Source organism: Amblyomma mixtum, chromosome 2 (assembly GCF_055824585.1).
Source record: "Amblyomma mixtum isolate Tamu chromosome 2, ASM5582458v1, whole genome shotgun sequence".
NCBI classification, from domain to species: Eukaryota; Metazoa; Arthropoda; class Arachnida; order Ixodida; family Ixodidae; genus Amblyomma; species Amblyomma mixtum.
Window position 1 is genome coordinate 296,382,965 of NC_143013.1, and position 110,399 is coordinate 296,493,363.

General features: G+C 47.4%; 3 protein-coding genes and 1 long non-coding RNA gene across 6 annotated transcripts; 3 read left to right on the forward strand and 1 right to left on the reverse strand.

Moving 5' to 3' along the window:
- Positions 1-8,622: 8,622 nt before the first annotated feature.
- LOC149364592 (uncharacterized) lies at positions 8,623-12,578 on the forward strand. Its single transcript, XR_016288625.1, has 4 exons — positions 8,623-8,954; positions 9,280-9,348; positions 9,861-9,925; positions 12,463-12,578. It is a non-coding gene; the product is annotated as an uncharacterized LOC149364592 (long non-coding RNA).
- A 4,267-nt stretch (positions 12,579-16,845) lies between these two features.
- DNAlig4 (DNA ligase 4) lies at positions 16,846-22,501 on the reverse strand. Its single transcript, XM_089574542.1, has 2 exons — positions 21,233-22,501; positions 16,846-20,532 (listed from the first exon to the last, which is right to left on the reverse strand). Exons 1-2 carry the CDS (start codon positions 22,147-22,149, stop codon positions 18,759-18,761), a joined length of 2,691 nt encoding a protein of 896 aa, XP_089430668.1. The 5' UTR covers positions 22,150-22,501; the 3' UTR covers positions 16,846-18,758.
- Positions 22,502-22,605: 104 nt separating this feature from the next.
- LOC149364594 (nonsense-mediated mRNA decay factor SMG8) lies at positions 22,606-53,602 on the forward strand. Of its 3 annotated transcripts, XM_089574544.1 has the most exons (22): positions 22,606-22,689; positions 22,845-22,971; positions 24,537-24,575; positions 24,704-24,826; positions 25,873-25,956; positions 26,778-26,845; positions 28,305-28,476; positions 29,257-29,345; positions 30,969-31,111; positions 33,044-33,195; positions 34,430-34,566; positions 35,443-35,530; positions 37,871-38,026; positions 39,038-39,181; positions 40,556-40,823; positions 41,010-41,099; positions 41,327-41,473; positions 42,744-42,887; positions 45,854-45,978; positions 50,628-50,686; positions 52,508-52,684; positions 53,374-53,602. In XM_089574544.1, exons 1-22 carry the CDS (start codon positions 22,613-22,615, stop codon positions 53,489-53,491), a joined length of 2,727 nt encoding a protein of 908 aa, XP_089430670.1. In that variant the 5' UTR covers positions 22,606-22,612; the 3' UTR covers positions 53,492-53,602. The 3 variants fall into 3 exon arrangements, with proteins under 3 accessions (XP_089430670.1, XP_089430671.1, XP_089430672.1); XM_089574545.1 differs by lacking the exon at positions 22,845-22,971 and having other exon boundaries at positions 22,616-22,689; XM_089574546.1 differs by lacking the exons at positions 22,606-22,689; positions 22,845-22,971; positions 24,537-24,575; positions 24,704-24,826 and having other exon boundaries at positions 26,778-26,804.
- A 139-nt stretch (positions 53,603-53,741) lies between these two features.
- On the forward strand, positions 53,742-109,140 carry alpha-Man-IIb (alpha-Mannosidase class II b). Its single transcript, XM_089574543.1, has 4 exons — positions 53,742-55,611; positions 103,111-103,283; positions 105,030-105,338; positions 105,919-109,140. Exons 1-4 carry the CDS (start codon positions 55,153-55,155, stop codon positions 108,500-108,502), a joined length of 3,525 nt encoding a protein of 1,174 aa, XP_089430669.1. The 5' UTR covers positions 53,742-55,152; the 3' UTR covers positions 108,503-109,140.
- The last annotated feature ends 1,259 nt before the right edge of the window (positions 109,141-110,399 follow it).

Consider the following 110,399-nt stretch of genomic DNA (forward strand, 5'->3'; position numbering starts at 1 on the left):
GCTACACGAAACAATTATTACAGGAACAAATACAGATTATTTTTTTTTCTTTTTGAAATGTTACAGTCATGCTGATCCTAGTGTATCAATAATGAGAATGTGATTTTGCAAGAAGTGTGCTTAAACATTTTCATCCTCACCTGTTCTTTCCCAAGATGCCATCTCGGAAAAGCACTTTCATTTAACTTGCACGCACACACATCTTTTTCACTGCCAGAAGACTGCGCGTGGTAATGCAGCAAAACACTGAAGAATAATACAGCAGCTTCAGCTGCCCCTTTAGGCTGTGCACGGATGGTACAGTAAAGAGCTGTTTGTGTGATTCACCAAAGTTGTCAGGTATATATATGCCAGTGTGCTGCCTTCCTAGCTGTACCCAGCTAAATTTTGTGGTTCCGCAACTTTCGATGGGAAGTAGATTCTGTTGAAAAGTTTCATATCTAAAAATGGTGATGAGTAATTTCTGTTTGTAAAAAATGGTGATGTCTGTTTGTAAGAAAGACTATGGAAAGACCTAGAAACAGGAAAATGTGTAGACTTGGTGACAGAAGACGGCTATTCAAAACACATTTCAAACATTCTTCGAGCTATATTGCCCACATGGCAAACATGAAGGAGTTGAAACAAATATTGTAATATCTTAGCTAAGAGTATCATAACTGAGTTCTAATATTGTTTTTTTCTCATGGATACTAGAGCCAAGGATTTCACATTAAAGAGCAACCACAGAATCTTCTGTAATGTGACACAAACATAATAAGCTACCACTATAGTATAAGAGAATATGCTAGGATATTTGATACAGTTCACATATTCTATTGAATTACAGCTGCAGGATAGAGAACCACGATTAAGTAAAATACCACTCTATCTGTTAGCCTTTGAAATATTCCTGAAAGAGATCATTGTTTTTGTGCGTTAACTGAAATTTCATTGTCATAAAATGATTTAAGCATATATAATTCATGTTTTCCTGCAACTAATGCATTGTTGTCTCAAAGTGTACTTGATCTGTGAGCAAAACTGTGCAGTCCATGCACTGGAAGACCAAGCACCTGAAGTTATCGAGCTCAAGCCATTAGTGATTAAATTTTTTTAAATAGTATGGAAGATAAAATAGAATCCAGCAGTTTACCAGCCTCTATATATTAGTTTACCACCAGGTTCAGTTTGGCTATTTAATTTAATAATGAATGGCTATACAAAAAATTCTCAAGGATAGCGAAAAAGGGAGCTCAAAAGCCTAGCAGGTACAGTTTGCTTGGTAAAATCCTATGTTTTATCACATCAAAGATTTTCTGAACACTGAGAAAAAAAGCGCAGTTAAACAATTTGTCAAATGACGAATACAGCTCAGCTGCAAATTTGTCAAGAATTAATGTAATGCCCCTTCTTGTAATATCGCCTTCCTCATGATTAAAAAAACAAAGAATGTTTAAAAAATTTGTTAAAGAAAATGTTAAAAAAATGTCCTTAACTTGAGCTGAACTCCATTGCCTTCCTATACAGCAGCGAATGTAATCATCAGGTTACTGAGAGAGGCAGTCGAGCACAGCAATGGGACATTCCGCCAGTAACGAAGGAGGAAGCAAAGAAAGCCTTAGGAGCAATGCAAAGAGGGAAAGCAGCTGGTGAGGATCAGGTAACAGCAGATTTGTTGAAGGATGGAGGAGAGATTGTGCTACAAAAACTAGCCACCCTGTATGCGCAATGCCTTGTGACCGAGAGTACCAGAAGCTTGGAAGAACGCTAACATTATCTTAATTTATAAGAAAGGAGACGTCAAGGACTTGAAGAATTAGAGACCGATCAGCTTACTGTCCGTTGCCTGCAAGGTATATACTAAGGTAATCGCTAATAGAATCAGGACAACCTTATACTTCAGTCAACCAATGATCAGGCAGGCGTTCGTAAAGGATACTCGACAATAGACCACATTCACACTGTCAATCAGGTGACAGAGAAATGCACAGAATATAACCAACCCCTGTATGTAGCCTTCATTGATTACGAGAAAGCATTTGACTCAGTGGAAACCTCAGCTGTCATGCAGGCATTGCGGAATCAGGGTGTGCAAGAGTGGTATGTGAAAATATTGGAAGATATTTACAACGATGGCACAGCTACTATAGTTCTTCATAAAGTCAGCAATAAAATTCCAATACGGAAAGGTGTCAGGCAGGGAGACACAATCTCACCAATGCTATTCACTGCCTGCTTACAGGAGGTATTGCGGGGCCTGAAATGGGAAGAGTTGGGGATAAGAGTTAATGGAGAATACCTGAGTAATTTGCGATTCGCTGATGACATTGCCTTGCTAAGTCACTCAGGACAAGAACTGCAAAGCATGATCAATGAGTTAGACAGGCAGAGCAGAACGGTGGGGCTAAAAATTTACATGCAGAAGTAATGTTCAACAGCCTAGCAAGGGAACAGCAGTTCGCAATTGGTAGCGAGGTGCTGGAAGTAGTAGAGAGAGAGAGAGAGAAAAGGACGGAAAGGCAGGGAGGTTAACCAGGCGATGCCCAGTTGGCTACCCTACACTTGGGGAGGGGAACAAAGGGGAAAAAAGGAAAAAGAGCGGCAAGGAAATGAGTCTTCTAAGTGACCAGCGACCACTATGTCACAGGGACAGAGGGCGCGCACTGAAAACTTAAAGATTATAGGCGGGAATGCAACCCCGAGTCCCTTAGGAAATTCAGGAGCGCTTTCACCGCTTTCCGTTGTCTGGAAGGTTGTGTCCAAGGCCCCAGAACGTTAGACTCTGTTAAAGGACGCGAGTCCAAGCGGAGCAGAGAAGCAACTAGGCAACCGCGCTCTCGCTCAAAACGAGGGCAGTCACAGAGGAGGTGGCTAGAGATATGTCTACTTAGGGCAGGTAGTGACCGCAGATCTGGATCATAAGAGGGAAATAACCAGAAGAATAAGAATGGGGTGGAGCGCATATGGCAGGTTCTCTCAGATCATGAATGGTAGCTTACCAATATCCCTGAAGAGAAAAGTATACAACAGCTGTATCCTACCGGTACTCACCTATGGGGCAGAAACGTGGAGGCTAACAAAGAGGGTTCAGCTTAAGTTAAGAACAACGCAGCGAGCTATGGAAAGAAAAATGATAGGTGTGACGTTAAAAGACCGGAAGGGGGCGGAGTGGGTGAGGGAACAAATGGGGGTTAATGACATCCTAGTTAAAATCAAGAGGAAGAAATGTGCTTGGGCAGGGCACGTAATGTGAAGGCAAGATAACCGCTGGTCCTTAAGGGTAACGGAGTGGATTCCAAGAGAAGGCAAACGTAGCAGGGGACAGCAGAAAGTTAGGTGGGCGGATGAGATTAAGAAGTTTGTGGGGATACAGTGGCCGCAACTGGCAAAAGAACGGGTTAATTGGAGAGACATGGGAGAGGCCTTTGCCCTGCAGTGGGTGTAGTCAGGCTGATGATGATGATGATGATTGCCTTTCAATTACAGCATTACCCACAGCATCGGACAAGCTGATATGGACCAGATGGCTTTGGTGACCATGGCACAAGATATCCACGGCGCTTCACGTTGCGTCATAATAAATCTGTTTCTCTCTCAGACACACATGCGGCTGCTGCAGAATCCATGGATGCGTGTGTTCCTTAATTGGAATGTGGGTGTTTGCGCTGCAGTTACATCTGAAGTGTCATACAAACTTGTCTGAAACCTCGTTTTCCTCAATATATTTTGTTTACTGGTGATTATGCTGGAGTGTCTGTCTATTCTTTAGCTTGGTGGGTGCCATATATCAACTTTCTTCCCTTTGTATAAATTAAATGGATGATTCGTTGCTTCACCCCACGTCTTTAAATAATGCTGCTTATTCACCTACTTATTTTTCGTATCGTATATAGGACAGTTGACCACTTGCTTTTGTTCTGCTGTTCAATAAGCTGTAATGAGTGTGTGTGCAGTTTATGACCAAGTAGAATGAGCCCATGCTTGTCTGAGGTTTGGTTTTATGTGGTTTATCGTACGTCCCAAAGTGACTCAGGCTATGAGGGATGCCGTAGTGGCGGGCTGTGGATAATTTCGACCACTTGGAGTTCTTTAACGTGCACCGAAATCGCACAGTACAAAAGGCCTCTAGCATTACGCCTTCATTGAAATGAGGCCAACAAGGCCGGGATCAGGCCCACATCTTTCAGGTCAGCACCTGAGCACCAATACTACTAAGCCACCGTGGCGGCCTGCCCATGCTTTTCATTCAGTGTTTCGGTACATACACTGCATTTGTCATCACCTGTTGGGTCACCTTGTCAAGCCACTGACAGCAGTAGCGTTTTGTGGCTGCTCCCTCTTTGCACAAAAAGAAAATTCAATTTGAAGAAGTTATGCATTAAAATATTTTGTTCCATCACCTTACTTATTCACTCTCAAGGCTCAAGGGCATTATTTACAGAAATGGGTGAACAGAACAAATTATTAACAGAACAAATCAGTTGCAGCTTTCTTGAAGGCGATGTTATTGACGATCGCAGTGACAAAGGCAAAAAAGTGGTTCCAGTCGTTACTGGTGTGTGGATAAAATGACCATATGACATGCGTGAACACAGACTTTAAACATGTGGTCATTACGTGATGAAATGTAGGGCTCATTGTAGTGCTTGTGAAAAGCTGAAAATCAGTGCACCAGAGGAAAGAAATAGATGTTGTAAAACAGAAAACAAGACTGTCTGCAGTGTTGAAACTGAATGGTAAAAAGAAAGAAAAATTTATAGTAAAGCAAAAGAAATATCAATATTGTTGTGACAAATTTGTCGTCAAAAAAAGGGCAATTGAAATGCTAAAAACATCTTGCCACCCTAATATCACTCCCAAATTTTATCAAGAATTGCAGAGAATTTTAGAATGTGTGGTAAAACAACTATTTTGATTCAAATTTAATACCCGCCTTTGCTGCTCTGCCAATGCCAAAACTGGTAAAAATTTTTCTCGAAACATGTAATACCTATTTGAAACACTTTTTGTATAACGTGTCTATACCTCTGGATTGTAAAGTTGAGATTTCGGGGCATGGTCAAAGGTGTCTACCACTCATATTAATAAGACAGCAAGAGCTGAATTACGACTATCCAACATCAAAATGATCGTTAAACTGCAAGATCAAATAGCCCTAGTTGAAGGACTCATCATGCTTCTGCAAGTTCCAGTGGTTCTCGCTAAGCTGGTGCCAACAATACATGATCCCAGTTCTTTGAACAGCACTTCAACAAACCTTGTTAGCAGAAGCACGAAGTTGGCAGTGCACAAAGTGCCATGAAATTGCGGCCGACCATGCTCACGTCGAGGACCTCATTTCAACAGCAACTAACATACACACCCAACAAACACAAAACCTCCTCAAAATCTCCCAAAAATGACCCATCGGGACATTTGGAATCTCCCAAGGAGGTGCTCATTTTTCCCGAACACATCTAAAAAACGTCCCCACAACTAGTAATGTCCAAAAAGTTGTGCGTCCCATGGAAAGCCCCAAAAGGTTAATGCTCGATTTCTCGGCTCTGGTTCAATAAAATTATTCCTCATTTTTCGTGCAGCCTGCAGGCATCCAAGCGCACATATGTGCCAAATTTCAGGTGCATACTTACGTTACAGGTGGTGTAATCCACCTTTCCACTCGTCTGAATGCGTGCTGGCTCGTCCGTTCTGCACTTATCCGTTTACGTGAAATGTCCTAGCATTTTGCACACAAAGGAAATATGAACTCAAAAAGTCACCCGATTTGGCTCATATAAGAGCAAATAGCAGCGCCATACAGAAGTAATTTCAGTTTACTAGGTGTGCTCTTAGCACGAATTGCATCCTGTCGTCCATGCCGGCGACCGCACCATACACCACCACAATCAAAATGCATTCATGTTTCAGTCAAAGAAAAACAATACAGACCGAAGTGAAAGTTCGTGCCGAAAAACTTACGTTCAACGGCGCAAATCTGAATGAATACAAACAGCAGACGCAAACGTATGCACCATTTAATACACAGTGTACATAATACTACGGCGCCATGCATATGATGGCCACTTTTTTCTCCAGCCCTGAGAAATCTGCAATATGAAGCAAGTAAAACAGAATACAGGCTGAAAGTTGATGCACCTTAAACGAGCATTCTAAGGGCTTCAAAAGCAGATATGCACATGCAAAAGCAAACGTATGTAAAGAGCAACTTCGGTGACAAAAGAAAAGACGAGATGGGCGTACGCTGCAGACACGCAGTTTCAGGTCACGGATTTTCTTCAAGTTGAAACCCCCCTCACGCTTAGAGACTCGGAGCAAGCTTCAGCGACGTGTTATCAAAACAGAAAAAAAATTAGTTCTACTAGGCGAAAATAAAAAAAAAGCGAAAAGGGCCTGCAGTATGCTTAAATAAATAAATAAAATAAATAATTAAAATAAACCACCATACCTTGACGACGTTGCCTACGGAAACCCAGGGATGAAATACAAGGCTGCAACAGCTGAAACCATAAATTAAACGCAGGCTTCTGTCCTGCGCCTTCTCACAGCACAGCGAGCGCTCAAACTACGCGTTACACCCTCGTAACGATCCTGGGAGTTTTATTTTCTTGTGACTAAGTGTGGGGATAAGACTGCTTGGAGCCAGGCGGGAAGGTGAACGTGCTCAGGTACGTGCGGTGGCGCGCTGCATCCATGGTGCGGCAGACCGCGCATGCGGCACAGTCCAGCGTGGGAGTCGAGATCAAGGCACGATTAATCCAGTGGGAAAGAGTCAATATAACCACGCGAACACTGCACAAACTATACCGCTGCGGCAGGATGGCTGCGCGGTGGCGAAGTTGGTAGAGCAGGCTAATCCATGGGCACTCGCAGAAAGAGAGTGGTGGGTCTCGGAAGGTCCTTCCCGCCTCAGACCGTAGTAGACGGCCACGCTGCCACCACCAACGTGCTGCAGTCGTCGGTGGCGCTGAGGAATGCAGGGTGCGTGCGAGGAGTCACCTATTACCACGAACTCCGCTGCCACGAACGCCGCCTCGAACAGCGGCATCAGTAGGGCCGTGGAGCTGCGCAAAGGACTTGCGATGCGCAGCCGCGGCATCAGTTCCAAAAGGAATGGTGTGGGCACGCCGAGGTGCGCGGGAAAACTTCTGCGAATCCGTAGCTACGAAGTCCACGACAGCCCAGTTGGCGCAGTGACGAGAGCAAGAACTGCCGCGCGCTGGGGCTTGTGCTCGAACATCTGGGGCAGCGCGAATAAGCGTGCGCAAAATGGCGTCCGTCCAGCGAGGAAGCCGGGCGAGCGACGGGAGGCCATTACCGCACTTCTGCTAGACAGCGGCGCAGCGAGGAGTGCCGATAGTCGGAGACGCCTGGAGGGACCACCACACAATTTTGAAGTTGGGCGCAAGCTGGGAAAACGCTAGAAGACGGGAAAGATGTTGACCGCCGCTGCCGGCGGCGCGATGAAAATGCAGACCGCCGCCGCCTGCCTGCAGCATGGAGCCGACGGCCCACGTGCGAGAAACGCATGCACCGAGAGAGATGCGGGGTTAACCGCTTCCTTCGGCTGTTCTAATGAAACTGCCGTTTCATCTCTGAAAACGACGAGTGCAAGAGCAAAACCTTCTTTCCCCTCAGCTTGTGGCGCGAAGGAGAGAGAAAAGAGAGCGCGAGCAGTCGATTTTTATTTCTTGTTGAAAATCATTGGTCCCAAAACGTTATGCCCAGTTACATTTCTGGGACGAAAATGCATTAACTCGCTTTTGTTGCTGCTTAACACTCCAGAAAAAACGTTTCTAGACCTTTAGTGGGAGCACTGCCTTTTTGCTTGTGTTTCTATGTCATGCCTCTATGGTCTGGAAACGTTTGATAAACGTTGTACTGGGACTGGGACATTCCATCCTTTTTTGGAGTTTCTGAGGAGGTTTTGTGTTTGTTGGGCAAATATCTACACAGTACCAAGATTTATTACAATGAAAAAAAAAAGGTTCTGAGTCCTTGCGACACTTACGGCCAAGTGAAATGTGCCGTGTGAATTACTTCTGCTTATATGCATTGCTTACAAGGTGAGTTATTATTGAGAAAGTTGGCTTAGAATTGAAGAAAGCATATCAGTTTGAGTAGTTTAAGCACACCTCAGTCAACCACGGATATCCGTGGTAGGTCCGAGTAAGGTCCGAATCTCCAGTGCCAGGCTGGGATGTCCATAGGGCATGCCTACGTATGTCCATATTCGGATATACGCATCGGAGATTCTGTGTATGTACGAGGGACGTTCGTTTTTGGATGGCTGGCGGACATCCGCCGGCGGATGTCCGAGGAGTATCCGTAAACATCCCTCTTGGGATGTGAGCTTACATGGCATATATAATTTGTTTTCCCTCAGACGAACATTTTGAAACAAATTCTATTTTGCCAATGCCAAAATTCACACAATCACATTTCTACCACCAACTAGTTTAATATTCAGATTGATTAAGATCACTCAACTATGGTGTTGATGTTAAAGAACCAGAATTAAACGAATCGCTTGGCTTTCTGGCGCCAGTGCTCATAATTAACGCCCTTTTATCCTGCAGCACTCCTTCGAGGTAACCGAGGCATGTAGCCATGCATGCTGCCTTCCTTGAAAAGAAACCCTAATAAACTCCTACCAGGGGCCGCGGCAGAGCGGTAAGCCTAAAAGTCAACCCAATCCAATCTATCAGCCAAGCCAATATTTGTGGCGCGATGGTCTCGTTGGTTTTCGTCGCGTGGTGCTCCTTTCGACCTTTACTTTTGCTGCAATGTGCGGTTTGTTCGCTCTGTGGTTGCTTGGCTGTGATACAAATGTGTTGTGTCATCTACGCGCTCGAAAAGACGTTCGTTTGATTCTGAAGCTCTCGTGAAAAAGCTCCGGTGTCTCCTGACCCCTTGCCGAGACATGCTTTGTTGCTTTGGATGAAAGAAGCGGCCATGGTGTTAACACTTGCGAGGTAAGTAACTGTGCTTGAAAATTACTTTCAGGGTGTTGCTGTGGGATGACTAAACCGCATTAACGCAGTTGTACTCTGTTGCGCTACTTGTTTGCCACGGAGTGGAAATTGCAAGCACTATGCATTAGCTGCCGCAAACGCGTTTCTCGTGTTTGTGAAAAAAAGTTGAGACGGTGTGTAGTTGCATGGTGTGAATCTTAAGGCAATTGCGCGTAGGTTCATAATTACGATAAAACAGAATGCACGAAAAGCATAGTGCCAGGACGGTGTTAGTTTTTCAGTGCTTCGCGACTTAGTTTTTCTTACTTTTCTGTTGCCTTTGCAGTGTGGATGTGACCCGGCTACCGAGTGTATTGGTGCCTACATTAATTATGCCAAGCCGTGGAAAGCACAGGTAGGTTGAAAATGTCATATAAAAGTTGTGCATACTTCCACAGCTTATCCATTTTTTTATTAGGCTTGCCAAATGGAAGTCTCCAACCATCCACTCACTACACAGTACTTTGCACTGTGCAGTAGCATTGTTTAGGACAGCTTAACTGTTGTTAAATTTGCGAGCTTCAGTCACATTTTTCACTTACTTCCCAATCACTGAGTGCAATGAGCTCTTGCAGTGCTTTGGTATAACTTTGCCAAACATGTTATGCCCACAGGGCTCAATGCTGAGCCAGATAGCAGGACCATATATGACACCCCTAGAGCCACATGTTCCTGGATTGTGACCAGACCTCTCTTCCTTACTCCTGTGCAGCTGTGGATCATCAAATATGCTGTCAGTGCCCTGATGCGTGATTCATCAGTGAACCCTGTGGGCATTGTAGTTTCGACAGAGATTGTGTTTTGCTGCATCGTTGACAACGTGCAGTATAAGGTGCTCTCTCGTACTTTATTTTCTTGTCCATACAGTGTAGATGTGACTGACCTAAGCTAGCAGCTATATAGTACCTGCAGCTTACAGCAGCAACCTTCAGGTAAGTTTGAACTACAGTGCAAGTTTGACCCTGTCACATAATGGATACTTTCCTTCTGTTTGATCTGTGCAGCGGAGGGTATCTAGCTATACTGCAGTGTACTTGTACAATAATGGATAAAAATTTGTGCGATGAGAGTTCTTTGTGAAACATTTTCTCTGTGCTGTTAGCCAGAGCAATTTAATCAAAAGCCTAGAATCAGGAGGAGACATGGATACTCGATCTTATTGAACAAATTTCAGCTGACTGCCTGGCGAGGCAATGCAAAAATAAATATTTTCGGAAAATCGACATCCAGCAAACTTTTCTCTATGAGTGTACCTTGTGCCCAACCTAAGTCATTAGCTAGCTTGCAACGATGTGGTAAGGATCCCCACTCTTACACTTGAATTTTTTTGACCATCAGTGTGGAAGTGACTGCCTGTGGGAGTAGCTGTGGTGTCTTGCAATGTAAAAGACAAAAGAGCTACTACTGGGGCGAGTTGGAAATACATACTTGAAGGAATTGGTGAGCGCTATAGAAACACTGAAAAGGGACAAACGCACAGGACGAAGCGCTTTCTAACTACTGTTTAATCTCAGAAGAAACATGACTATATACACACATTTGACGACAAGAATGAAGGAAAAACAGGTAAAAACTATGCGCGCTTACAACAGCCGAAGATTACTGTTCTTGAGGGAGGTTAATTCTGTTCCCCCTAACATCACTGAAGGGGAGCTGACGCATTGCTTATCTGGTTTGGTTTGGAGCAATGTGCATTGCAAAAGCTTTGATAATTTCTCGTTCCCGTCTGTTTCTAGCCCTACCTATTACCTTGGTGTTTTTAAGCAAGGGTATGCATTTACAGTGTGCGAAATGAGGTGCCAGATTCCCGGATTTCACAAGTTGTTCACTTGATTTTTCGTGTTCCCGGAGCCTCTTGTTAAGGCATCTTCCCGTTTGCCCTGCGTAAGTTTGTTGGCAGCTGAGCGGAATGCTGTAAATGACGTTTTCGTCACACTTTACATAGGTGTTTTCGTGTTTGATGTTGCACCCTGGTTTCTTTTTGTGGTCTTCATTCTCGTTGACCTTTTTACACATTCCAATGAGCTTATTGGGAGCTGAAAAAACCACCTGGACTCCGTACTTGTTAGCTGCCCTCCTTATTCTGTGGGAGATATTGTGAACATACGGCATCACGGCAGAGCGTCCCTCGTAGCTCATTTTCTTAGTTTTGTGGGACCCAGTAACTTCTCTTAGTAAGCTTTCAGCAGTACAGCAAAGTAACTGCTCCGGATAACCGCTCTCCTTCAATTGGGAGGCCTGTTGGTCTACGCTGTGAATTATCGAGTGGGGGCAAGATTTTTTTATAGCTGGTTTCAGGCAAGATGTAGCTACAGCTCGCTTTACAATTCTGGAATGACTGATAATTCACAGCGTAGACCAACAGGTCTCCCGATTGAAGGAGAGCGGTTACCCGTAGCAGTTACATTGCTGTACTGCTGAAAGCTTACTAAGAGAAGTTACTGGGTCCCACAAAACTAAGAAAACGAGCTACGAGGGACACCCTGCTGTGATGCCGTATGTTCACAATATCTCCCACAGAATAAGGAGGACAGCTAACAAGTACGGAGTCCAGGTGGTTTTTTCAGCTCCCAATAAGCTCATTGGAATGTGTAAAAAGGTCAACGAGAATGAAGACCACAAAAAGAAACCTGGGTGCAACATCAAACACGAAAACACCTACGTAAAGTCTGACGAAAACGTCATTTACAGCATTCCGTTCAGCTGCCAACTAACTTACTTAGGGCAAACAGGAAGATGCCTTAAGAGGCTCCGGGAACACAAAAGGTCATGCGAACAACTTGTGAAATCCGGGAATCTGGCACCTCATTTCGCACACTGTAAATGCATACCCTTGCTAAAAAACACCAAGGTAATAGGTAGGGCTAGAAACTGACGGGAACGAGAAATTATCGAAAATTTTGCAATGCACGTTGCTCCAGATAAGCAATGCGTCAGCTCCCCTTCAGTGATGTTAGGGGGAACAGAATTAACCTACCTCAAGAATAGTAATCTTCGGCTGTTGTAAGCTCGCATAGTTTTTACCTGTTTTTCCTTCATTCTTGTCAGCGCGTGTGTTCCTCCCTCTTCTGTGTATGATATGAAGTCAAATGTGTTTATTTAGTCATGTTTCTTCTGAGATTAAACAGTTGTCCTGTGTGTTCATCCCTTTTCAGTGTTTTTATAGCGCTCACCAATTCCTTCAAGCTTGCAATGTACACGCATTTTTCATGAACTGGTACAAAGCTTTGCAGTGGGGCATTTGTTTTTGCAGTTTTTTTGGAACAGCAAAATATTTTGTATTGCAAGAAATATTCTCACCTCTGTTGCTTACAACTTACTAGTTGTTCAAGATGTAAACATGCTTTCGGAGCTGCAGGTGACTAATTTACTTGGCACGGTGGAGTTACTGCATACAACTGAATGATGTCTGTCAAATTAGCTTGCTTTAATGACATATTCTGAACTTAATGGTTACTGTTTTCTGCAGAAGACGTCCCCGGCTTGTCTACAAATTCGTCATGGTCTCTACAGTATCCTTCCTGCTGCTGTGTATGGCCGGCTTGATGAATTCCTCATGAAGACTGAAGACGGCATTTATGTCATAATAAAATCATCCCATTTTGGTCGATTGCTTTACAGATTCATGCAGATTACATACAGCAAGGTGTATGTCCGATTTCAGACACTCTGCGGGCTTTTAATAAGCCCAGTGGCCCTGGGAGGTGCACTGATTGGTGATTGTAGTTCTGGCTTGCCTCATAATGGTGAAGAATGCATTACCTGCAAATATCCTCAAAAGATCCGCCGGCGGATATCCGAGATGGATATCTGTCGGCAGTCTAAATAATTATATTTGTACCTCCGTCGGAGGTCCGTGCGAGAGCCGTTGGACGTCGGCGGATCTCCCACGGATATCCGTATATCCAGTAAAGGACATACCTCGGACGTCCATTGAATGTACACTGGTTGACGTACAAACAAGGAATGAAAACATGGGAAATGAGCTGCAACCAATCAATTTATTTCCTGGCTGAAGCACTGTACACAGGAAGAAATGAATCATTATTAGTATGGCTTCAATGCAAAGCAATAGTGCAATTAAATAAGAAATTCAAAAGACAAGCCAGTTATGAAAGTTGTTCACGTGCCATCATGTCTATGCTATTATAACTGGTACGCTAATCTCAAAAAGACGTTCAATCTCATAGGTAAATGAATGCATCTTAAAGGGGGGGGGGGGGGGGGGGGGGAGTATACACCATTGCCACGCCATCTAGCATGACCTACTGACGGAATTAAGTATTCCCACAGAACACCAATGCAGTACACCAATTGTTTGTAATGTCTTTTCTGTCACCCATGCTTTCTAACACAAAATGTGCGTGGATTCAGGCAAGGCAGCTTGAGAGAAGTGTTACAAAACAATTAAGGATTCTGAACCTGCTGGCCACCTTTTTGATGTTAATTGTGGAATATACTGTGGGCTTAGGGCGCAACTGCAGTTAGCTTCGGTGCATAGGGCACACGTCGTGAAGTTTTCATCTTGCCTTAATAGTAGAATGAAACATTGGTCACTGACCATGTCGAACACGTTGATTGACATTTCAGAACCCTAACAGGTTGCTCGTTCAAAATGAAGGACCGGTCATGACAAAGCAGCTCCTTAACTAATCAGGGCAATGACTTTGCATAAGCCTGGTGAAGGTTTCCCTTCGTTCTGATGACTGTCTTCGGAATCATCTATGTTATAAAGGATTCCAGGTGCAGCCACACTTACAAATTTCTTTCAGTGGCAAAGATTTCCAAACTCTCTCAAGCAATTTCACGCCCTGGTTGTGCATGTTCTGCCACAGCAGCTGTTCGATTCCTGCCGACATCACTGCGATGCTCTTTCAGCCGCCTGGGTATGTTTCTAGTTGTCTCCCCCGATGTAGACCGAGTTAATCGTTGCAAGGCAAACGATTCCAGGGAACTTCGAACGAGGCAGAGCATCTTTAACATTTGCAAAATCCCCGCGCAATATACTAGTTAGCACGTTGGCAATATTCACCAAGTGCGTTTTGAAAACTCCTGCCATTCGTTTGGAATGTACAGGGTCGTCAACTCTTAGTACGAACACGCGCGTGGCCTCACTCTGGAGGGCCACTGCGCACGACACGGCCGCGCATCGAAGCGAAGTGGTAGATGACGTGAAGCACCACGTCCAGGTCCAACTTCCCCACGTTGTAATGAATTCTCATTATTAACTTGCATATATCCTCTGCGCAAATCAGGTTGAATGCCGAAACGAATGAGCGCACATATGCCTACTCGCAAAACTCATAAATTACGCGAAATGAAAGCGTATTCATGTCGAATTATAACAAGATTTTCCGGAGAAAGCTGGAGCGTCTTCGAAGGCACTGCACAAGCGCGAGCACCCAAACAACGCAAGCACACACGAGTCCTTTCACAACGACTCAAGAGATCACAACGCGTCACGCAAAAGCCGAGGTCACATATACACGGTGAGAATGATGCCAAACGCCTGCATGACCATAGGGAACTTTACCACACCACCTAAAATCGAAGCGCGACCCCGACATCATACGATCAGGCGTTGACAGGGGCCGATCAAACAAGCAAACGATGCAAAAACGGCGGCCCAAATCTCGTCCGCCAACAATAAACGAAGCCAAGGCAATCCATGGGTGAAAATAACGCTTTGGGCCGGCTTTTCGTTATTTCCACCGGGTAGCAATAACGCTTTGGCTTGGATTTCCGTTATTCTCACCCGGTCGCAATAACGCCGGCCCTTGAAGCAGAAAAGCCACAAGCCGCAAGGCCGACCGGAGATCGCGCCAAAGCCATCGTTGAAAACGGGAATGGCGGGAATTCGCTTTTGATTCAGTACGCATTAAATAATTACTGCTCTAAACTGTTTAGGCAACGTTTAGCAGTCTTGAGTGTCCGCAATGAAATACTTAGCTCCAGATGAATTATTAAATGGCGATGAGAATAGTTTCAGAAATTGCTTATTTTGACATCTAAAAGGTGTATTCGATAATTCGTTCTATATTTATTCAGAAACTTGTAAATTCGGGTATTATCGAAATAGAATGGAGAAAACGAGCTCTGCAGTTGTCTGCAGTACTGCCAGGACATGCATTTTTTACCTACTAATTTTTGTGAGAACAGCTCCTGGAGAAAATCACAGTAGGTGAAGCAGTGCATTGTAAAACTGTCAGTGTACTTCATAAAATGTAGCATCCCCACAATAACCTCCTTGAATGCTACAGGTTTCCACTGAATGAAAAATAAGACGATTCCTTTCACATGCTTCAGAGCAGCGTTACTTCAGAGGTAACTTACATTTCTGTCCTTGACCTTATATATTCTTACCATTAACAACAATAGATGGCTTCCAGAATTCATTAACTGAATTATTATGGTTTATGTGGGTTTAACGTCCCAAAGCGACTCAGGCTATGAGAGACGCTGTAGTGAAGGGCTCCGGGAATTTCGACCACCTGGGGTTCTTTAACGTGCGCTGACATTGCACAGTACACGGGCTTCTTGAATTTCGCCTCCATAGAAATTCGACCGCCGCGGCCGGGATCGAACCCGCGTCTTTCGGGTCAGCAGCCGAGCACCATAACCACTAGGCCACCGCGGCGGACCTATAACACTGTTCGTAGATGATTGCACACTTCATAGGCTTCATTTAATTATAATTACATCACTTCATTATCCAGGTACTGACAACGTTGTTGTGAGGTGTAATAAGTTGCAGATGCTTAACAATAGTAAATTTTACGCTCGCAGGCTTGTTGTTATGTATGCAGTACTAACACCCAATGGTATATTCTGCGGAGTCAAGCTTTTCTTCATGTAACTGTGTTTGATATTGCTTTTTCATCAAACCCTTATTTGTTCTTTTTTAAGCAGCAGGACGTTGGTGCCGACATAGCACACAATTCAATTTAGCTAGATACCTTCATGCACAAAAATACAACTGCTTTGTTTGAACAGCCTTGCCTAATGATACTTTTTCATAAAATGTATAGTGCTTTCATTTGCAATATACACAAACACAGGCTGGACCTCTAACTCCGCTCTACATATTTCCTGCAGACCACCACTGCAAGGTTGGTCTTTCAACTGACCAGTGTACATACATGCAGCCCAACCCTGAGAACGCAAATACACACTGCACCATAAGATCTTATGCAACATGCCCTGAATGAAACGAGCATGAAATATTTCTTTGACATTGTGTTCCATAAACTTTTGGTGGTGGCTGTATACAAGTGACAGTACCTGTTCTAGAGAGATAGTGGCAGCCTTACAGGATGAGAAGAAATGATTAACGCAGTGGGTAAAATACATGGATTTGCATTGATTTCGGTCAAGTTACATTAACTAGTTGTAGCATGTACTGAACATGATAAAAGCTAGCTGGAAGGTTAGGTCAGATGCATCCTTAATGGCTCTGTAAATAATGCAGTTGCTGGCAATCACGTGAGCTTCACAAGAGAAAGGCAACAGCAAAGAATTTATATATTAGAGAACGACAGAGGCTGCTTCTGAGCAGTGTGCTACAGACAGAATGAGGTAGGGCAAAGCATCCAGCAAACTTTCCAACACACCTACTCTGTGCACTAACAAGTGTATTTGAATCAAGTGTTTGCACAACTGCTGCTAGTTTGTGAAAGTGTGGCAATAGGCAAACCTAGCTCATTATTTTATAGTGCACGCATATAGGCAAATATCCAAGAAATGCACTGATCCACAGTGAGCCCTTAGCTCTAAAAGCGCAACTTGAAGAATGACGGTGCAGGGCTGTTCCCACTAAATCTATACAAACAGAAAAGGGACCAAATATTTCCACTCCCAGAACAATAAATTTTTTTTATTTCATGGCAGCAAAACTGCAATAGCTGAACAATAAAAGGCAAATCATTTCATTCATCATTGCATAATTCATTATAGTGCTAAACACTCATAAAATCCTTCTAAAGAGCAAGATGCAGGTGTAAAAACTGCCCTAAAGCTTGCGAAATATATTCTTCACAGACTAGTCGGTAGACAACACAAAGATAACTTCCAGCAAGCACCATGAATACTCCTTGAGTCTTCAGACACAAGAAATATAATAAAGAAAATGACAGCAACTCAACTTTGTGACAAATACATACTTTCATATATGGTTGGTTGGTTTATGGGGTTTAACGTCCCAAAGCGACTAAGGCTATGAGAGACGCCGTAGTGGAGGGCTCCGGAAATTTCGACCACCTGGGGTTCTTTAACGTGCACTGACATCGCACAGTACACGGGCCTCTAGAATTTCTCCTCCAAAGAAATTCTAGCCGCTGTGGCCGGGATCGAACCCGCGTCTTTTGGGTCAGCAGCCGAGCACCATAACCGCTGAGCCACCGCGGCGGCCTTATACTTTCATATATATACAAGCATTCCAAAGTTGTGATGCCTACAGGGACTGCATATAGTGAATGGTACATGGTGGTGCTTGCATATGTTGCCAAAAGATCATGGCTGGAGACGAGCTACGGAAAATGGCTTTATGACGGGGTGAGACTTGTTTTGTCAAAAAAATTGGTTTTTAGGTTTCGCAACCTTCTGATGGAGCATATGCTTTCTTTAGATTTCAGAAAATATACTGCTCTTGGGTATCTGCCACTTCAAAAATGCCTTTTCGATCCTTCTTCAGTTTCACGACGAGTGGAAAAGCGAGTTTTGGAGGCTTCATTTGCATTTTATAAGCAACAGCATTTTTCGATGTTTATGTACCTTTTTCTCAGAGACTATACGGCTTAAGCCCTCAATATTTTCCACAGATTTCTATCAATGCCTTTTACTTGACTGGGACTAGAATAACTTAAGTCGATTTGCATTTTTATGACAAAAAAAAAACATTAAATGGTGGCAATTTTACTGTACCGACAAAGAAAAAACATAATAAATATATTCCTTGTTCATTTTGCGATGTTTTAGTCCCAGCTGTGTGGTGTAACTGTTTCTACCTTTGTACAAAATTTCAAGACTCTGCATCTAGGAGATATTAAGAAAAAGGTACTTATTAGGAAAAATAAAAAACAAATAAATACGCCAAAATTTTGATCTTCTTTTGAGCTGTAATGCAAGCTGCCTCCGTTTAGAAGATTGCTAGCAAGTTTCATAACCACTGATTTTATGACTAGTCAAGAGACAATTTTTGAAAACCTTTTTCAAAGTCTCACCCCCCTCTAAATGTATACAGGTGCAGTCAAAAGTAAATGGAAGGCAATATCCACGAAAAAATTTAATCATTGGCCCCCCAATTCATGCATCCTTGAATACATATGTGCAGCCTAATTGTGATTTTGCGAACTGCACTGTGCACCAACAAGCACGGACCATTATGCTTTAGATTTAAAGAAATTAAATTTTTTTGACAAAGTCGCCTTCCATTTACTTTTGACGGCGAGTGTACTTATTTATAGCATGTCCAGTCGCACTTACACGCGCTATGCTGTCATGCGCTCTGCTGTCGTGCTCTCATTAGCATCGCTAGCAGAAATAAACTTGTTTACACGTACAGCAAGCCTTTGTGCACGCTATTACTTCGATAAGTGTTTTGTATATGCTGGACAAACTCATTGCACAGTTCAAATAAAGCTTCCAACATAAATGGAGGGCCACTTGTGTACAGAATGTTCTATTCTCAGAGTAGCAGGCCAGGGCCATGTTACCACCGGCCGACCTCTCCACATTTCCCTCATTAAAATTCCTTTCTCTCTCTCTCTCTCAGTGAAGGGGCAATTTTCCTGTGTGGATACATTTGTCGATCCATTCGCTACCTACTTCCAATGCTTCATTCAGGTCATCTCCTGAAATATCAGCCTCATCACCTCTGGTGCCATCTTGGACTTTGCCACCGTGAAGTTTAATGATTAGTTTGTTTAGTTCACTATCGTCAGACAACCTAAATGTACAGTTTCTAAAGAGACCCCACATCGGACGAGAAATGAAGTTCTCCTGTTCGAACTTGAAAATAAACTCTGGTAAGTTAGCGACACAACTCCACTTCTCCTTTGGAATGGCTGCGAAGAGGTCTTTCAGGGAGTATGGCGTGACTGGCGTGGTGTAACTGTCACCATACTCATCATACAAGTTCTTTAACCGCTCCTCAGTTTCAGCACTTGGGCACCACAAGTCTGCTGGTTGCCATGGCCTAAGCTCACTGCTGTCAAGTTGTGCAAGAAATCTGTCTGCCTTAACAACATCCCATTTTCTTGTGTCCATGATACCGCGCACTCTGAAGTTGACCTTTTCTGCGACAACACAAAAAGTTTCTTTGCTTGGGTTTTGAACAACACTGCCTCCAACTTCTGCTACCTTGACTTCCAGCTGTTGCTTTTTTTCTTTAGAGCTCATTAGAATGCACAATTCTTTTCCTTTCAGTATATCACCCTTTTTTACAACACCAGATAAATCAGCCGGCTGAAAATGTGCCCCTATAGACCCCTTGGCAGAGGCTCCAATGCGTCTCTTTTTTGCAGGCGATCCTCCGTCTTCCTCATCAAGGCTAACCATAGCAGTGGCAAGCTTTCCACCAGCAGCCTTCTCCAATTCACAAAGCTCCGCATAGGACAGCACATCATGCCACGGTTTGTCATGACGAATAAGAGCCACACGAGGAAACCGCAGTGTTATTCCTGTCCTGAACTGACTGCTGCGAACAAGTTCTGAAGCCTTGATCTGGAGCACCACAGAGTCACATGGTTCAAGGTACAAGTCTGGTTTCTCTTTCAGGCCCTGGGCTAACACTACTTTCTCCGGAGGTCTTTTGGGGTCAAACACTTTCCACTTTGAAGCTAGCTGAGCCAACAGCTCATCCAGTTCTTGCAAGCTGTACCCTGAGCCCACCTTTGCCACTGACCAAAATGACTGAGGCACCCCATCGTCATCACAATCCCCACTAGCAACGCCTAAAAGGAAGTGAGATACAATGCCACTCCGGCGCCCTTCTCCAAAGTATCCTCCAAGAATGAGCATGTCGAGATCTGAAACTAAGTTGTCGACATACTCTGGCTTCAGTTTTAGCCAGCCTGCTTTTCTCGCATTGGGCTTGTAGATGGACGTTACTTTCTTGAGGACAATACCTTCCTCTTGGTTCTCAATCGCCTGGTTCAGAAAGCGAACTGCGTCCTCTCGAGTAGAACCCTTCTGCCTTCTAGAGATCTGTATTCTACCGGGAACTTCTACCACAGCCTTTTCAAGAAGCTCTACACGTTTACGAAGAGGCATATTTGTAGTGACTTGACCATTCAGGAGAAGAATATCAAAGGCAACAAAACATGGTTGCAGTGATGAGTTTTCAGTCAGGCTTTTCACATCTACATGAGAACCTTTTGACACAAAATGCTCATGTCTTGGATCAAACCCAATCACTTCTCCATCTAAAATGCAGCTCTGAACATCGCTTTGAAAAGAGCCAGCTATGTACTGTGTCAACGAGCCTTCATCAGCAGTAGTTCCAAAACCAGAGCTGTAGTCATGGCTACGCCGTGTGAAGTATCTGCAATGAAAAAAGCAATATATAAGGCTTACCAAGTACAAACAGTGATGTGAAATCTTTAAAGACAGTGATAAAGTTACTTATAGGATTAAGCAAAACGGTATGTCTGGAAAAGGTATCTTCAGAGCTCACAGGTGCACGACAATCATTTATTACAGTTAAAAAATTTGTTCAATACGAGGGGGCACCAAATGTGCAACTTCCTGCGATTAAATTTTTCAAGCGCGATTTATATCAGTGGAATTATTAGTGATCAAAGAAAGACTCAGCACCTTTGAGGCTTTCAATCTCCGTTCTATACTTGTACTGTGGACCCAAAGATGTGAGATGGATGAAGTATTCCATCAGACTGCTGTCTTCTTCGTACTGTCTTTTTGTGCTGACGGTTTTCTAAGGTGTCTAACCAACTAGACGAACTAGCCAAGCAAGACCCTTTCCTGCACAGCTGTGCCAGGCATTTCATATGTTGCAGATAATTACCACAGAAACCTTTATAAAACAAGTACTGTCAACATAACTACGATTCCTGCAGGAAACTGAAGATCACGGTGCTGAAAAACTATGACAATTCATATGCCACTACTTGCTTTCGCTTCATTGTTACACCACCCGAGAAAGAAGAGAGGAATTCAGTTGGTGTGGACCTAACAGTTGAACCCAGTCACATATCTCGATTTGATGAACCGTGAAGTAAACACACCTGAACTCACTGCCATCCTTGTGAACTTGCAGGCGTTCACCATCGAATTTAGTTTCGGAGAAGAAAGGCTCGCGATTCAAGCGACGCTCCACGGTGCGCGGCTCCGCTCGCTCAGCCAGCATCGGCCGCACGGCACTAAATAACGAAACCTGAATTTCGTGCTGCCGGACTTTTGGGTCTTTCAGCTCTCGACACACCTTCGAAAGGCTACTGGTAACGTCAAACACGTCATGCGCATCCGGGTGATAGCAGGAAAGAATGGTCTGTTCACTCATATGCATCTTCATATCCTTGAGAATCATTCGCACAAGCCACTTCTGTTCTGAAGCCGAAGTATGGCGTAGCAGCGTGCACAATGTATCCTTAATTCGCTGCTTGCCTTCCATTCCGCCTTGCGCGTGGGCATTGGAAATCTCGTCCAGATACCCATTGACGGCGGCGATCGTAAGTGACCCTTTGGTCGGGCAGCGATTTCGAAGTACCAAGTAGGCGACGTTTGCGAAGTCGCCAGCCTCTGCTTTGGCCACCTTTGGCGCTCTGTAAAGCAACAGCTTTTGAGCGTCGGGACTGTCTTTGCCTAGAGCGAGCACTTCGATGTAGAGCTTGGCCAGAGTAGTTTCCTTGATTCCATAGGCAGGTCGGTCTCTGTCGAGATGTGGCAGCAAAAGTCGCATCGCGGGGAAGAACGTGTCGTCGGTTGCAGCTTGAACTCCATTCGCGGCGTGAAGTTTGCCGTGAAACTCGCGCCAGTAAGTGATGAACTTCTCCAGCAAGTTGCGCTTCTCACTCCTGTCCTGCTTGCCACATATTTTTTCGCACAGCTTGCACAGGTCGCCGAAAGGCACTTTGTCGGCAACTGTTTCGGGAAGGCGGGCACTTTGTCGACAGGTTGGTGGATCCACCCCTGATGGATCCATCCTTGATGCACAAAAGACACCCACGAGAGGTTCTCTGAGGGAAGAACTTGTGAAGTTTTGGGACTGACGGTAACGGCTAGCTCCAATGAAATCGCAGTGGTTTATCAACGAAAGGGATTCAAGAAAAGCTTAAAAATTCCAAGTGCATGTTTACGCTGGGTTGACTCCCAGCATGATGGTATATGGGACTCTAAAAACAAAAAAATTGCAAAACACTACTGACGTTACTTGTACTTTATACATGGCAGATTGCTTTCGACGAGTTTGTATGAACACAGGAAAGCCGGAACCACCACCACCATCACTGCAAGAGGCAAAACAGGCGCGCGCGCGAAGAATGAGAGCAGTCACTCGTCTCTTGGCTTGTCTTGGATCTGCTCGGCTTCTTCTAGCTCTGAGCTGGCTACTTAGGTGGCCACTTTAAGGCGATGTAATCCACTACAAGCCACAGGAGAATTTAAAGATGGCGCCGTCCTCAAAGGGTTCGAAGCCACCGCCGTACGGACACCGCTTTTCTGTATCAAATATTGAGGATATTCTGTAAGTGATCATCGCCCAACTCAACGCAATGTTTTCATTACTTCTTGTGGTGATGTATGCTAGTATTTGGCTGCGACTTTATGGTTCACGCAGTGCATCGGCGTTGCAAGTTGATAATGCGCACTTAAGATCATCGATGCCTTCGTTTTCTTCAGGCCGGATTTGACCACAGCCCTGAAAGAAAAAGTCTGCATTGTTTCTTTTATTGGGAAAACTACGCTGAAAGGCAATAGCGTCAAATCAAGCCTTATCGACGACGTTTTAGGCAATAACATCCTTGAGGTAAGAAGCGGATTTCGAGACCAGAAACTTGCATCAACGCTTATATTATTTCAGAATGTTTATGGAAGTATTGGTGCAGTTTTACTATGTTTTTGAGCAGTGATAGTATTGAGCATGTGCAATTCACAGCCGCAGCTTGTAGTTGTAGCAGCGCAAGTAACAACAGTGACAGTTGCGTAAATAAAAACGATGGGTGTAAGGATCATAGAAAGGCTTTCATCACGTACATTAAAAAACGTCTTTAATGTGCAGAAGGGTGGGTAAAAGTCTCTGGCCTATTACTCTAGACAGTGGAAGAGGGAAGGGGAAAAGACAAAGCGGAAGAAAATGAAAATGAGAGGCCTGTGAACATGTGCCTGTTCTCAACAGACGTGCACGGACAGCGATTTTTAAAGTCAATTAAGTAATCATTCTTGTCTCATAGTTCTATTAGCGAAGCAGTTACTTCCTTATTGAAGTGAATATTTTGAGTTCGCCAATACGACGTAAAGAAAAATGAACGTGCTGACTTCAACAAGCTGCACTAGACAGGCCTTAATCAGGGATTAGTTTGTATCCTAACCTATATAATCGTAATAGGCTACAAGAAGTAGATGCACCACATTGATCTGACCATGTTTTTTGTGCACTATAATGTTGGAATAAAATATGAGCAATTTTTATGAGCGAGAATCTACAGTCATTCAAATTTTACATTCACATGGGGGAACTCGAGGCAAGATTAAGGTTTTGACATGAGTTCTGCCTGGTGCATGTTTAGTGACTGGTTGTGCACTGACTCTTTTGACTAAAGCAGCAACTGGTAGAAAGCGTTTGGGTTTAATTCAGGCCCATTGATATAACAGAACCTGCTTCTACTGAGCAGCTGGATGCATACTTCATTCGATATTACATATAGTTCAATTTAGTTGGACCTTTATATAATGATTTTATGGCAACATTCTTTACGCATGTGTTCATCATAACCTTGTGCTCCAGTGACCAGGTTACAAAGCGGAAGAATACAAAACCATGGTGTACACAGCACTAAACATGCTCTTGCACATGTGCACCAAGCTTCCATGCTTTTAAATTCAAGAGATGCATGGTGTCAAATATAGATGCAGTATAAATTACTGTATAAACTAAACAAGGACAAAGTTTATTTGAATCAATTCTTGTTCCCCCTCAAGTTCGAATTGCGAATGTATTCAAGCTGTGTATTCAAGATCAAATACATTGCTTATGCATTCGAGAGTCAACTGTAGTTAGCTACTTTCGAACAAAGGTTTTTCAGCAGTGCCAAACTTTGAAGTAGTTTGAAAAGATTGAAAGTTTTCGAGTAGTCCTAGTCTTATTGCTTCAAAGCCTGAATTGAATAAATCTTGTATGATTTGATGTTTATGAGTGTCAAACTTTTACTCAAACGTTGTTCATATCTAGTGGGAGATCAGGTAGAAAGTTATTGCTTGAAATGCCCTGTGGGAAAAACTACAGGGACAGTTTTGAGACTTACGTTTAAGGCAGCTGTTGCTTGTAATTGAAGACTTCTTTTTTTTCTTCTTCTTTATCTGCACAATATTCAGCCCGAGCTGGGAGTTGAGGATGACATTGGAAATGAAGACGTAAGTATGCACAGCTCTAATTTTTCTTAATTTCTGCTACTGTTTCACTGCTGAATTGCAGTGAATAGTTTGGGGCATTCGCATTGATTTTTCTCCATAACTTTATATTATTGTGCTGTTTTCTTCAGTTCAAGATTGAAGGCTTCTACCACAGGGAAACAAGAGTTATTTTTCTCTACTGTATTGGAATGTTTGACTCAGCCTGTCTTGTTCAAACATGCCAAAGGCTGGAAGAAGAACTTCAGGAAAAAGTAAGCTGAAATTAATGTTGGTTTTCTCCTGTTATTTTCAACGTTGGTCATTTGTCACAGTACAAGCAACGCACCACTTAGCAAGCAAAGTCTGGCATGTTTTAAAAGAGAGGGCTGTGCCTTCTTGCTGCCCTGCAGCATGATATGAGCTTATTGAACTTCTGGTAATGTGTCAGAAAGATATTTTTATAGAGGTTATTAATATTAAAAGTGTGATAAAATACTACTCAATTACTGTAAGGCGTCATTATTGCTAATTATGAGGCAGCTTATTCTGTATGTGTCCTGTATGATAATAGCTAGCATGTACTTTCTAAAAATGCTAGTGTGAACTACTCTTTAGATGTACTGTTTCAGGTTTCATACTTTTTGTTTCATCAGGGTGACAGCGGGGCTCTGTGTAAACAGCCACTTATGAGTGTGGAGCTGTCAGCATTGCCCTGATTACTGCGTCATGGAAGTCCACTGTAAAGCTGAGACAGTCATAAATATCAGAAGCCTCATGCTGGTGCATTAATTTCTAGGAGCCTACAAGTTCATATGTGACAAGAGTCTTGCATGTTGCATGCAAATTTGCATTGTATGGGACCCCAAAGAAGGGTCCCATACAATGTACAGTGTATTTGTAAATAAGTTTAAATTTTCGTTCCAGTATGTTGAACAGGTCGCAGCTGTGCTGTTTCAGTTTTCAACTTGACAACTTTTATACATTTATATTTGTTGGAAGCTTGATTTGCCCGACTTTTTGAAAGGAGCTCACTGGGAGACCATACTTCCATTTGGCCTCTGTACACAGTATTCTGTCAGTATGCAGTGTGGAAGTGACTTTGATGAGAGCTCTGTTGAAAATTTCTTAATTGTACAACACTTTTGTGTGCCTTGACTTTATTAACCAGTGAGTGCAATGTAGTATTAATCCACAAGACATGCATGCATAGTTTCATATTGAATGCTGCATTTCATATGTGGCAGTATATGTGGTGTTGCAGCAGATCTACTTCAGGGTCTTGTGGTAAAGTGACACATATTTGCTGCTTGCGTTGCAGAGCTTCCTAGAAGTCTGGAACGATCTTCACTGCACAGTTGCACAGACAATGTTGTATCTTTTCCATCTTTCGCACCTTGTTGTGGTGAGTCCTTTGCTGACACCTTATGTGACATTGTGTAACAACAATGAAAGACCTCTGTGTAAATACTACTGTATGCCTGAGTTTCTTTTGACTGGTATCTTCTGGCTACCATGTTTAAATACCCTCCTGTCATTTCCTTGTACTACTGCTTTACTAGGATAGCAGTAATCACTTCCATAATGTATATTTGTAATCCTTTTTTTATATGTGAAAACAGTGCCATAAAACTTAGTGTTATTTATATTTTTTATTTATACAGAATACCCCTAAAGGCCCTCGAGAGGGTATTACATAGGGGGGGGGGGGGGGGGGGCACAGGCAATTGAACAGAATAAAACAAAACCGCTAATATAAAACAACAAAAGCACAAATAAGACACTTTGCATGACATAAATAAGCAAAAGAATCAAAAGAATGGCAGTGCGGCAAAGAACGAAGATTACTGCAGTATTAAAATTATGCAAACAGAACACTAATGCAATGAATCATTTTAGTAACATACCCTGCAAAAAAGGAACCCATGAACAAATAAAATAACATTGTATGTGAAGAGTTAAGCAGTAGTTATTGAAGATATAAGATTAAAATATTTATGCATGTGCTGACCACATGATAGGTTAAAAAAATGTCTCGACAGAAGCCAGATTATTTTGGCTGATCTTTTATATGTCCCTAGGATTTTATATGTCTGTCGGCCTTCTTTTCCTATTGGAATGTTCCGCAGTTTATGTTATGAATGTTTTTGCCCATTGAGACAACACTGCTCCACCTTTATTTGTTTTTTATTAAGGCATCTGTCTCCATGTCACTTCATTTTTCAGGTTGTCCATCCAACTTCAACACTTGATGTAAGTTATGTGCACCTCTTTCGAACATTGGACAACGTCAGGTTAGCATATGTCGTTTATTCATCCAATGTAGGGATAATTATGTGATGAAAAATGTTGAGAATTGAGATGTAAGAATAAGAATTTCTTTTATTGGTAAAAGCAATGTTTTCATGTCAGTGTGAGTAGTAATCCGCACTTTATTATGCAGGACTAGGAGGAGCTATTCTTTGGATTTAGTGAAAGATGCCTTCAGAGTTACGTGCTCGTAGTGGGCTTTTTGTATGAGAGCAGTTGAGGAAACCACTAATCCGGCATGTTTTTAACCAATGGCATATAATAAGGAACATAAATTAAGTTTGTTTTAGGAAGAAACAACACACTAGCATTTCTGCCAGATGCAAATATATGTGCGCAGTATAAAAGGGAACTTTTTTTTGGCATGCAACCAACAATTGCTTCTCAACTGGAAGTGACAGCACAGTTTGTGTTCTCAGGGGCTTTTCTCTGAGCAAGTGAACCCTGTAATACTTTACCAAGTTTAAAGCAAAACTAAGGATATATATTTAATTCTTAAGTACTAACTAAGCGCTTGTTTTCAAATTGCTTGTACAGGGTCCGTAAAAAGTTCCAAGGCCACAGGGTTTGCTTTTGAGCAGCATAGTCGGGCTGTTGAGATACCCTCGAAGCTCAAAATATCTGTAGAGAATAGAAGAAGGATCGTTCTACCATCTGAGAACCTCGATAGCTCTATCGGAATATTAAGTGCCAGGATATACCGATGAAAAGCGGACCATGTGGCCTGGGAACTTTTGACGGACCCTGTACATGTGCACAGCACTTATTGCTTGGTGAAAGCTACCAGGAGGTTCTTAATTTCAGGCAGTTGTGGTAATTAAGAGGATGATGTTTTTTTAAGCAATGAATCTATTTTTATAATATGTGCTCTAGACTTTGACAAAAAAAAAATGGGCTATAGCGCAGTATTTCCTCATTTAGCTTGGCAGATGGTGTCACTGTTTTATGTCAGCTGTATGAAAGGGTGGATGTACTGCTTTTTCCATACACTTTGAAGGATATACTAAAATTTTTTAAAAGATACTATTCACATGTGTCCTCACAGATACATTGAATGAAAACTATGGAGGAAGCAGCAGTAATTTTTTGAACGCATACCGAATCTCTTTAATATGGTAGTTATGAAATATTAGTTGCGATTATTTCCTGTTGCTGAATTCAGAGCATTTTGTCTATTACTGTGTCAAAGAAGTGTTGGGCACTGTGGTTCAAAATGTGGCTTTCAGAGGTCCTAATGCAGTCACCTTGAACACATCTGAGTGAAGAACGGGAGTACCTCTTTTGATGTACCTTCCTTGTATAACTTAATAGTGACAGCATTCTATATCCTTACTAACCTTTCAAGCTATACCTATGTTTGGCTGATCCTTTCACAGTTCTGTCACAGCTTATAAATCAATGACTGTGTGGCTTTTGTTGGCAATTTCTGCACATACTTTTCAGGGTGAACTGCCAGCAAGATGTAAGTGATGCACTGAAGACATGTCCAGTGTCTGCAGAGTGGATTCAAAATGGTCGCCCTTGTTCGCCGAGGGTTCTCTTTGTGTTCCTGACTTGTCCTTTAGAGGGAACCAACTCTGAGCTGCTTGATGTCAGGGTGAAGACTAAGCCATCGGTGAGTCAGCCACTGCTAATAGTTCACTGACATTGCTTATAAAAAAGCAAAATCTGTGCGAAAAGTGAGCGACTTACTATATAGACAGCAACTGCTTATTCTTGGCCATGAACTGTACTTAAAGAAGCTTTTACTATCGTGTGGTGAGAAAAGTGTTGTGCGAATAAAGCTTTGTCACTGTTTCGTGCCATCAGCTATTAGTAATTATGTGCACTGTGTGACATATACTTTGTTTGTCTGGTCATAACTGCTGACATGTGCAGGTGGCATATATTAACAGTTATGTGCCACATTATGTGCTGCAGCATGTACTTAAGGCATACCAGGTGTAATAGCCTTAGTGTTGTCACAAGTGCAGCTTATTACCAAGGTCACGTCCTTTCTGATTTGATTCATGAATGTTTGGGTTGGGAGTGGTCAAATGTTGATGACAACTTACTTTCCCATTTTTAGACAGTGATAGCAAGGCCAGATGTATCAGGCGAAAAGCACTGTTTGTCGGCGCTCCGATATACGTTGTTTTCCTTCTAAATGCTAAGTATTATCTCCTTCAAGGTGTCTGTGCAGCTTTTGGGCAACTGTTGACTTGTTGAATGGCATTGTACGCTCAATATCCACTAGAATTGCACGGGGCTGTTGCCTTGTTAGCCGCTCGTATTTATGTCTCTGACTTTCACTACAAATTTAGACCTGTGAATTTCGCATATAAAGGTGCCCCATCAACTGCTGTGAAGTTATTTTTGTGCGTGTGCCCTGAAATGCCATTGCTTCCTCTTGCAGAAGTTGTCTCCCATCAAGAAGCTAGAGCATTCTTTGGAAGACCAAGTTTATAGAATCCTCAGAAAAAGCAGAGTCATCACAAACATCAGGTGAGTCAAGGACTCAAGCAGAGTTGTTGTGTTATTCATGCAAGGCTATGCATTTCTCATCCTATTAGGGCATGAGAAGCTCCTCACTGCAGTGGTCCAGTAGCTATGAGTATGAAATCATGGAGATAGGTTTCGGGTCATTGTGACTATATTTTAGTGAAGGTTTAACATAAACGTGCCTGTTTACTGAGACTTGATGATGTTGATTTCTGTACATGTCGCAAAGAAAGCGGCATTAAAAAGTGGTCTGGAGCCTTCCACTGTGGCGTCTCTCAGGAGATAAAAGCATATTTCTTCTTCAGGCCATGTGAATACTTCTTGAAATTAATTAATTAATGAAGCCATTACATGGCATGACCACACTGTGGGATATAAGTGAGACTGTGGTGGCGGGGCTCAAAATTAATTTTGACTGTGCAGTCCTTCAACAAGTGCCGAAATCTCCATAGAGTTTCTTACTATTACCTAGAGGGAAAGCTGGCAGCCCGTCTATGGGAGTTTGCATGGCGACCCCTCGAGGCCACTTCAGCCACCATGGGCGCTCAAAGCATCATGGGGCGGTGAGCTACTTGTTGCGGAACTGCAACTTTTGGCCAAAAAATAATAAAAAAATAAAGCTGTTTGATAACTACAAACGTCCTAACATTCAATATCTTGTCTAATGATTGCAACAAACGAGCAGAAAAGCATTTAAGTGCAAAGTTTGCCCAAAATAAGAGACGACTCGCTCTCCTATTGGCCGAGTATTGAACACTATAAAAACTAATATTTCGTAATTAACACGCGCACTTTTAAAAGTAACTATGTTTCCAAAAAAAAATTTGTTGCTTAAACACTATAAAAGGGTTTTTAATGGCATTTCGGAAAAGTGAAACCTTTTATTGGCGTCGTGTGTCGTCGCGTTTTCACTACTATGGGTTTTGCCCACTGCGTTCGCGCCAAAGTCGTCTGCGCACACATGAACAGCGTTTTCGGAATTAAACGTTTTAGTAGTGCCACTCCATGTTCCCGAAAAATTACGACTGTGCCGCAACAAGTAGCTCACCACCCCATGATGCTTTGAGCGTCCATGGTGGCTGAAGTGCAGCGCCGCCAGCTTTCCCTCTAGGTAATAGTAAGAAACTCTATGGAAATCTCGGTACATATATGTTATTGCATTTCACTACTACTGAAATGTGACTGCCATAATCAGGCTTAAACCCATGACCTGACGCCCCATAGCAGAATGCCACATGTGCTGTGTCACCCCATTGGGTGAACTGCTTGTTATTTCAAAAATGAAACCTTGCCCAGTTGTTTTCTTGGTTGTTTCATATGACTAAATTATGCATAAACCCTCGAATGTGTTGCATGCTTTGTGTTGCACTGGCTTTAACTTTCCCTTTTATTTGTAGATAACTTGCTTTCTTTACCGAGGAGGCTCATTATTTTTCTATTTGCATCAAGTATAACAGGTGCACATACATTATGAATGTACTGGCAGGTATAGGTGATTTTGTTTTGTTTGTCGTATTGAGTACACCATTCTTGTTATGATGTACGATGATGATTTGAAAGATGGAGCTGCTCTGCTTTCTTTGTGACAAATTAAGCTGATGCACCATGTGGTTTGGCATCTTCCAGTGGAAACTCACTTTTTGCCGTGCCTGCCAACCAGGAGTTTGTCTACGTGCGAACGGCAAGCTCTGTCCGTGAAGATATGGTTGACTTCTTTCTGCAGAAACTCAAAAACTTCTGTTCACCTGACTATGATGAGGCACTTTCAGGTGAGAGCACAGCTTGTTGATATTGCCAGCAAAAGGGGCTTTTCTTTGTGGTTGTTGACTGGCTGCACCTGCAGCAGGTTTCCAGGAGGCTTTCTTGATTAGCTACTGCCATCACAATTTTAGATGAGAACAGATCTGGAGGGCTAAACAAATTCTGTGTACTTCTAGTAAGAGTTATGCTTAACTAAGCTGATACAGACCTCTTGTCCTTAGCACGGCTGAGCAGTGATTTCTTTTAGTTAGTGGGGCATCGCAGCTTCTGTGCCGTCTAATTTATTTTTCTGCACTTTACGTTGTTGCTTATGTGTAAGTCCACAAGATGCAGAAGGGCTTACTGTGATGATTTTATGTGGAGTGAAGTCAGTGGCCCCTTGACAACCGAATTTATCCTATTTTTAACCTTTTTACTATTAATACTATTCTTTTAACCAAAACGGTGCTGAACTGATCCATCGCGGTTATGTTTACTAGTAGCTGCTTGGAACAACTGTGGCAAAAGCCAGTGTGGAGGTAGCTCAGGTACCGTGATTCTCCAAATTGCTATGTCAAGGGACAAGAGTGGTGGCACAAATACAGTACTGTCTTCATGATTATTGATTTTTTTTTTGTATGAAAATGGGGTTAAGTTAAAGACGAGTAGTATATATGGTTCCTTTTACTAGAGCAGGCCTCTTTATTAAAGGGACAGTGAGGAGAGCACTATTAATATTTTTTTTTATAGCACAATCCGATAGTTCGGCATGTCATGGCTTTGTTGCCACTTGGCCGGCAGCGAAAGATGCATTTATTTCTAAGAAATTTGGATTCGAAGTTGAAAAAGTTTTTCCCACCGCTCTGATTCAAACTTGGGATTCTCCTATGACGACACAGGACTAAGTGACGTGAAACATGACGTGAACATGACGTGACGCAGGCTCCGTGATTTCTGGCGGCCAGCAGTGCGGCCTAGCAGCAGCCGAAAAGAAAGCTACTGCCGGCCGCACGTTGAAGGCATCTATCGGCTATTGCGGCCGTCGCTACAGTCGCTTTGCTTACGTTTGCACTGGCGTTTTGCCAGCGTTACGATGGATCTCGTTCTCAAAGTCGTCAACGAAGTTCTCGCAAATAGACACCTTTAGCATACCGTGTACCTTGTTACTGCTAGCGGAATACCGGGAGCCAGCCTCACGCCGGTGAGCAGGCGCTGATTGGTCCCGATGCTTCAGGCGCGCGCGTAGCTGCCGGGCACGTGGCGCCATCTGGCGATGTCAAGGAGATTTGCGCATGCATTGGCTGCGCCTCAGTGATTTGTGGCTCCTCGTGTTCTAGTGTTGCTAGAACCGTTGGTTCTGGCAACACTGTTTTGTCCTATGACGTCATCACTCTTGTACTTGCGAGTTTGGCCTGTGGCGGCGATACCTGTATTTTGGTTCTTGCTCTTTTCTACGTTACAAGAGCTTTGTTGTCAGTATGAGTGGTGTTTTTGTAATCAGGAGCTGGTATTCTCTCGATACAAGCCAACTTCAATTTCACCTCAGTGTCCCTTTAAGAGCTGGATTCTTCGTATTTGTTTGCTTTGGTTTGGCTTGGGTTATGGGGTTTAACGTCCCAAAGCGACTAAGGCTATGAGAGACGCCGTAGTGGAGGGCTCCGGAAATTTCGACCACCTGGGGTTCTTTAACGTGCACTGACATCGCACAGTACACGGGCCTGTAGAATTTCTCCTCCAAAGAAATTCTAGCCGCCGCGGCCGGGATCGAACCCGCGTCTTTTGGGTCAGCAGCCGAGCACCATAGCCACTGAGCCACCGCGGCGGCTTGTTTGCTTTGGCATGTAAGCATTACAGATTATGCCCTTGCAAGCTCTAAAGAAAGTGCAGGTGTCAACGCCGGGCATTATGAGCCACTGAACATTGCTGTTAATATGCGGTTTTGTGTTGGCACTCACTTGCAGAGGACTTCCTCTCGCTTTCACTGGGTGGTGCTGACGAGGCCTCCTCGCAGGAGCATTCTTTCCCGGCCTTCCTTTTGCAGCACATTGAGTTGGCTCTGTCCAAGGGCTTTGATGACAACGTGGGCAGGCACCCAGTGCCTGCTGATTTTGAGGTTGGTGTATTACCAGTGCTGTTAGAGCTTCAGCACTGAAGTTATGTTCAGTCAAGCAAGTTTTATTGGCTAACCAGAGTGCCATGAAAACATACTTCACATGGCATGATAATGTCATATTTAGGAATTGAGAGAGGCCACAATGTTCCTTTGCTTATATGGTTGCTGTTTGCCAGCTCTTGTTTCATTCTGGTATTCCTTGCGTCTTTCACTGCCTGCTGTTGATGTCAGCATTTTTTTTTATTTATTTATTGCATTGTTTAGCTGTTATGTGATTTAAACTTTGCCGCAGTTATTTTGCAAGCAATAGGGTTATTTATTAGGGATGCGTGAATATCCAAAAGTTTCGAATAACAAGTCGAATGTGCTCCTGAAGAAATAAAATAGTGCAAGCTGAAAATTATTATTCGAGACAGATCGATATGCACTGAAGTTTTAGAACAAAAATTGACTTCTTAGCATAAAGTTTGTGGCGGAGTTTTTGTCAAAAATTACTTCATAAACAGAGTCTCCTTTGAGGCCACGTAGCATGCTGCCATTATTGCTCTGTGTTGGATGGAGGATTCAGCTCTGCCACATGCTCCATTTATTTCATGCAGCGATGTTCATAATGCTAATACATGGTCTCCAAAACTAGGAGTTAAGACAGCACTCTGGAACGTTGAGCAAACCGTGCCTTGATGCCCTATCTCGGGCACTATATCTCGTTCATAGCTTTCACCAATCTCATCTGCTGAAATGTGGTGCTAGTTTTTTCTTCTCATCATCAGCAGAAAATGGTAATTTTCCTTTGCCTGTGGCATGATGGTCATAAAACTAACATACAGGGATGTTGTATTGTGGAGTCCCTAGTGGAGATGAGTGTTGCAGCCTTTAACCACTATGGCTACAAATGCATAAGTTGTAGCACCATACCGCAGCACCGTCACTAGTGCTTTGCTGTTTTTGAGGATTATTTATTGTGCAAATATTTGTAAAAACATTTTGATTCATTGCTCTAGAAATGTGCATGATAAAGATTGTTCAAGTATTCATGCCCCATAGAGCAACTGAGGATTTTGGATATGCTATGCAGTGTCGTTTTAAAAAGGTGGGGGAAGATACTGAAAGATAAAACTATATTTGATGTTTCTACTTTTAACTGCGGCAGTCACTGCTCTCATTTCTACCTGTAAGAATTTATGTATGTGACATTGTCCTCTAGCTCTATCGTAAATTGAACCCCATCATGCAGCTCCCCTCAGTATCGACCTGGTTCAAGGTCGCGGTGAAGCTTCGTGATCTGTTCCTGTCGACGACCACAGCGGCAGGTTCCGCCATGGCATCATCTCTGAAGGGAGCACTCGACATTGATGTCCGCTTCTCAGAAGGGTGTGTTTGGCCTGTTTGGAGAGTCCCAACTTTAAACTTAAGAGTTTCAGGCGTTTGCTTCAAGTGTGCCGTTTCCTGCTTCTGTAATGCACCCACGCTATCGCATGTGAGAACTTTATTTCATATTTGTTTTCGTTACTACTTGAGGGTAATATAGTCGAGGGTACCTTCAGGTTTTTACGCTGTCTTTCAGGAAAAGGGAAATGAATAAAAGGGTCAAAGGGCCAAAGGAAAAACGTTAGTGCCTTTGCCTTTTCATGATGCCGTTTTGATTGCCCTATGCGCACTTCCTTTTTTTTTATGACTGCACTTATGACTGCACTACGTCAAGAAGACAACTTTCCTCCATATGTGTTTTCTTTCCTATGTGCCAGCTTTTATTGAAAGTTAACACTTAATCTTGTCAAGGTGCACTGGTGTCAATACCTCTGCCCTTCCTGCTTCAGTGAAGAAGTGTTATTGTTAGCTGCTGCACTGAACGTCAGCAGCATTGACCTTTTACTCTACAATGTGCAGTTAGGCATGTATTAGGTTCCAGCATTATGAAAAATTCATCCATGCATTAAGTATTTGTGCATTGAAGCATAGCATTGCGAAGTTTTGTTTCTTGTAAAAGAACAACCAGTTACGTTTTTTCTTTTCACTATGATTTCTTTGAAGTGCTTTTTAAGTAAATTCCAACTGAAATTTGTTGGCACCATATATAGTTCTTTGTTATGTTTAGCTCTGAATTAGATTACAGCAGGACCGGGATAGCACAGTAGACATTTTGGAGTGAAGCGAGTTTTGTCAGTTGTCACAATTATGACCCCATGAGCAGAACTCGCACTGTTGCCAGCTTTGGATGGAGCTCAGTGTTACTGAAATGCCTCGCAGGCGATGTGGGAAGGTCCTGCCTTTGGCAACAGCTGCGTATCAAGAAGGGCTGCCTACTCATTACACTGCAGATTACCATGAAAAGAAGGTGGGTGCAGATTCTTGTTGATTTGTCTGAAAATTTCTCGCTCTTTAAACATTCTGGCTGCTCAGAAGAGTGCTTATCCTGACTTATAAATACGAGCAAAAAATTTATTTAGCCACAAATTAAACCTTTCTTCATATTGAGTGTGTGGCTGCAAAAAATTTTGGAGCATGAGTTTGAAAAATAGAAATGTTTTTCATGGCTTGCGCTCAAAGCCTTGAATTGAAAAGTGCACTGAAATTGTTGTGTGAACTAGTTCTGATCGCAAGTTTAAATTTGTTGTTGCAAAAGCGTGTTTGTTGCACGAAAATAAAGTTTTTTTGTGGCACTCATGTTCCAGGAACATTTGCTGCACCATAAATGCTAGCTATGTGTTGGAATTGTCAGGCAAGAAATAAAGGAGACAAAGTAATGTCTTAATACATACTTCAGATTGAGCAAAATTGTGGTCCTTCTGTGGATCTCTTTAGGCTTGTTCGAGAGTTTTATATTGCAATAAGTCAAACCTTGATATAGCGGGCACGGATACTGCAAATTATTGGATATATCAAACTCTTCCTTAAATATTTTAACAAACACATGCAATTCTTACTTTATATATTGAATGTGGCTGGCAATAAAATGGATGTCCAAATGGTACCCACTCTGATGGCAGGTGGCATTCCTAGCCACTTTACACTAGTGACTTCTGGTGATACGGCAAGTGTTCGCAGTAAAGTTCAGGGGCATAGAGGGTTGGTAACTAGGTGGCTAGCACACGTTCACGCTTCTCACACCTGTTTACAGCGCCCCAAATGCTGTTGCGTGGACGCCTGTAGCCTTGCGGTAACCATCCTGCGCTCATGTCGGCTGTCATGGCGGTGTAATACTTTTTATTGTGAAAGCAAAAATTCAGGGGGCACTTTGACTGTCTAAAGTGCGTAGAGGCGAAAGTGTTTTCCGTACCACTTTGGCTGCTTCTTTGGCACTGGTGGCGTCACATATAATTGAGTACTAATTACTAAGTGATGACAAATCACTAATTAATGGTTAATTACCGATCAATGCCTGAATACTAATTAACTGCTAATTAATGAAACTTAAGCTTCGTCTTTAGGAGTGGTTTGTAGCGTTGCCAGGGAGTCATGGGTTTGATGCATTTCCCTTGCAATGCTTTTTGAGGAAAAGAAATGGCGCAGTCATCTCAGTGGACACCTGAACTGCAGGGCAGAGGAAGGGAGGAAGTGGGAGTGAAAGAAAAAAGACAAAGATGGACCGTATTTGAGGAAAGGAAATTACGCAGTAACGGTCTCACATATCTTGGTAGACATTCAAAATTCAGGGGGGCACTTTTTTGACCTAAAGTGCGGTCACTGATGTGTGGTTAAGATGTAAAGCTTCGCCTCTAAGTTCCAGCCTCTAAGTGGAACGGGACAGCGTCTTGCAACACTGCCAGGGAGTCCACCATTCGATTCTACGGATTCTCCCCTCTCTCATTGGTAAATTGGTTTTTAAAGAAAGGAAATGTATTTCTCTCTCATATCTCGGTGGACACCTAAACCTTGTGGGAAGGGAAGGGAGGAGGATGGCAGTGAGCGAAGACATGGTATTCACTAGAGGCCCCTTTGTTCATTCCAAACCATTGAGCTGGCATGGCACTCCAAAGACCGGGGTTCGATTCCCTAGCTGGACCAATTTCCTACTCGGTTTTATTTATTTATATGGCCTGACTAGAAATGTTAATTAGGCTAATTGGGTAATTAAGCAATTAACTAAGCTCAGTCCCACTTACTTGAAGCATCACTACATGATCCCTTCAATTGTTTGCATGGTTACTAGCCAAAGTAGAATTGGCCCCATTTGAAACTCATGCACTGTCACGTCACGACCGTTTCGACCAATTGAAAAGCGTGACATTTCTGTCGACAACTGCTGCTTACAACGATGAGACATTCAAGGCTTTCGCCTTAATACTACTCCCAAGAACGGCCTTGCACGTAGCGGTGGCCAGTTTCCACGTTTGACCTTTAGAATGACCCCTGACGTCATACCATGCCTAGTGACGTCATAGCATGATGTCATACCAGGAGTGAGAGACGGGTTACCAACTTGGCTTGTCGGGTAATGGCGGCCGCTTGGCACGGTGCGCCGCGCTCTTCCCACTAGAGGCGCTGCATATGCAGTATAAAGCACCTGCTTTCGTAACCAACCAGGCTTAACTAAAGCTAAGCCCTCGCCAATTTTTTTTTTGTTGCTTTGCGATGTTTGGTTGATCATTTTGGCAGTGAGTTGCATGTGTCAAACACATGCTGTACTTTTGCTGTTGTGTTTAAGCAGCGTGCCTTTGTGTCTGTTTTTTCCCAGCTGGCACGTGCGTACCAGATGTTCAGCATGCACGCAAGAGGCCCTGCATTCCAGCGGTATGCACAGCAGCTGAAGGAGGACTGTGACCATGTCTGGAAGTCGGGCCGGCAGATGTGCGAAGTGTTGAGTCTCACGGGCAACCACTGCATCAATCCTGTAAGTGTTGCTGGTGAGAAGGGGTCATAGAGGAAGGCCACAAGGTGAAGACAGCTTTGTCATGGCGGAATTCATCTTTTCATGGGGGAAAAGGAAAGCCAAAAGACTTATAAAATTGCCTGGAAAAAAATTTGTAACCGAGAAGCTGTGGTGAAAGATGATGAAAATTTATCTTCATCTGGCAGTCGCTCAATTTACTTCGCTAAGGTGGCTAAGAGGCTTGAAGCTTGAAGGTTAAAAAGTGTGAAGTATAATTGACTGCTTGAAAGTTCAATGCAAGTTATTTTCGCCAATTCTGAGTGCAAATTTTATAGGTAGGGAAGACTTAGTACTCTAATTGCCATCTGCCGGGTAGTTGTAAGTGAATAAATGCAAATCAAATAATCCAAGCTTTGATAAAAGAGAAATGGACATGCACAGAGCATATAATGCAAAGAAAACATAAATGATAGTCCGTTATGTTTACAGCTAATGGGACATTTAATGCTTTGCATTAAAAAACCATATTGATTGCAGAACATAGGCTGATGATGGTGAGAATGGTTAGTAGGGCTGAGATCTGGGCGAGTTGGTATGCATTCATACTGGTGAACAGCGCAAAAAAGGCGGGACAACGACAAGACAAGCGCTGACTATCAACCGGGTTTATTGAAGGACGGAAGGGTCCGTCCTTCAATAAACCCAGTTGATAGTCAGCGCTTGTCTTGTCGTTGTCCCGCCTTTTTTGCGCTGTTCACCAGTATGAGTGTATGAGAATGGTTACCTGGCGGTAGTCACAATGGTGCAAAGGCATCAACTCAGACTGTGGTTAGCAAGCCCTGCCTTAAATAACAATATTGATAGTAGAGTTGTCTATCAAAATTTGCTTCCCAAAGCGAATTTCGCTATTGATAGCAAAATTTTCTTTAGTCTGGCACCAAACTGAGGCAGATTTTCTCTCACTAGTGAGGGTCTCTGTGAGCATGAGCAAGATTGTGTAGTCCCACTTACCTTGTCGCCTCACGTGTGCAGGTTCACAGAACTCCTGAGAATGCGGACGAAGTGAGCATAGAGCAGTGCCCCCTGCTCATGCCTCATCGCAGCCAGGTGATGCTCATCTCAACCTGCAACTGTGGCCGACAGCAGAGTACTCGTGAAGACCCCTTCATTCTCAAGGCAGGAATTGCTTCCATTTTTCATAGACATTTGTTTTTTAAGGTGAAATCGTTTTTAATGCCTCATCATTGTCGACAGAAGGTTGTCAGCAGAGGTGTCACGCTTTTTGGTTGGTCGAAATGGTTATGACGTCAGAGCGCGCGGATTCGAAGTAATGAGGTCACCCACGGATGCCTGACGCCCCCTTTTGGAGCACACGACAACTAATAAAATAGTTTTCTTCCGCTCCGACAGCGGCCGTAAGGCGTCCAGGTTGACCACATTACATACCTCATTACTGCGAACAGAGCCATGGATACAACTGAACTCATCGAAGCAGAGAGAGAGTCGTGCTAAAGAAGCAGTCAAAGTCGGCAGTTAAAGTGTGTAGTTGTAATGTGTAGTCAAAGTGTGTACTCAAATAAAGCACTAGTACAGCACAAACAGTCTCGCAGTCAATGCCAAACAGTGCACCAGGAAGGTCTTTCGCTTTGCAGCACTTTAGAGAGCCAAAGTGCCCCCTGAATTTTTTTTTTTCTTTTATCATGCATATATTGCTCTACACGTGAATCACAGATGCCAGCATGATGTTAACACTTTCAAGTGCTGTTCGCTATTTCTGTTGAGAAATTCTATTTTTCCATCTACTAAATAGTTTATGCAGACCTCAAGAAAGGCAATTAGTCTGGTTTGCAACGAAAAACACCAGATGTTTTCATCAAAACTTCTTTTTGGCCTAGTTGTTGCATTTTTAATTCAGTTCGGTGAAATTCAGTTGACAGTCAGAGCTTGTGTCTTGTTCTTTCTTCTTCAGTGGTTCCATGCTTTAGTGCTGCTTTTTTTCTTAGTAAATGTTTTACAGGCATGTGCAGAATGTCATGCAAAGTGGTTGGAATGTACCATTGAATCACGAGGAGTTGTCTAATGAGTTGTCAAGGAATTAAGAGTTCCATACTGTATTTTGTGGATGCATGTAATGCTATAAAAATGAAAAAAAAAAGTTATATTATTGCGAGCGACGAAACTGCTCTGCATGAAAATGGCAGAGGACATGCTATTAGGCTCACTGTTTTAAGAAATATTATTTGCTGCTTTTGCTAGCTGACTTAAAAACTCACCATATTGAGGATATGAAGGGTGCTAAATTCATCTGAAGCAAAGAAACCACTGTTAGAGGTTGCACACTCCAAGAAAGAGCTCTGAATTCTCAGTGTACACAACGGTGTAGAAAGCACCTGAAAGGGTTTAGAAAGACATTGCAGTAAATCTCTTTGTCTGTTGAGGTGTGAGAGTTGAATTTTGTGCACGCAGGTAATTGTAGGGAGCCAGAACTGAAATCAGATTTATTAAGTGGTTGCATTTGGAGGCTGATCCCTGGGCTTGTGCTATTTCCAGGCTGCCAATTATGACTTCTACCTGCGAGTCAGTGCTGACTGCTGTGGTGTGTTGGAGCGGATCAACTTCCCAGCCTTTGAACCAAGTGCAGCCAACCAGGACCAAGCTGGGACTGAAGAACACGAGGAGCGGCCTTTAGAACTTGAACCACGATCTCGGAGCAGAGCCAAGAGCCTGTCCCACAGTGAATCCAGCTCACGGAGTGCCACCCCACTCTCAGAGTCAGACTTCAGCTCACAGACACCAGTGACTAGTGAGGATGAGTCTGGTAGGTCTGCCTTCCTGTTTTTAAGCTGGAGGATGAAAATTGTCTCTTGCTTTGTCATTTATAAGTGCAATGTGTATTGTGACATCACTGAAATTTGGGATGAAAAGAAAATGTTAGTGAGCCATGATTTTTTTTTTGTGCCATTGCGGAAACTTGCTTATAAGGACTGTTTTATGTTTTCTGCAGATTCCGAGTCATCTGATCATGAAGACAGCGACAAGAGTATATCATTGTCGGAAGCTCAAACCCAGCAAACAGATGACCCTGATGACGATGGTTAGTTGGACGTGCATACTGCGACTGCTTGCTATGTGGTGGAGTTTACAGGGATGTTGCTAATATTTGCATGCACACAAGTGCCCATTGCCACTATCGTACAAATTTATATTATTGTTCACATCCTGATGCTTCAGGGCCCTTTCGGGCAACAATCCCACTCACGCTACTTGGAATTCTCATTTAGATAGTGTTACTGCAGTTGCTTGGCTCTCTCCCTTTTGCAGATGTGGCAAAGGCATCCTTGGTTCCTTCCAGCACTGAATGCCTCCCAGGAATGCTGCACTCACTGAGTCCTGCAGGGCTTCTGCCCAGCTATACTTCCTGGTCTCTCGTCTGCCTGGGACCATCGAGTCTCTACTCTCACAATATCGGTGAGCTGACAAGATCTAGTGAGGTGTAACCTGTGTCTTATGCCGCTAACTGTTCGTGTCGGTGGTAATGAAATTTGATTGGTAATGAAAGGTAATAAAGTAAACAATAATTCAAAATTTTGATAGTAGCTTGGTGGGGGAAGGAGAAAAATGTTCCACGCTAATTCATTTCGTGTAACTCACCTTTGCTTCATGTTCTTGAGCCAGTTCTGGTTTTCTACACTGCATACATGTTGCTGCTTTACTGCTCCTGGACTCGGGCGAGCAGATGTTCTGTTGTGTGCAAGAATGCCGGTGTGAACTTTTAAGTGCAAAAAGAGCACAAGAAAGACAGTGACAAAAACAGCGTGGTGATATGTATCTCTCTCTTGTCCTTGTCTATTTTGCGTTTTTTTTTTACACTTAAGGGAGGTACTAGCTAGTCTTAGGAAAAAAATTTTCGTTAATGAAGTCACAATAATGGAATCATCAAGAAACATGTATTTTTGCGTGCTGATTTCAAATATATAATTTAATTTATGTAAAATGAGTCCTTGTGCACTTATATGTTATGTTATGTAACTTTTTGCCGAGAGCTTTCAATAAATTTTGCTGCAAGAAACTTGCTAGGACGCATGCCATTGTCTTGTCATGACATGAAACTATGCAGTTAGGGCAAAATTATTATCCTGCCTATCATGGAAGTCGAGTTACAGGGTTTTGAATTTGCCACTTCACAAACGGGAAGGAACTGATGATTTCAAAATCCTATAACTCACCTTCCATAACGGACAGGATGATAATTTTACCCTTATTGCATAGCTTGATGTCAAGAGAAACCAATGGCATGCAATCTGACTAGTTCCCTGCGGTACAATTTCTTTCAAACTCTCGGCAAAAGGTACCCAACAGATTGCATAAGTGCACAAGGACTTGGTGTACATAAAATTCAATTGCGTACTTGGAATCAGCACGCAAAAAGGCATGTTCCCTGAAGAGTTTATAGTTGTGACTTCATGAATAAAAATTTATTTCTAAGACCCTCTTCCCCTTTAAATTTGGCCACAATGGCTCAGTAGCTATGGCACTGGGCCGCGGTGGTCGAATTTCGATGGAGGCGAAATTCTAGAGGCTGGTGTACTGTGCGATGTCAGTGCACGTTAAAGAACCACAGGTGGTCGAAATTTCCGGAGCCCTTCACTACAGCGTCCCTCATAGCCTGAGTCGCTTTGGGACGTTAAATCCCCGTAGGCCATGGACCAAACTTAAATTCTGCTGTGCCTTACCACAGGCATCCAGGACCAACCTGGCTTTGTGGCTGGCACAAACTTCCTCTTGCCCTGGGATGTGGCCGTGAAGATAGACAAGGAACGCTGGCCCTCGCTTTGGGAGGGGAAGAGGGCCCAGACCTGGAAGGGCAAAAAGAATGGCAAAGGTGAGCAGTAGCCATCTTTGGAGTGTTTGCCAAGCTGAAAGTGGGCCATCGGGTCCGGAATGAGGTTTAGTAATGTGCTTACTTGCTGTTATCAGTTATAGGTGGCCTTCAGAGATTCTCAAATTTTAAATAACCATAAACAGCTGCCCGCCATGTTACAGTGGACCCAAGTTAATTTAAACTCTCTTAATTCGAACTGCCTGTTTATTTGAATTGACACCTCGACTTCTTCAACATCAAATATATGAAAAAGGCCCCCATTAATTGGTATTTCATATGATTTGAGCAATTTCTTGGTCGCCCTTAAGCTTGAACTATTGGGAGTTGACTACGTGTTTTTTAATTGTACTCAATAAACCTCTAGAGGGAACCTGTACATGCTTCATGCTGTTTCCAAGACACATCTTGTGCTTCTTAGCCTTTTCCATCCTCTCCATGAATGACTCTTATGCTTGCAATGAGGGCTGCCACTCTGTGTTTGTGTATGTATAGAGTACTTCCTGATTATGTCTGTTGTATTTTCCTGAGAGTGGCATTCATGTTGGAGCCATACTGATTGGTTGGTCACGCTCTTTTTTTGGTGCTGAGGGCACTTTTTTACTTGCATCGTAGTCTTCCTGGCTTCTAAGTTGCCAGATCAACATTCTGCCGAAAACAGTAGGGCAGTGAAATTACTTGATTAGGCCAATTGCGTCATGAACGGAGTGTATTGTGCATAGCTGTGTAGTGTGAGATGCTGGCAGCTACTATAAGCAAGTGGTACTTATGAGGGATCAGAGCTCTGGCATTTTAATGTAGACAGGCACATAGTTTCTCACTTACTGACATGTTAGCATTGTGCGCTTAGGTTGTTACAGTCGAACCTCAATATAACGAGCCTCATTTTAATCAAGTTTGTGAAGTAATGCATTTTTTTCGTTTTCCAATCTCTGCTCCAGTGAAGGCAAAATATTTTTTTTGCAGTTCAGCGAAGTAATTTTAGACCATACTTTGGATTTAACGAAGTCCTCACGCATTGCATACCCGTACCAGGAACCTCCTTGACTACAACATGAAAATCAAAACTTTAGCCAAGACGGACTGCGAATTGCATGCGCCCGTTTGTACACAAATGTTGTTGTCGCTGGTGGGCTTCAATCAGTAGAGCAGAACAGGAAAAGATTACAGTTATTGGATAAGTTTTCAGAGTACCGCGACCCTCCTTTCTCTGCGGCTGGATTTGGAAGCGTCATGGCTGGCCCTGACGGACGTTCCTAGCGCTGCAATGGCATCCATGGTTTCCTGCGTATCTGCCTTTGGAATGTTGTTATTATAAATGACAAAGTAAACTTCTGCATAGGGGGCACAGCTAACTTACATGAGATTACATGATTGGACATTCAGAATAACCAGGAAACAATATTTTTTTGTAACTTAGTGAAGCAACATCTTTCGCATCTATACGGGCCCTTTGGAAGCCCGCTGTTCTAAGGAAAGACCTTGCCGATCATTGTGTTTGCTGTTTTAGCAACATTGGGCTACGGCCGCCACATTTCTTCTAAGCTCGGCGGCGCGGGTTTAAGGAACGCGGTACTCTGAAAAGTTGCTCAGTGACTCTTGAACGGAATAAGAACGGAACATGCGGCTGCGCCGTGTACCATGTACAGGTGCGGCCAGAGTAACACGGAGCACGCGAAAGGTGGCCAAGCTAGCAGAAACTGCATCTAAGCGCCACCTATCAGCACAGCAAAGACACCCCTGGCTATCCGCGCGCAGCGAGAGTGCCTGCCGCCGAGCCCCCCTCTTTGCAGCAACCCTGCCGTTATCACTGTTCGAAAGATGCTGAGCTGGTTCGGGCAACACCGCCAGGTGCTGCCTTCATCCAGGCGTGCTCACTTCAGCCTCGGTGTCGCGCGTCGACTAAACTGCAAAGCGGTGGCCGCACGGACTGAAGGGCCGAGATAACGTGTAAGGCCAAAACGGTTGTCTTGCGCCCGTTTACAGCGCGCGCCGCTCCTCGATGCGAGAAACGGGGCAATGAAGCGCATGGCGCTGTCAGCAGAGTATCAGTCGATCATAGAGCAAGGGATTGCATGCTATATGCTGTGATGTTGATAGGCCTGCGGAAAAAGTGGGTCCAGGGGCTTTAGTGGGTCCGTGCTACCGGCGCCATCTCGCCGCGTCCAAATTAAGATAGTTCCTGTCGTCACTGCTAGGCAGCACGCATAAGCACGTTTCCGCTGCTCCGCGACCCTTCCTGTGCTCCGTATTATTCTGGCCGCACCTGTACGTATGAAACCCGCGATGAGCACGTTCCACCACCAGCCTTTTGTGTATTGCGGTGAAGCCTGTCGCCTGTCAACGCTAGTACCGCTTGGTGCTGGGAGTTTGATATATTCTTTTTTTTTTTCGCTTAATTAGTGTCGGCCAGAAATGTTCACAACGCTCGTTTGGACCTTTTTTTTTTTCCTCGATATGTTGCTAAGTAGTCTGTTTTGAACGGCATCATCGCCGGGAGCCCGCTGGAGGACACCTGGTGGTTCACGCGTTCATATCATCCGCTACAGGTTGAGAAATTGTTTGCAGCAGCCCGAACCGTAATGTACTGCGTGTAACGCACTCTGGCCTGGACATTTTTGGAATTCATATCATTGCAAAATTCTGATCATCTGTAATCATATCTTGAAATTCTACTTTATTTACAAAGTCCCGTCTACCAGGAGTGTTCAGTAATCTGTAACTTTGTTTGGACTGTTGAAACATAGGAATCTCGACTTAAAGAGGTAGATATGCGATTTAACGAATGTTTCAGCTGCAAGTAGGACTTCTATATTGAGGTGCGACTGTATTTGTAAAGTGACAGACCTTACCATGCCACCTGAAAACCAACCCTCAGTGGATTACTGTGAGCTGTGCCCTCAGGAATCTGGGCTGACACAGTTACAGTTCTCATGCATGCCCCTCGTGTTCCCGCTTGTTATGTGCAGGAGATGGAATGCAGTTCACTGTCAAGGTTTTCATTGGGGTGGAGTACGAGTGCCTTCATGGACACAGGTTTATGTGTTCTTCACCTGACAGGATGCTTCGCACCACAACCACTGGCCTAGTAAAGGTGAGCTAGGGAGTTTGAGACTTATTTTATGGTTAAAGGGACACTGAGGAGAAATTGAAGTTGGCTTGTATCGACAGAATACCAGCTCCTGATTACAAAAACGCCACTCATACTGACAACAAAGCTCTTGTAACGTAGAAAAGAGCAAGAACCAAAATACAGGTATCGCCGCCACAGGCCAAACTCGCAAGTACAAGCGTCATGACGTCATATAACAAAACAGTGTTGCTAGAACCAATGGTTCTAGCAACGCTAGGACACGAGAAGCACAAATCACTGAGGCGCAGCCAATGCATGCGCAAATCTCCTTGACGTCGCCAGATGGCGCCACGTGCCGGGCAGCTACGCGCTCGCCTGAAGCATCGGGACCAATCAGCGCCTGCTCGCCGGCGTTAGGCGGGCTCCCGGTATTCCGCTAGCGGTATCAAGGTACACGGTATGCTAAAGGTGTCTATTTGCGAGAACTTCGTTGACGACTTCGAGAACGAGATCCATCGTAACGCTCGCAAAACGCCGGTGCAAACGTAAGCGAAGCGACTGTAGCGACGGCCGCAATAGCCGATAGATGCCTTCAACGTGCGGCCGGCGGTAGCTTTCTTTTCGGCTGCTGCTAGGCCGCACTGCTGGCCGCCAGAAATCACGGAGTCTGCATCACGTCATGTCACGTCATGTTTCACGTCACTTAGTCCTCTGTCGTCATAGCCGAATCCCAAGTTTGAATCACAGCGGCGGGAAAAACCTTTTCAACTTCGAATCCAAATTTCTTAGAAATAAATGCATTTTTCGCTGCCGGCCAAGTGGCAACAAAGCCATGACATGCCGAACTATCGGATTTTGCTATAAAAAATATATTAATAGTGCTCTCCTCAGTGTCCCTTTAAGAACACTCCAATAGACGATATGCGAAATGCGCAGCGCCATCTCTCGGCGCTCCGAGAACTAAGTCCTCCATGTTGGTACAGTACAGAAAGCGAAACCGCTGCCCAGCGTTGGGTTAAAATGGCTGCGCTTCGTTTGAAAAGTAAAATGCCGATGCAGTGTTGCGCTACCCTCTCCACTGTGAAAAGACACTACGATGCGTGCCAGAACTAGGTGCGTTCCAGCTTTTCGCTTTTCTATTTTTTTACTCCGTCCCAACGTTTTAGTAACACAAAACGGCATGCGAGGTATCATGTGTCAGCACGCGGATCAGTGCGCAGCTTTCGCCTTCTGCGCTGATTTTTGACAAATCTCTCGAGGTGATTTGCATTTAAATTAAGATAGGGACCACAGCCTTTGTTGTCTCTGATCAAAATTAGAAGCCGATTTCGTGCATTTATCAACTCTCCGGTCGGGCGTGAATATATATAGACGCATACTTGAACAACGTAATAGAGAAGGTAATTTTTTTGAGCGGGTCAATCGCTCGTGCCGTGGCGAAATAAGTTCACTCGAAGAACCATATGCTGATTACTGCTTAGTTTGCTACGTGTTCAGTTAAGTTTTTCCCGTGTTCGACCTAAACTGGACAACGCACATTGACAATGCTTGCAATAAGGCCACGCGGAAGCTCTGGTTATTGCGAAGAAAACTTCATGATGCCACTGTAGAGGTAAAACTACTTGCTTACAAGATGGCTGTGCTTCCAGTGCTGACTTACGCTAGTCATGTTTGGGAGCCGTATACTAAACAAAACATATTGAAATGTGAACGGGTACAAAACAAAGCTCTAAGATTTATTTTTAACTCGTACTCTAGAACCCAATCAGTGTCTGAACTTAGAAACAGGGCCGGGCTGACAACTGTGGAGCAGAAAATGCAGCTTAACAGACTGATATTCTTTTTTCATGTGCTGACAGGTAGCTGTAAGGTCAATCTAGACCGATACATCAAACCACTGAATGCTTCTGGCAGCAGAACAAAACACTCCAAACATATCACACCTCTTGATTTTAGAACAGATCCCTTCAAATACTCTTTTCTGGTTCGCACTATTGACGAATGGAACAAATTACCAAAAGAAGTGATTCAATGTTCGGATTTAAAGGCTTTTGAAAATGCCCTCATGAAGTATTTGTGACTGGTTTGACTGGTATGTTTTTGACCCATATCACATGTCATTTTGTCTTTCCTATAAATTTGTATTGTTGTATTGTTTTGTATTTCTCCTAAGGCGGTGATCTGCTGATGTACTGCATCTAGTTCTTGATTATTTCAAGGATCTCAACTCCTGTCTTGGCAGCAGCTGACAGTGTGAATAAATAAATAAATAAATAGCAAACTCTCTGGACCATACGCATATGTTATGCGCGTTAAGGAGTCTTTGTGAAGCAATACACCCTACGTATAAAAACTGAGGTGCGAATGCTTTATTTCTTGAGGATTCCTATACCTTCGATATCTGTGGCGACGAAAATCTAGAAAAATAAAGAAGCGAATAATATAGCTACTTTATTATGAAGGAGGGACGCATTTCTAAGCTAGAAAGTATGGGCAACAGTGTTCTGAAAACGCTTCAGGCCATCAGATTTTATTATTGTTGTGGCAAGCTCCAACAGCTTGCTTCGCAACAAAACCATTTGTCCAAGTTTGGGAGTAAGCTAATTAAGTTTCGGAAGCAACCGAACATGCTAATTTCGCCCCTGCACACACAGCCTGACCAGCGTATCGAGTCCGTGCATGCACCTACAGCTGTAGCATCTTTCTCTAATCAAGCCGCCACGGTGGCTCAGTGCTTATCTGAAAAAAAAAACTGCGTCTTTGCTTACAATATTTTGAATTATATGTGCATGCCTACTTTCCTCTTGTTGATGTTGACTGACTGACTGCGTCTTAAGCAGGACGCGGTTTCAACGAATTGCGCCGAAAGTCAACCGGCGCCGGGCTCTGAAACGGTGACGTTGAAAACCGCGGATGCGCATTGCACATTACATTAGAGGAATCGAATTACGCAGCTGGTCGAGGGTCTTGTGTGATTATACTGCAATGCACGAAGCTCCTGGCATCGGCGCGAATGAAAGTTCGCACTGTCACAGAAGTTTGTCAACACACGTGCGCACTCACCACAAAATAACCGCTCGCTACCCTACCAGATGAATTCGCGTCCACCTGGGAATAAAATAGCCATGATGATGCGTGATGTTTGAACTGGTGCTTTAATGCGAGCATTAAAACGACAACAGCACACGGTCACGGTTCGACTTTCCGACCCACTTTCGAGTGCCGATTATTGCGATCATCAGCGCCAGACATCAAGCGAAGCTGAGGACGCGGTAGGAGTAAGCTGGTGCTTATTGAAAGCACCTACATTTGGTCAAAGGTCAGCTGTGAAAACAACGCAGCAGCTGAAGCTTGCCTGTTGAAATTCCACTCGCAAGAAGTACGCACTGCAAACGATGCACCAGCTCGACGAGCTCGACTGCGCCAAGATGGAAACCGGAAGTTGTGGTCGCGGTGTTGCCAGACCGCCAAGCAATTTCGCATATCGTCTATTGCATGGGTTTTACTTCTGCTTTGTGCGAGTTGTTTAATGCTGCTTGAGGTGACTTATGCGCAGCTGTGCAAGTAAAAATTGGCCTTGGCTGGTAACAGACTTGTAAAAGGGGGCTGTAAAGGTCCAGGCAGCATTAGTGTCACAATGCAATTACACTGGAAGCTACCCCATGTGTAGCTCATAGTGGGCGAAAGAATGTCTCTCTCACGGGTGCCCCAGAAAGACATCATTCTCTAAAACATCAGAAGTAGCTGAGCTACAAGACAGTCAGTCGATTTGTGTAGTCAGAAGATTCGTGGTTTGTGATCTCTGAGAGAACAAGACCACGCTGTTTAGTGAAACATACTATCTTCGAAAGTGCTAAATACCAATCTTCTAAAGTGAATTGGTTGTTCATGTTCTTAATACTTGTGTGCAGAGAGTCCTGAATCACAGGCTCTGCTTGATGTGTGGCTTTCAAGAAACAGTGGCATTTGTTTGCCTTTTCGTAAATAAAAAAAAAAAAGCGTAAATTTTGAACATCGTATGTGGCAGTGCATGTTGAATTTCTACCTACATGCACTGAGGCCTTGTGTGGTCTTTTACTATGCAGTGGATCTTATTACAGGCAGCTATGAATCATTTTTATATTCGTACTCCTGATATTGATGCAAATGTCAGATTTAAGAGCAGAGAAGAGGAGCATCAAAGGAAATGACAAAGAGAACAAAAGTGAACACAATGGTGTTCTCTGTCTTCCCATTCTCTCCCACGCTCATTTGTGAGCTGCTGTTTGTTTTGCTATTTTGCACGAACTAGTCCAGATGTGTACATTGCTGTGAGGAACCAGGGGCTTGTACACAACATTCCTTGCTAGCATTTGCAATTATTGTGCCCCATCTAGTGCATTTTATGCTTCTCCCTTTCACATGTGGAATTAATTTGATTGCAAAATTAAACTTTGTAATTTCAAAAATGCTTCTGACTTCATTTCTTTAACCCTGGAAGCAAAGCAACATCAGTTGCCAATCCTGTGCCTCTCCTCTAAGTGATGAGTTGATTTGTATTCTGTTTTTTTTTTTCCTTCGAGGTAGCAAGTTGCTGTGGGGGATTTTAATCATTGTTGTAGAGGTAACAGTGAAACTGTTGCTTTGTTGCTGACATGTGTAGACTGACTGAGCGCTGTGTTCTCTTCCAGGACAATGCTAACAAAATAGCCAACAGTCAAATGCCACTTTACTTCCCTTGTCTGTGCCGGTAAGTTTAGGTTGAAAGACTGCCTACTTGTTTGAGACATAGTACTGAACTGAAATCATGGGAGGTGCACACGATTGTATAAGTGGGAGCATCTAGTAGCTGAATTTAGGTGAAAGATACGAAGTTGGAGAATTGCAGTGCTACAATTCAGTACTCTGGTGGCTTCAGTCTCTTATAGATCCTTGCATTTAACAAGCACAGTAATGTGAAATGCCATCTAATGATAGCTGGAAACCTATGCATTTGCTTTAACTACCTTAAGTAAGTGTTGCTTTGTTGTTATGCTTTGTACATTACAGTGTAATTATTGGTTTTTTAAATGAGCTTCACCTTTACTATTATGACTGAATATGCATTTCCAACATGTAACAGTTTACATGCCTGGAATATCTTGGTTGAGGTCTGCTGCCTGTTAGAAACAGCAGTAATTCTAAAACTCCAGAATTTTTCCTGCTGTGGTAATAGAGCCCGAGTTATTCATGTTGAATGTGTTCCCCCTAGAATAGCTTTGGAGCCTTATCAAACAATAGGCTGTATTTTTCTTTTTTTTGAGGAGGGAGACATCCAAAGTAGCCAACATTGCTGACATGACAGTAGGCTTAGCACTTATTTCGAGGAAATAAAGGCGAACCATTTGAAGGTCAAGTGCTCCTCTCTAACTCCTAGTTGCTCTGTACAGAACAGCTTTAGCCAGTGTGTCTGCTTTCTTAAAAAGGCACTGAAAAACGTTTAGCTGAAGATGTTACTGATTTGCTTCTGAGGTGCCCGCTTTCTTGTCGACTTGAAGGGCATGCTTGTAGTTTTTGATTAACCCTTTCACTGCCACTCCCGAGATAACTCGGGCTACCACGTTTGCACACCCCCTGCCTCTCCAGAGTTAACTTGTTTTGGCTTTTTAACTCACCCCCTGCTGCTCCCGATAATACTCGTGTAAAAAAAAAAACGATGCAAACATGTAGCGCCATCTATGGAGAGACCCCATAAATTCATAGATCTTGTAGGCTAAATTTTACACAACAGATGGCGCGCATGTTTCCGCATCCGAGTCACTTCGTTTTGGTCTCCGCACAGCAGCCATGTGAGGCATTGTGCCACACTCGTCCGCGCTTTGATGGACGAAGAAATTCAAAACTGCTTGTGAATTCGGAGTCCAATGATAATGAGAGCGAGGAACGAGCCCACCTAAGTGCCTTGTCGACTGATGACAGTGATGAAGTCCCTCTGCCACTGAAAAATCCGACAGGCATGATTGGTGCTGGAAGATTTTATTCAGTACAACTAATATCTATAAGATTATCCTGAATAAACATGTCTACATGTCCTGCAGAGCATTTTAGTGTGTTACTAGCAAAAAATTTCCATGAAACTAACATGCAAAAAAAAACCCGGCAGGGTGTGTGCAGCTGTGAGTAAAAAAAACCTGGCAGTGAAAGGGTTAAATGCCACTGTGTGTGATATGCAATAATTCTGACTACTCACGTTTCATGAAGCTGCGTCTGTTTTATTTTGTTTCTTGATGGTGTGCTCCTTATTATAACTCCTTTCCACTTGCAAAAGGGAACTGATCAGTGGCAGTGTCTTATTTTACATGATGCTACAAAAGACTTGCTGGCACAACAGAAACCTTGCATGATGGTGTGATAGTCGTAAACCTTGGGAAGGGTTCACGAGGGCACTTTTGAGTGATTTATTTTAGCTGGGATCAAACATGCATGCTTTACAATCATACGGCAGCAGCAATGCTTCTGGCACGATGACAGTATGAGGGATTTGGTGGGAGGGAAAGAAGAAGCTGACAATGCACTTGCAATCCCCACGCAGATCTGTCAAGCCGCAGGTGGCACAGCTAATGCGTCTGCACATAGTAACGCCCAAGGCACCTGTGCACGTCACCCTGAACCCACGGGTGCAGCCAGGGCATTCAGCACCGATATTCTTTCCAGGCAACAAAGAGCCTGTCAAACTGTCCCAGTCAGCATACTGGGTGTTGCGGCTTCCGTATCCTTTTGTTTTAACTTTGAACCCTGAATGTATCTCTGTAGACTTGGACAACGTGGAGAAGTTGTGGCAGAAAAAAAATTATACACTCATTGCTTGCAGTCTTTTGTTCTGTTTCTGTGTGCGTGTTTCTTGAGGTTGCAGTTCATAAGCACTTGCTACACTCTTATCTTATTATTATTATGTGTAAGTGCGCTTTGAGAAATTGGGGAAGGTAACTGTTTATAAAATGTATCTGCCAGAAGTAAGGTGACAGTGCTTGTCATGCAACATGGGTTTGTATCTACTACACTTTGAAAATTCTGTGCTTTAACTATATAGCTTAATTTAGTCATAAAGAATAGGGGGAGCTGTTGCGTTTTGTACAGAATGAATATAATATTCGATGAAGAGTTCAACATTTATTTTTATCTTTTATTTATTACTTATTTTCAACATCAGTAGCTGTGTGCTAAGCCTCACTACCTTTGTTTAAAATGACTTATAATTTTGCTTATTGATATTGCGAGAGCTTTATAGAGAGATTTGTACTAGCTTGTAAAGCATGTCTTTATTTGCAGTCTTTTTTCGTGGCGCATGTGCACTTAGGGCAGAAATACTACCGAGTTTTTATTTAACTTGAAAACATTTGAGACTCGGCATTGATGGATGCATAGGGTATTTGCTTAATGCCTTGACTTGATGCTCAGATTTGTGTATGAAGGTGACACGGGCGCATATCTGCCACCCAAGGATGGTGTTCCCATTGAAGCTGCCCGGCTGCTAAGTGGCTGCTATGGCATTGTCGAGCAGACTCCCATTCGGTGAAGTGAAAGTCGTGATGCTTAGGTTGTTGTGGTGCCATTTTCTTCTTGTGCAACGTTTTGACGTTTGTTTTTGATCCAAAGATCAATACAGTGATGTGGTTGGTATTTATAATGATGTGTATTGTGTCTTTTTGTTCATATTGTAAATACATGAATAAACCTGTCATGGAAAATTCGCTTGTGTTCCTTATACTTGCAAAAAACGGCAACAACCTTTAATAGGCAACCTCAGAAACTGAAGCTCATCATCATCGTCAGCCTGACTACGCCCACTGCAGGACAAAGGCCTCTCCCATGTCTCTCCAATTAACCGTCTTTTGCCAGCTGTGGCCACCGTATCCCCGCAAACTTCTTAATCTCATCCGCCCACCTAACTTCCTGCCGCCCCCTGCTACGCTTGCCTTCTCTTGGAATCACTCCGTTACCCTTACGGACCAGCGGTTATCTTGCCTTCGCATTGCATGCCCTGCCCAAGCCCGCTTCTTCCTCTTGATTTCGACTAGGATGTCATTAACCCGTGTTTGTCCCCTCACCCACCCTGCCCATTTCCGACCTCTTAATGTTACACATATCGTTGTTCTTTCCATATCTCATTGCGTTGTTCTTAAGCTAAGCACTAAAGAGCACCAGACGCGAAACTGAAACTGCTAATATAAATAATTTTTAAAACTTTTTTTTTTTTTTTATGATGTGCTCAGCGGTTGTCTTTACCCTGTCAGAGGCGGCTTGTTCGACTGTACAAGGTGTGCTGCAATCGTGTTATACTTTGGCGAGAGTATCAGTTGACGCTACAAAGCAGAGCAGTGCCTAGCATACGGAATGCACGCTTGCACCGTGCGTTGGCCCTTTTTAAGTCAGTGCCACCACTCGTACACCGCGGCATCAGCTGGGCCCGACGCTCCTCTGACCTAGAACGCGGAACCTGACGCAGCACCGGCACCTTACGGCCGATGTCGGTGGCGCCGCCGCCGGTTTCGTCTTTTGACCCAGAGAGCAAGAGCGAAGAGAGTGCAGCGCGGCGAGGCCCTTGTCATTCGCCTACTGCTCCACATCCACCTGCGGTCGTCTATTTCAAGAACGCAGGCACAACCGCAAGGCGACGAGTTTCTGTGCCGCCGTCGCCGCCTAGAGAGGTCGTCTCCCGAGAGAGGGAGCGACATGGAAGAGAGGAGTAAAGCCCCTAGAGAGGAGCAGCTAAACGAGAGAAAGAAGGAACGATAACGCGCGAAGTTCAGAGAAGCTGCAGCCCGCGAGCAGCCCATTTTCTCGTCGCGGAGCATCGGTGCCCGCCCGAGCGCTGCTGCCTGCGTCCTCGCTAGAGGACGCCAGGTTTGCAGGGCCCGCTCGCTTTTCGGCGCATCCCTCTTTCTCTTCGCCTCCTTGTTTTCGGACCGCAGCGCCGCTGCAGCGGCGGTTCGATTTTTCGTCGTCTGCTATGTAGGCCTAACAAAGGCTACGGCCGATCGCCTCTCAGCGGCAGCAGTTCGCTTGCTCCCCTGCGCTCGCCCGCCGTTGCGCCATGGCTAGTCTCGCGTTCTCGGCTTCGCTGGATACTTAGCTCCTAGCGCTGTACGGGGATTCCTTTCGTTGATTTGTGCTGCGCCTGTGCGGGTATTATGCATTTATCTCTTCGATTAACGCGTAACATCGCGTAAGTGGCGCATGCCATCGTCGTTCCCACTGTCCCAGCTGAGAGAACGGCCCAGCATCATGAAGTGTACGAGCCGCAAGGCAAAGGTGCGTGCCCTGATCGCGGCTTGCCTGGTCGTGTGCGCGGCGCTGGTCTTCTTCTACCAATACTCGAAGGACGCCGACGAGTTGACCGAGCGGCCTCGCAAGCGGAGGCTGTATGGTGATCAACACCGACTGGAGGATTCGGACAACACTGTGGACGACAAAGCGTCGTCCAAATCGACGTTCGTGTGGCCGTGGAGCAAAAAAGGTTTGCTGTCCGCTACCGGCGACTGCCGTGCCCTGAAGGTGCGACGTGATGTGGATATCCATACTCCCGATGTGTACCCAACGCTCAACTTCAAGCCGCAGTCGAGGAGCTATTGGAATCAGACCTTCGAGAATCGGTACTACGAAACACGAAAGCAGTGGGCCAAGCTACCGCTGGAGGTGAGACATCAAATCTCGGAGTGCTTGTAACCACTAGTGTTTGTTCGAACCCGGCATCACTCCGTTGGCATCGCGATCAAACAGTTGGGGGCTTTCCCGCCTTGGGGTCGTTATCGCCGCGGATGGAAGATGCAGCCAGCCAATGCAGCTGCATGCCAGCTCCGAGATAAATATGCGCGCCGATGCGCTCGCGTCGCCTCGGAGAGAGAGCGTTTGGGAGTAGTAGTAGTAGTAGTAGTTATGCAAATAACTCGCGATAGTGTTTTGCGTGATCTATATTATAGTGCAGTTAGCTAACGTGCAGGCCAGTCTGTGGTTCGAAATTTTGTGCTCGATGAGGTGAAATCGATGTTGTTCAGCTAGGTCTGTAGTGCTGACAGATTCTGTGTTCTCCGCCCGGTTTGTTCCACCATTGGTACATTTGAGAAGAGTCGTGATCTTGCACATCGTAATTTCAGCGTTTTTTCTTCTTTTTCTAACTCCGTTGATCGCGGCCTGTCTCGAAAACAACCGCGGTACTCTGGAAATTAATTGCACGCGCTCATTTTAAATGCACTGACGTAACACCGGAGGAGATATATACTGAATGGCTATGCGTGTCTCTCGGAGATACGCAGTGCTATGAATATAGTTGGTGACGGCTTCCACGAACGTGTAATCCATCATTGTATTGCGGTCTTCCTACGGCTTAATCGCAATTAACTTCCCAATCGAGAGCTGAATGTCTCTTCTTTCAGAGTTTTGGGCCTTAGTACCTTAATTATCCCCCCACACCCCCTTTTTCACTTGAAAGCAAAAAGACTGCTTCACGAGCGAGAACTCTCTCCGTATGCGTTATCTAGGCACTCGCCCCATTGTTTTACTACATCTGTGTCACTGCTTACTATGCTGGAGATGTGGGCAGACAATGTGCAAAGCTTTTACGATAAAACGGCGTCCAGAGAAGGGACACATGAATGTATGCTCTTTGAGCGATATATCTTTTGTGTTCTCCTGCATTCTGGCGGATCTGTCTTCGTCAGACACGGAAATGCCATTAGCGAGCTAGGCGCGCGACGTGGCTTTCAAGACTGATCCTCTAAATCTTCGATCGCGGCCTTCCTATGCGCAGCTCGAAGGGCCTTGTTCGAAGAGTTCTAAGCTATCATTTCGGACATCTGTGCTTTTCGCATGAACACGCACGCGGATGGACTTTGACTTCCCCCCGTGTCCATGCATTTGTACATTTGTTATTACTTCTCTACTGCGGGTTTATTCTGTAAAAGCTGGGGGTTGTTTTCAATTATGCGAAGTCATGACAGCGACACAGCGCTGAATTTTTTTTTTTGTTCTGCGTATATCTCACAACGCTTAAAGGGTGCTTTTTCGATGGATCTTGTTAAGCAAACGGATATCCTTTCCGGCGGGTTTAGACTTTTTTCAAAATGGATCAACGTCAATCGATCAGGCTGTAGATCAATATGTACTCGGTATTATGCGCGGCACGTGCGCTCTGCTGCTGTTTAGACCGGTAAGCGTCGGTAAGCGTACTCGGGAGCGCTTCTCTCTAGCGAGCTAGTTAATCATAGAGCTGGCACTGACAGGCTATGGAGTGAGCTGCCGAGGCCGTACAGGAGCTGACGTGGAAAAATCGAGGAGTTTTAAGGGACGAATTTTTTTTTTTTTCGCTTTCACAAAATACACTTGAGGCTAGCAACCCTACGGGGGCGTGTGTTCGATCCCCTCGCTGTCTTGCGCGCATACAATTAGTATCTGGGCTGCATCGGGCGAGGTACTTTACTAGCGCTTCTCTTCAAAGGAATGCATATTGGTGCACGCATGGAGAACGGCCCTTTCGTTGTAACCGTTATTTCGCTGTAGCTGGATGTTCCCGCGTTAGTATGGCGAACTCGCTTTGTGTGGGATATTCATTGCGTTTTAGTTAGAGACCGTAATGCGCAGAGTGGGCTTGTTGTTTATCTGCCTTGTCTGATGTCTTAACGCGATCCGTGTAAATGGTGTCGACACTGATGTCTAATGTTGTTCTTGCTATTTTGCCGCCAAAACTCCGACTGAAACCAGTTCCGTTGTCCTTATATAGTGTGCAGGAGTCATCGATCACTTTCTAGAATGTTATTTTTAGTACCGCCCATTGTATTGTAATGTGGGATTATATTAATCCAAAGTTACCCACAAGCTAATCTCCACTAATCCGCCTAGCTTAATCTATTTTCTGGGCTGGGCCTACTTCAAAAATTTTGGCGGTCCTTTGTAATTTTGGTGGTGGGCCAAATTCCAAATTTTAGGGTCCTGAGATTTTCTAATTTGACGCTGCCCTGTTATTGGTCCACTGCTGGTCACATTGTGTTGGTGACGTCACTGCAATCTCAATCGCATTCATAGATTACAGGAGCCCTCGTATATACTACTAGTGATGCGGCGGTTGCGATGCGCTACTGACCTTACTCAACAGGTGGCTGTTTCAAACACAGGTACCGCTGGGGCGTGTGAGACACAGATTGCTCTTCCCGATGATGATGATGAAGAAACTTTATTTCTGCCAGAAGAACACCCGTGCCCCTCCGGGTCCGCACGCAGGCGTCCGGGGAGGGGCAGCGTCGCAGCTGGAAGACTAGACCTTCCGTAATGCTCATTACCTGTGCCAAGATGGGCATGCAGGCGGCAACTGTAATTTGGCAACGTTGTGCAGTGTGCTCAATACCGCGGGCAGGTATTGATGACGTTACAAGGTCACGTGACCTCTCTCGACCAATCGGGGAATTTCATGACAGGGAGAAGCCGGAAATTTTTTGCGACTCGACAACCTAAATGCTATCATGAAAATAGTACCTCTGCGCCAGGGGACTCTCGTCGCTTTCAAATTGGGGAGCGCCTGTCTTCCGCTGTGCTGCTGCGTGCCTGGGTAGGCAGCTGGAAAAAGCTTTGTTGGGCTATATTCGGGAGGAGCAGCTGCGACGCGGGCTGTTTGTGTGCCCGTGTGCCTCTTTCTTTTCCAACGCAGTGAGCCCCTCGGCATTTCATCATCTGTTCTTTTCTTTCTTCGCTTTCGTTTAAATCCGTCTCGGGTAAGATGTTGCATATCCTGCGACTATGCGTGCGGAGGTTTCGCTTGTGGCTTGCAAAAGCGTTTCTTATTTTATTTCGCCATGTGTGTGCGGGGAAAGGGATGGGCCGGAAAGGGTGCACATCGCACGCGTATTAATAGTGCTCGGCGTTTAAAAGGCCATCTCTCTATCATTAATTCAGTTTTCAGTGAATTCATTTAACTTACTTCCATTCAAAATCAGAATCGTTTTTTTGTTCAGGGCGTTTTTGAAGATGACTGACATAGGGCGCAGCATGGCTCTAAAGAGCGCACATCATGCAGTTTTTTAAAGTTTTGCCCTTTCCACACAGCCTTCTTCGCTGCGACTGCTTATTGCACACATAGAGCAACGCATCTTCATAGCTTCTTCAGGCGCTGATTTTCATAATACGACAGGGTTGCACAAAAAAATTCCAATTTTCCCGGTTAAGTAATTATCCGGTAATTAAGTAATTCACTTATCCTCATATATCCACATCGTGTCTCTACACTATTTGCAAGGTCTTTATTATACGTGTTTTGATTCATTCCTGTCATAGTAGGGCGTTATGTAAATAAATAGATCAACATATTCTAGGCACTTTAAAGTGTTCATGCTTGCAAAACATGCGAGCGAAAATTGACGCTCACCGAAGCCATACCATCATCATCAGCCTTACTATGCCCTCTGCAAGGAACCGTACCATAAACTACCGCAAAACACGGAGCCATCCTTTAACCCTTTGTAGTACAGCTGAACTCATGTTGTCCCACTTGCCGGCAACCGGACAACGGTGCACCTAATTCCGAAATGGTTTAATTCACAGAGGGTCCAGCCTTTGTTGCGCCCAGCAACAGGGTGTCACATTCTGCTGTCAATGCAAAGCGGTAGTAGTCTTCCAGGTGGCACCCAGATCGTACAATCCTCACGATAGGTTTCAGGAAGTTTGACACTTCCCCCGCAGTTGCGGTAGGGAAATGGGAGGTGCCGCCGCGGCCGGGACTTGTTCGCGAGGCTGCGTATTGAATCCCGGCCGCGTTTAATCCGGAGGTCTCCACTATCGGCGTGCCTAATAAGGCTTATAGAAGTAACAGTTAGCAGTTGCAGTAGTCTTTAGTAGTATAGCAAGGCCACTCGCGGGGGAAGGCGCTATTCACAGGGCTGTTTCGAATACAAAAGGGCCGGGGGTTTCGGCCAGCGCGCGTGCGGATGCCACATGTGCCGCGTGTGCTTGCGCTACATTGTTTCGACTTCGCCGCTGCTGGCAGAGAGAGAGAGGAGGAGGAATAGGAAGAAAGACAAATGAGAGGCAGGACGCGTCCGGGCTCGCGCTGGGACCGCAGCTTTCTCTCTCACGCGCACTCCCTTCCCTACTCGTGCGTCCTGTCGGCCGGATTGGCAGCACGTGGAGGGGGGGAGGCCTTCGCGCTGCCTGTCGCTCACTGGCTCGTCGAGCCGAGGAGTGCCGGTTGACACTTTTTCCCGACTGCCACAGCCGCGTTCCGCTAACCCACACGCGGAGCCCCGAAACCCGCTGCTGCTGCTGCGGGGTTGTCGCATGGGATACGTGCGCTGCCCATGTATAATTACTACGAGCGCCCTGCAACAGCCTGTATATGCGCGTGCCTTCGCTGCAAAGGACTCCCCCCCCCCCCCCCCCCCATCTTACCCCTTCTTCTTTTTCTTCTTCACGTCGTCGCTGAAATGCTGGAGTTAGATGTGCAATGGGCTTCGCGTAAGTGGTAAACTGACTTCGCAAGGCGTCGCATCCACAAATGGCTGACGACGTGGCTGCAGCTCATAACGTGGGTTATGACGGACGCCGTAGTAGTGAAGGGCTTCGGATTAGTGTCGGCCACCTGGGAGTTCTTTAGCGTGCGCCGACATTGCACAGCGCAGGGACCTGTTAAATATCGCCTCCATCAGATGAAAGCCATAGTCACTGAGCTATCTCGGCGGGTAGCAAATGGAATGGTTCTAGCGAACGTCGCCTTGCTAAGGCCAGCCGTTTACAAACCTGGCTTCCGGCTTCCTACTTCCTCGATTCACAGCAGCTGTAGCCCGACGTTCGATTCCTGAAGTCCTTTGAAGTAGTCGCGAGGAAAGGAAAGGCGCGACAACTGTCTCACTCACGCTGGACACCAGAACCACTTTGTGAGGGCAGGGAGGGATGAAAATGGGAGAGAGAGGAGGAAATACTGGTACATGAGGTCTTGTGAGAGTGAATGACCAGTGCGGGGTAGCGTGGTGTTAGAGTTCACTCTTTTCAGAGACGACTGCGCTTCCGACAGCAGCCTCGCTTCTGCGCGCTCTGCTCGAGTCGCGTAGAAGCCTTCTCGCGCGCCTTTTTCTGCGCGTTTCAAGGTGCGCTCGAAGCCCATCATCTCCCTACCGCTGCTCGCGGTGGGCGTTTCCCGTCTCCAAGGCCCTTGGAAGCGATGACCTTCAGCCGGCGCCGAGAAGCGAATGAATGCGGTCGCCGACTCCCTCGATGCGCGCAGCTGTACGCGTCGCCAGTATCGCTTGCTGGCTCCCTCCATCTCCGGGTAACGACATCCTCCGAGCGCTTTCTTGCCTGGAGCCATTGTTTATCAGGGACGCGCTCCCGCCCGCGCTTTATCGTTGCGCCGTAGCGACAAAGGGTTTCGTCATACAGGGCCGAGAAGAATGCGTTGCAATTGCTGGGCAGTACTGTGATGACAGGCATGCGCAATATATAGGTGTATATCTGGCCGGAGTGGAACGCGAGCGATGTACGGCGATCAGAACGAAGAATCCCTCCCCCTCCCCTGCGTCCATCCATCGAAGGCTATTGGCGTGGGTCGCTTTGCGACTTGAAGAGGCGTGCATATTACTGGACACTGTGACGTCACTCACCATCACTGTTGACTCATGAAGTGAGAGTTTGCGGTTCACGCAATCTGTTAAACGAGTTTCATTGTGGCTGGACTTTGTGCACCGTTACGTTTGGGTCTCGGGCTATACACTACTGTATACGTTCGAACAACGCTGATCGTGAATCGCGCTAATTTCCGAGTTAACGCCGAAGCGAGGATCGAACTGAATGTGTTATCTGACGGCTCGCGCGTTACTTTTTTTTTTTTTTGCATTACTATAGTGCATTTATGTTGGTACAGTTGTAGAAAATGAACTCTCGGTTCGTATCCGACCTGCCTTGTCCCATCGCCCCCCCCCCTCCCCCCTTCCCTCTCTTTTTTCTTTTTCGAAAAGGGCATTGATGTGACACGTATTTCGAGCACAAAGTTCAGAAATTTATTCCTTTAGTATGCATCCAGAAGTCATCCACAGAAAGTTCATGTAAGCAGTTATTCTAATAACTAATGTAATATGTGTTCAACAGCTTTTATGAAAAAAACTTTTTCTAATTAGATTTTTTTCCCCTTAAAATCATGCATTCTACGTTTATTTCTTCATCACCAATGTTCTGTGTGATCAATATTTCATGCCATGTTGAACACGACTGTCTACGTAACATTGGATGTAACAACGTTTCATGAAAGTTGTGGTACATAATGAATTGTATACATATGCATTCTGTGCGCTCTGCTGTTCCCATTGTAACCACGGGGGGTGGGAGCTTGTCAAGCTGCTGTTCAGCAGCTTTTTTTCTCTCACCTCCCCATGTTTGTAAAACAAAAACATGAAATAAACTGCATTTTTATTGCAACTGCAGCCGCCACGTTTATGTTACCCTTTCGATAAAATCCACTGTACGAGTAATCCAGCACCTGTTGGAGCTCGTCACTCAAGGCCTTTCTTCGCAAATTACTGCTGTTCCGGTTACAAATTCACGCGGCTACGTGCTGTGCGGTTCAGCGAAGGCGTCGGGGACGCCCGTAACAGCGAAAGTGGTGAAAGTGCCAAGGAATGCAGTACGTCGCTCCTGTAGAGCTCCCACGCTCTTGCATGCGCGCGTTTCTTCATACGAAACATAGAAGCGTGCCCTCGCATGCAAAGAGAGAGGAGTCTCTCGTGGCGTCTGCCGGTCTGGACCAAAGCCGCTGCCCACGGTAGACGCGCGTGGCACTTCTCCAAGTTTCCCGTAATCGGCCGACGTGACCACTCGAGCATGTATCTGTACATCTGTACGATGCCAGTCCTTTCGGCAATCGACCGCTACATGTTATAGATGAGTGTGTCGCACTATAGTTGAGGCTATAGTATATACGATAACTAAAACGGAGTAACTTTAGACGACGTGCCACGAATAAGTATACGTCCTTGTTATATTTCTGGCTACGCTGGTCATTACGATGCATGTCATGCACCGAGCTCCTTCTGTCAGGTTGAGCTGGTTAGAGACCGCATACGTGTATATACTGTCGGTAGCAAAAGCTTATAAAGGAGTATAGAAAACTAATTTTACTTGGGTGTTTGAATAGTTTAAATGATGCTTTAGACATTAGAAAACCGCGTGGTATTCACGACCGCTAAATAATGCGTAAATGAATTTATTCTCTCATGCTGTTTCGGTTTCATCTACTGAACGATGGCTGTGACGTGCAGTTGACACGTAGGTCACGTGAGGCGCGAGAAAACCTGCAATGTAAACGCTGATACGTAGTTTTGATTCACTACAACCCGTAAATCAGCCTGCTTCGAGGGCGGCTTTGGCAAAGGGCTCAAAGCAACATCTCATCGGCTATATCGTCTGACATACCCGACTTAAGAAGCTAATTGCAGCTCATCAGCCAGCGACAATGTCGTCGTGCAACGTACAACGGAGGTCCCCGTTCGAGCGCTCCAAAAAGGGATGTATGCTCGTAGAAGTGCGTACTACATGTGCGCCGTGCAAATGTTATGCTAATCGCCGTAATAAACGCTTGCTCGTAAACTTACGTGGCTGTCTTTAGGAGCCCTCCCAGCGCTCTCGAGTCGTAAACCTTGCAGACACAGCTGTTTAATTTTTATTTGTCCTTTCATTTTCTCGCTCTCGGAGATTTGCTATAGGCAGGACCTCCCACTTGCCTCGTTTTTGCCGTTGCGTGCAGCTTTTCTATGTGCAAGTACTTTCTGTGGCTGATTGTATAATCTGGCTCGTTCTCTGGTCGCGCTAGTTCGCATTGTTCGTTTCTCTATTCACCGACTTGTGGGCAAAAGCACATGTTTGTTCTATGCGTTTAACGACACTACTCAATCACATTATATCTGTTAATAGTGGTCGGGATTTTGCGGTCTGTCTAATGGGAATTATTGTGTGCAGTTAAAATGCGTCACTATGGTCTGATACAACTTAAGAACGAAGCGGCTTTTTTCCGTCAGAGGATCCCCTTCCAGCCAGTGGCGTCGGCTGATTCTCATGACCTTGATAGCTTGACAATGCAGGGTGAGGACAATCCCCTGTCATCTGCCACTCCCTGCATTGCCACCCCGGGCAGGGTCATGAGCATCTGCCGACGCCATTGGCTGGAAGTGTTCCTTTGTCGGAGAAAAGCCGCTTCGTTCTTGAGTTGTTGCGGTTTAGGCGACTTAATGGTGTCGTAGTCGAAATCGAGAAGAAATGGAAGAAATGGCCATGTGCAGGGCGTGTAAGGTAGCTGCAGCTGGCAGAGGACAGGGTTAACAGGAGTGGTATGGAAGAGGCCTTTGTCCTGCGGTTGACAGTCAGGCTGCTGGAGATGATGATGAAGCCACTTGTGTACAAGGAGCTGGCCTTGTCGGTGTGTGGAAGGACGAGCAGTAAGAACTATCGGTGTCTTCTCTCCGTCCTTCCAGGAGGGTTGTCATAAATATATCAGAGGTGTGCGAGAATGGGCGGACTAGCAAGACATGTTAGGCGGTCTGCCACGAATCCGATAAGCGTCGACCCTCTTCCCCCCCTTTTTTCCCCCAGAGAAAAAAAAAAAGGGATCCGGCTAGAAAAGTAAGACACATGTATAGATGCCCCAGTTTTCTTTTTTTCGTCGACAGCCGTTAACGGTGGCCTCACGGCGCGACTTATTTGGGGAATGTTTCTGTCAAAAGGAACGCGTGTTGAATAACCCTCACGCGTGTCCTGAAACCTATAAAAAGCTGCCGCCTAAATTTTTTATTTTTTTGAAGAAACCGAACCGGCAGGGCACGGTGGAGGGGTGTAGCTAGCTACGCTTGGCGCCGCGCGCTGTTCCGCTTACCTGCTTTTTTTTTTTTTTTTTTTTCTGGGCGCGAACTGGCTCTCTCTTTCGCGGTTGGGTTCGCGTGTCGGCGTCTCTTGTAGAGAGACACATCTCCGACTCGTTCGTCGCCCTCCTTTCACTCGTCTTCTTTTCGCTTTCTTTTTATGTTTGTGGCATTCACTCAGGCGTTCGCTGCTGCGGTTCACTCTTTGCCTTGTTTTTGTTGAACCCTGCGCGTGTGTGCGCTGTGCGGTGACACACTTTTGAAGCGTGTCGGGGGAATGGCACCGCTGCGATGTCAGGGGCGAGAGTTAGGGAGCGGGGGGGGGGGGGGGGGGGGGGGGCGTATCCGGATATAGTCTACTCGCAGCTCCGACGCCGATGCCCAAATTTGTGACCGCACGACCCTTCGTTCAATGCGTTCATCGGCTTCACTCAAGCCTTCTTATTTCCTCTCAGTTTATATCACTCGACAACCGGTTTCCACGTTTATAGTACATCTTTACCTCGTTGCTTATGCTTTCTTTACGCGTGAACAGGGGAATGAAAAAAAATGGCAATGGTTTAGCTCTGGTTAAACCTGGAGGATTGCGAAAGCAACGAGGAGAGAGAGAGAGAGGCGATGGAGAGCGCGCGGCAGCGGCGGCGGCCCCGGCACGCTAGCTATGCGCCGCTACTGCGCATGCGCAGTTGACGAGCGCGGCGGCGGCACCCGCGCAGCGACGGCGGCGGCGCGCCAGCTGTGCGCCGTGTGACGTCACTGTTCCTCGCGCATCCGCAGTATGGCCTTTCGTCAGCTCCGCGAAATGGCTCGGCGACTCGCGTAGTGTTGCTTTCGCTACAAAAAGAAAAAAAAAAGATGTGGCAAATCACTCGTAAATGCTCGTCCCGGTGGAACTATAACAACTTTCATTTGAAATGTAGTTCGAGTAGGCTACTGTATGCTATAGCACACATATTGGCTGTACATATATCAGAAAGGAATGTGTCCTCCGCTCGCTTCCTGGACGCGGTGTGACCTGTTGCTAATTGGCTTGAACATAGCTATTTAAATGAGCGTTTGGTGAAAATTTAATCGGTTTAATTCAGCAGTAATTAGTTTTATTTTAATTCAGCAATACCGAGTTTTGTTTAATTGCCTTACTCCCTGGGTGTCACTATCGCTTTGCGTCACTGCATGCCCACACTTCGTTGCTTATGCTGCCTGCGCGAGTAAAGAGAGGAGTGAAAAAATTGCCGAAACGATGACCTGCCTAGTATGAATTCGGTTTGGAATTCAGTTCAGCAAATACACAGCACGAGAGTATGCGTATGCTGCAGTATACACTGCTTTGTATGGTAATCGTAATGTTCCGCGCGTTGCTGTTTGTATTGCGCGTGTACGAGCGCGGGACAATGCGCGAATTGGAGAAGATCCCAGACAGCTTGTTTCGCTGTTTATCGTTGTGCGTTGTTTTCTTTTGCCCGTTCACATTAACCGGCTCGAACATCATAGGAGCAGCGCTGGCGAGCGGACCACGCATCGCGGCAAAGGTGTCCGATGTATCCTGACGTGCTGAACGCATCCGGCCCGCTTGCTTGGTGAAGTATCGTGTTCAGATCGGCGGTCCGTGCTTGCGCGCGCTGTGCACAGGAATACGCAACCGTCTGGCAAAGTGTATGAGGTAGAGCGGAAAGCCATGGATGACATTGCCGCTGACATAGCATTTGAAAGTGGTGTCACAGTAATGTCAGGTCAGTAATGCCACTTACAGTTTCTGTTGAGAAAGTGCGCGAAGGAAATGGGCTTCCCGTTGGCTTCTTCAACGCGGTCGCGCTGGGATTGATTACTGACTGATGGCCTTGAATAGTTGTTTAAATCAGCATCGAATAATGACGTTCGTTTGAATTGAACGATGCTCAGTTTTATTGATTGCCTTACTCCTTGGGCTGTACAAGCGAGAATCACAATCACTGGTCACAAAATCAAAAGTCGAGTTTCATTGGTGGAAAATGACATGCCTCTTACCGCGCGGTGTATACACGGAAGACTACGTCTTCGACTATAATTAGTCCTTCGGCAAGTCCTGTAATATGAATGCAGCACTGCTAGAAAAGAAGATTTGCTGCTGCGCAGGTATTGGGAATCTTCTGGTCACCTCTCCTTCATCGTTTCGTCGTGCTTGTGTGCTTTGCGTGTGCTTGCCAGATAAGTAAGGAGGGCAGGAAGGAGGGGAGGAGGAGTTTCTGATTGTCGCGTTTACAGCTGTGCAAGATTAACAATGGAATTGTGCTAGCAGCCCGCACCCACACTTCGCCTGCAGCGCTCGTGGTCTTTAGATTGTTTTTGAATGTTTTGCGTCTGACTTGCATCCGTTACTATTTTATCGCATTGTCTAGAACCCCGGCCCGTGTCAACGGCGTCAGAAACAAAAGGTTCATAAACAGGGTGCACTCCACCAGCTATTGTGCAGCGCAGAGAAGCTTCGCCCTGTGGCCTCGTACTGCCGGCACGATTTGAGTCTCGACCTTGGCTCGTCGGTCGTAGATTTCTAGCGGAAATCTATCGCGGACAATGACGCGGGTGAAACGTAGGCGACATCCGACCCGGTGACTCTGTTGGTCGAAAAAAATAGAGGTTGGCGCATGAAAAGGGATGTGCGGGGGCAAAAAAAAAAAGAAAGACATGCTGGATGAAAAAATATCTCGTCAGCGTGTGCAGTAGAAAAAACCCAAGTAGAAAACACAAAGCAAGCGTGAACTCCGTACACTGGTCCGTAACTCCCCGCCCACAAACCCGCAGAGTTACGACACCGAATCGTTAGAGATCTGAGCTGACCTGGCAGACTCTGTGACGGCTCCGTTAAACTTGACACCTCGGCAAATGAGTGCAGATCGGCTGTCAGCGTTAATCTGTTGGGAAAGCCCCTGAACTTCGCTCGCCGCTTACGCAACTCTGCGCAACTGTGCGCTCTGGCTAGTTCGCCGCGTAGCTTTCTTTCTTTCCTTCTTTCTGTCTTTTTTTCTCTCTGTCTTTTTTTCTCTCTGTCTTTCCTTCCTTCTTTCCTCCCTTCTTTCCTTCATTCCTTCTTTCTTTCCTTCCTTCGTCCCTTCCTTCTTTCTTTTCTTCCTTCGTTCCTTCTTTCATTCCTTCCTTCTTTCTTTTCTTCCTTCCTTTCCTTCTTTCCTTCCTCTCTATCTATCTTTCTTTCTTTCTTTCTTTCTTTCTTTCTTTCTTTCTTTCTTTCTTTCTTTCTTTCTTTCTTTCTTTCTTTCTTTCTTTCTTTCTGTTTCACTTCGTGCATCATTCAACCTGCTTGGGAGCGCGACCCAGCCAACCCAGCGGTGTCGTATATCGACTCCTCCGCCGACACTGTGCGTGCGTGCACGGTCAGTGACCAGCAGTACCTGCACGACGTATCAAACAACTCGCCAGGCCGCTGCGCACGGGAGCGCTGTCCCCTCCTTTGTTCGCCGGTGCGCTGCAGCGACTCGTACCTCGCATGGCGGCGCCGGCAGTCGTCAATCGATCCGGGAACAGGGGAGCGCATTTCTTTCTAAAGTTTTCTTTTTCCTCGGCCGTTGTTGTTGTGGCCTGTTAGCAGTCCAGCGGCGTGAGCGGGCATATGTTTGCGAGCTATTTTGCTGGGCGAGTTTGCTTTCTTTTTTTTTTATATATCGCGGTTTCAGCGAAGAACCTGCCAATAGGTCCACGCTACCGACGCTCTCCTCGTCACGAGCTATGTTTTGGAAAAGTAAAGTGAAATTTTGCTTAGTAGTGCACCAAGAAAGGATGTTGAGGTGGATGTCTCGATCACTTCTTGCTATATTCTCAGCACCACAAATGTAGTTTTAGCACCATTGCCCTGTGCCCCTTAGAACTGAAATGTACTATCACAGAAGGATCAATCGTTACGCAGGCTGCCTGAATAAGGGCTTGGTGACCGGGCGCAAGGCATTCTCCTGGCGCCTTGCGGAGCCTGGTTGACAGCCACGGCATGTTATCCACGGGGTAGTTGGTATATCTTAGTAGCTACGCACAGTGCCCTTAGTAACTAGAAAGTGCAGTGAAGCCAAAGAAGCGAATATAACCGCAGATAAACGGTACAGTTTCTTCCTCTCTTCAGTCCCGCTCGCAAGACACCCGCCCCCGTATTTACCCCAGCTCAGTGGCCGTGTACGTGGAGCGAAGTACACGTGCGTAATGCCATCTATTATAGTTTATTTTGTTCCATGCAAAACGGCGCATGTATAGTTCCGTTTTCAGACGCCTTAGAGACACGTCTTTTCACATGATGAAATACGTAGAGCAGAGGCGACGGTAGTCAGTAACGCGTATGGGGGAATTACAGCCAATTCAGCTTACCTCGCAAAAAGCGAAGTATGTGCGCTAACACGTCGCGTTTCATCTCGCTTTCGGTTTGAGACTATAGGGTTTCAATCTCAGGCTTCAGACAAAGATTGGCGAAGGGGGCACTACGATAGCGGGGCGTTCAGGATCCATTGTGCATGGCAGGAAGTTGATGAAGACTACGGCATGAAGGCACAGAGCGAGAGAGTGGCAGTTAAACAGAAGGGGTGATATCAGTTGCGCCAGTAGCATAGGGCTCTCATGCAGTGGCCAGCGAAGCTGATCTCTTTAAGCCGCCACGGGTTCGAAACCCAGCCGCGGCCATATTTATTTTATTTCTGCACGTTTAACTGGCTTCAAGCAAACAAGACAACGGGTTTTGTCGAGATTTGGAGGCTAGTGCGCTAAAACCATTCACAGGAACCGCACTACATAAGCAGTCCCGTGAGGGATGCGCGTTGTCTTAGGACTAGGCGATTAAGAACTGCAGCACTCTAAACTGGAAGGAGTAAAAAGGGAGTAAGCTGCACTCTAAACAGAAAGGAGTAAAAAGGGAGTAAGCTGTCCTCTCGCACTCTTTTTAAAAGGGAGTGCGCTAGTGGAGAGCTTACTCCATTTTTACTCCCTTTTTGATACACCTATATGGGAGTAAAAAGGGAGTGCACTAAACTCTAAACAGAAAGGAGTAAAAAGGGAGTAAGCTGTCCTCTCGCACTCTTTTTAAAAGGGAGTGCGCTAGTGGAGAGCTTACTCCATTTTTACTCCCTTTTTGATACGCCTATATGGGAGTAAAAAGGGAGTGAACTAAACTCTAAACAGAAAGGAGTAAAAAGGGAGTAAGCTGTCCTCTCGCACTCTTTTTAAAAGGGAGTGCGCTAGTGGAGAGCTTACTCCATTTTTACTCCCTTTTTGATACGCCTATATGGGAGTAAAAAGGGAGTGAACTAAACTCTAAACAGAAAGGAGTAAAAAGGGAGTAAGCTGTCCTCTCGCACTCTTTTTAAAAGGGAGTGCGCTAGTGGAGAGCTTACTCCATTTTTACTCCCTTTTTGATACGCCTATATGGGAGTAAAAAGGGAGTGAACTAAACTCTAAACAGAAAGGAGTAAAAAGGGAGTAAGCTGTCCTCTCGCACTCTTTTTAAAAGGGAGTGCGCTAGTGGAGAGCTTACTCCATTTTTACTCCCTTTTTGATACGCCTATATGGGAGTAAAAAGGGAGTGAACTAAACTCTAAACAGAAAGGAGTAAAAAAGGGAGTAAGCTGTCTTCTAACGCACACCCTCTTATGAAAGGGTGTTCGCTAGAGGACAGCTTACTGTCTTTTTACTCCCGTATAGGCGTATTAGTATTTAGAGTGTCCCCTCTAGCGCAATATTTTATAAAAGTGAGTGCACTAGTGGACAGATTACTCCTTTTTTACTCCCATATGGGTGTACTCGTGTTAAGAGTGTACGGCAGTATTAAACTGGCGTGTGGGCGGAGACGGCTGACGTGGGCGCTGAACCCGCGACCCTTTTCTTCTGTTCGTGAAGCACGGCGATTAAACCCCGTGCGTTTCGTCCGGAAGCAACACGTCGGGCTACTGCGGGAGGAGCGTGCATAGTGGGGCGGCCCGTACCGGTTTGAATGGGGCCAACCGCGCACGCGCGGAGTACGGGCGCACTTGCAGCCGCGTTCTTCGCTTCCGCCGCCGAGGCGCTGTCGCATCGCGGTCTTTCGAAAACGTTTGCCGCGATCTGCACACGCTAGAAGTTAGCATACAAGTCGTTTGTCTGAACGGGGGAGCCGTTTTCAATTCAACAACGGTATAATTATGAACACTTACACCGAGCTTGCGCATGAGAAATGGGTGTGAGTTCCTGAAACCCGCTTGATCTGGGGTGACTTCGGCGAACAATTATGAAGTGTAATACAAGAGGCGCCTTTCAGCTCATTTCAAGGCTGAAACAGTACAGAATTGTTTGATAACGTAAACGGGACATTCAGAGCGTGGTACTCGCAAAATTAGCCGTTTGGTGCCAATATAGCGTTTGTAAATTACTATACACGAACCAGATTTGTGGGTACGTAACGTGAACCGAGTCTATGTAGTTGTTAGTTCTACTCATAAATGACCTATTCTGCCGAGTGATTGGGTGGTCCGAGCGCTTTCAGCGTAATGAACCGCACATTGAGACGGGCATGGTTGTGTGTTCGTGTGTAGGAGAAATTGTTTAGCCTTCTGGGAGTATGACCGAACCTTGTGCAGTCCATCGTAGATTGTGACCGCGCCTGTGTACTCTCAGAGACAAACAATGGTGGGTTCTTTGGGGAGATGATTGGAAAGCGCCCACTACAAACAAGGTATCGGCGCGGAACGTATATATCGTTCTAGATTTTGCGGCAACCCGGTGTCGGCAATCCCTCGATAAGCAGCACCCTTGGCTCGAATATCGACCCATATCTTATCACTCTCGTGACTTAGAGATTGCATTGTTCGCTTTCACTGTTCCCAGTCGGCTATCTCGGAATAAATGCGGAGCTGAACGATACGGCGAAGTTTCCAGAAGGCGGTTGCTGCGACCTATGGGCGAGGCTAAAAGAATCTGTAACCCTTGACGTATTGGGACTGCTATCGCGCCGTCGCCCGTGGATATATTTGCGACTGTTGACAATTTTTACTTATTACAAATACTGTTGGCCGCTGCGAAGGTTGCACATCACATACAAAAAAATCGTGTTATTGATCAGTTCGTTCTCGCCCTACCGTATGGTAGCCGTCCCGGTTAGCTCAATTGGTAGAGCGACGGCCCGGTGAGGCGGTGGTCCCGGGTTCGAACCCTGGACCAGGATGACTTTTTAACTACGAGGTTTCTGTGGAAGCTGATTAGGTTTCCTTTGTAGCCGTGTGGCTGTGCTTGGGTGGATTTTAATGAGTAGTTACACCCTTATTACCAATCTGCTCCACCTTGGCGGCCCGTAAAACAATGAACCAACACAAGAATAACATGATAATTAACGCATATTGTTCAGAACGTGCACAATTTGCCTTATTACACAAATGCATATTTCATGCTACGTAACTCAGTACTGATAAAATATAAAAAAAAAGTGTTTAAAAGTACTAAAAGAAACGCACTCTTAACCATCAGCCGGGTTGAAAAATCGACAGGAATAGTTGTATCCCCCTTCCTCCCTCGACACTCTTCTGGCAGAGCCTACGCTTAGGCCCTTCAGAGCGATGGCCTTGCATTCGCTGTATGGGTGCCGTGCTGTATATCAGGAGAGACCGATGATCTTTTTCATGATTACGAGCGTCTGTCAATCAGGTGCTTTCTCCTTTTGATTTGAGCTGGGATATATCATTAACTCTCGTTTGTTCCCTGACCCTCTGCACTCTTCCTGTCTTTTAGCCGCGCAGACAATTAGAACTTAACAAGTACAGGGTCAATCACACTTAGAGGGAACACGGCTCCGCGTGGCCACGTACCTGCAGACTGCCACTGCATCTAACCCGCTCATGAATCAATGCAAAGCGGCGCATGAGAAGAGAGACCTCGACGTGGTGCTTCGTGTGATCTGCCCCTTTGCGCGGGTTTGCTACCGGCTTGGTCGCAATGGTGCTCGGTGTGTGTGCAGCCACGCGGAGCCGTGTTCCCTCTAAATGTGATCGACCCTGTACGTGCATGCATTGACTGCAATGGAGAGGACGCGACGCCTCACCAGACTAGCAGAGTTTCGTTGTGACGGTTTAACAAAGGTGTTATATGTATCTCAGGAGGAAATTATTGCGAAGCGTATGACGACCATAATCGGCTGTCTGAACGGTCTCCTTTCTGCGCGCCTGCGCCGGCGTGCCTCAGCCCCTGCTATAGGGGGGAGCGGCGCCGTGCACCCTTCCACTGCTCCCAATTGGACCGTCCGGGAATTCCCCGCGATTGACGCTTCCCCCCTCCCCCCCATTCTTGGCGCTGTCGCCGGCGCCCTGACCGCTTTTCCGCCTTCCTTGTTTATGCCCCCTCCCCTCTGCCTCCCTGTCCCTCCAACGGCCATCAGCATAGCGGCCCGCCAGGCCTGCAGGAAGCTCTAGAAGAGCGTGCCTCTTGCTATTGCGCCATCAAGCAGCGCGTTTTGTCTTGCCTCGGCTGAGTAATTGCTCTCGTGCGCAACCTGCCACGGTGCGTTGTTTGTGCCAGCGGCTGGCCCCGGCCGGGACAGGGTGAGCGGCAGGAACAACAAGTGACTGTTGAAGTGGTTAACACCGAAACACAGCCAAGTGTGACGCGTGTTGTCCTACAAATGACGCTTTGTCGCATGGAAAGCGGCTAACCGTGCCAGAGACAACCTCGTCGAAATGTGGACGAGCTCCACGTAAACGACGCGACGTCCTCAGGCCTCGTCGTAACGAAACACGTATAGTGGGGCCTAATGGTGCATTACTGTGCGGAGGTGGAGCGCTGTAGGAGGCAGGCGTACAGTAGCCTTTCTCATTCACTGCCCCGCCGCTGCGGCTCAGTGGTTACGGCGCTCGGCTGCTGTCCCGAAAGACGCGGGTTCGATCCCGGCCGCGGCGGCTGAATTTCGATGAAGGCGAAATTCTAGAGGCCCGTGTACTGTGCGATGTCAGTGCACGTTAAAGAACCCCAGGTGGTCGAAATTTCCGGAGCCCTTCACTACGGCGTCCCTCAAAGCCTGAGTTGCTTTGGGACGTTAAACCCCAATAAACCAAACCAAACCAAACCATCATTCACTGCATTTTACCGAGAGTTAAACTAGAGCGAATTAGAACAGGTGGTCGGTACAGTAACCCAGAAACGACAAAGCAAACATATACCCGGAGGTTAATGAAGACTCTCGCTGCGGAACGTAGTCAACGTCTAGCGTATCGCAGTGCGCTCCACGTATTCTTTCGCACCGAGGCACGGACGCAGGTGGCAGCTGAAAGGGAGCGCATTCGGTAACCGGCCCGCATCCTCTTGTCGTGAGTCTACGCCTCGCGCGCGCTCGGTCGATTTGGGGGAGGCGTGCTTCGTGCGGTGTCTGTGTGTATACTGTATGCGCCACGCCTGCGGTGATGCGTGGGTCACGATGTCATGGCGCGGCTCGATCTCTCCTCGCAGGTCGCGCGAACTTATGTAACATGTGTGTTACGCGGTGCATGCTTCGCATTGTGCGCTGCCGCCGCAACTCGGTGTGTCCCCGTGTACCTTGTACACCTTACGGCCGGGGTGTGTGCCCGTTTGTCGCAAAATAGACATCCGCGTTTGCAGCTCCATCTGCCGTAGTACTCGATGGTCTACCTGGGTGGGGCGCATGCGGTCGCGTTTGACGCTGCAGGAAACTTTAGATGATGTTCTAAGGCATAATGAGTTTCATAATTAAGTGTTGGTGTACCCCCTTCCCCCCGTGTAGGGTAGCAAACCGATTATTATTTCGGTTAACCTCCCTGCCTTTCCTCTTCTATATCCTCCTCCTCCTCCTCCTCTTGTGTGCTGAACCTTTACTAAGCGTTGGTGTAATCCTGTTGTGTGCTCCTATAAGCACTATAACCTGTACTAAGCGTTGGTGTAACCCTATTGTGTGCTCCTATAAGCACTATAACCTGTACTAAGCGTTGGTGTAACTCTATTGTGTGCTTCTATAAGCACCAGAACCTGTGCTAAGCGTTCATCATCGTCACCATCATCAGCCTGACTACGGCCAAAGGCCTCTCCCATGTCTCTCCTTGTTAACCCTGTCCTTTGCCAGTTGCGGATACCGTATCCCCGCAAACTTCTACGATGGTACTAAGCGTTGGTGTACCCCCGTTTTTTGCTCCTACACACACTAGAACCTGTACTCGAGCTCATCACCATCGTGTGTTACGCCCACTGCAGGGCAAACACATTTCTCTTTGATCTCCAGGCAGAGAATCAACTGTTTGAAGATCAGTGTTTTTTTTTTTTTTTGAAGATCGTCTGCGCAGTAATTGACGGCGCAGTTTAGATAGGCAACCAGAATCGCGTCGAGTGGGCAGGTATCAGTGAGGGAGTGAAATTATTGGTTATCAGGAAATAAAAGGCGCGGTAACTGCCTGTTTCACTTCCGGGTGTACACCTCAACCGCGTGCCGTGAGGGAAGTAAGATGGGAGTGAAAGAAGATAGAATGGGGTGCCGTAGTGGATGATGATGATGATGAAAAACATTTATAATGCAATAAATATTTACAGAGAGGTGATTGGGGTGGGCCCTATTGGCCCTTTCCCCTAACAATACTAGGTGGAGCCCCTATTCCGGGGCCCCATTGGCAAGCAACGCCGCCCGCGTCCGGTGAACCAAGGCCTTTTGGGTCTTTAGGTCCTGACAGCCGAGCAGGGCCGCCTCCCAGTCCTCTCTGGTGGGGTTGGGGTTGGGGGGGATAGATGGGTTTGACTGACACGCCCAAACCATGTGGAAGGTGTCAGCCACCTCCCCACAGAACTGTAGTGGAGGGCTCCGGAATAGCACACGGGCGCCTCTTGCGTTTCGCCTTCATCGAAACGCGGCCGCCGCGGTCTGGTTCGAAGTGAGGGAGTGAAAGAAGGGAAAGAGGAGGCGCCGTATAATGGAGAGCTCCGGATTAATTTCCACCGCCAGCGCACGGACGTTTCCCCTCTGAAATGCGGCTGCAGCGGCCGATATCAGATTCGGCGACCTTGTGCTCCCTCTTGCCGTAGTGCCTCAACGCAGCGGAGAGTGAGATAAGATAAAATGAAAGATAAGGGACGCTGTCCGTAAATGACTCGCTGCTTAACCGACCCGTCGGGCTCCGTCGAGCTCGCCGCCGCTCAAGTAGAGAGGCTGTGCCTGACAGCCCCTGGTATTAAAGTGTGGTATAATACACCCATGCAACCAAAAGTGCGTAGGTAGTGATTGATTGGTTCCGAGCTCAGCGCGACTACTGTGGAATATTCGTACCATTTGCCGGCCGTGAGTTGAGGCTGGCTTTCGTGGTATAGTCATGCCCCGTTACTTCTCGTTAACATGGACGACTCGAGTTAGTTATGGACAGCTTTTCAGGAGACCAGACGTTTTCAATATATTTGCGCCTGTTTAATACGGAAATTCGTTGTCCGGGCAATGGAGAGGGTGAAAATGCACGGATCCCGTCAGAGCTCACTCATTGTTGTCGACCGTCAGGGCAAAATCTCCGCCCCTCTAACGAGTTTGTTCCTCTTGTATTTTAACTGCTGGACACCAGCAAGAGGCAGCATTAAACTGCGGGTGATTAGCATATTTTTGTTTTGTGATTTCATGCTTTACAGTGCTTAAGTGCCGGTCGACGCGACTTGCCATTTGCTGGATTGCATGAATGAATGTGAAGAAAGCTCTCTGTGCAGCTTATGCTACGCCGAAAGCCGTATTCAGCAGCCGTATTCACTTTCTGTAAGTTGGCTGAATGTTCTTGAGATGCGAACACCTTTAGTAGGAGATACATCATCACGGCATGAGACACCATCGCGCGTCTGATGGACCACTAAGCGCTCCAACTTCAGTGCATTAAATTAAAGATAATGACGGCCAGGATAATGAGCTTGGAGCTTCCAAGATTTTGTCTGATTTCTGCTTGATTGTTCACCACTATGAAGGAAGCAGATCTTATTTTTATTTATTTATTTATTTATTTATTTATTTATTTATTTATTTATTTACAGATACCTTACAGGCCTCCAGGGAGGCATTGTCTAAGGGGGGAGCAATAAATATGTACAACAGTAGCTAGAAAAAACAAAAAAGTGTAGAAACAAACACTGTTACGTTCTAAAAGCTGATTACAAATTATCACGACTGTACAAAATACATGCAGGAAAACATTGGATCAAAAAAGATTACAATGTAATTAAGACATAATAGTAACGGGAAAAACAGAACTTGAGCAAATACACAGGAAGGCAAATGGGCTGATACACAGGGTGTGACAAAAAAAAAAAAAAGGCATGACTCGGGCAAAGAAGAAAACGTGCTAGGTGTTATCAATATAATGTTTCACCAGATGATTATGAAACGTGCCGTGGTTGCGCTGCGATGCGATGCATTTTGGAAGATCATTCCATAGACATATAGCACGTGGGAGCGGAGAAAAGTTAAAGGCTCATTGTTCATTATCATTTGTTGTCATGCTTTTATTGATGTTTTTTTTTATCAGAGCTTGCGGTCTTAGGATCAGAGCTTAACTTCTTTTTCCTCCGATTATTTATTGCGGGCGACCCGCTTTGAGGTCAGTTTTTGTTGGGAACCAAAGTATACATATTAACTAGGCAGGACTTAACATTTTAATGCGGCTCGGCGTGTCGAAGGTCTTTGAGCCCGTGCAGCGAGTACACGTTCATTGCCTGCGCGCCAGAGTACGCGGCCTTCGCATTCGCCCTTGCCGAGCGCCGTCAAGCCACGCTCAGAGGACAGGAAGAGGCCATCAACTGTGGAAGCTTTATGCCTCCACGAGTACGGAACAAGTGTATCTGTTGCCGGCGCCAGAGCATGCCGGGGAGGGGCGATCGCTATTTCGGGCCGGTATGCACGACGCGCGTGTCGACAGACAGTCGTGCGTATAAACACTGCGAGCAGTCAGTCGTCCGCGGAAGAAGGGGGTGCATGCCACGATGCCGGCCTGGAGGGAGCGTCACTTTTTCTGGCGCCCCCCTACCCCATTCACGTAAAAGCGTTCATCCCATGCTGGAGGAGCACCATCCTCCTGTTTGCTCCGCGTGTTTTTTTTTGTTTTTTTTTTTAACAAAATTTCTTTCTTGGCTTCGGCCCATATTCTTTTATTCTCATATTGGTTTAAGCCCGTTGCGCTGTCTTGCCGTGCGGACTGCGCTCATTTTCTTTTTCTTTTTTAGAGCGCAGCTCTTTGGCGTCCGTTCCTGGGTTTCGCGTCGGCGTCGGCCTCGTAACCAGCTCCGCCCCCAATGTCACGCTTTTCAATTGGTCGAAATGCTCGTGACGTCACAGTGCGCGAATTTCAAATGGGGCCAATTGTACTTTGGCTAGTAACCATGCAACCAATCAAAGGGATCGTATAGTGATGCTGCAACTAAGTTGGACAGAGTTTAGTTAATTGCTTAATTAATCAATTAGCCTAATTAATATAGAGCAGAATGAAGAGGTCAGAAGAAAAGAAAAGAAAGACGCGCGCCGCAGCGACAACAGCGTCCGCGGAAGGAAACGCTGCTGAAAAAAACAGATAAGTACGAAGCCGCGTTCCCTCCACCACCACGCACTTCCCCACTCAGTAAGACGTTGCTCGTTTCATATACGTTGTGTCGAACATCCTAGACAGTTCCAACAATTGACAGGTTAATGACAGAACACGATGGATAGAAATACAAGAATATAAATATGAAATAGCCTAATTAACCTTTCTAGTTAGACCGCATAAATCAATAAAACCGAGAACGAAATTGGTCGAGTTGGGGAATCGAACCAGGGTCTCCGGAGTGCGATACGAGCACGCTAGCCACTCCGTAATGCCAGCTGAATGGTTTGGAATGAACAAAGGCGCGTCTAGCTAATACGGCGTCTTCGTTCACTCCCATCTTCCCCCTTTCCCTTACGGCGAGGTGCAGGTGTCCACCCAGATATGCGAGAGAGATACATTTCCTTTCCTCAAAAAATAAATTTACCGTCCAGCAAGGCGTACAGCCGAATTGGCGATGGCGTTCTGTGGACTCCCTGGCAGCGTTGCAAGACGCTGTCGCGTTCCACTCTTACAGGCGAAGCTTAACATGTTAACCACACATCAGTAACACACGCAGACAGCCAATGGACGCGTCATTCGCTGGCAGCACTTGATTCATCATTCACAACCACATTCTTAACGTACGCTCCCTTGCCGCACATGCCAAGGACGTACACCACGATCACATTCTGCGCCATTCCTCTGTACTTTGCTTTGCTGAAACCTGGATGGATCCCGAAGAGCCTCTCGAAATCATAGATTTCGTATACTGCTGTGGTGCTCGCAGAGACCACAACAGAGCGGCGGGAGTCGCTATCTACTTGCGCACAGGTCTCTGCAATACCAGTCGAAATGTTTGGCACGTCACATGAAGTTGGCGAACTGTGCGCCGCAAAGTTGCCCAACGGCTTGCTGGTAGTAGCTGCCTACTTCGCCCCTACCGCACTCACGAAAGACGTCGTGCACTTCCTGCAACTCGCATTAACCGTCCATCGATCCACACCGATGTTAGTAGTGGGGGACTTTAATGTTGACATAAAGACAAACAGCAATTTCCTAACACTTATGCGGGAGAACATCCCGTTCCTCTCGCTTGTAACGCGTCCCACGGCTGTGACAACCTCGCGAGGCACTTGTATTGATCTCGTCTATGAGAATCAAGCATTGGTGTACCAAGTCGAACATATATCAGTCTATTTCTCCGACCACAAAGCTTCCTTCATGACTGTCAAGAACTGTTAGTGGAGTCTTTGTTAAAGGAATACGTGAGAAAAATAAAAAAAAAAATTCTGTGATAGCGCATACATGTGTTGCGCGATTTCTTTGCCTCAATCTATCGAAAAGGTGAAACAGCTTATTTGCTGCGCTCAAATTTCGCATTAGGAAGTAACGTAATCGTTGGTAATTTTTTTTAATTGCCTATTTTATGTTTCCTCCTCGAGGCATTTCCCCCTGAAGCCCTTCCACCCCCAACTTGCCGCACCCCCTTTAGCTTCGTTGCTCCTTCGCTAGTCCGGCGTGAATAGCCGAGAGGGCCATTGTGCCCTGCTCTCCTGACCGTACTTGTTTTTTTTTTTTCTAATCTCGGCATTTATTTTACGAGCAAAAAAAAAAAGGGTCACTTTCGAGCTCGATTAAGTGTACAGTACTTACTAAATGGACACGGCAGTTACCCTTTGGCCGATGATTATTTCATTTGCGTCGGATCGCTCTTAGTGGTGTATGACTCGCGTTTTGCACCGTAAGTCAGCCCCGCCCGCGGGACTGTGCCAGGAGCGGAAAGTGCGCCACCGCGTGTCACCCAAGCCGTGGCGGCAGCCTGCCTGCGGGGGGCGTGTCGCCTATTTTGCATACGCACTCGCACGCGTCTCCTGGGAACCGGGCCGCTCCCGATTTCTCACTGCGACGTCGTCCTTACCCCCGTCTGGTTTGCCCCAATGGAGAGGCATTGATTTCGACTGATACGGACGTCGGTCGAGCAAGCATACGTGCGCCTGCCGTGTACCCTGTGCCGTTTGACGGGGTGGGTGTGTAATCGCAGATTCGCACTGACAACCTGTACTCGGGAACAACTTTGTGTGACACGGCAGTGGAAGCTGCGAGCGCACTGTTCTCACGCTCTCGCTAGCCAGCCACGCAGTTCTGGTAGCTGACGGCTCGTGCTCGTAGCTTGATTCCGCAGCAATGCCACAGAAAGTTGTCCCCGTGCATAATAAGAATGCGTGCTACAAATGCAGAATATACGAGAAACTACCGGGCTGTCGCACATTCGGGTGGCTGCTTCCGGCACGCAACGCGTGTGTTCGAGCGGTGATGCCATTTCAAGACGTTTAAAACCAGACGGTTTGAGTTGTGTGTTTTCCGTCATCGTTTGTACACTCTAAGCACGAATACGCCGCCTACATGGGAGTTAAAAGGGAGTAAGCTGTCCTCTAGCGCACTCCCTTTTATAGAAGGGAGTGAGCTGTACTTCCTTTTTGCTCCCTTCTGTTTAGAGTGTGTCTGAAGCAATCGTGCTTCGCCTGCGAGTCTGCGGCCCATATATGCAACCGTGGAATGGAAGGTCCACCTGCATGTGTCTAAACTTTCTTGTCCACCGCCGCCGCTCGGAGGTACAACTGTCTTCCATGCTGTAATAATGCTTCCGGGTGCTGCGGGCCATTTCGAACAAACAGTATACAGGCATAGTGCTTGTTTCGGGACGCCGAGTAGCTCACGAAAGAGAACGAATGCGAAGAACGGCACGACATGTTGCAGGTCGCACCCGAGTCATGTGAGTCATGTTAAATGTACTGCTCCCCCCCCCCCCCCCCCCCCCCACCCCCCACCTTCCTTATGTAATACCCCCCCGGGGCCTTTTTAAGGGTCAAATAAATGATGTTGATGATGATGAGGTGGGGCGCTTTTGCATTCGGTGCACTTGGCGGCTTCGCCAAATGGCCTCCGAGCTCCTTCTCTCCTGACGGTGACGAGCACGACGGCGTCTGACTCCGACGTGTGGTGCGTGACATCAAGCGCGCGAGCCCATGCGTAATCGACGTCCTCAAAGCGTGGCCCGACGAGAATGTTCCACTTCCTTGTCGCCGTGGCGTTGCGTAGCCCGCGTTGCGTAACGTAGCGCGTACGTGCGCTGTCTGTCTCCCCCTCTCCCCCCTCTATCTGTGCGTCGACGATCTAGGCGCTTCTTGTCGGCGGCGGGGCCTTGCCCGTCTCTTTCCTTCTTTCGTTTTGGCGCGCTTCTTTTTATCTTTATCTCGGGTTGAGTGCCCAATCGTGAGGAAAGGGAGCCCTTATAAATGTTACGCTTGGGCGACAAGTGGGAAAGCCTCACTGTTTGGGTGGTGTAGCGGCGACCGCAGAGTATACACTCGAGATATCTGTGTTAACCCCTTCGTTCAAACCTTGTTCTTCGCCCCCTGCTGCCAACAACCCCCTCTCTGCTGCTGTTCGATGTAATCTTTCTCTGAAGAGAATGGGTTAGCGAGAAGCAATGGGAAGAGTATACGGAAAATTGCGGCAGAGTGCATTCCGTGTGTGTCCCGCCTGGAACCCGTCCAGGCCATATCGCGGGCACTTGCCCCGGAATGCTGGATGGCGTGCACTGGTTTCATCACTGGCGTTGTGGGGCGCTCCGCGTATTTGGAAAGGGCGAGAGGAAGCTCTCACGCTTGCGGCGGCAGCTCACAGATGAGACAGAGGAGAAGAAAAAGAGAAGGAACGCGCGGCTATCTTAGATAAGTGTAGATGAAGGTCGGCAGATCATTAGAACGCGCGGGTGTCGTGAAGGCCTCAAGATCGTCGGCTTTTGACTTAGCCTTATCTCGCGTGACATTTAATAGACGGCCGATAGCGATTTTAACGCTATATGGCTGTGTTCGCACGCTGAGCGGGTCGTCGCTTATCGCATCTGGCGTATATCGAGTGAAGTCGACGGATGTTGAAAGCCAGTACAGGAGCTCGAGACCCTTGCGATTACTTCTTGCGCGGTGTGAGCTGACCAGTAAGACACTACATCGTATTCGGTCTCACATTGCGTGGACCCGCTTTAGACAGTCAGTGCACCCGTACAGTACACACCCTATAACACAGATTTAATACCTTCGCATACGGTAAATGCACTAACCACGACAACTACGACCGTACGTCAAAACACGATCGAACCTCATTATAACGAAGTTGTTGAAGGGGCCGGTCTTTTACTTCGTTATAGCCGTAGCTTCTTCACAGCCCGTGTTGACAGAGCTTCCAAGGGGAATTGGGGACCGGCCATTGCTTCATTATAGCCGCAGCTTCGTTATAGCCCATGCTGACCAACTTTCCAAGGGACATTGTCTTTCCTTCGTTATATCCATTACTTCTTTATAAACCGCTTCGTTATAACGAGGTTCGCTTTATGGCCTGGCAAGCGCGGCAACGGCAGCAACGCCAACGCGTTACCGTGTTGGCCGTTCGGCTCTACCAAAACTCGCTATAGTGTTTTCCTTGGTGCGTTCAACGAGTGTAACCAGGACGAGGAGGCAAACGCTCGTGACAATGCAACAAGGTCGGCGCGTGGCCAAGGTTTCCGGGCGCACGGAGCGGGCCGTAAACCTTGGCGTGCGGCAGTGACCGTGCTTCGCATACCCCATATCGCTCCAGTTTTTGTTCCTCCGGCCCAGTTCGGATTCTATGGGAGGAAACGAGTGCAAAAAGGGAAGGGAGACAGAAGTATATGTACCCACCCTTCGCATATGCAATGGCAACGCGGCGCACGCCAGTCGCGAGTTGCCGCGGCCGTATTTTATCCTCTGCCCGCTCATGAATGGGGTATTATATTTAAGGACGACCGCGCCGGGCGACCTTGTATGCCCGTGTACTGTAGCCGCCACCGTTTCCTGCTCAGCCGCTCATGACGTGCCGAGCTGTCGTGCGCGCGCCCGGTACTGCGTGCGCGACTGCACTGCGCGGCTATCAGTTGTGACCGTCGTTAATGGCGTCCCGCTTGCCCGCGCGGGCTATACAGTCCGGTATGCACGCGCTGGCAAGTGGCGGGAAGTGATCAACATGTGGCCCTCGGCGCCGTCCTTTCCTCCATTTGGCGGCGGCGGGAAATTGTCCGGCCGTGTCCCCCCCCCCCCCCGGCCCTCTCCACTCTTCCGATATCTTTTTATTTTTCATATTTCAACAATTCGAGCGCCGGCCTTAGTCAGCCGCGAAGCAGCGTCGTTATCGTGGATAACTTGACACACGGACGGGACAATGAAAATGAGAGCGCGGAAAATTACTCGCCTCCTCCTCCTCCTCATGGCTGACTGAGTGTGCGCTGTGCAGTATAATGTAGCTCGGCTGCGGTGCTCGGGATCGCGTGTTCGATCTTCAGACTTGGCGGCCGGGCACTGCGGCGGAGGCGCGATTCAGAAACACCCGTGCAGCGAGATATGGGGGCGCGTTTAAAAAAGTGCTCCGGACGGTTTAATCCGCGCAGCCCTTTATCGTGGTGTATACCTCATGTGCCGCAAGTGAGGTATAATGAATAGATAAACGCACTCATTAAGAAGGAGAAAGAGGTTTGTGCAGTTATATCGATGTGCCCAGAAAGTATCAGAGGCGAAGCTTAACGGCGTGTTACAGTTTCGAAATAGATATCATTCTAAGGATCGAATGAAAAGCGCAGAATCTCGGAACAAGAACAACGGGATGTCATGACGCTCAGGAGGAGGTGCTAGAATCGGAGATTATATATTATATATACCCTTCCTGGTCGCTTATCTGCGACGGAGTAGTGCGTCAGTGACGTGTGAGGGGCTTTGCGAGGGGCTTTGCGAGGGCCACAGGCATCACGAGTTGTGGTTGGTTGCTTGGGGTAGCCAGCCAACACCTCTTCACCGCTGAAGAAGTCCTCAGGCATACGACGCCCGTGGGAGGAGACAGGTCCCGCGCACATGCTACTACAACGGCTCCGTTCGTTTGTCCGCGCGAGTTCGCGAGCAATACCCGAATCGCGCCTTCATATCTATAACGGCATTTTACAGAAAGGCTTAGTGCAGAAACACAGGAAAAGAATAGCGGAGATCACCGTCCCGTCCTTCTTCCCGCGTCCCTACAATGTGTTTATCGCGCTAAGGCTTTCTATCAAATGCTATTATCAGCCAGCCCAATGGTCCACATTGATATTACGGTAAGACTAAAGCGAATGGCAAGTGTCATTACGTCGCCATATGGTCACATGCGCCTGGGAGTTTTCTCAGCAGATGATGCGTCTGGTTTTATCCATCTGACGTTTTGATCCCGTCCGCATGAAGTGCAATAGCAATAAAAAGGCTCCTCGTAATTTAAGCTACACATAATTGGATCTCCTTTGAGTTCGACAAGTTGTCGGTAGTCGACTGTATAGCTTACAGCTGCTGGCACGTGGTATGTGCAGTATTTTTTTTTTTTTTCTACGGCTGTGGCTCCTTCACGGCGCAAAGTTCTCTTGCAGGGCGCATCACAGGCGATGGCGCTATTATTAATAACGTACCCCCTTTGGCCTCTCGTTTTGATTTCCTTCTAGTTGTCCATGCTTTAAGAATGACAATTGTTTCCATCGTTGCAGCCGCCGCGGTGGCTCAGCAGTTATGGTGCTCGGCTGCTGACCCAAAAGACGCGGGTTCGATCCCGGCCGCGGCGGCTAGAATTTCTTTGGAGGAGAAATTCTAGAGGCCCGTGTACTGTGCGATGTCAGTGCACGTTAAAGAACCCCAGGTGGTCGAAATTTCCGGAGCCCTCCACTACGGCGTCTCTCATAGCCTTAGTCGCTTTGGGACGTTAAATCCCATAAACCAAACCAACCAAACCACGTTTCCATCGTTGCAAGACGTCGCCCAGCCTTGGGCTGTTCGTTCCTTCCTGCTAGTCGCTCAGCATATCTAAAAAATAAATAAATAAATAAAAAAGGAAACGAGGGGCACGATGCACCCCGTGAAGAAGACGGCGCGGCCTGCGCATGGCGTCCTCTTCCGACAGGTATATATGCGCGGGGGCTGACGAAACAATGCGTTATCGCATGCACTGCAGGCTCCTCGAAACGATGGGACGACGGCTCGTCCGAGCACTTTGGCTCCCTGCTGCCTGTTCTCGTGTTTATTTTTCTCTTCGCGCGCCGCGTTACGCTGTGTGCACTGTCCGTCCATTGTCTCCGGCGGAAGCTGGAGCTGGGAAGCCGTCTCGCGGGTCTTTATTTCTCGGAGAACAAAAGGCCTGCTTGGGCAATGGTGGGGACGTCAGCCGGCATTTTACCAGGCACGAATGAGATGATTAACGGACGGGCCGCGGCTATGGCCCTTTCAGCGCTGCGCTTGTTTTGCAGAGACCACTGGTTCTGCACCAGGTACAGCGTTACCTCATCAACGCGTTGCCCGAAGACGGCTACAGATCGTCGACGTACTCCTATTCAGCTTTTTTTCTTTCTTTTTTATTCGAAAAACATACTTGATGGTTTTCGCTCACCGTTAGTATTGCATCACGGTCTGGCTTCCGTGGTCTGGCTTGTCTGGCTCCCATTAGAAGCTCTTAACTTTAGGACGGAATTGATAAATATGGTCCCCGTACGTCGATTTCGGTAGACGCATACGTATTACGGCTATATTAGAGACCTCTAGCATAGCGGAGTCGTATTATACTGTCACCTATAGCGACATCCTAGTCGAAATCAAGAGGAAGAAATGGGCTTGGACAGGGCATGTATTGCGAAGGCAAGATAACTGCTGGTCTTTGAGGGTAACGGAGTGGATTCCAAGAGAAGGCAAGCGTAGCAGGGAGTGGCATAAAGTTTGGTGAGCGGATGAGATTAAGAAGTTTGCGGGAATACGGTGGCCGCTGCTGGCACAGGACAGGGTTAATTGGAGAGACATGGCAGAGGCTTTTGCCTTGCAGTGGGTGTAGTCAGGCTGATGATGATTATTATTATAGTGTAGACAGCTGACCGGAAGCTGGCTGCACATGCTCAGTGGCCTCGCCTGGCCGCGAGTGCGCGGATGACGATGATGATGATGAACGTGGCGATGACAGGAATGAGGGGCTTCTTTTCCCAGAGGGCTGGCGAAAAGCCCTTTAGATTGTGTCCATCAATCTTTGTGTTCGAGCGCGGCATACTGGATGTCTGGCCTAACGACAGGGCTCTAAGTCCGAGTCTGTGAAAAATTCTTCGCTGTCACACCACAGCTAACGCTCACTAGTAACAGTCCCGTGAGTTTTTTTATTTTTATTTAGCGATTTAGTCTGATACCAGTGCTTTCTTTTCGAACTGGCTACCTCTGTGTGCAAGGCTGACGCGCGTTGTCGAGAAACGGGGGCGACGGGAGCTGAAGGCCATTTATGCGACATCATATTTACGCTCGTACTTTCTCGGAGCCGCCCAGCTCTCGAGGGGCCCGCCCCGAAAACTAGGTGACAGTGACGGCGCCGACATACGTGACCTGGAGAAAACGCGAACTAAGGGAGGACACTAAAGTATACTTATAAAGAGGAACGAAGCCACAGCGAAAGCGAATTCCGGAGCATGGTAGTAACTCTCTGAGAACGGAGTGCCGAGATGTTTGGGGATGTTCCGTGGGGTCGCTGTTTCTATTTTGTGCCTTTCGCGTCCCGGTTTCATCTCCAGTGTACCTTTGCTGGAAGCGAGCGGGGGGGGGGGGGGGGGGGGTGTAGGAGTCATCCAGGCTCGAAATATCCGCTAGGTAAGGCGGAAAGAAGAGTTACGCCACTCTTCCTCGGCTTGCTTGGGGCCTTCGCTCGGCACCGTTTCTTTCCGTGCGGCGTCGTTATGTGTCACTCATGACGTCATGGCTTCTTCGTTTCTCCCCGTATGTAATTACGGGGGACGGCCTCCCTTCCGGTTCTGCTCATTTCCGAAGCAGCGCAAATAGGCGCGCAGCGGACGTAATTATGCCACCGTACAATCTAGTTTAACGCTCAGCTTCCGCCCCCGTCATTTTTAATGGATCCTGTTCAACAGCGTAATTGGCCGATTGTCCTATAGTCGCTGTGGCGTTCTGCTGCTGAGCGCTGGGTGTGGGTTAGTGTGCCGGTCGCGACAGCCGCATGTCAGTGCAGGATCTTCTCCGCAGCTCAAAGGCACTCTATGGAGAAATTCGAGTTGGTCTACGTCGATTCGTTACCGCGATATGTTGACAAATAAAGTAGATTTAATTGATAACTGTGGTTTCGTATATATCATATATGTCAAATATGAGAAGCAAAAAAAAGTTAAATGTCCGCCGCAAGCCGTTTTAAAAGGAAAACTGCGTCGACGTCAAGTCCAGCACTCGACTGCGCGTTTATAAGCCTAGATCTAAGCCTGAACTATAACGCCATCTACTTCCAGTCAGCCATATCACGGAGTCGATGTCGCCGGCAGAAGTTTGAGTAGAGTGACGGGAGAAAGGCGTTGAATTCCCGGATCCAAAATTCCCGGATCCAAAATTCCCGGCAACAATGTTTTTTTGCTGCGGAACGAATGGCAGAGAAACAACAATAGATAGCGAACAGCCGAAGAAATTTCACTAGCCAAACTGTATGCAGCTTTCCTTACAGTACTATACCCGCTGGTTTTCGTCGTCGTATGACAGTTGTCGGTACAGGTCGTGCAAAACAAAACAGAAAAAAAAACATCGCTGCATGAGTTCTCTTTCAATTTCTCTTTCCTTCATTGAACAACGGGAAACACTTACTGCGGCCACCTCGTTGTCGCCCCACAGTGACCAAGGGACGTCGTGTGTTCACAGTTTGTCCACTAGTCCGCCGCGGTGGCTCAGTGGTTACGGCGCTCGGCTGCTGACCCGAAAGGCGCGGGTTCGATCCCGGCCGCGGCGGTCGAATTTCTGGAGGCGAAATTCTAGAGGCCCGTGTGCTGTGCGATGTCAGTGCACGTTAAAGAACCCCAGGTGGTCGAAATTTCCGGAGCCCTCCACTACGGCGTCTCCCATAGCCTGAGTCGTTTTGGGACGTTAAACCCCATAAACCAAACCAAACCAAACAGTTTGTCCCCTAATCGCCTGACAGCCTCAGTGAGTTCCATCGCGACGCCGAGAGCGCGTTTACTCTGCGATCGATTTCTTTCGTTTACCCAAGCGCCTTCGCCGTCTTCTCGTTCCGTTTCCCCCTGATTTGCTAACCTGTTCTCAGCTCTGGAATCAAGGCGCGTCCGTCCGTTCCTTTGACTTTCACCGGGTGTGTATTGGATAAGAACGAGGCGTGCCGATGGAACGAGACAGAAAAAATGACGTGACAGCTCGGCTGCGCTCTGTTGACCTAAGGGCGAAATGAATGGGCGCCCGCCGAGCGAACGAGCAAACAGCGGAGCGCAAACGCCGTAATGCCTGCCAGCTGTTGGCGTTGCGTACACACGCGCACAGACTGTGTGCGTGTCCTTAAGACACTCGAGCGTCGGAACGCCTCTGCACCCATTGCGCCGACCTGTCACTCTGCGCGCCGGGGGGCTTTGATCGAGCGACGAGCGCGATTCTCGATTATACTGTCCGTTCAGCTGTGCTATAGCGCGCGCTCCGGGCCGTCGCTGTGATTGCGAGCGACAGTCCCTCTATTTCTTTTTTTCTGTTCCGTTTGCGCGTGTAGCGATCATCCGTCGTACGCCCGCCCAGCTATTTGCCGTCGCGTTCTACATTCCTGCTCGAGAGTCGACGGATTTGCTGTTAGGCACGCAGTGTTTACGGACGCCATCTTGCACTGGTTCGGTTTGTGATTTATGGGGCTTTAACGCCCCAAAGCGATTCATTCAGGCTATGAGGGACGCCGTAGTGGAGTGCTCCGGAAATTTCTACCACCTGGGGTTCTTTAACGTGCACTGACATCGCACAGCACACGGACCTCTAGAATTTCGCCTTCATCGAAATTCGGCCGCCGCGGCCGGGATCGAACCCGCGTCTTTCGCGTCAGCAGCCGAGTGCCGTAACCACTGAGCCACCGCGACGGGGTGGCTAATTGGCAGTGTCGCCTCGCTGTTCCCAGCCAGAAATCGGGCTGCAGGCACTCCGGCATCGGAAGGCTGTCGCCGAAGCAGAGACGGTTAGAGGATCGCAGAGAACTTCGCATTGTTTTCCTAGCATGGTTACGTGAGTGAGAAAAGGCGCGGCAATTGAGTACTCCGGCTTTTTTAGGCCTCCGTTGTCCTCAGGTCCCTAGACGGAACTTTTAGTTCGTTCAATAATCTGCAATCACTTTTGTGGCATGCACAGTGCTGGGGAGCCATCCTCAAGAGACGTCACCGGGTCCGACACACTCTGTCCACTCTTCCGGGCAGCAATGTTTATCGTGCAGCAGTGATATATGCTCGGATGGAGGTCCGGTCGTTGACTGAGATCGGACACCGTGCACTACCCTTGTCTTCGCGCCAGAACGCTCCGTGGAAAAGAAATGCAGATGCTGTGCTTCAAACACAGGAGAAGGCGATACGCTTTTGTTGCGAGAGCAACACTACGCGAGTCGCCGAGCCATTTCGCGGAGCTGAGGCAAGGCCATACTGCGCATGCGCGAGGAGCAGTGACGTCACACGGCGCCCAGCTGACGCACAGCCGCCGCGCTCGCCAGTTGCGCATGCGCAGTAGCGGCGCATAGCTAGCGGTCCGGGGCCGCCGCCGCTGCCGCGCGCTCTCCATCGCCTCTCTCTCTCTCTCTCTGCTCGTTGCTTTCGCAATCCTCCAGGTTTAACCAGAGCTAAACCACTGCCACTTTTTTCATTTAGGCCAGAACACTCCGGCGCCGCTGCGCTTGTTAATAAACTGGGCCGCATTTGCTTGTCTCGAATGCACATTTTTGCCTCCGCGAACAAATTGGAGGCGTCGCCGCCGTCGCCGCCGACATGCGATACCATGGCGCCGCGTTAATTCATCCGCCATGAACTAAAAGGAGTGACCGCGTCGAATTTTCCTAGGCAAGCGGTTGTCCATCTCAACGCCATGCACTGTCTGCCGCCGCGGTGGCTCAGTGGCTATGGTGCTCGGCTGCTGACCCGAAAGACGCGGGTTCGATCCCGGCCGCGGCGGCTGGAATTTCTATGGAGGAGAAATTCTAGAGTCCCGTGTACTGTGCGATGTCAGTGCACGTTAAAGAACCCCAGGTGGTCGAAATTTCCGGAGCCCTTCACTACGGCGTCTCTCATAGCCTCAGTCGCTTTGGGACGTTAAACCCCATAAACTAAACTAAACTCAAAGCCACTGTCTGGAAATTCTGCCAATGCTAAGAAGAATTTGAAGCGACTAGCAAGGCGTAGTGCATTGTGCTGCAACTTGGCTCACTTCCTTGCACCGTATACCAACGCGGCAGGCCGGGATTGAGAGACACATAATAGCGTATACTCTAAACACTGAGGAGTGAAAGGGAGTAATCCGTCCTCTAGCGCACTGCGTTTTTGCTCCCATTAGGCATATTCGTGTTTATAGTGGCATCCTCTTAGCATCAGGTGGTGGTAATTGTCACCTAACTATTAATTCCTAGCGTGTTAACTTTCTCCCAATCCACTGTGCCAATTTCATTCTCTCCTATGGAAACTATTCTCTCGCTTTGCTTCGCAAGTCTTCTAATCGCTTCTTACTCGCTTCCAATGTATACGTATATATCCTGTCCGTTTTTAAACCGTACAGCATCTCGGTCCTCTGTGATTGGCTCATGTTATGGCGCCTGGAGGTCCTTGACATTGGATATGTCCCATGGTTTCCCTGTCTCGTGTGCAGCGGCAGCAAATGTCGGATGTGGCGTCAGATGTCGCCCGCTTGGGCACATGGAACGAACGACCTCTTGTTGGGGCACCCTCCTAAAAGACGTGTTCGACGTCGAGGTGGGGCCGACTATGAGGGTTCGGTCTGTGCAGCAGGCCAGCACGTACTCTACGAAAGGAGATTGTGTTAATTTCCGAGCACGGGCGCTGTGCGTCCAGAAAGCGCAAAAAATTATCACGGGAAAAGGCAATGATTGCAGTGGACAAACAATTTCTGCCTGTTCAGTATGCCTAGTTGGTCTGCCACTGCTACGATATATTGATTTTACTGTTGCATGATTACGAAGACTTCCCCGAGCACTGGCTATTATTCTGAGGCTTCTCCACTGCCCCTTGTTCGTTTTGTATGCGGTCAAGAATCTCACCTTCCCAGCCCTCTCTCTACCGTGCTTACATATTGGCAGTATAATCCACACCTTGACGGAATATCGTCTAGGGCTGGAAGGGGGGGGGGGGGGGGGGGAATTGCAGGAACACAAAAGTATTCGTCATATCTTGGCGCGTGTATGTTTATTCTTCCTGTTGCGTAATCGTACCCTCTAAGCACGAATACGCCTATATGGGAGTAAAAAACGGGTTAGTTGCCCTCTAAGCGCACTCCCCTTTTTAAAAGGGAGTGCGCTGGAGGACAGCCTACTCTCTTTTTATTCCTTTTTGTTTAGAGTGTAGTGTCGCGACACATTTCTTATCTCGCGGCTTACGCAAAAGCATTGCTCAAGAACAATTATTCGTAGCTATAGCTGACGTAAAGCTCAGCGTCAGTGTCAGCGGTTGTGGCAGTTTCCAGCGAAAGGCAGCAGCGTGCACTGCAAAGCTGCCTTGTAACTTGAGTGCCAGAATTAAAGCACCATTATCGACGTACGGCACCATCCGCGAATACACACAGGCACCATTTGATGTCCGCCTCTGCCTTCGCGAGGAAATCCTGCCCACACGTAATATACGCGGAGGCACACACCCTTCCGCGTGTGCACTGCGCCGAGCGCTTGATCGTTTTCTGGCGGGCCGGCCGGGATTGATGATTGTCGGCACTGCTCGATCCAAGGCCGCGAGCCTCGCCTCTATAGATGGGTGTACGCTACTGCCGAGTGCTGTACTACATCTACGTTCGACGCTCTCCGCCTCTCCATCGCACGGACCTTGACGACTGGCACGACCATCTACTGCTAACACAGGGGCTTTATCTACGGCTCCAAACCAGCACCGCCACCATGCAGTGCGGCTCGTCTCGTTCGGCTGCCCCGCGCGGTCTGGAGAGAGGGCACACGAGGCCATGTTCGCTGATAAGGCAATCACTTTATGCCCGAGCCCGTAATGCACTTCCGTGCGGCAGGTGCGGCTCTATACTACTGCTTTCCCGCTCTTGTGTACCGTCCTGTTCGGGCTATGCACTTGTATGTGGTTTCGCAGTGCACTACGTTATAGCCTTGAATAATGCCTGCTAGCCCTTTTGCGCCTGGCTATAAAGGGAATTGATAGCGGGAAGGCGAAAGAAAAAAGAAAACGCAACGTAAGAGAAACGGGCGAACGGAGCCCGTCTGTCTGTCTGTGCACGCTTTCGTCGGTGCCCGGCCCGTTTTCGAGAGGTTCGCCCGGCGCTGATTGCGCGATTCACGCGAACGCGCCGCGCGAGAGAGCGCGGCTTTCCCGAAATCAGGCTCCTCTCCTCCGACGGCGCGCCCGTTGCCGTCCTCGGCGCGTATGCGCTCCGGACCACTCCAGACCGCTTGGCCCAGATGTGCGCGTTATGTATAGCGCGCTATAGGCGCCAGGCGCCGCGGAAGTCGAGGCACGCGCCGTCGTGGGGCCCGTGCGGTTGCCGCGTGCGCGCCCCCACGCATATTTTATCTTTTTTTTGTCGTTGTTGTTTTTCAAGCCCTTCGCCGCTCTTCGTTGTTGCTGCCTGCCGCCATCGGATGCCAGCTTGGGCCCTGGTTGCGCAACCACGGGTTGAAGAGCCTCTTGATGCCTGTCCTTTTACGGGAGTATATATGTACGCGAATCCGGGTATGGGTCAAGCCTTGTCTAGCTTTTGTTGCTGCGGTTATGCGAGCGTGTGTCCGTTCGGGGTATACCCTGTGGCCGCATTCTTGTCCTTCTGAGAGGAGGGGCGGGGGCCCGCGTGTATGTGTGCGTGTACTTTAAAATTCATTCGCACGCTGCAAACTGCTTGCATGCTAATACGATGGGAGCTGATCGCAAGAAAGGGCGTGGCTCGGTACACACCCATGTGCAAGGATTTACTCGGCTTAAGCTGGCGCAACCTGCGGTGCCACACCTAACGCGACACTTTCTTGCGTCACAAGGAATGCGACATTCATGCCGTCGCGAGCCACTCGTCTCGGGCTGAAGAGGATATTTTGAGATTAACCTTATCTCTCGACATTTTTTTTTTTCTTTGCTCCCCTTCGGCATGCATGAATTGCTAGGCAAAGTATCTGCGGCTTGTTTTTCACTCCTTCACTTAGTATGCAGTCGTGGTTGGCGGATGAAGACGCGTACTTACACACCTGCGCGGTGTGAGAACAGCGCTGAGAGACGAGGGCGTAAAGGAAAATGGACATCGCGTGCTGTGCACTGTCCTGTTTCTTCTTTGACTACATCTTGCCCTGTGCAGCGTGTACTGTTTACCCGTCTCTCTGTTGTTACCCCACGTCTGCACAGCGCGGGTGCAGAACACAGTTGATGACAATGGGTCAGTGACCAACCCTCTTGGGTCCGTTGCAGTGGCGTACGAAGATTTGAAGGTCCTCTTCACGTACCCTGCTGGCTGTTCTGCGCAATCATTTATGTCTACATCGATGATTCCTGACGAAAAACACCCCCTGTTTGGCCCCTGCATGACCACTGACTACAGTCGAACCTCGTTATAACGAAACAATGGATATAACGAAAGAATGATGATTCCCCTTGGAGGCTCGGTCAACAATGGCTATAACGAATTTACGGCTATAACGAAGTAATTGCAGGGCTCCTTCAACTTCGAAGTTCAACGGAAGCACCGGTCAACCGCCTTCAGTGCGGACGTTACGCAGCGCACGCCACGTTCACCTTCCCTTCGAACGCGACCTGCACTCTTTGCGCCCATCATCCAGCGCATTAACTGCATGTCGCGATCATAGCGTCGTCGTCGTCCGCAGTAACGACTCCCTCCGCGTACGCGTGATTTATATGCGTCTTGTGCCTCGCCGTCTCCTTGTGGCGTTGTTCGTCCACGCATCGGCTGACCGCCGCCCCTTGTCCGGGCGTCTTCTCCTCTACACGCCCGGTTGCGCCGCGCGGTCACGTTCGTGCCGCCGCTGGCTTCGGTGGCCGCTCGCTGACCAGCAGACCGCGAAGTCCCCGCTTTACGCGGCTTGGCCTACGAGAAGAGGCTCCCTCCTCCTCGTACGCGTGAAGAACACGGCTGTATAGCTTCTCCCTCTCAGCAGCGTGCTGCTGGGTGAATTATGGCCGTCCGCTCCGCGCAAACGCAATTCCTTTGACGGAGAGTTGAATGGTCGTCTGTCACGGGTCACCGTTCGGCCGAGAGAGCTGCGCGGACAGAAAGCGAGCGTGCGTTCGGCTGATTGTGCGCTCGTGGTGCTCGTTTTATAAGCTATGCAGCCGCGGTCTCGCAATCTTGCTGTGTCCGCTGCGTCGGCAGTAGTCTGTGGCCCGTGCTATCGCCACCGCTTGGTGTATTGCTGACCGCTCGCAGCCACTGGAAGTTAGAAAGATTCCGCGAATTGTAGGCTTCGCTGCGCCCGTAACTGTACCCTGCCCATTCTTTTCCTAAAGAGAGGGTTGTGTACAGTTTATTGCATGTGTGCTGCTACTGACTTTAAAAAAGGCGATTGCTTCTCCAACGCCGAGGGTACTGCAGACACGCCACTCGCGGTTCGATTCTCTGCGACTAACGCCTTTCATCTAAGTTGCATGCACGGGTTGCATGTAGTGAACCTCGTTTTAGTGCAAAAAGCTTTCCACATTACTGGACTCTGTACGAGAGTGCCGATTTCAGCATTAACCGGGGTTCCTCTTTCTGCTTTGTCGCATCGTACTGCATGCATGGTTGGGTTGAAACGAGAACCGAAATGCTTGAAGCCAAGAGAGCGAATCGATTGGAATGAAGCGTCACGGGATATGGACGTGCTGAGAAGCTGATTGGGCGCACCGACTTCGCGTATCGGTTGGCTGCAGTTGTAGCGCACGAAGTTTGTTTACTTTGTCATTTTATCTTTTAATTTTTTTTTCCGCTTCTATATTAAGACAGGCTACGTGAGTTAACTTAGCCACTGACGCATGTTCACTTAAGTAGGCTGTTTGAACCGTGCGTTCTGCAGGCACGTCGAAATGAAGGTCGTAACTGCAGCGGAATTCGCTGCCCCATTCGCAGGGCCTTGATGCATTTTCCTCGTTTTATTTTCAAGAAGGCGTCACATGCCGGCACAAGAACTCAGCATGTAGCTAATTGCTGTTCCGCATGCCATGCTTAGTTAAACTCTGTACCGCATTATGGCAGCTGGATTTCGTCTTGCATGCTCTTGCATTCCTTTCTATATACCCCCTTCAGCAGGCGTCGATGTTGGCCGATTTTGTGGGCTGTCAGCCTGAAGGTGATTCCAACTTAATTCCTGTTCGGTGATCGAGCCATTTCGGGATACGAACGCCACGGAAATGCCCATTCGTTGTGTTTTACACCACTACGCAAAAACCTACCGTGTAAAACCCACTGCTTGGCTCATTCAGAAAGATGTGGAGAGGGTCAGGTGTGTCGACGCCTCGGGAAAAGGGGTGAGGTAAGGGGAAGCCGCGGCCTTCCTGTGGAGTCGATAACACTCCGGAAGGATTGAATCTTGCCCCGCATATATATAGAACTGCTATTTGCGTAGCTTTCCGTGCGCTGTTTACTGTCATATTCAGCGTTTATACGCACGGTTTCGGCATGTTCGCAAGTACAGTCTTGGTCGAAAGTCTTGAGGCCAGTGGCTTTTCGCTTCAGCCGCATAACAGAGCCATTATGACACTAATAAAAACCGAATGACCTTGAAATCCTTGCAGAAGGTTTCTTCTTGCGGTAGAGAAGCTTCCTGCTTCACTTGTGTTTTGAATGATACGCTACACGGAGCTTTCTGGGAACATTAATTTCGCTGCAGTTGAACGCTGTGGCCTTAAGACTTTTGGCCAAGACTGTAGCGGACGAAACTCTACGGACACCTTAGTATGGGATCACGTCTTCGGCTTTCGTGTGGCCAGCAGACGTAACAAAGCGCCCAGCAGGCGTGTAGTAGAAATACAGTTTTGGCCAAAAGTCTCCATGCCACAGTGCTTGTATTTGAACAGTGATGTGGTGAGGAACTTAATGGCGTCCCTGAAGTTCGAAAAGTCCGTAGGATTGAGGGCTAAAGTTCATCACCCACTCCCCTCTCTCCCTACTGAACATTCGAACGCCAGGTGAGCCGTAGCTGCCCAGCTACACAAATCAAAAGCAAACACTGAGGGCTGAGGACATTTCACAAGGGCTCTGTTCGTGTCCTTCTAGCTGCAACCCCCATATTTTCCTCATCCATTATTTCTTTAAGCGAGGCTTTTCGACGTTTACACAAGTAAACATTCGGTTCCGCTTGGCTCGTTTGTTGTCACGTGCCTGTACCCAGAGAGCTGTGTGCAGGGGCCTCGTTTGGGCGGCACGGCGCGTTGCCTTCTACCGATGTTCTTCGGAAGCCGAGCGTGCAAACGCAGGCCGTCTTGTTTGTTCGCCGGAGAGCGCCCGTTGCGAAACTTCTTCTACTGAAAGGAAACACCCGCCGACGTGCCGCGGCGCCGGCGCGACGGCGGCTTCCAAGCCGCGGTGTATGGGTCGAATACCAGCCGGCCAATGTACGCCTACTCACGTTTTGTGCAGCGTGACGTGGCCCCCGTGTCAAGCTCGGCTGTTCTACTATGGAGGGCGGTGACCTTCTTTATACGAAAACCCTTTCTATACGTGCGATCGTTGAAGTTTGTCCGAAGACGGAAAAGAAAGGAAAAGTGGCGGGACCTTTAAGAAAGCGGCAGTTTTGCGCAAACGGCTTCCGTGGAACGGTGGCGTTTCGGCTCCACGCGCTTTCCCGCGTATAGTGGGGGCGTTTATGGAGGGGGCGGAAAAGAGCGTTACCCGCGTCCTAGCGTGCGCAGCAGCCGTTCAAATCCGCGGCAGTTTTCGATACGACGTAGGATTGTTGACAGCATGCGTGTCCGCGAAGGAGAAGGTGCGCTGTTGAATCGCGTGCTTTGGCCGTCGTTGCTGATCGGGGAGGGATCGTAAAGTAGGAACAGCGCTTTTATTGCCTCGAGAGCCGAAATTGCCGGGCATTTCAGTGCGTGCGAGTGGCTGCATTGCTGTTTTTTACAGCCGTCGTGGCTTCGCGTAGTAGGCGGAGCGGAACACTACCCGTAAAAAAAAAAAAAGAAAAGAAAGGACCTTGCTTTTCAGTGGTTGCACACGCGAAGATATTTTTGATTTCGCTGCCGGTACTCGCCGCGGTGGCTCATTCTGAGCAAATGGTCGCGGGATCGAATCCCTGCAACAGCGGCCGCACTTTGTTGAAGGCGAAACGTAGAAACGCCTGTGTGCCGTGCGGTGGTGGCGCATTTTAAAGAACCTCATATGGTCGAGATTGATACGGGGCCGTCATTTACAGTGACTGCTACTCTCTCCTCAATTTGCCCTTCCTTCGTACACCCTCTCCGCCTTCCTCACGGCAAGTTTCGGGTGTCCACCCTGAGTGAGAGTGTAACTTACTAGCGTCTTTCGTTTCCTCATAACGATTGTAATTGCTAAATCGCTTCTGTTGAGCTGGATTTCGCGGGCTTGATCCCGGCGGAGGTAAAACGGAAAAGCGGCAGTGTACTGATGTTACTATGCATGTTTAAAAGCACCCAGCGGCCGAAATAAATCCGGAGCCCTTATCACATCGCACGACATTGCTTTTACGTATAAAATGCCACTGGTTAGCTTCGCTGCCTTTAAATGGCTTTTAATACCGCCGCACGTCAAGAAAAAAAACTCCGGTAATGCCATCCTCGCTCGTCCGGTTTTCTCGCCCGACGCAGGAAGTGAGCGAAACGCAGCTGTAGCCGCTACCGCTTCGGTGTCGCATTAACACTGCCACTCCGCGGTCGCATCTGCACTTTTTTTTTTCTTACGCTTCGCCAGCTGCTCCTTAACACTTCGCGGTTGCGGCTCGTAGGCGTTTAAGCGCTTGAAAGGTGAATTTATATATCCGGCTTCAGCGCGTTCAGCTGTTTTCCATTCATGAGAAGTTAAAGCGTGTTTAGTAAAACTTTGCCTAGTGGTTGTTTTTATGTTCTGACGGGCTCTTGACGCTGGTTGCAGTTACGGCGTTGGAAAGCGAGGCCCTGTAAGGCGCGGCATAAATGTTTGCGGAGGTCCGTTGCTTAAAACGATGTCATAGGTTCGATGCCCAGCTGTAGTGAAAGTACTTCGGCGTTGTAAAGTATCTAAAAAAGAGAAAACAAATGCTGCAGTTTTGTTGCCGTTTCGGTTGGCGAAAAACCCGCAGTGGAAAAGAATTTGGCAAAGTGACATGAGGTGATTAAAATTAATCCGGTGGTCTCAGGTGTGGCCTCTGTCCGTCGTGTCCCGTTATGTTGCTTTCAAGGATCAAAGGGCGAAGGTGTCACTTTATGAACTCAGGTGTGCGAAATTGAACCGCGCGTTATAAGGACCATAACACAAAGAACAGAGGTGTTGAAGGCAAAAAAAATGAACAGTGTGTCTTGACGTTTGTTGACGACAACGCGGGGCTGACTTTTTCAGCCAAAAGCCGTTCATCTCAAGACCTCCTTCAAGAGTAGTACTCAGCTCAAATCAGTTTCAGATCTTTTTTTTTCTCATTACACTCTCGCGTCACTTCAATAGAAATAGTCGTGACGTATATACACCTCACTAAAGCAGCGTGTTTTTCGTCGAGATACTGACATGACGAGTCCGTAGCGTGGACGTCAGTTAGATGGATTTCATAAACTTTACGACTCGGAGTTCTACCGAGAAGCGGTCGCGTGCGCGTGACTGGAATAACGAGTAGACAGAACTTTCACTCGTTCCAGCTGGCGAGACTTTCGTTTCACTCGTTATGCGGGCCTCATTCACTCTCAATGCTGCGTGCTACGAAATACTTTCCTCCTGATTTCAGAGAATCCGATGCGGTGTCAGTAGCAGTCTGTTTTTCGGCTATCGGAGCGATTGTGTCACACGCATCCACCGATAAATATTGTTGCGCGGCTTCCGGAGCAGGCCTCCTGTGTGTGTAGGCGATTTCAGGGGCCGCGTACACATACGTAGTGCACACACCGACAATACACACCGACAATAGCGCGTTTGTGTTGCGCCGTCCGGTAGCCCGTGTGTATATATATCAGCTCTGTTTTGTGTGCGCGAGCGTCGCAGGCATCAAGCGAAGGTTGGGCGGTGGTGTCGCTTTTTGTTTGGCCCGTTTGTCCGTGTCGTTTGTCCGTGCCATTTGTCTGTTCCGTTTGTCCGTGCCCATTCGTGGCGGTCGCACCTTTTGTGCCCCTCCGTTGCTCATGGAGCCGTGGCTCGGATATGAATTACGGTACGCATATGCACCTCCTACCCCCCCCCCCCCCCCCCCCCCCCCTTCCCTCCACACGCTTATAATGCGGACTGGTCGACGACCCACTTTTGAAGAGCGGGTGTATGCGTCGTTGAATGTAGGCGGCTTTTTAACAGGATGTGCAGCGGACGCGCGCGCCAGCGTCTTTTTAAAAGCATTGCCTCGTAGGCGTTGTCAGGAGATCGCTGTTCTAGAGTTACTGTATATGCTATATACAGGAACTCTACGCTGTTCGAGCGAACAGCGCCCCGTCGTGTGAACTGCGCGCATTATTATGTGACGCGCATTGAAGGAATAAAGGTGCTGCCAGTGACGTATTGCAGCACCAACCTCCCGTCCTCCTGCGGTAGTTTTATTATTTTTAATATCGGTTCTTTCGGTGTGGCACGCTTCGCAAATTTTAGGGTATACATCGCCAGCGCATCAGTGCTGGACAGGGCATGACACAAGCGGATTGGAGGTCCGAACAGGCCTTTGGGAGAGAAGCCACACTTCTACAGTGTTCCTGCAACCGAGACGTTGAATCAGATGGAGCTTGCTTCCTTCGGACGTCCCTCCCAACCTTTTTGCCCTCATAAAAATGGTCTCTAGACAGACTATAGACTTCTTATAGACTTTATTGCCTTCCTATAGATATTCTTTCTGTCTATTCATTGTCTATAGACTGTGTATAGACAAAAGTCTTCTAAAAGTGTATGGCCATAAATCTATAGATTGTCTATGGTCTGTCTGTAGTATTTGCATTGCCCATTGACTGCTCTCTAGGATTTGTCTATAGAGAGTCTATAGACTTTATAGACAGAAGTCTATGGACAGTCTCTAGACTTTATAGACAGAAGTCTATGGACAGACTGTGACGTTCCCGCCTGTCGGGGGTCAGTCACAATGCAACACAGTTGTTTGTTGCTATCTACAGGTTCTGCTGAAGCGAGGAGAATTGAGCCAACACACAACGCCTCCGAGTCAACCTAATTTATTTACACTCTGCCTGAAGGTGAAACTGGGAGTTCCGCTCACCGCTGTCTTGCATTAGGCGTCGGTGTGGTCCGGCCAGCAGGTGCCTCGCTCTCGGCTGCTCTGGCGGGGGTGGCGCTCAGCCTGGTGATGGTCCCACGTTTCGGTGACTATGACGGGTGGCGGCGTCAGGCTTCTCGGGCGTCTCGGCTGGCGGTCCTATGACGGGCTGTGGCGTCCGGCTTCTTGGGCGTCTCGGCTGGCGGTACTCTGACGGGTTGTGGCGTCCGGCTTCTTAGGCGTCTCGGCTGGCGGTCAGTTTGCAACGGATGCCGTCGGGTCCGGCCTCACCGACTCCAGACCAGCGCGATCTCCTTCCGTCCGTACACTTCGCCCGTCTCTGCTCGTTCTCCCCTTTGTCTCTCCTGTCTCCAACGCGTCTCCTTGAGGACTCTCTTTCTTTTTTCTTCGGTGTCCTCCTCGCCTCCTCTGCTGGGAGCCCTTTTGGTGCTAACTTGCCGGCCTCCCCCGCCACCTCGAGCCGTTAGTAAGGCCGTTGCGTTGCAAGACACTGCTGGCCTGTGGGCCCGCGAACCCCGGGAAACTGTTTGTGCCGCGAGCGTTCCGGCCTACCCTCGGCGCCGCAGGGTGCCGGCCTCTTCGCGAACGCGGGGCTCATGTTCAGCCGAAGACACACTCATCTCGAAATTGACATGTTTATGAGGGTCACGGCTGTCCTCTCTCTTCTCGCATCGGAACTCGGGGTGGTCTCTTCCAAGAACCGCGGCTTGGTCACGTGACCACGGCATTCGAAAACTCGGCCGTCAACGGACAAAGAGAGTCCTTCTCTAGCAGCGGAAGAGAGCAGCTGCTCGGGGAGACAGTCTGTTTTCCATGGGCCTGGGGCCCTCTTTTCTTTTGGGTTAACTTCCCTTAATAAAGACCCAACTCCTAGCCTTCTCCGAGTCCACAGCCCGTACCTCGCAACAAGGCCGTCTGCAGGCGTGCATGCGCGCACACACAAACGCACAAACGTGCCTGTCTCTGCGCCAAAAGGGGGGGGAAGTTGGGGACGCGCTGCAAAATGGGCCGCAGGGATGCGTGTAGTCGCGCTGGGCTCCTCGTGCGGCCTCTCCTCCTTTTGCCCTCTGGCCACTTCGCACGTCTTTCTGCTGCGCCCGCCGCATTCCACACAACCGCCTTCACTGACGGGGCAGGGCGATAATTTTGAAGGCAGACACAGTGTCTCTGGTGCTAGTCGATGGAGAGAGGTCTTTTGGGCCATGCCTAGGCCTCCCGTACACAGTCATTCACAAGACTATAGACTTTATAGACAGAAGTCTATGGACAGTCTATAGACTTTATGGACAGAAGTCTATGGACAGTCTATAGACTGTATAAAAAAATTTAAGCGTGCATCTGTTGCGCCCCAAGCCGACCAATTTAACTCGCAGGAGGTCTTGTTTAAAGAGCGTTCGCGCGGTGTGACTCTGCAAGCTTGAGGGCGGCGTCATCGATCAAGCTGCTACTCGAGGCATTCTGTCGTACTTGATGTGAGGGTACTTGAGGTCATTAGTTGGAAGAGTACAACACTTTGACTGTGGTGAATGAAAGAGTGCTGTAAGCATACGCTGCACTCTAAACAGAAAGGAGTAAACAGGGAGTAAAGTTGTCCTCTAGCGCACTTTCTTTCTCAAAGGGAGTACGCTAGATGACAGCTGTGTCTCTTCCTACTCCCATTACTCGTATTGGAGTGTTTAGAGTTTATAGTGTGAACAGAGTGCATGCCTGGATCAGAGACTTTACGCGAGTGCGGAAAGTTTCGAGAGGACCTGTCGTCATGCCGTTAGCGAGTGTGGCACAAGTGGGAAGTGCTTACCGACTTAACGCTTCCGTGTTCCAAAATAGGAAAGGAAGCTAAAATATAACTGCGCTTCGCGTATCTGTTCGAACTGACTTCAGCGTATCCGTTCTTCCAAGTCGATCGGCGTGTAATGGTAGCGCAGTAATAATTTAGGGATAGGGTTCATTTCTTTTTCGTATTGTATTGCGCCATCTCGTTTTTTGTATGCACTAGCAGGCGGTCAAAATCTGCCTCGGGAAGTGTTCACTGTTTAGGTAGTTAGACCCTTGGTCAGGTCGGAACAGGTCTGCTTTCATCGAAGGAACTAACCGGCCGGATGTTCCAGCCAGCATTCATTTGTATGTATTTGGCTACAGGCGCGAAATACACACAGACACAAGAAAGGTAGACTGGGCAGAGCGCCATTCACAACTGCTTATTTGGAGGCAAAACGCGCAGACGTCTACCTTCCTTGTGTCTGGGCGTATTTCGTGCCTGTAGCCAAAGATGAACGTGCAGGTACCAACTGCATGTTAAGCTTCTGGTGTGGCTCGTGATTCGCAGATCATGCTTTTGTCGCTTATAGCCTTACTGCCTGCGCGGTTCTCACGCGTGTGCTGCCCATTCCGTTTCGCGTGCTCAGGTGATCGTGATCCCGCACTCGCACAATGACCCCGGCTGGCTGAAGACGTTCGAGGGCTACTTCCTGAGCAACACGGCCCAGATCCTCAACAACATGGTGGACTTCCTGCAGAAGCACAAGGACTTCTCCTTCCTCTGGGCCGAGATGTGCTTCTTCTCTCGATGGTGGCGGAGGTGCGTGTGCTTGATTCTTTCTTTCTTTCCTTCCTTCCTTTCCTTTTCTCTTTCCTTCCTTCTTTCTTTCCTTCTTTCTTTCTTTCCTTCCTTCTTTCTTTCTTTCCTTCTTTCCTTCCTTCTCTCTTTCCTTTCTGTTTTCCTTCTTTCCTTTCTTCTTTCTTTCCTTCTTTCCTTCCTTATTTCTTTCCTTCCTTCTTTCTTTCCTTCCTTCTTTCTTTCCTTCCTTCTTTCCTTCCTGCTTTCCTTCCTTCTTTCTTTCCTTCTTTCTTTCCTTCCTTCTTTCTTTCCTTCTTTCTTTTGGATCATGCGGCGTTATATACGTGCCTGCATTTCAACAAACTTGCGAAGTAATTAGTTTTGTATCGCAATCGAATCAAGGATGCTGCACCGTTTCTGCTCCGTATTGCGCTTGTTGCGTTTTCTTGAACTATACGACTCGATTCGCGCATTACCTTGGCAAGAGAGAATGTGCTAAACTTCCTTGTCAGTTCAGTAGATCACTAACTTACTAAATTCTCTTGGCTGAAATGTTGTTAGTTAAATAAAAGTGCGGACTCGCCTATTTCGCCGGTGACGATGAAAACTGCAGTCCGTGAGTTTCCCGCTTAAACTGGGCGGTGACGTCTGTCACTTCACCAGGAAGCGATAACTGCCTCAAGATGCGACGGTCTACCTTTCTGCAGCGAAATTTAGAGAGTGACGTGTGGGCGCATATTTAGATACTGGCCGGTGCCGATGAGCCCGAATGGGCGTCGCGTTAAATACTTGCGGCTGGCTTATGTGTGATTGAACAGCTTTTTTGTATCACATCAAGGGTCCTCGTTCATGGTAGCAGCGCACTGTTACAGGACTAGTAATACTGCACGATATGGAGAGGAAAGGTGCCAACAAGACGGGAGCACAACCAAGCCAGCGAAATAATTGTGTTGCGTCGTGAATGACCTCAAGTTTGTCTTCAGTGCAAATTCTAGCAGGTAGAACCTAAAAAAAAAAATGAGAAGATGTGTAAGGGCATGAGCCGTCCGATAGAAAGCAAGTCGCCTCACTCATATTGACAACAATGAGTCACCTTGCCTTCTTGTGTTCTATAATTTCAACAAGATTTCTTTTAAGCTGCATAGCATCATTTGCGCCCCGTTTTATTCCATATCCGAACGCGAGCGTTTGAAGTAGAGTGGCCTGCGTCCCCAGCGTCCCCTGCCCTACTTATCCGCATGTTCTTGTCGTCCCTCAGTGGCCTGCGAAGCGCGCTTCACTGTTGGCGCTCAGCGCATTGTGTTGAAGCCTGCTTACCTGAATTTCAAATGAAGCGCGTTGTGCGCGCGAGAGAGATGAATACCTTCATGAATGAAAAAAAGAAACTATCAGACTTAATATTTCCTCCTATGGGATGACAGACTGACAGCGATATCCCTACCGCGAGTTCTGAGAGGCGCCAGGCTAGTCGGGCTGTGCGATATGTCGACGCAGCAATGGCGGTAGCCCAGAGCGCTCGGTCAGTCTCGCAGGAAGTTCACGGTACCCTGCCTGCGAAATTGGCCACAGTTCGGGGCGCTCAGTTCAGCTCTTTGGAATGCCAGGCTTTACGAGCCCGCAAACAATTTGTGAAGTCAGTGGAGATCGCGGCGGAGCAGTAAAGCTGAGCTTGCACGACGGCGTAATTGGTCTATAGACAGTCTATAGACTATTTTTATAAGGGTGGTCTGGAGTAGTGCAGCCGGTGAGAGTGTTTCCGTCTCGCAGCCTGGAGAACCGTCCGCACCTTCGCGACGCGGTGCGCCACCTTGTGCACCGGGGCCAGCTGGAGATGGTGACGGGCGGCTGGGTGATGACGGACGAGGCGGCCGCGCACTACCACGCCATGGTGGACCAGCTGGTGGAGGGCCACCAGTGGCTGCGCTCCACGCTGGGCGTGGTGCCCCGCGCGGGGTGGTCCATCGACCCGTTCGGCCACGGGGCCACCGTGCCCTACCTGCTGCAGGCGGCCGGCATCCGGAACACCTTCGTGCAGAGGACGCACTTCGCCTGGAAGGAGTACCTGGCCGCCAGGAGGTGCGAGCGTCTGCCCTTGTTGCGCTGTGCGATTTTAGGAGCTATGCAACAGGCGCAGAAAGAGCAAAAAGAGCACTGCGCTATAGCGTGTCGCTTGTCCTGCTTATAGTGTTTAATTCTTTGAGCCTTTGCAATGCAAGGTTAGAGAAATTAAGCTCAGTGAGATGCAGCTATACATGACCGCAGTCCGGAAAGAAAATAAAATTTATGCTTATGAAATATGTTAGATAGAAATAGAAATGATATGTTAGGTCGGCGATTCATCTCTTTAACCTCAGAATGAAAAAAATTATTTCAGAAAGAGAACAGGCTGAGCCTTAAATTTCGGAATGAAGACTTGAGTTCACTATACCTCATCATCTCAGGAAAAATACAACTAGAACAATCTCCTTAGTCTCATAAAACGTAGTGTTTGGCACAGTGGCTTTATACATTTAAACAAATCATTGCTAGTGTACGGCATGCGCTTAACGCATTGACTGAGAGAAACGCTATTGAAATATTGCTGGAGTATTGACACTTCTTCGTGCAGGTTTTGATGTGGCGAAAGTGCCTCTAACGTTTGTTTCACTTCCTTCAGGGACTTGGAGTTCCTCTGGAAGACACCGTTCCCGACAGCATACTTCAACGACTCCGGGGTTCTGACTCACATGGCTCCGTTCGAGCTGTACAGCATCAAACACACATGCGGGCCCAACACAGACGTGTGTCTCAAGTTCGACTTCCGCCGGCTGGCCGGCGAGTACACCGAGAGCCGCGCCTCGCAGGTGGGCGACCACAACGTGGCCACGCTCGCTGAACTGCTGCTGGGACAGTACGGCCGCATCGGGTCGCTCTTCCCGCACAATGTCGCCCTGGTGCCGCTGGGCGATGACTTTCGGTTCGACCACGACATTGAGTGGGAACAACAGTACGCAAACTACCGCAAGCTGTTCGACTACATCAACAAGAGCAAGCGCTTGCATGCGCACGTGCGCTTCGGCACGCTCAGCGACTACTTTGAGGAGGTGTACACCCGCATGGAGAAGGGAGTGTCGCGGGAGCACCCTTTCGCCAAGCTCACCGGGGACTTCCATTCGTACGGCGACATGTACGCCGAGGGCAAACCTTCTTACTGGACGGGCTACTTTACGACACGGCCCTACCTGAAGCACTTCGCCCGAGAACTGGAACACTGGCTCCGGGCTGCGGAGATCCTCTTCAGCCTGGCCCGCGTCTACCTGAACGAGAGCGGCCAGACGGACTTGGCGCGCAGAATGGATGCCGACTACGTGTTTCTTGTGCAGACCAGAGACGCCCTGGGGCTCTTCCAGCACCACGATGCCATCACAGGAACGTCCAAGGAAGGCGTCATGACCGACTACGGGTCGCGGATGTACAACGGCATGAAGGAGGCCATGGGGGTCATCGCGCACGCCGCTCAGTACCTGATGCTCGTCGAGCAGCCCGTGATCAGCGATGCGATCCACTCCCCGCGGCCGGTGACGTCATACCTGTTTCCCGACGTGCAGAGACCCACATACGACGTGCTGCCCATCAAGCTTCCGCTCACAGTGCCGGAGCTGCATGGTCGCAAGATCATCCTCTACAATTCGCACGCGCAGGCGTTACAGGAGGTGGTTAGCGTGCACGTGTACGACCCTGTTGCCAGGGTGCTGGACTCTGCGGGCGAAGATGTTCTGTTCCAGCTCAACCCTGTCTGGAATGACGCTGCTGCCGTGTCTGGCGACGTATTCGAATTGGTCTTCATCGCGAATCTCGCACCGCTGTCGCTGAGCACCTACTCCCTACTCGTGGAGCCGGGAAGACTGGCGACACCCAAGACCAGGGTCTCCATGTTCGTGGGTGACACGTGGACTGGTGCCAGCGCGCAGTCCATCTTCAACTTCGAGAGCCCGCACTCCAAGCCGATCGTCCTGTCGACGCCCTACCTGGAGGCGACCTTCTCGCACGAGACGGGCCTTCTGCGTTCTGTCAAGTTGTTGAAGAGCGGTCTCCAGAGGAGAATGAACGTTTCGTTCTCCGCATACCGGTCGCTCGAGTTTCACAGCGGCGCGTACCTCTTCGAGCCTGACGCCAGCGACCCGTTCTTGAACGTCACCGGGCGCTTCCCGATCGTTCGCGTGATCCAAGGACCGATCACCTCAGAGCTGGTGTCCTCTTACGCAGACGGTGTGACGCATACGTTCCGCGTATATCACACAGAGAGCTTTTTGGGCGGCGGCCTCGAGATGAGCGTCGTCTTCGATTTGTCGAAGCGTTCTGACTACAACGTCGAAATGTTCATGAAGCTGGACACGGACGTAGACAACGGCGATCGCACCTTCTACACGGACTCCTCGGGCTTCCAGATGATGAAGCGCATCACCGACGTACGGCTTCCGATTGAGGCCAACTACTACCCGGTGACCGCAGCTGCCTACTTGGAAGACGAGTTGTCCCGGGTCACATTGCTCGTGTCGCACGCCCACGGGGCTGCGAGCGTGCAGCCTGGGTCGCTGGAAGTGATGCTGGATCGGAAGCTTCGCTACGACGACAGCCGTGGGCTCGGCGAGGGCGTCCTGGACGTGCGGGAGACGCAAGCCAACTTTTGGCTGCTCCTGGAACCCAGGGTTCCTGAACCTGTAAACGCCAGGGACCGTAGAGGGACGGGCGAAGACAATAAGAAAGGGGAAGATGTGCCCAACCTATCTTCGCTGGCGCACTCGCTCTCGGAACGACTTCTCTACCCGGTCGTCGTTCTGGCCACCGAGGGACAACAGAACCGCGCGCTGCACCCGAGTTTCACCTTCTTGCAGGGGAGCTACCCATGCTTGACATGGATGATGAACCTGCGGACGGCACCCCTGGAGGAAGACTTCGACCGACCTTCGAAGAGCAGCCTGCTGATTCTACATCAGAAGGCCGGTTCTTGTCGTGTGGCTAGTCTGGGGCTGGCTGCCTGCGATGCCCTGAAGACCTCTGCATCTGCTGGTGCCGCTTCCTCTGCGTCTTCTTCGGCAGTGTCATCATTGCAAGCCCAGAACTTCAGGCTCATCAAGGTGCAATCTGTGCACAGGACTACGCTGACGGGCGTAAGGAACGGCGCTAGGTTGTCCGACGTGCAGGCGGTTGACGTGGCACCCATGGAGATTGTCACCCTCAATGTGACTTTCGGTCCCTAAGAAGGGATGGATGACTCTAAAATAAGAAAAGTTGGGGTATGTATTTTGGGGACTGTTGTAAGTTTCGCGTGCCAACTTTAACTGTGTGTGCGCCAACACCATCTTATCTTGGCGGCATCCTTTGTAGGCGATCTTCTTGCAGTGGCCTGCAATATTGAGACCTCGCTTTTGCGAGTTATTGTCGTGCGTACTCGAGCTTTCTTTATGCCGACACTTTGTGAGGCATGCGTGGGCTTGTCCAGTCAGTTCTGCACAGTCTGTATGAGTGCTTACCTCAAAGGGGTGTCTTATGAGTTGACGGTCATGTGCTGTGCATCTGTTTGTTGGCAGCATGTATGCTAATAGGGCTTTGCAGTCCTTTCTGTGGCTGCAATGTGCAAATGATGATAAATGAGCATTTTGTTATTCTGGTAACACAATTGAGAAAGAGAAACCAACAAAGCTTATGGTTGTAGGAATATTTCGGGGTGCCTAGACTCCACATCTCAATTGTCCCCTCCCAGGGACACATGAGATGTCTTGCTCATGACACCAGATACATATATTGTCAAGAAGTTACTCTCTTAGACCAACAGTTTCTGGTCCAGTTTGTGCTTTGCACTTGTGTCTATCTATGGCTATAAGTTGTGCAAAAGGTAGCTGATCAAAAAAATTTCAGTTAATTTTGTTCTCAATGCCTTTGCATTATCTAACGATCCAGTTGGTTGCAATGGCATAACACTAAAACTGCATTTGAATGATTGCTATGAAGACACTGTTAGCCACCCGCTTTAGCATCAGTTCATGGCCTTAAAACTCTCACATGAGTTTCCTTCTGTTTTCAGAAATCATATCACCCATCACCAACCTATTAGTTTCAGGTGCAGTTGACAAGTGCACGTTATATGAAGTATTAACGAAGTGATTGTGCAGGTGACTCAGGGTGTGAACGTTTATAGATTTTATAGAATCTTTTATGCACATTTCACTTTGCTTTCAATGCAGGAATATTGTGTAAGTGCAGTAATGGGCCAAAGTTTGCACTCTTTTCTGATTTTCTGGTGCACTTTGCAAAGCTGCATTAATTTTGAAACCAAAGTATGAAAGCACAGCAGGACAAGAAGCTGGATGACAGCTACACATTTACTATCCTTGCCTTGAGCGAAGAGGAAGGAACTGAGAAATTATCTTAATATGCTTGGTCCTTCACTGCGTCTAGATCTGTCGAACTGACAAGTCACGCTTATGATGGGTGATAATCACTGAAGTTTTCGTGATAATGCACAGAGCTATATTGATGATCTCCTGTGGGATTTCTTGAAACGGTTTGAGCATCAATTTGTACAGCCTTTCATCCGAGTGCATATTTTGTAATCGTGAATACCCTGCACAGTGAATTCTGTCAGCTCTTGTTTTCCCTTCAAGCACACTCGTGCTTTCTTGTACGTGTGTATAGATGCAAAATAATCTTGCTGAAAAGATTCATCCCCTACCCAAACCCATGGCCCTAAGGTCAGGTTGCTGTTAGGTCACCCCACCGGGAGAAGTTCGCTCCTCCAAGGTTGTGATGCGTGCCTGGTGGTGAGGCAAGGTAGCATATCATGTAAATTGTGTTGGTTCGTGTGTCCCTATTTCTGTACGAAGACATAGTTCTTATTATCTTCTATTTCTTATCCCCCAATGACGAACTCATGTAGACATAGAGTTTCTTACTATTACCTAGAGGGAAAGCTGGCGGCGCTGCACTTCAGCCACCATGGACGCTCAAAGCATCATGGGGCGGTGAGCTACTTGTTGCAGAACAGTCGTAATTTTTCGGGAACAAGGAGTGGCACTACTAAAACGTTTCATTCCGAAAATGCTGTTCTTGTGTGCGCAGACGACTTTCGCGCGAACGCAGTGTGCAAAACCCATAGTA

Bases quoted from the DNA above. Each gene is read 5' to 3' on its own strand.
- LOC149364594 (XM_089574544.1), top strand. From the start codon at position 22,613: ATGGCGCCGTCCTCAAAGGGTTCGAAGCCACCGCCGTACGGACACCGC. The intron at 22,972-24,536 runs GTAAGAAGCGGA...CACAATATTCAG, and splicing joins TAGGCAATAACATCCTTGAG to CCCGAGCTGGGAGTTGAGGA. The intron at 26,846-28,304 runs GTTAGCATATGT...CATACTTTTCAG, and splicing joins CGAACATTGGACAACGTCAG to GGTGAACTGCCAGCAAGATG.
- DNAlig4 (XM_089574542.1), bottom strand. From the start codon at position 22,149: ATGGATCCATCAGGGGTGGATCCACCAACCTGTCGACAAAGTGCCCGC. The intron at 20,533-21,232 runs GTGTGTTTACTT...TTTTCATTGCAG, and splicing joins AAGGATGGCAGTGAGTTCAG to ATACTTCACACGGCGTAGCC.
- alpha-Man-IIb (XM_089574543.1), top strand. From the start codon at position 55,153: ATGCCATCGTCGTTCCCACTGTCCCAGCTGAGAGAACGGCCCAGCATC. The intron at 55,612-103,110 runs GTGAGACATCAA...TCGCGTGCTCAG, and splicing joins GGGCCAAGCTACCGCTGGAG to GTGATCGTGATCCCGCACTC. The intron at 105,339-105,918 runs GTGCGAGCGTCT...CACTTCCTTCAG, and splicing joins GAGTACCTGGCCGCCAGGAG to GGACTTGGAGTTCCTCTGGA.